The sequence below is a fragment of the Ceratotherium simum genome, chromosome 18 (genome assembly GCF_057802395.1).
Source record: "Ceratotherium simum simum isolate JZ-2026a chromosome 18, ASM5780239v1, whole genome shotgun sequence".
NCBI lineage: Eukaryota > Metazoa > Chordata > Mammalia > Perissodactyla > Rhinocerotidae > Ceratotherium > Ceratotherium simum.
In genome coordinates this window covers 41733925-41878103 of record NC_141917.1, presented here as the reverse complement: position 1 = coordinate 41878103, position 144179 = coordinate 41733925, and the positions used below count along the sequence as shown (strand labels likewise).

At 42.1% G+C, this 144179-nt stretch overlaps 1 protein-coding gene across 1 annotated transcript; it reads left to right on the top strand.

Annotated features, from left to right (window-relative positions):
- The first annotated feature begins 68271 nt into the window (after positions 1-68271).
- LOC101390553 (chondroitin sulfate proteoglycan 4-like) lies at positions 68272-134141 on the top strand. Its single transcript, XM_004423027.2, has 10 exons — positions 68272-68374; positions 70606-70769; positions 71106-74675; positions 76102-76572; positions 80595-80771; positions 102150-102348; positions 105795-105926; positions 114418-114590; positions 128008-128191; positions 128841-134141. Exons 1-10 carry the CDS (start codon positions 68272-68274, stop codon positions 130886-130888), a joined length of 7221 nt encoding a protein of 2406 aa, XP_004423084.1. The 3' UTR covers positions 130889-134141.
- The last annotated feature ends 10038 nt before the right edge of the window (positions 134142-144179 follow it).

The window sequence follows — 144179 nt, the reverse complement described above, 5'->3', positions numbered from 1 at the left end:
TCAGTAAATAAAGAGTTAAATGCTGAATTGAGAAAGAACTTGAGTTCTCAGATTGAAAATGTACTCCAAAGGGTGAAAATAAAAATAAATAAATCCACACTGAGATTCATCATAGGGAAACTACAGAATATTAGGAATAAAAAGAAAAGAATTTAAAGTTTCCAGGGGCTGGCCCAGTGGCATAGTGGTTAAGTTCACGCCCTCCACTTTGGTGGCCCAGGGTTTGCAGGTTCGGATCCCTGGCGCAGACCAACCTACTGCTCATTAAGCCATGCTGTGGCAGCGTCCCATATACAAAGTGGAGGAACATGGGCACAGATGTTAGCTCAGGGCTAGTCTTCCTCAGCAAAAAGAGGAGGATTGGTAACAGATGTTAGCTCGGGGCCAAGCTTCCTCACCAAGGGAAAAAAAAAAAATTTACAATTCCCAGAGTGAAAAGATAGATTACTCTCGAAAGAATAGCTTTTGGTCTGGCAGCAGATTTCTTATTGGCAACAATAGATGCCACCAGAAACTGGGATAATATTTTCAATGTTCCAGGAAAAAAGATTATGAACAAGACTTTTTATATCCAAATAAACTCTCTTTTAAGGATGAGGGCAAAATAATGATATTTTCTGACATACAGGACTAAAGTAGTTTACCATCCATAGGTCTTCAATGAAAGAATTGCTATTATATTTATTTCAACAAAAGGAGGGGCCAGCCCAGTGGCGCAAGTGGTTAGGTGCGCACGCTCTGCTGCGGCAGCCTGGGGTTCGCCGGTTCGGATCCCAGGCGCGCACCAACGCTGCTTGTTAAGCCATGCTGTGACAGCGTCCCATATAAAGTGCAGGAAGATGGACACGGATGTTAGCCCAGGGCCAGTCTTCCTCAGAAAAAAGAGGAGGATTGGCATGGATGTTAGCTCAGGGCTGGTCCTCCACACACACAAAAAAAAACAAAAGGAAAAGTGAACTCAGGGGAAACACAGGGAATTAAAGACACAATTGTGAACACAGAAATCAATTTTTAAAAATGTGGTAAATTCGATTAAAAATTGACATGAAAATGATCATTGTTTATGTGTCTACATGTGTTTAAAAAAGGTAAAACTAAATTTTGACATTACAATAAGAGACAATGCTGAAAGAGTAGTTCAAGCGTGTTTGGATCTTTCAATTGTTCAGAAAGAGGACAGAATAACTTCAGACTTAGTAGGAAAAATTCAATTAGTTTAAAAAACATACATACATAAGAGTAACCACAAAAAGTAAAAATATAGCCAATAACTTCGAAACTCACTGAGTAAAAAAGAGAATGAATAGGGCTGGTCCTGTGGCTTAGCGGTTGGCTGCGCGCGCTCCGCTGCTGGTGGCCCGGGTTCCGATCCCCGGCGCGCACAGACGCGCCGCTTCTCCAGCCATGCTGGGGCCGTGTCCCACGTGCAGCAACTGGAAGGATGTGCACCTATGACATGCAGCTGTCTACTGGGGCTTTGCGGGGAAAATAAATAAATAAATAAAATCTTTAAAAAAAAGAGAATGAATAAAGGAAACTTAACCATCCTTTTTAAAAAATCATTTCTGCCTTCTGTTGAATTTGAGTAGAAAAATTTTAAAAAGATAACGGAAGACGTAAATTCAAATATATCAGTACATTTAATAAACGTAGGTGGGTTCCCTCCCCCTCCATTAAAAAAATAGAGATTATTAGATTGGATGACAAAAAAACAAAATCTGTTTTCAAAAGTCATACTTTAAAACAAAATATATAAAAAGATGGAAAATAAATGAATGGAAAAAAACATCTTAGGCAAATATGGAAAGTAATACTTGCATATTCATATACTTTAGGATTATTTTAAAACTTTAATGTGAAAATGAGAGTACCTCTGTAATCCCCTCTCTCCATACCACCAATGCTAGTTTTATGGATAAAATAATATGTTCTTCGATTCACTAAAAAACTGTACACATCATATCATACATCATACTGTGCAAGAATGAAGATGCAATTTATTCATAGTGTCTCTGAATTATTCAGCTTTTAATGGGCTGTTACCTAGTGACTGAGATTTTGAGGGCTAAGTTGGTAGCAGCAGTAGTAGGTTCTGAGAACCTGTCAGTGACCACCACACGTCCATTCATTGAGGAGAACATCATACATCTGAAATCTTAATATTAGAGAGGACAAAATTCTTATCCTAAAAACAAATAGTTTTTGAGTGTAGTGTTTTGCCTTACAATAGATGTGTTTCCCTGAAAGCAGAGCCTGAGATAAAGTCTTGCATGTAGGTGTTTGTAAGTATTCTCAGGGAGTAGGACAGAATGGAAGCAAGAAAACAGGGAAGTAGGAAAAGGCATTATTAGAATGTGTTATCAAGTTGACCAATTTAGGGCAATTCATTCTCCATTCATGGACCTTGTCGGAAACCTCATGAAATGCATCTCAGAACAGTACTCCTGTAAGGCGACAGGGTGAAGTATTTATCCATTAACTCCCATCCCCCAGTGTGAAGCGAGACCCCTGCGGGTAAACTCCTCTACATTTCCAGGTTGTGCTTGCTCCCATAGGCAACCATATGCATCCATATTCAGTGACGGAGAAGCCCCAGGCCGTGAAGTGAGAGGTACTTAGCAGGGATCTGAGGGGAAGCACTGCAAGTTGCACCTCATAAAGCTTGTCAAAGCCCCAGTGAACTGGTTACCTTTTCAGTGGCTGAAATAAAGGTGGGTGAAGAGGATTTGTGATGGTGCACAGAGTGTTGGATACAGATCTTGATTTAGCATTTTCAGAGAAGATATCTTCAACCTGTCTATGCAGCAGATGCAGGTTAACTGAGTTAAAATAGAGGACCACTTTGATGAACTTGATCATTGGATTATCCACCCAATTTATACACCTAGACTTTGTTGCCCTCTATTTGAATAATGAAAGCCTACAGCAATATACACCATTTAAGTAAATAGAAAAACACAATTTAGGAGGAGAATGGAGGATCAAGTTGGGGGTACAAAAGGAAGGTAATCAGTGTGGATAGTGTCGGGGAAGAGGGAGAATTCCCTCCTCCACCCTTTCCTTTAAGGTTCTTAAGGCTGGCCAAATAATTAAAAAGACAGGTTAGCGGGAGAAAATAATACCAAGTCTAATAACATGTACACATGGGAGAAACTCAGAAATGAGCAGCTCATCATTCTTTCTAAGCTGCTTGCTTAAGTATTGTAGCCAAAGGCATGGAAGGTGTTGGGGAGGTAGTGGTTTGGGATTTCAGAGGGGAAGAAGACAATTCACATGGAGACAGAAATGCAAATGTTGGTCTGACAACTCTTTTCAGGGCCACCTATAGAGAATGTGGCCTGGGAGACACAGAATTTTTGATAAAATGGGCTTGGTGCCTTTCCTATCGTTCCTATCATAGCATCTTATTTTACATTATACTACAGCCATCATATGATACTGGCTCCTTCCTGAAACAGATTTTCTATGTGAAATTCTTTAGGCAGTTTGGGAGGGGAAACTCAAATGTTCTTCCTGAATTTTCTGAGTCTTTATTGTCTTCAGCTCGAAATAATCCGCCTAGCAGAGTGGTGCATCTTGGGGTGGCCTGCGCTGAGCACCATCAATAGATATTGCCAAAATTAAATTAAATCGATTCTGAACATTCAGTCTCTCATGGTTGATTCTGGCATTTGATTTGTAAAGAAAGGATTTGTTTGGAATAGTGTGCCACCATTCAATACGTAGGGCCCTCATTGCGCAGAGTTAGTGTACATCACTCTTGGGAGGCTGGCTTTCTCTTGCCCAGCCCATTCAGGCTTCCCTTTCACTTAGCTCAGGCACTGACCTCTGGTCAAGTAAGCTGTGGCAACAGTAGATGGCTTGGTTTCACTCAGTGGCAGTGGTAAAAATTGTAGCAACTTGGGCAGAAAAATGCCATTTGGAGCCTCTTTCCCTAAAAGAGATGGTGTAACTGATAGGCATGTACATGCTTTGTGACCTTTCTAGTACACTGTGGCTTCTCTTTCTAGTTCTTCATATGGACAGAACACAGATTGCCTGCACTGGAGGATTGCCCCCTACTAGCCCTGAAGTAAGCATGACTAGGATGAAAGAGTAGTAAGAGATAGTAAATAGGAGTGATGGTGTAGGAAAAAATATTACTATTGTAACATCTGACACTAGAATTTCCCTTAAGGAAGAATCAATCAGTGCAAAAAGGTGGAATCTCCGCAGCCTGGAAACGCTGATAACTTTAGGCAAGAGAGAAGAATTACACTACATGAAGAAGGAAAGGAATTTATTTGTTTCTCTGAGGGGCAGAGAGAGAGGGTCATTTGATTTCAGTTCAGTGATACTGGGCTACTTCTCCCACTGTCATTAGAGCCTGCTACCTCCCATTTTGGAAATGGAGATGTTAGTAAGTTGATCTAAGCAATCACAGTAATATTCCATTTCTTAGATTGGGTAGGATTGGAGACATGAGAGAACGGAGGAGAAAGAGGAACCAATAAGATGGAGAGAAGCTGAGAACAGGTAAGGGAAGGGGCATGAAGCTCAAACTCACTGCTGGGTTAGCTGGGGAACGTTTCAAGGACAGGGATGGCTATGATTTAATTTACAGTCATTTGTGCTGCTTGATTGTAAATGTGTTCTCCATCACCTCCAAACAAACCCAAAATCTTCAGGAAAGTCTACCATGCTCTCAAATCCCTAGGCTGAGTGAAGTTTTACTAGGTGAAACTCAGAGACAGAGCTAATTTTATGGCTCAGTTAACCCAGTAAAACTAGAATGGATATCCTAAAAAACAGAGGAGACCATAAAAACATAAGCCACCTGCAAAATCAAAGATGTCTTGAGGATGGCTTTAGAATTCTACAGGCTGGGAAATTTAGGGGTTCTAGCCACCTCCTAATCTTGGTAATCTGAAGCCCTGGGGTACTCTTCTTCTGCTTGTGAAAATGAAGCAAAAACCCTGTGCCTTTAAGGATCATGCCATTCAACTATGACACCATTTCTCCCTTCTACTGTTCACCTCCCAGCTTCCTGTTCTCTTCCCTCAAGCATTGATGACTTGGGCTCTTGGCTCATAGGCTTCCTTGAAATTGTCATCCTGGGCCACTTCATAGCCATGTGAACAAGCCATCCAACACCAGGGCCTCTCAGCCCTACCACCTTCTCATCTATAAGGCCGTCTCTCCTTCTCTTTAGCCACTAAATCCACAGTCTACTTCAGACCATAATCACTCATAACTGCTCTACCTTCAAAATCACTAATTCAGACCTCTTGTTTTCTGACTAGGCTACCTTCCTTCCAATCTGCTTGTCCAATTACTCACACTATCAACACTCTTACTGAGAACTTCAGTCTCAAATACATCAATCTTTCCACGTCTTTAATTCCTTTCATGTTCATCTGGGATTTCATGGTACATCAATTAAAAAGAAAACAAAAATAACTCATGCCAGTTTCCTAAATAGGACCTGACTTTTTGCTTTGTTCATCTGACAAAACCCTAATACAGGAAAAGCCCAACTGCTCCTTCAGACCACCACTTGAAGAATCAACTACTACTTGAGATCTTTAAGTACGTAGACTTAGGTGTTGGTTTTAACTGATGTAGTGTAGAGAATAGAATCATACAACTGTGTGGTCTATAGTAGATGTCTAAACACTCTGGCATATATCAGTCGTTAATTACATCCAAACCAATTTCTTTTATCTCCCTTCCAAAACCAGCTGTCTCTTAAATTCTCCATCACTCTTTTCTTACTTCTCTTTCTCCCTCACTCTCCATGTCAAATTAGTTGTCAAGACTTGTTGATTCTAAGTCTAAAATCACTCTCAACTTTGTGCTTCCCTTCCCTCCCACTGCTATTGCCACGGTTGAGTGCCCACATCCACACGGGCAATGGAAATAGCTCCAACTGGTTTTACTGCCTGCAATCTCTAGTCCATCCATTTGTTCTTTATTTTTACAAAACATGTATCAGATTATATTATTTCTACTGCTAATGATAGTCTTCAAGGACTCACCAGTATGTAAAGACTTCTTAGCAAAGCTTTTAGAGTCTTTTACATTCAGTCCCCAAAAAACCTTTCCAGACTGACTTCCTACCTCTCTTCCTCACACATCTTTCACTCTCGTCTCAATACATGGTTCTGCATTCCTGGAATACGCACTGTGCTTTGTCACCTCCTTGTCACTGCTGATGTTGTTTTCTTGATGATGAAGCCTCTTATATCCTCTCATCTGTTCTTATCCTACTTAACCTTCAAAACATATATATTTCTATGTATATATACATACACATATGTATATTTATTGTATAAACATATGCATATACATATATATGTATACTCAATGTGTGCTGGTAGATATTTAATAACTGGCTTTCTGGAAGGAGAAAGCCCCAGTTTATAGTTTTTGCTGATTTCCGTGGTATAAATATTCCGCCATGGCCAATTTCAAGCTACCAACTTGATGTCACTGCCTCCAGCACACCACTCTTATACACATTTGTATATACATATATGTACATACATACGTACCGTTTATGTGTTTGTATTTTTATTGTGTGTATTTGCATATTTGTTCAAATAATCTGACAACCCATATTCATTCTTTGTCTAGCAGTTTAAGCCCATTTAAAATTATCTTTGACCTCTGAGATAAAACAATGAAAGCCAGCATCATCTAAGAAGCAAATAAGAGAAGGAAAGAGAGGGAGGAGAGAGATTATGGCATAAATATTTTTACCTTTATGCATTAAAATATTTTAATTTAGTTTTCATCATCTTCATTAAAGATAACATATAGCCAAAAATAAAATATGACTTCCTGCTTTGATTTTGGGGTCTCACTCTGTTTCCCATCTTTTACTAATTAGATTTATGTATGTCAGGCTTTCCAATGCAGCCTAACAGAAAGGAAAAGTAAAGTGAATGAATGTTCATAGGAATTCTGGAAAACGTTTGAACAGCCTAGCCAGACACAAGAGTTACTCAACACTTAAAGAGTTAGAAAAGTAAAGCTTGCATATTTCTCCCTGGCTGGATACAAGGATTTTCCTTTATAATTTTCAATTTTGTTGTACATATATAAAGTTTTCCTAAAGAGAAGTGTCAGAAAAAATGAAAATATGTGTTACAGCCAATGACCCGAACTTAAGCAAAGGTTTGCAGTTAGAAAAGCAATTACCAAGTTTATTTTTGTAACCTTCCTATTCTGGAAGGCTGATGTGTTGATTTAGGCCATCAGACATGAACGTGTTTTAATTTCAGAAGTCTTGCATTTCCCATCGGGAAGCTGGATATAAATGGTACTTCTGTGTATTAAGACGTATTATTAAAAGTCCGGCACCCTTATTTAAACAATTAGCTTTGCAGATAGAAGGCTAAGCATAAGTCCAATGTACAATGATTTCTTTTCCCCTGCAGACTTTCCCCATCTTCTGGACTGCAGCCATGACATATGTGCCTATGGTTTGGACTATTGACCATTTGATAGGAAGTTCTGGTGTTGTAACATCCCTGTCCAGAAAGCCTCCCTAGTCCCCATTACATATAGCAGATATTCCCCCTAACCCCCTTCCTGCCCATGTACCATGTGATCCAGGTGTGCCACAAATAAATTATAGATGTGCTGAGATATTGATCCCCTTGGGCTTTGGGGAGCTCCAAGCTATGGCCTCCAGCCAAAGGCAGTCTCATCCATTTAGTCCAGTATGCTGTATAAACATGGTTATTTTCTATGTAGAGTATGACAGGGAAGATGCTGAGAGGCCTGGCCCTGGTGACAAGGTCTAAACCCTTTGCATGGCATTCAAGGCCTTACAATCTTGCCCACGCCCTTCCTGTCCAGCCTGACCTCTCACAGATCCCCTCATGCACAGCCTTTGTCATATTCCCTGGACTACCCATCCTTTGCTAAAACCCTTCACTTTTGCCTCCCATGCTTTGCTCCTTCTGTTTCCTCTAATTAGAATGCCCTTCTTCCTTATCTACACAATGGATCTGTTATCATCCTTTACAAGATAGAGCAAATGCCGCCTCCTCTCTGAAATCATAAGAAATCTCCCTAGCCTGAATCATATTCTTCTTCCTCTGTGCTTCCTTAGAAGTTTGCTTGTTCCCCTCTTAGACGTTTGTTATGTTTTTCCCTGTGTTATAGTCATTTGTGTGCTTGTTTTATCACCCTTCCTGGAGAGTAAACAGCTCGAGAGTGGAGACCATGTTGTTTATCATTGCTTCCCTCCCAGTGCCGGCTGGGTCTTGCCCATTCAGTAAATGCTTGTTAAATTGAATTGACTATGCAAATACAAGGCGGGGGAGAAGATCAACTTCTGTGTATTGCATGTCTCCCATGTGCTAAGCATGTGCTGGCATGTTAAATGGGATAATGTGTGCAGTCTTCGCAATACCCCTTGTAAGGTAAACAATTTGCAGATGGAGAAACTGAAGACCAGCAAGGTTAATTTACCTCCAAATGATAAATTTTACACTGGAAAAGAGAAAATGTTGAAGAACAATGCCGTCTTCAGGTGTCCAGTAGAGAGCTTGGCTCTGTAATGTTTTCAGGACTTTAATGTCACCCTGACGGTGTAAATCCCCAGACCTAGTGGGCAGGAACAGCAGGAGCTTGCTGGAATCCTGGTTAGAGATTTGTTGCATGAACTGCCTTGGCTGGTAGAGTCCTGGCAAGCCTTCCATTTCACGAACCTAAAAATCAATCACTGTTTCATCAACAAGGAAATCTTCCCTAGAATCAAATCTGAGATGACTAGGTACAGAAGGGATAGAACAAAAGTTATTTTCTCTTTGCTTGGAAAAGTAAGTGGAAAAATAGAACCAACTGTCTATAAGTTATAAATACTCTATTCGGATAAATGCTGCCCTCTGTTCCTTCTCGTTATACTGTGATTTTGGTTTTCTTTGTTATGTTTACATTTATACTACTTCTTATTGAATAGAGTTTTGAAGATTAGATGACATAAATAATCAACTTATATAAATTAGATTACATTGGTTTTTAATAAGGAACTTCAATACAATGTCCAATGGCCCTGACTGGCCAAGACTTGTGCGTTCTTGGACAAGCATTTTAATGTTGAGCATTGATTTCCTCATCTCTAAAACAAGGTGAAAAATGCTGATATAGGATCCTAGAGTTGACAATGAGTTGACAAGTCCAGTTCTCCTGGGGCTCTCTGTACATTAAGAGATTCAATGGTTCAGTTTCTCCTTTCACGAGACTCCCAGGTACTATGGCATTCAGAACCTCACATAGAGCCAGTAAAGTAAAATCACTAGTGAGAGCAGCCACCTGCATTTGTGTTGTGATCTACCACTCACATGGTGTCCTCACATCTATCCTCCCAGGGGGCCTTCACAGCAACCTTGTGGAGTAGTTATTCTTAGCAGCATCCCTCATTTTGGAGGAGTGAGGAGTGATCACTCAGAAAGGAAAAGTAGCTTGCTCTAGGTCATATGGCTTAAGGTAAGTGGCAGATCCAGGACTTAAAATCTGAGCTGGAGACTTTTTCCCAGTTCATCTCTTTAGCATATTTAAGGGATCAATAGGCTAGAGGTGAGTCTGGGGGTGGGGAGATGGCTAATAAAATTTGAGAGACTGTAGAAGGAAGGGGCTTGATGCTAAGGGCAAACAGATCATAAAGGGAATTTTCAAACAACTAACTTCTATATTTACATGCTTTAATGTCCAACTAAACCTGCACTTAAGTCATACATTTTAAAGGAGAAGGGAAAGAAAATGAATAAGTATCAGGCACGTTGTCAGTTGGCCACAGTAAGCACTATTGCCCCAGGACACAATATTGCTTCACAATCCTTTTTTATATTTCTCTCTCTCTCTTTTTTTGCTGAGAAAGATTTGCCCTGAGCTAACATCTGTGCCAATCTTCCTCTATTTTGTATGTGGGTCGCCACTACAGCATGGCTAGCAATGAGTGGTGTACATCCACGCCTGGGAACTGAACCTGAGCTGTCGAAGCAGAGTGTGCTGAACTTAACCACTATGCTATGGGGCTGGTCTCCATAATCCTTTTATGTATTTCTGATTCTTTTTTCAGGTTTACCAGATCTATATACTTTATTAACTTGTTTTTGAAATGAACAAAATCTGAGGGGGCCAGAGAAATGTAGAGAGGAGACGTTAGGTTTAAGAGGGTCACCTTCATTGTAGGAAATATAGAAGTGGAAAGTTTTCAAACCTAAGAAAAGTTTAGTGGCAATTTCCATCAGTAACTGTTCATTTCAAAAGGTATTAACTTTCTATTTATTGGATTTTAATGCATGTTGAGTCCCATTCTAGAACATCGCTGTCGAATAGAACCTTGTGCAATGATAGAAATGTTCAGTAATCTATGCTGTCCATACGATAGCCTCGAGCTGCCCGTGGCTATTGAGTAGTTGAAATATGGCTAGTGTGACAAAGAACCTGAATTCTGTTATTTAATTTTAATTAATTTAAATTTAAATACCCACATGTGGCTAGTGGCCACCATATCCAGTCCAGTTCTAGAAAGTCGTTTGCTGATGCCAGTCTTCAGTTTATGTTTTGTAAGCATATTGATATAGAAGAGAGGATTTATAAAAACAGCTGTTTTCCTGAATGTTTTTGAGGATGAAGATTCTCATTTTTCAATTAAAATGGACATTGAAAATCATGACGAATGTGCATTTAAGTAACCATAAAGCAAGACTGAAAAACTTGGGTACATTTCATATCTTTCCAAGTTTTGTAAAGTCTCAATTCAGTAATTAAGTAATTCAGTTTCTACTTTAATTGGCACAAATGCTTTGGCTCATGAGAGTTCTAGTCTGTATTGATTAGACTAACTATATTGTTATTTGGCAGTTGAAAAATCATACTTTGGATTTCTGAGTTTCAGAGGTCAGAAAAATCAATTATTTCTCATCGATAAATCTCTAGCATTGTTTTCTATTTTAGTACAGGCTCTTCCTAGTCTGTGGAATTTCTCCTCCATAATGTAATACACATTCACTAAGATAGCTATCTGAAGCACGTGGGAAACTGAGAGAACAGATGAATGGTAACCAATTGTCTGTCTATACAATTGTATAGCTTTTGGCCTTGCCAGAGTGCCCAGTCCCCGATGAAAACACATTTGTGAGGTCCCCAGATGATATCCCAGGACTGTGATAATTGTCACGTGCCTGTTTATTTTTCCCTTGAGAAACTGAATGAGTTAAAAAAAAAAAAAAGATCACAACTAAACAAAAGCATATCAATAACAGGAAACTGTTGGTGAGAAATACCCTGATGTTCCTGTAAATTCACGTCACCAGATTCCCCAGGGACAAAGGTGCATGAACTGTATGGGTAAATAATTATGATTTAATACGGAGACCTTGCAATGCTGTTTACAGTAAAACAACAAAAAAGAATTGTTTCTGGAGGCGCAAATAAGCAAATAATAGAAACACATATCAATATAATCAGGAAGTGGTGATGTTATGTCTAGGTCAGCTACGGAAAACAATTTGTAATCTATCAAAGTATCTCCTTTGCAACTGCAAGCTGTACAAGGTGGGACCTTAGAAAGAAGAGGATTCCTCATCCACAAGGTGATTAGAAATGGTGGAGAAAATAGGATTTTCATCCTGGAGAATTTCTGAACAGGTTTCTGCTTCATGACACCTGTCTGTTTGCAGGGTTTTATTCTCACAGCTGATGAGAGAGAGAATAACAACAGACTCTCCCTCCTTCTTTAAAAGGATTTCCAATTGGAGAGCAAAGTCAGCTTGTGAATGCATGCCTATGGGTACATGCACGTCCCAGCTAAGAAATGAGTGGCCGTGCTTCGACTGCTCAACTGTGTTCACATGGTTAGAGCCTTTTCCTCTCTTTTTATTATAAGTGATGTTTTCCTGATAAAAGTGGGAAAACCATAATTTTCTATTTTTGTTCCCAAATTGGCTTACTATAAAAAGCACTAAGGCTTTTGTCTAGTAGCCTGCAGAGAAACCTAAAGTTTTATTTGGGAGTGGGTAAAAAGGGAAAGAGTGAGCAGCCCTGAGAGTCAACACAGAATTCTCACCTGCAATCTCTGTGCTTTTTTCTGGGTGATAGGATTAAAACCCTAGAAGCCATTCTCAAGATCCAGGCAGTTTTTAAAATTTATCCAGCTCTTCAGCCAAAGGTGATCTCACGTTGATTGTCCCTACTACCATATCTCCAGTTCTTTAAAGATCTGCGGTAGGCAAAATAAAGAACCCCCAAAGATGCCCACATCCTAATCCCTAGAAAGTGTGAATACATTACCTTATATGACAAAATATACTTTACAGGTGTGATTAAATTAAAGAATTTGAGGTGGAGAGATTATCCTGAATTATCTAGATGGACCCAGTATAATTATAAGGGTCCTTATAAGCATCAGAGAAGAAAATGTGATAATGGAAGCAGAGAGAAAGAGAGACTTGAAGATGCTGCGTGCTGCTGGCTTGGAAGATGGAGGAAGGGCCCACAAGCCAAGGAATTCAGATGCTTTCTAGACATTGGAAAAGCCAAACAGAATCTCCTCTAGAGCCTCTAAAAGGAACGCAACCCTGCCCACACCTTAATTTTAGTTCAGTAAGACCCATTTTGGACTTCCGACCTCTAGAACTATAAGATAATAAATTTGTGTTGTTTTAAGCCACTAAACCTGTGATAATTTTTTACAGCAGCAATAAGAAACTAATATAGATCCAAAATGTATTTTTATGTTCAATGGCAGTATTAGGTCTGTAAAATTGTGTCTCAATTTTATAGTCCTAATATTAGACTATTTGGCTGCACATTGGAATCACCTGGGATACTTAAGAAATACTGAGGCCAGGGCTCCATTTCCAGTGATTTGGATTTTGTAGGTCTGGAGTGGAGGTTGTACACTGGTATTTTACAAAGCTGCCTGGTGATTCTAATGTTCATCTAAGGATGAGAACCCCGTTGCTTGGGGACTACCTCCCTTGTATGTTCTCTTGGCTGTTTTGAGCTCAGGGAATGTGCTTTGGATCAATATAAATGAAAGGATCATTTCACTGTTGTCGGGGCAGTAAAAAGTTTAGTCTAATTTCTGTGCTCTTTAATACTGCATATGATTTTTGTCTCCATATGAACATAGTACACCACCTGGGAATAGATGCCTGGGAAGCAAATCCTCCTGTCTCCATTGCTTCCATTTCCTCTGGGTCTCAGTTTCTATTCAGATGCAGCTGAGGATGACTCCCCCAGCCAGGACCCCTTACAACGATAGTTCTGACACTTATGTAAAAGGTGTTAAGTGACATACAGCACAGAGCAGGGATGGTGTCTTGGCTGTGTCTTGGTGTCTGTATTTCACTGACATACAGAAAAGACCCCACTCCCCCCTGAGCCTGTGTAGTCTGTGAGAGAAAGATGGAATTACTGCTTGTGTATCCCTGCTGGACCTGTTTCTAGTGCATATCATAGTGGACAGAGACTTGAACTGGTGCCAGGAAAACTGTGCTCTAATCCTGGCTCTGCCACTTATTTTAATAGTAACAGCTCCCCCTCATTGCCTAGAGCTCTAGGCTGAGTATTTCACATAATGATAATCTCGTTTAATCATTTCAACAACCATAGGAGAAGGCTACCATTATGGTCAATTTTCCATTGACACATTTTAGATTTTACAGATGCAAAAACTGAAGTCTAGAGATGCTTAAGGAACTTAACCCATGGCCACATAACTGGTAAGAGGTGAAACCAGAGGTTGAGTCTAAGCTTGTGTGATCCAAAGGCCACACTCTCAGAAAACTGGAGGGGGCAATAGGGTGTGGTGATTGAGTGATTCTGGACAAGTCACTTTCTCTTTCGGAACCCAGTTTCCTCCCCGTCAACATGAGAGGCTTGTGAAATACTCTGCATAGTGCCCTAAGGCTTCTCCAGCTTAGATCTTCTGCAAATCCATGGACCATGGGTTCAGCCACTTTTCTGTGACCAGACTCAGAAATAGGTAGAACGTTTTCCTCCTCCCCAGACAGCTCTTTTAGGAGCTCAATCTCAGGTGACCTTTCTGCTCATGGCAAGCTTAGCTTCTTGGTGTCCCTCTGTCAGTCTAGAAATGCAGTTCTGGAGGAAAGGCTCTTTGCTGCAAAGGTTTCAAGTGGGCGATGTGAAGGGGCCTGGTAATTTAACCATATATTGCAGTAAAACAGCTGGAATGGTTAACGGTTTGTGTGCAGGCCTCAGACAGCTGGGGCCTTTGTAGATTGCAATCATGTAGGACTGAGCTCTCCTCTAGATGCCAGGACACTATTTTGGGCTCTTTATCGTTATTAAAAAGCAGCTGGAGAAGGAGAACTTGGATTTTTCCAAGACTACCAAGTGGATATACAATATACAATATACAATAGGAGTTTCCTTTTCTTTAATCTTTGGGTTTGATTTGTATTCTTGGTGAACTCCCCATCTGGACTTTACAAAAAAAAAAAAAAATGATTCCTTTAGTTATTAACAAAAACAGTAGTAATATTAACTAAAGATCCATAATGAGAAAGTCATGGTTCACATTTTTTGGAAAATCTTGATTCCCAGTGACAGGAAATTAACACTTTAAAAGAGATTCCAAAAGATCTTGTTCTGGGATAATGTCTGATCACTTCCGTCAAGAATTGGAGATTCTTAGGTTTTGCTGTTTTGTGATTTTTGTTTAACTTACATACTGTGCCCAAATTCTTCTTGGAAGTAAACTGGGAAACTACTGCTTTTTCCTGGTAGACCCTTGAGTTCTGAATTCTAGCCAAGGAAATGTGACTGGAAGTAATGAGTGCCACTTTTAGGCCTGGCTACCTCTGAACCTTCTTTCTTTTTCCCTGTATGGATGTAAACAGCTCTGAGACCCTAGAGGAAAGAACCACAGATGGAAGGTATCTAGGTCTTTGAAGCACCATGTGGAGGCCACCTGTTGACCAAGAACTAATGTCCCAAGTCCCTGACATTTGGGGTTTATCTGGTACAGCAGTCAGCATTACTTACCTTAAATAGTACCACTCTGTATGAACTAGGTGCCATTTTTGGGGAAAGGCTGAGTAACCTCTTCTAAGGAGTTGGGTATGGAAGAGATTGAAAAGACAAAAAGTGAAGTGATACATAACTTTTCTGGCCATGTGTCCACGACAATACTAACTCCCCCCAGGTCAAGGCAGGTCAGGGAAGGTCAAGGGAGAAAACTCTTTGGGGGAAAGAGTGTGTCAAGAGACACAAAAACCACTTTCTCAGTTATCCACAGTGCTCTGGTTATGGTTTCTAAGACCCTGGGCTTGTTTGCTCTTGCTTTCTCTCTCTCCCCCATTTCCCATCTGGCAACTGCAAGATAAGATGAAGGATGCAGCATACTTCAGTCCATTATTTTAATAGAAAGAGCTGAGTGCTCTATTGAAAGTGTGGCAGTCACTATCTAGCCACTACTGACAATCACATCAGAGGATAATTCCCAGGTTCCATAGGGGAACTCCCATTATTAATTAATCAATAGCTCCTGATTCCATGAGGAGGACCCTGAATGAGAAGACATGTGTCCCAACCTAGGGAGGAGTAGCCTTTACCCAGAAAGTGTAAGTCTATCAATAATTCCAGGAGGAACGAAGAGGGTTGTGTGTAGGTTGGCTCATCTTGTCCTCACCAGAATACCTGGTTCTGAGACTCTCCACAAGTCATAACACAGAACACTCCTCCTGAGCTCCTAGAGTCTTATGTTTTAGGCATCTCTTTTTGCCTCTGCCTATAAGTCACCCTAAATCTTAAGGGCCTAAATGGGATCTAAGTCCCTAAGTCAACTCTTGTTATGGGTTGAATTGTGTCCCCTCAAATTCATATGTTGAAGCCCTAACCCCTGGTAACTCAGAATGGGACTGTTTTTAGAGATAGAGCCTTTAAAGAGATGACTAATTTACAATGAGGCCAATAGTATGGGCACTAATCCAATTTGACTAGTGCTCTTATAAGAAGGGGAAATTGAGACACACAAAGAGACGCTAAGGATGCACACACAGAGGAAAGACCATGTGAGGACACAGCGAGAAGGTGGCCGTCTGCAACCAAGGAGAGAGGCCTCAGAAGAAACCACACCTGCTTACTCCTTGATCTTGGACTTTTACCCTCTAGAACTGGGAGACAATAAATTTGTATTGTTTAAGCCACCCAGTTTGCGGTACTTTGTTATGGCAGCCCTAGGAAGCTAATACAGCCCTCCCGCACTGTCCCATACATACACTAGAAGCATAAGCAATGAAGTGTCAGCTGCTCAGCCATGCCCTTTCCCAAAGCAGCAACAGGTTCCAGCTCACTCACAACCTAGGAAACCTCTGGGTTCATTGTCGCCAATAAACTTTCAAGCAGGTTAGAAGCAGATTTGCCAGGTTGAGTCAAAGAAAGTGAGATGCTTCCAAAAAGTAACCTGAACCCAGCGCTCCAAAGATAGCTCTGAAAGGACAATAGGCACACAGAGAGAAAAGCGTGGGCATGGATCCATCCAATCATTCAAAACATGTCCGGTACCATGAACAACAAAACAAACAAAAGCAGAGTAACCGATGCCATCTCTTCGTCTAACATTTGAACCTGCTGGTTAGGCACGACCTGGGTTGAGTTAGACAAATTGAGGTTCTGGTTACTTTAGTGTTTGCTTCCTGAAAACATTGTTTATAACTTCATGGCTCACTGCCTTATCGAGTTAAAACAATTCAGGCTTTTCATCATCTCTATATTTAGAAATCATTTGATGTTAAAATATGATCATAGAACTAATTTCTTTTTTATTGTTTACTGAATATCAGGCACTTTGCAAATATATGATATTATTCTCATGGTCATTCTGCTGTCAGTGTTATTATTTGCTTGTTATAGATAAGGAAAATGAGACTCAGAAAGAGCCGAACTTGAATTAGGTCTTTATATGGTAAATGATATTACTAGGCTCCTTCTTGGGCTGCTTTACTAGATCCTCCTCTTCTCTTAATGTTGGAGTGTCCATGGCTCAGTCCTTGGATGTCTTCCTGATCTACATTCACTCCTTTGTCATCTCATCCAGTCTCGTGACTTTGAATACCATCAATATGCAACAAAAGTATGTTTCCAACCTAGACTTCTTTCCCAAGAAAAGAGGACAACCTCATCTTCTCCAGACTCATACGTCTAACTGCCTACCTGGCATCAACTATTGGACTTCTAATAGACTTCTTGAACTTACCATGTCCAAAACTGAACTCTTGGTCTTCCCCTGTGTCAGTCAGGTCCAATCAGGAAAACAAAAACAATGCTATGCACTTTTCAATATAGGGAAGTTTCATAGGTGTTGGAAGGGCTGGAAGTGCAAAAGGGAGATAGAGGGGGTCTGGAGGAGATAAAAGAAGAAGGGGTGATACTGCTTGTTCTCTCATGCTGGAGCTCACAAGCCTGCACTGTTGGAGATGCTATTGTGTCAGGGATGTTGGATCAGTGCTGAAGCTGCCGGAAATCTGCTGTTCCTGCATGGGCTGCTGGCTTTTGCAATCACCCCTACCCGCTCTCATTTCAGCAACTGCCAGCAACATCACATTGTTCCAGAAGCAGCGAGAATGTTTCTTCCTCCCACCTTCTTATTTCCTGCTAGGGTATTCTAACAGTGAGCCAAATAGCAAGGGAGCCTGGAAAATGTAGTTTGCAGACTCCTAGCCCCAGAAGTACTGAGCAGAGTATAGACGGGCAAGTATGGGGCTCAGAGACAACAGTTAATAACCAGTACACCCCTCAAACCTGTTCCCCTCCCAATCTTCTCCCTTTCAGTTGTGGGTAATTCCAAACTTCAAGTTGCTCACACCCAAAATTTTGGTGACGTCCTTGACTTCTTTTTCTTGAACACACTACATCCAATCCATCAGGAAATTTTGTTGGTTCCACCTTTGAAGTATATCCATATCTGATCACTGCTCACCACCTCCATCGCCACTACCACTCTCATCTCCTGTCTGGATTACTACAGTAGTCTCTTAACTGGTCTCCCTGCTTCTCTTGACCCTCACAGTCTTTTCAACATGGCAGGCATAAATCAGACTACAGCATTACTCTGCCCAAAACCTTCCAATGGCTCCCCTTTTCTCTCTGAATAAAAGCCAAAGTTTTAAAAATGCTTATAAGGTTCTATCATCTGCCACTCTCCCTCACCCCATTATTTCTCTAATTCCAAGGTGAATATTCCACTTAGAATCTCAGCCTGCTCCCTCTCAGCATTCCTATTCCCCTTTTGTTTTTCTGCAGCACTTATGACTTTCTAACAAGCTTATATGTGTTACTTTTTAGTTATGTTTATTGATCGTTGTCTATTTCCTTCTGATAAAACGTAAGCTCCACAATGGAAGGGCTGCTGTTTATTTTGTTCATGGATATATCACAAGCACCAAGAAGAGTGCCTGGCATCACACAGAGGGCACTCAATAAATATTCGCTAAAATCAATATCAATTGTTACATAGAAATAAACACACATATATATAATCTAGAACTGATTTTATAATATATAGATATAGATTATAAAAAGATTTTTATAATAAGTTATAAGACATTTATTTCTGTCTACCCTCAAGACCTCTCACTGAATTAAAGAGGGGGAACGGGGGCTGGGTAGGAGGGAAGGAAAGCAGAGAGAGGGAGAGAGTAGGAGAATGAGAGAGAAGGAGAGTTGAAGAGGAGGAATAACCCTTTTAAAGATGCTACCTAAGGAATGTCACAATCTAAAAGCACTTGCCTTTCAAACCAGATTTCCCACTCCCATAACTACCTGCCCCAGTCTCCTGTCTTTGAACATTTTGGACTTTTGTATCTCCATTTGGTTGGTTCAGATCTTCAAATAATGGACACAATTGGTCTCTGGGGCTCCATGGACATGCTCATCATAACTAGGAGCCGTAATTTCAGATAATTTTAAATGCATGCTGAACTCTCACAGACAGCAGAATTTTCTATGCTCTAGCATCCTCTGAATTCTATATCAGTCACTGCCTGACCTCTTATAACAGGGGCTTACTGATTTCTGTTGGGTCTTGTAGTTGTTTGTTATGTGTCCTATCTTCTTGGGGAGGAAGGAGTTGAAGCAGCTGGCTTATGATCCATTTTCTCTCCCCATTATAGGGGATGCTCCCAAAGGAAAGAAAGGAAAACAGGTAACCTGACTGAATCTCCTTGTTAACACAGTAACTAGGTCACTGGGAAATAAACTAATGATATTTTGTAGGAGGAGAGTCTTTTCCTGTGGATTGCTCTTCACGGGATGTCTTTGGTTTGCTTAAATATCTATGGATTTATGAAGCATGGTTCCCTGGAGAATGTTTTATGAACTGTACAGTTTTCTTGGGCATAAAATGGAAATCTATCATAACTTTCATGCTCCCTCCTATGTAAGGTGGCCCGTGACCCTGACTTAGAGACTTTATCTAAGCTGGGCCAGAAAGCACATGTCTAATGTGAGAGGAAGGACCTGGGGAGCCACATGGGGAGCCCAGACCTCCCTCTGCTTTGTCTATGCTTCCTGAATGTTGTATCCGTGAATTATTAATAAAGCTTGACATTGGGTAAGATCTCTGATTCATGTAAGATTGATTTACAAATCTAATCCTTTGTGTTAGCTCCCTCTCCTATTAGACCATAAGCTTTTGGAAAGCCAGAACTATAGCACACAGTTCATCTCTATGGGCCTGGCATCGTGTCCTTAATAAGGTAGCAGCTCAATAAATAAATACGGCACAGTATGTTAAAGGACTGATGGGTTATAAGAAATACAGAAGGCAAAAAGCTGACAGAAAATGTAGGAATATAAATTTACACAAAGAGAAATGAGACATTTGCCAATACTCTGACCATTACTGTACCATTCTCCCTGCTTGGATATAACATATTTTAAATGTAAATGTAGTTTATTTCCACATTAAACTCAACATTTTTTTTTTATATGAGCGTGATGAAAACTGTAAGATCGTTTGGGCTTTAAAAGTTTTTCCATTTAAATGAATCATAGTGCTCATAGACATCTTTTAAATGCTGCTTGACCATTTGGTTCATAGCAAGTCATCAATCAACGGTTGTATTTAGTAGTGCCAATTTGGACTTCCCTCAGCCTTTACCACATTCATCATTTGCAGTTCAAATTGCTCTCCATGGAGAAAAAGTAGTTTATATCTTTCTCTAATGAGCAAAGCAGCTTGTTCGTCATGGAACCTCAATTTGTTCCATTGTGGTTGTAAATGTAAGTACAAGAGGGCATGTTCTCATCTTCATAGGGGGCAAAACCCTGTAAGTACAGTTCAGATGGTATGTTTTGGGAGTATTTATAGGTGCCATGTGCCTCAAAGTGCCTCTTCTATGGTTTACAAGTTGTGCCCCAAATCACCAACTCTGTTGTCAGTCCTTTATATTAAGAGATTTTTTTTTTTAATCTCTCTAGGGTGGGGTATCTGTAAGCACTCAAATGTAACCTAAAAAGGGCAACCTAATGACACAACGACCTGTTGGCAGATAGAATAGGTAATGTCTCTTTTGAGTTTCCCCTCAAGGTAGACCCTGAGACAAAGACTCTGATCAGGCAGTTTATGTGGGCAGTGATTCCAAGAAGCTGGGAGGAAGTAGAGGAGCAAGTCAGACAGTGAGGGGAGAAAAGCCAATAGAAGCTGTGTTAAAGAGAAAATTACTGCTGTTGGCAACCAGGCCTCCTTCTAGCTGAAGGTCTCTAAGGAAATGTGAGAAATGCGTATCAGGACTATCCCTTTGAAAACCAGGTACTTATTTCGTGTCATCTATCCCTCAGTGAGAGTTGCCCCTGGGGGTGTTTAATCCTTGGACCACCCAAGACGCTGCCATGTGTGTGGACTGAGCAAGCTCCTAAGGCACAAGTGAAAGCCCCAGGCAGAGGACAGCAGGATGGGAGTACCTGATGTGGGCATAAGGGACAGGGCTGCCCTCTGCAGCTGCAGGTGAACTCAGAGGTGGAGGGAGGCATCAGCAGGGTCTGCATCAGTTGGTTTATCCTGTGATCTAGAACAGAAGTGTGAGAGAACAGAGCAGAGATAAAGGATGAGTTGTTTTGAGGAGAGGGGATAGGGTGGAGGAAAAGAAAAGTGAACAGGGGTTGGGATAACAGTCTTTGAAGATAGAGAGTCGATGTGAGGTGGCCTGAGAACCCTGGGAGACAGGAGGAAACTGGAGGACATGATTTGTAGCAGGTCTGGAACCTGCCCCGGCCCTTTTGGTCCTTCTGAACTTTGGGGATTCCATGAACATAATGAGAGAGTTCGGCTGTGCATAAGGCAGAGATTTATGAAGTCTCTTCCAGCCCATTATGATTGATTTCTCAGATGGGTCACCCTTGGGCAGTCTTCTGTCTCATCACCATTAGCTTCCTTGGTGGCTTCGACTCTCTTCCATGAGCTATTTGGTACATCTGTGTGGGTGTGGGGTCAACTGTATGAAACCCAAGTTTCCATTGTGGCTGGGCGGGGGGCACAGCTCCAAAACTGGCTAGCATTTACCCCCAGCTTGTTTTTTCTCACCCAGCTCTTAAACTTTCAGGATGACTTGGGCCCTATGAATGTTTTATTCCAGCAAGAGTGTAGGGATTTATTCATACTGATACATCTACATTTTATTGTGCCTGGCACCTTCTTTCTATTGAGTGCCTCTTTTAAGCTTCTGCCCAAATTCTACCCAGGCCTTCGTGATCTCCTACCTAAAGTATAGCTGTAGCCTCATATGTTATCTCTCTGCCTTCCACTTCCTGTCTATTCTCTACTTTATCATCGGATTAATCTTTTTCTAGCAGAGCTCATATGTCACTCTACTTTCCTGCTCAAAATTATTTGGTGGTTTTCCAGTGCAAAATAGTTTAAGCATAATTTATGAGCCTAGAAATCAAGTTTTTTCATAGTACGGCCCTAGCCCAACCTTCTTAAATGCTTCCCATTATGTCCCACTTCTCCCACTCTCTCACACTAGAGATTGCAAGCAGCCTGCGGACTGTTTATTCCCAACCTGTAGACTTTGTTCAGTCAGCAGACTGCTTTTCTTAATTTATTAATTAGTTGTTCACATTTAGACATTGAGGCATTTCACACATGCAAAAAAATGTGGATTTCCAGCTTCTTCTAAAACATTGAAAGATATAGCAATGCTGGGTTTATATCCCCCCAAGGTCACAGTCAGCTGGATATGAGTAGTGGCTATCACTTTAGACCGTCATGAGAACCCTAGTGTGCCCCAGTCCCCTACGCCCTCATATCACTTCTTTACCTTAGTCTACCTTAATCTACCTACTAAGCCCCTACAGGCACTTGTGGCCCCAGCTCTCAGCATGCCCCGATTCCTGCCCAACCATTTAATTCCTTGTTCTCCAAGTAAGCACTAACTTTTTGAGCACATGCTGTTGGTGTCCAGCCCATATCCCCATGGCACTCACCATTCCCTGAAATGTCAGTGACTTTCGACTGAAATCATCTGTGACTCTGCTGGAGGGATTCTCTAACCAGGAGCATGATGGGCCTACACAGAGAGTAGGCCAGCAAACCAGAGAGGTGATGCCCCTAAGAGCAGCCCACAAGCAATGACAATGGAGGTAAATGGAAAATACTCCAAATTTTTCACCCTCAAGTGAAGAGCCTCTGTGGTTTGCTCTACACAGTCTTGCAGACGTCTCCAGTGGGATTGGGAGCCAGCTGCCTGCAGAGGGAACCTGCTCATATGACATACCCTGAACTGACTTATTTCCCTTCTGTCTCTCACTTCCCCACTCCTCTACTGAGATTCTTGGGATCACCTCCCAAACTACTGTATTTAAATCCTTGTCTCAGGATCTGCTTCTGAGGGAACACAGCTAAGGCACTTTTCTGCTGCTAAACCTCTGATCCTCCTATTCCTTGCTAGAATGCCCCTCTGCTTTCCCTATCCCACAACCTCCACTCCATTTCCACAGTCCCTCCATCCCTCTGAGTTGGACTCAAATGTTTCCTCAGTCATGAAAATTTTCCTGACCCCTCCCATGCCTGGATTTACTTCTCTGCTCCTTCTCTGAATCCCACGAAGCACTCAGTTTGATATCTTTCTTATGGCTCTTTATATTTTGCAAATTTTGATCTATGTGTTCATAACTTGCATCAATATCCTATTTATCCACCTTTTCAGCCACTCATTATGTACCATTTCAGATCCCTTTCCCCTTAACCGTCTCTTGTTCCAGCTTCCAGTGAGAGGTCAGCTCTGTGAGAGCTGGGAGTGACTTTCATACTGGGACAAGCCGACTGGGCCTTTCCTTACGATCATTCCAATTTAATACCCTGCCCCCGCCAATCTTCTTCATGGAATGCTGATGAACCTTGCTTAGTAATGCATACACAACCTAGAAGTGAGGAAAGTGAACCTTTGGCAAACGGAATATGAGAGCCACTGGATCAACTAACCTTTCTTCCTAGGATTAACTGTTCTTTGATGTTATAAAGCTTCTTAGAGGATGGTCCAGTGGGATTGCTCATCTGTCGCATTTAACAGCAGCTAATTTGATAACATGTACTGTGCACTGGCTCTTCTTTCTTCCCTGCAAGCTCCTCTTGTGCCTTACTGCTGCTCCCTGGGATTATGCTCCCTAATATCATAGTAACACACAGCCTTTGTCTCAAGACTGATTTCTGAGCTCCCAGGCTAAGACATCTACTACCTTATTGACAAATACAGACAGCTCTTTGAATGAAGGAATTATGCTTAACTAATTTTTGCTTCTACCATTGTGCCTAGTACTGTACCCTTTAATATTTAATACTAGTTGAGTTCTTTCATAAAAAAGTATGCATTTGCTAGAGGTGTGTTGATATTGTGTACAATGAGCTGGTACTCTTATGCCTGGGATGATATAGAAGCCATAATCTTGACCTCATGAACAGGTATTCCAATAGGCAATAATCTCAATTAATAACCCACTTATGCATTTGCTCCATGTTGAGAACTATTTTGGGGGTAAGGAAAGGGAAGGAGGGGGCTGGAGAAGGGACAAATTGTCATTAAATAGAGAAAGGAAGGGAAGAATTATTAGAGCCATAGGAGTTGTTCTCCATTCTTATCTGAATTTTTTTCTTGTTATCAGAGTTTCTTTTCCAATTTGCCCAGGAACTGTACTTCTTTTGGAGTTCTATGCAAGGTTCTACAAAAAAATTTACCCAGAGGGATTATGGTGACTAATCTACTATAGAAGTGTAAGAGGTGGCTCTGCAGCGGGTAGAAAAATAACAGTTAGAAACCAAAGATCCTATTTTAATCCCTGAAAATTAGTGCACCTGTTTATATTCTTTGGTTTAGACCACATGACCCTGATAAAATTCTAATGTAGTGAAAAGCATCATTGATTGAAATGGAATTAGTGTAAATCTCACTGTGGCCTGAACACCAACAGTGATATCCCCAACTTAATAAGGCCAACATAGGGGTATATTGTCATAAGGGGAATACATGATTGATAAGTTTTTAATAACTATATTTATTCATATTATCCTGAAAGGAACATGAGGTTTCTAGCACAGGGACGGCAAAAACCACATCATGGTGGAATGTCAGCGAAAATGACAGAGTAAGGATCTCTGAAAATTTTCCCCTCCGTAAAGGCAACAAAAAAATTGGGAAAAAATGGTCAGAATCAACTTTTTTTTTTGAAAACAAAGGAAATTTATTTAAAGAGCAGTTATAGGTTTACAACAAAATTGAGAGGAAGGTACGGAGATTTCCCATATACCCCCTGCCCCAGCACATGCATAACCTCCTCCATTATCAACATCACGCACCAGGACGTTACATTTTTTTTTTTTTTACCAAGGATGAACTTATATTGACACATTGTAATCATCTGAAGTCCATAGCTTGCCTTAGGGTTCACTCTTGATGTTGTATATTCTATGGGTTTGGACAAATGTACAACGACATTTTCCCATTATTATAATATCATACAGATTATTTTCATTGCCCTAAAAGTCATCTGTGCTCTGCCTATTCCTCTCTCCCCCGCCCCCACCCACATACTCCTGGCAACCACTGGTCTTTTTATTGTCTCCATAGTTTTGCCTTATCCAGAACGTTATATAGTTGGAATCACACAGTATGTAGCCTTTCAGATTGGCTTCTTTCGCTTAGTAATATGCGTTTAAAGTTCCTCTGCATCCATTCATGGCCTAATAGCTCATTTCTTTTTAGTGCTGAATAATATTTCGTTGTCTGTATTTACCATAGTTTATTTATTCATTCACTCTAATGAAGGTTGCTTCCAAGTTTTTATGTATAAAGCTGCTATAAACATCCATGTGCAGGTTTTTGTATTGACGTAAGTTTTCAATTCCTTTGGTTAAACACCAAGGAGCATGACTGATGTATCGTATGGTAAGAATATGTCTAGTTTTGTAAGAAATCACTAAAGACAAAGCCATTTTGTAAGACAAAGTGGCCGTACCATTTTGCGTTCCCACCAGCAATGTGTGAGAGTTCCTGTTGATTCATGTCCTCACCAGCATTTGCTGTTGTTGGTGAATTTTGACCATTCTAATAGACGTGTAGTAGTATCTCCTTGTTGTTTTAGTTTGCGTATCCCTGGTGACGTGCGTTGTGGAGTATCTCTTCAAATGCCTATTTGCCATCTGCGTGTCTTCTTTGGTGAGGTGTCTGTTAAGATCTCTGGCCCATTTTTTAATCAGGTTATTTGTTTTCTTATTGTTGAGTTTTAAGAGTTCTTTGTGTATTTTGGATAACAGCCCTTTATCAGATGTGTCTTTTGCAAATATTTTCTCCCAGTCTGTGGCTTGTCTCTAATTCTCTTGATACTGGTTTTCATAGAGCAGAACCTTTTAATTTTAATGAAGTCCAGCTTGTTAATTATTTCTTTTATGGATTGTGTCTAAAAAAGCATTACCATACCTAAGGTCACCTAGGTTTTCTTCTATGTTATCTTCAAGGAGTTTTATAGTTTTGTGTTTTACATTTAGGTCTATGATCCATCTTGAGTTAGTTTTTGTGGAGGATGTAAAGTCTGTGTTTAGATTCGTTTTTTCTGCATGTGGATGTCCAGTTGTTTTAGCACCATTTGTTAACGAGACTCTTTTGGCTCCATTGTACTGCTTTGCTCCTTTATCAAAGGTCAGTTGACTATATTTATGTAGGTCTATCTCTGGGCTCTCTTTTCTGTTCCATTGATCTATTTATCTATTCTTTTGCTAATACCACATTGTCTTAATTACCGTAGCTTTCCAGTAAATCTTGAAGTTGAGTAGTATCAGTCCTCCAACTTTGTTCTTCTCCTTCGATATTGTGTTGTCTATTCTGGGTCTTTTGCCTCTCCAAATAAGCTTTAGAATCAGCTTGTTGATACCCATAAAATAACTTGCTGGGATTTGACTGGGATAGAATGGACTTTTTCAGAAATCTAGAAATTAACCAAAAGCTTACATAAAACTGCAGAGCATTTAGTGGAGAAAAATGACTGAATCTCAGTAAAAAAAAAAAAAAAAAAGAGAAGTTTGTGGAATTTTCACATGCTCTGTTCTCATCTCCTGCTCCCCAGCTCAGTGGTAGCCTTGAAAAAATCACAGTCTTCATGCCTGCTACCTCAGAGAGCAGAATGGAGCCTGAGCTCTTTCAAAGCCTCGTTCCCAAAGAACTACTATTATTTGACTTGTCTAGTGGTTCCACGGAAGACCTCAATCAAAAGACTCTTTTTATTTGACCTGACTTGAGCTCACCCAAGGCTAAAAACCTTTTCCTGGGGTCATTTGTTGAAAACATTTATAGGCAAGTACTCACAACTGCCTGATGTGATGGATAACAATGGGGCAAACAATAGATTAAACAAAAACTTAAAAGGAGACACTGAAGAATGAATTACCATAGGTGCTTTGAAAAGCTCCAATATATTCCCGAAGAATCTAGATGACCACATGCATATGTAGGGCTGTGTACATGCTCATGAATGACCTTGGAAGGCCCTAAGCTCTCACCTCTGGTTAACCTTGGGGATCTGTGGAAGTAAGAAGCGAAGGCTAAGGCAGAGTTGTAAACTTCCTGATTGAACGTTGATGGCATGCCCCAACATGCACAGAGAGCCCCTCAGCAAAGAATGGAAGATTGATTAGTTCCAGGTATTTAAGAAAATCTCTTTCTAGTCATTAGCTGATTATAAAACTGAGTAGACTTCAGTGGTAATACGTGACAAAGAATATATATTTTACAGAATTAGTTCAGAAAAGTCACCAAACAAACAACCACCACCACAATAAGGAGCAGCAACAAACCCTAGGGAGGGGGCAGAATCCGGTTTGCAGAGCTGCCACATCATATTATTTGAAATGTCCAGGTTTCAACAAAATTTATGAGACATGCAAAGAAACAAAAAAGTATGACCCACACACAGGAAAAAAGCAATCAATTGAAACTCTCCTCTGAGAGAGGGAGAAAAGGCTTTCCTCCCCTATCATCTACAATCTTTTGAATGTAAACCAATTCTCTCAGGAAGAGAAAGGGGAAATTCCCTACCCTGGAATGCAAGCAAGTACTTGGATCCTGGAGAGGTAAGTTTTATTGTCCTATGAATGCCCCATTTATGCCTATGAATGCCCATGACTTCAGGTCTAACACCTTTTAACTTCCAAGGTTTGTCCTTTAACTCAACTTTTAGTTTTCTTTGCTTGGAAAGCCCTAACTGTGCAGAAAAAGGAAAATATTTTCTCTACTGTTCCACAGTCATCAGGCTGACTGGCCAGGATGATGGCTACCACAAGAATGCCTTAGGAGACATGCTAATTGGATGATCTTCCATCTTGGTTTGCGGAGGACAATCCCAATTTATACCTATTGTAGCTCAATTAATGCTTATTAATAGTTTTTAGTGCCTTCTTTCACTTTCAAGTGTCCCAATGTGATGATTAGTTATGTCCACAAAACACTAATGGTGCCTGTTTACACGTACGAGGATGGAGGAAAGCAGGAGGGAAGGGGATGGAACCTGGGTTCTGACTAATTTGTCAGCTTGAGTGAATTATATTTTCATAGCACCTGAATTTTCATTTTATACAGCCAATATTTCAAACTTGATCCTATACTTCCATAGCTATTAATAATATGAGCCGCTTATGAGATTACTGTGCCATTTTGACTTGAATAAGTCACGTGATAGAGGAAGTCTAAAACTTCAGGAGATTGTAGAAGGTAGATAAGCTTCAGCCAAAGAGAATAACAAAGGAAATACATGAAATAGCAGAGAAATGAATCAGCACTGAATCACAGGTAAAAAGAAAAAATAGCCCTTGGTCCATTTCAGAGATGTGAAACAGAGGAGAAAAAAGAAGGAAATGGTCTCAGAAAAGTTTGGCTTTCAAGAAAGCCCAAGAGTCAGTGAATATTGACTCTGATCTGTATTTTTCCTCAGGAAACACTTTAATACTAATGATGCATCTGAGGGATATTAGATGCCTCGTATTATCTGAGCTAAGCTCCGGTGTTGTTGAATCCAAGGGAAAAGCCTTTTGCTATTCAGTAGTGGAATGGTGAGATGTTGAGCTGCTTATCCCATGGCTTTCTTGTCCATGGATTTCCTTCACAGATCCACGAAATGGCTTATTGGTGGCAACATTCCTGTAAGGCTCTCATTAATCTCATTTGCCTCTTGGTTTCTCAAGAATTTTACCCAGGTGCCTACTGTGGATTTATCACACTTAGTTGTTTAGATATAGCATCTACCTTATGCTCGAACAGGGCAGGGGCTGAGCCCTATTCACTGTGGTAATGAGTCCCTCAGGATTTGGCCACGTAGTATATTCAGTGAAGGGGTTCAGAACAAGCCTCCCCAGAATGTGCCACTTTGGCAGGTGGATTATTTTGAGCTGAAGTCAAGGCCCAAAAGACTCAGGAAGAGCTTTTTACTTCCCCCTTAACTGACTAAAAGAATTTAGAAAGAGGGCCTGGTCCAGGAAGACAGCTACCACCAGAGATAACTCCAAAGAGTATGGGCTGGGTGTGGTAAACTGGGGGGAGCTTGGCAGGACCTGTTTGTTTAAATTCCTCTCTGTGTCTCATTGTCTCTGCACAGCGTGACAAACATTTGGTTACCAAATGTTTGCTCTTTCTATTTTCCTGTGAATTATTTTCCTTCCCTTTGTAGGCCCAGACCCCCACCCACTTCTCTTTAGCTCAGGGTGGCATATAAGCCTCAATTGCCCGACTGTCTTTGAACCTCTCATCTCTATGTGAGGCTCCCATACCTATGAAATTAAATTTGTTTTTCTCCTGTTAATTTGTCTTATGTCAATTTAATTAATAGACCAGCCAAAAGAACCTAGGAGAGTAGAGGAAAAAATTTTCCTCCCCTCTATCAGCACAGTGTCTTAAAATGAAATAAAAGTAGTAAAATTATTTGTGTGCCTTTGTTTCCATAAATCATCTATCTAGACCTTTAATTTAGAAAGGCCTGCCTCATCACCATTAACAACCCAGTCCTAGAAGACGGTGGCCTGAATTTGGGAGCAAGGAGAGAGCTGGAGAAAAGTTGTAAAGACAGAGAACGCCCAGCTATTAACTCCTTTCTCTTTGACATTAGACATTTCTTTAGACATCCTTTGTGTGATAATAGGATAATGGAGAACTCTAAGTCCTATTTTTGGATTCTCTACTCACACTTCCCTTGTCTTTTATTCAACCACACATCTGAACTAAATCTAGAAGTGCCAGGTGGCATGCCACAACAGAAATTCATCCTCTTTTTTCAATATTGAAAAGGTGGAAAATGGGTCACAGAGTTGCTGCTTGGAGGTGAGCTGTTCAATCAAGATAACTGATGTTGGACTGTTGTGAGATCCCCAAATAAACTTATGTGGATTGTTTGTTACAATAGGTAGCCTCCCTAACCAGTACACTCTGTATGAGATCTTCATTCTATAGACAGTTTTTTCTGTGTGGTCAGTGAAAATGATTGTCACTAGCTCCAGGCTGACCTGGTTCCAAGAGAAAGGGAGCTTCTTTCTCTCTCTGTCCACGTGTCAATGACAAAACAACTCTAATTGTCACTGACCTGTGGCTCTAATCCTGGACCAATTATGATGTACAATGAAATGGTGTGACTTAGTGGTTATGAGCATGAACTCTGAGGCCACACTGCCTGGATTAGAATCCAGGCTCCATCATTTTATACCTGGGAGACATTGGACTGGCTACTTAACTGCCTCATGCCTCAGTTTCCCCATATGCAAAATGGGAATAATAATAGCACATTCTAGCATTATTGTGAGGAGAAAAATGAGTTGATATGTAAAAAGTTTAGAATGGTGACTGGTGCACAGGAGAGCAAGCATTTACACAACATTGGTCCAGCTAGGTCATCTGTCTACTTCTGTGGTTGAGTGTATACATGGTGGGAGATGCTGTAACTGAAAGAAATATCAGGAGTAGAGTGTTTTGCAATTTACAAAGTACTTTTTACATCTATTTTCTCATTTGATCCTCGTCTGAATCCTGCAAGGAGGTCATAGAGGACACAGAGGCTCAACTAGCCTTAGATCACACAATTAGAAAACAACAGTGATGAATCTTGAACTCAGGGCTTAGTGGTGTGGGTATTGCCAGAGAGGTGGTGATTGTAGGCCTGGGCTGGCCTAAGCAGCTTGATAATGCCATTAGATCATATGGCCGTTTGCAATCTGTGATTTGAAATAATCCTCTGGAAATGACCTACTGGGTGCTGTGAGGCACCATTCTCTGTGCTTCAGGGACCTGGCATGTGAGGCACAGAGGACCATATTCTGCTTCCATCTCTTTAGGTGCTCATTGACTTGATGTTTGGGGTGGCCATGGTGCTGGATCTCTGGGGATATTACCCAACGTTCAGAAGTCTATATAGAGTCTCATTAACTAAGTAGCGCAAACAGATTGGCAATACAAAATGATCTAGACATAGAACACAATCCCTAATTCAAATGCAACTTTGCCCTCTCCCACTTTTTTTTTTTAACAATTTGAATGCAGCTTATTAATGTCAATTAATTTACACGTAGTATAGGGAGTCTTTAGATCAGGCCAGTATAACTAGAAGCTAGAGGCAGGACCTTGGGCATTCGACACAGATCTGTTTTTATTGTTTTGAGTATCAGATTGATTTTCCTTTGAGACACATGAAGGCAAATAGGCATAAAACACAAAAAAAGTTAATATGCTTAGATTGGACCTTAAATTTGGGGATGAGGAAAAAGGAAAGTTACTTATAGAGAATGTCTTAGAGCCATTTGACAATGTGGAGTGTGGTGGAGTGTGGTAGAGTCTCCACGTGAGGTGGCTGTCGCTTTCTTCTTTCCTTGTATACACATGCTGCTCCATCCATTGAGAGATGAAGTCTATTTCCTTTCCCCATGAATCCGAGCTGGCCTAGTGACTTACTTTGACCAATAGAATGGACAAAAGACAACTCTAGGCCTACTCTTTAAGAAGCTAGGCAGCCTTTACTTTCCCTCGGGAAACCAGACACCATGCTGGAAAAAAGCAGAGTCTACACTACCATAGGAAGAGTGACTATGTGGAAAGAGAGAAACCACAGGGAGAAACACTGAGCTACAAGATATGTTGAGTGAAGCCGTCTTGGACCTTCTAGCCCAGCCTTGCTTTCAGTTGAAGGCAGCTGAGTAAGTGACCCCAGCCAATGCCTTGTAGACCAAAACTGCCCAACCAAATCCAAACTCAATATCTGACCCACAGAATTGTGAGAAAGAATAAATCATTGTTCTTTTAGCCAGTAAGTGTTGGGGTGGTTTGTCACAGAGCAGCAGATCTTCCTGAAACGTGGAGTATTCCTCAGTAGCCCCTGAAGGGAAGTCAATCTGGTCTATATTCTTGACATTAATTCCATAATGATGACAACAGTGGAAAGTTACCGAAAGCAAGTAAAATTTGCAGAAGAGTAGTAGTACTTTCAAAGATGGGGCCCTTAGGGTTATAGCCTCTTTCCATTTTTCTCTTCTGAAAAGCATCCTCTGATCATTGGATAATGGCATTTGCTGAGTCTATTCAAGTAAATCCCAAATCTTCATTCAATTCTATCAAAAATTTCTTACTGAGCCCCTTCTCCGTGCCAGGTTCTCTCCTAGGAGCTGGAGGCACAGCACTGGACGTGAGAGACGGGGCCTCTGCTTTAAAGCAACTCAGACTCAGTGGGGGATCCAGAGAAGAAATTACAAATATGAGTCATAAAAGGGAAAGTGCAGAGAGCAAAAAGTGGGAAAGTTTCTGGAAGGAAGTGAATTTTAGGTTGAGACTGGATGAGGAGTAGAACTTAGCCGGGGGAAAAGGAAAAGGAGGTGAAGGGGGGAGGGGAGAGCCAGGCAGATGCTGTGGGAAGAGCAACAGAGATGGTCACTCAGGTGAGAGGGAGGGGGCCCAGCTCTCCAGAGCTGAGGGTCTGTTGTCACACAGGTCTGCTGCACTGTGCAGCCATTTCCAGGCACTCTTGTTCTCGCTCTCCCTCCAGAATCAAGGCCTATTCAGGAGCTTGAAATGATTGTGCGATGTCTCCTTTCTTTCTAGTCTGATCCTCTTTCCCCTCCAGATATAAGTTCTGCTCTGATTTTCTCGGCTCCTCAGGTCACTTGATTTGCCCATTCAGTCAGAGTCTCCTGGGCTTTGCTTACAGGATCCTATGACCAGCTCTTTCTTTGGTCTTGGGTACTTAAACTTTTACTGTTTCCCTGAGCTTGGTCTCCCTTTTGAGTCAGCACATGTGGATTCATTCTCATTATCTCTCTCTCATTCTGTTTAACACACACACACACACACACACATACACACACACACACACTGGTGTCAACAATATCTTTTCAAGTCAAGAGTTCGTGCTCTCTCTTTTTCTCTTCAAACCTCTAGGGTCATCCGTTGAAAAGCTTATGGCTCTCTGGGATTTTTTTCCCCTACAGTCATCAAACATGGACTCTACCACTTACCCAAGATTATGAATCAACAAGACACATATCTTATTTGAGATTGTTTCATCATTTATAAACTGGGAAAAACAATACCTGCCCTCTCAAAGAGTTATTGTGAGAAATGAATTGATTTATACTCATGAAAATACTACTCAAATAGTTATCTTATTGCTCTTGCTGGTCAGGGAATCCAAAGCAGCCTGTGTCTGATAAAAGCATGAATCATGATATTGAAAAGGTTAAAACAAGAACTGCAGCAAAACATATCAGCCAGGTGGAAGCTGGTCTCTGTGAAAGGCAGCTTCAACCTTAGGCAACCATGGTAATTACTTAGTGAACATCTAAAGGCTGGGGCCACTGGACAATATGCCTGGTGGGTGGTCAGAACAGCACTATACAGATGATGGGAACTTAATGAATACATCTGCTTCTGTGGATGTTGATGATGGTTGTGATGATGATGATCGTATCAAAGGTCATTGCACATGTGAAGGTTGGTGCATGAAAGTGCTGTTGACGGTTGCAAATCATTTTTCTAATGATGCTCTCTGGAGGTCTTCCCGTGTCTAGATTCATTGATGAATGGGCAATTATTTTCCGCTGATCTGGTTCTACTCTTCGGCTTTCCAATTTACTGCCTGACTGCAGAGCATGTCTGCAGATACTTGCAGCGAGATCTTGCTGGTTGGCTGAACACTGAGCCTGACAGCTGTGTCTGGAGGGCCACAGGCAATTAACCACACAGCTCTCTTTCAATGAACCAGTTTTCCAGGGACTCAGTGATGGGCTGGTCTTATGAAATAATCTTGTGGGTTTGGACAGAGGACAATGGGCTACATTTTACGATTCAGGACACATGATCACCTTGACTGTACGGTCAAGTTTCCAAGCAAATATCCAGAGGAGTTTTAGGGGAAAGTCAGGTAAAACAGGATAGTTACCACATCATCGAGCAATACTAACTCATCATCTTTTAGACCTCTCGTCTCTGATGGCAGTCAAAGCTCCTGGAGAAAGTATATCGAGCTTTTCATGCTGCCAGGCGTAATTTAGTAAGTTACCACTGTGTTTCAATAAATTAACTAATGTTCTGGTGACAATTCACATCTGGGGGTTAGTTTGATTCCTGCCTTATTTTAAAGTAACCTTTGTTTCTCTAGGAGGTACAACAGGGCTATAGCGGTAATAAAATAATCCCTGGTTCATTCTCCACAAGAAAAATCACTAGGTCCTTAGCAGTGCCCATTGCCACAGACTAAAAAATAACTCTCTATTTTTTTCAAGAGCATCTGGATCAGACACATGATCACTAATGCTCCCTCCTTCTACCTCTATCACCATTATTGGGGCTTCCAGTCTCTGGGAGATGACACTATTTGGTGTCTTGGCCAAAGGCTGGTCTAGGAGTCAGAGGATGGGTTTATGTTCCAGCTCATCTGTGTGGCTCTGGGTGACCACTTACCTAACTCCTCTATGCCCAAGGCTGGTTCACAGTCCCCTTCTCCTCCCTTTACATTCTTGACCGTGGCTATCTCATGGCTACAGCTATTCATCTGCCCAGGTTCAATAATTCAACATTCACTCAACAAATATTTACTGACCGCTCACTGTGTGCCAGGCACTGTTCTTAATCCTTGCTGAAACACACACACACACACACACACACACACACGTATGCACAACTTCTAATGGCAAGAGATGAAGAATAAACAATTAAAGAAAATATGTAGAATGTCAGAGGGTGATAAGCACTGGGGAGAAAAACAAAGCAGAGAAAGGAGAATCAGTGAGGGTGGGGTTACTGTCATTTGAAAGAGAGGGGTTGCAGGAGGCCTCAATGAGAAAATGATGTTTGAGCAAAGTCCTAAAGTAGGGAAGGGAGTGAACCATGAGGATCATTGGAAGGAGAGCACTCCAAGCAGAAGAAACAGCCAGGGCAAAGTCCCTGGGGTGGGAGTGAGCCTGGTGGGCTTGCGGTACAGCCAGGAGGCTGATATTGCTGCAGCTGAATGAGCAGGGAAGAGAGCAAGGAAGATGAGTTCTGAGAATTACGAGGGTGGTGCAGAGACAGGGCCAGTATCCACAAGGTGGGGCCGTGCAGGCCTTTGTGAGGACTTTGGCTTTTACTCTGAGTGAGAAGGGAGGCCCCTGCAGGGTTTTAGCTGAAGAATGATATGCATTATGTTTTAGAAGGATCACATTGCCTGCCATGTTGAGAGTAGATGGGGGGAGGGTGGTTGCAAAAACAGAAACAGCCAAACCAGTTGAGACATCTGCAATAATCAGGACAAAAAGTTAAGATGGTGGCTTGGACCAGGGTAACAGGCCCAGGGTAACTTTGGACCAGGTTAGGGAATGAAAAGTAGTCAAATTTTAGATGACTTTTAAGGCACAACCAACAGGATGGGCAGGACGATGCCCAACTATACATCTCTTGCTGGCTTCTCTCCCAAGCACCAGCCCCACAATTTTAAACTGCTTCTGGACAACTCCAGTGGGATGTCTTTTTGGCGTTCCAAATTTATCATGCCCCTAACCCCCTCCAACTCTAACCACTTCTCCTCTTATATTTTTTCTTCCTGGACATAGAATCTTGGAATCATGTGAAAGTCTTCCTCACTCTCACATGTAATAGTTGGTAATTTCTAAAGATTCTTTCCACATTGCCATTTGAATCTATGCTTTCTTTCTAGTCCTACTGCTATAGCTGTGGTTAGACTTTCCTTACCTCACTCCGGAAGATTCAATTCCACAGATACTGAGTGCCTATTATGGGCGAGGCTCTGCTGGAAATTCAAGGAGGAATTGAATGCCATCCCAGCCCTCAAGGTGGCTCATTAATAACGAGGTGAGACCACAGTGAGATAGGAAGCCTCCAGCTGATCACACAGCAGCACCACAAGGTTTGGACCCTAGTCCCCTGATCACACTGGGGAGGGGGCTGGTGCTCACACCACCCACGAATGCTGAGCTGGCAGAGGAGGGCTTGAGCCATATTGCATTGCTATTCTATCCTAGCATTGCTGAGGGCTTCCTTAGCCTGCAGCTTAAAAGACCCACAGCCATGACCCCAGAGAGACAGGACTCGCAGTAGTGGAAGGACCATAATCTTTGGATTCACGTAGCTCAGAGCTTGAGTCTCAGTTCGACCAGCCATTGACTCCAGGCCTTCGATGAGTTGCTTAATTCTTTCCAAGCAAGATTCCTGGAGTTTAAAGATAATAAATATAAAGTGGCTTACACAGAGTCGGTATTTGATAAACAGTAATGAACATTGGATGCCAGTTTTTCCCCTTCTGATTAACATTTACAATACCACTAGATTCATTTTCCTCAAACACAGCTCTTGTGTCACATTGCCTACGTAATAATTTACCTTAAAAAAAAAAAAGCCTCAGGGTAGGGAATGTAATGTATATGTGTGTCTTTTAAATTTTAATCCATATTTCTTTTTAAGGCTTTGACATCCTCAAGCCTTTTCACCAATAAAAATCATCTTTTCTTCCTCTAAAGACAAGCAAACGGAGGAAAACTTTTTTTCGTCTTATTTTTCTTTAGATAACTCAGCAAATTTGAAAGTATTAATTATGTGCCTGAAATGTCTCTGGGCCAGGCAATAGGAGTTACAAAGATATAATATTTTTTCCTTGTTTTCAAGGATCTTACAGTCCAATAGGAGAGACTGGATTTATATATGAATCAATGAGAGCACTATAACCACTAGAGAAAATCTAAGCAATGAGAGGATCATTTGGAAAAATAAAAGAAGGCTCTATGGAAACCACAGAACTTGCACTGAGTACCAAAGATTGAACAGATTGGGCTAGGTGGAAGGCAAGGAGAGGAAATTCCAATTTGGATCAATGATGCTCTGCTCTGTTATCTTTAACTCTCAGTTTATTTTCCTATTAAATGGCTCATTCTGAAAATTCTGCATTATCCCTAATAGACTCTATTGAATTTTAAAATTCATTTTATAGCCTTCATGCAGTCCCTGCTGCAGGAGCCCTCTGCAACACCAAGCTTGGGAATCTCAGCTCCCTGTCATTTTCTATTGTCCCCTGCTGAGATAGGACCTGCATCAGGCAGACAAAGGCTGATAAAGAAGCTAGGGTCACAGATCAGCTTTTCTTTTCTCTGGGAGTTTTCAAACACTCAAGTAAAGCAAAGTTTTCCTCAGGGAACCCAAACAGCTTAGGTTTCCAATGTAAAGTCAGAAGGCTCCTATTATGCAATTTGTTCCCACTATTTTTCTCACTTCACATTGGAATGTTGATCTTGAGCAACTATCTCTTCTACAAAAATACACAGGGCATCTTTTAACACAATATCTCTTTTTATTTTGTTTGGCTGGGTAAAGGCAGCTTTGTAAAAGGGAATTTAGAACTTGTCAACTGAATCTTGGTTAATCTCATTTAAGTTTAAAGAGACTAGATTACCATTTCCCTTCCTTTTCCTAGAAGTGAGACCTAATTCAGTCTTATCTCATGGAACTTGTTGGACATAGTCTGGGTCCAAAAATGGCACTTTAAAGCAGCAGAAAGCTCTTTTCTTAAAACCTAATGGCGCCCTCAAGTGGCACCTTCCATTTCAAGATCCTGAATCTAATGACAACCCTTCAGAAACTTTGTTTCTTAGAAATTGGAGAAATTATTTTTTCAATGATCAAAGCTATCAGTTAGGCTTATTATCTCTTAAGATGACTATCCAAATTCTCCCTTTGACCCCTGGAGCACTTGAAATGTTTCTTGCTACCCGTTGCCATGAGAACAAAACTTACATGCATGCACTGATGCTTAGAGCATGGTTGATGGTTTCTCAGAACATTCTCACGGGAAGGGGGAGTTCACTCTTAGAATCAGAGATTCACACTGAGTTGATGTTTGAGCAATATATTTTACCTTGAGAAAATAGGTAAATGCTTTGAAACTAAGCATAGCGTAGCCTTCTTCCTCCTCCACATACAATTTTAGGAAGGCACTATGATTTATACTTCACAAGGTAGTAAATAGTGCCGAATTCTCTGGTTTCCCCTGAAGTGTCTGTCAGTGGTCAAGTTACTGGTGGGATGATTGAACCACTTTGCTCATTAGTTTTCACGGCTCACTCTGAACATAAAATCTTTGAAGGATTCTAAGTAGATGGAGTCAGAGCTTCCCACAGGCTGGCAAATCATTCACCAGACCTCCTCACACCCCTCAGTGCAATAGCGAGGCAGCTGATATGAGAGACGGAAAGCCAAGGCCTGTAGCTGGACAGTCCAGTGTCTGTTACATGTGTGTTTTATTAGTCACTTGGCCCAGGGAGTCAGCTCCCTAGAGACTGGGGAGCACTGCACCTCCCTTCACTCAACCAGGATAAGTGGTTTTGATCAAAAGTCAGCAGAGGCCTCGCTTGGCACATGCGGACATGGTCTGGGGTCTGGGAGGGCAAATTGCTTCACACAATGTCAATCAGGGGAAGAACCTAGGATGAGCCTCAGGTTTACACTTTCCCAATAATTTTGGCATTTTATACAGACTCCACGTAAGGGTCAAAGCAATTATCTGAGAGCTTAAAAACCATAGCAATAAGAAAGAAAAGCTTTAATAATATCCCTTCATTGCTTTGAGCATGGAGGAGCAACTTCAATTGGGTGTCAGACACAAATATGGAGATTCATCGGTCTCGTAGACACCAGAAGGATTTTGTTGTTGTTGCTAAGTTCATTAATCTTCCCAGGAGAGCAGTGAAGACACCACTCTGCTAGGTATGAGAGTACAAGTTGCTACACTGACTTGGTAGATGAAAAGAAGCTGAAAGAACCAAGAAAGAGAAAACCCAAATTTAGGTGTTTACTTGGCACAAAAGAAAACGTGTTCCCTTGTTCTCATGCTTCCTTTACAGGGAAGGAATCTATGTACCCTTCTCTTGCCACATAAAGCCATTTTCATAAAGTTAACAGACTAGAAGATTAGAGAGGTTTCATCACGAAGAGAGAAGCCTCATGCTCCATTCTTTCATATAAATTTGTGCGCATGGGGGAGAGGACAGCACTTGTAAAGAACAGGACATCCCTCCTAGCTCTTCCACGGAAAGCTGAGCAGACAGTGGGGAAGGGATGAGACCTGGAGACACTCATTGGGATTTAGGCTCATGATTCACACTGGCCGCTGGAGGGCGCCCCTGTGCAGTCTCCACTACCCAGAAGCCCAGACACAACTTGTGGTCACACGGATGCAGCTCCAGACGTATTGCAGGGTTTCTCAACATCAGCACCATTGATATATTGGACCAGATAATCTTTCTGGTGATGGGGCTGCCCTGTGCACTGCAGCATGTGTAGCAGCCTATCTGGCCTCTACCCACTAAATGCCAGTAGCCCCTGACCCCCTACCCTCTATCCCCAGTCATGATATAAAATATCCCCAGATGTTGCCAAATATCCTTAGGGGGAAAAATCACCCTTGATAGAAAACCATTTGTGTACAGAATATTGGTCTAGGCATCAGTCAGTTCATTGTTCTAAGGCTCAAATTCTCTTTTCCCATACTCTTACTTAGCCCGGGGTCAATGGACAACAGCATTACAAAGACACAAAAGTTGTCCTGGCCAACATCAGCTGTCCTTTCCCAGTTAAACCCCAGAGAGGCTTCCAGTCTGATATGATATAGCTGTACATCTGCCTTCTCTTTCTGCACCTGTGTGTGCCCTCTCTTCAGAGCCTCCTCCTCCAGCTCCGCCAAACAGTGCAAACTTCTAGGGGGTGAGGCACGCTGTCAATTAACTTACACTATGCTTTGTTTTCATGTGGAATACTTCAGCGCATCATCAGGCTGAGGGTCATGCCCATTTAAAATGAGAGAATTGCCTGAAAGAGGATGCAGTTTAAATCTAGTAAATGAATTTCTAACAGCAGAATTCAAAGAACCATGGTATCTGTAAACTGGGGATATTAGTAGTATTTATCTCATAAAGTTACAATGTAGATTAAATGAGTAAAGCACTTATAACAGTGCCCGGCAAAAAGCAAACACTCTTAAAATACTAGTTGTTTTTGTTGTTTTGTTATTATTATTATTATTATTTTCATTTTCTATCCAGGAGACACGTTTGGGAAGAGGTAGGCTAGCTTATAGCCTAACCAACTTCCCATAAAGCTATCCTTGTCTCTATCTGACTTCCATGCTGTGTCTAGATACCTGGAAAAGAACCTCCCATGGAGCAGAGCTCAAGCCTAAAAACTAATCTACCTTGAAATTCCCTTTTGAAGTCACCTTTGAGTTTTCCACTCTGAGTCTAACAATCATTGAATAAAAGAATGAACAAGCTATAGAGAAAATAGAAACAAAGATTCGCGAAGCACCTGTACTATGCAAGGTGCCATGAGGCTATCCAGAATATTAGCCATAATTGTATAATTAATAAAGATGTGGGCATTCAAATTGCCAGGACATAGCAGGGCTAATGACAGTGAAACAAGTGGACAGTTAGCCATTAATGATTAGATAGCTAGTGACTAAAGTTTTTTTGGCAGTTATTAATTGCAACCTTTAGTTATTGTCCTGTCCATTGTTAGCTGTGCTGCTCGGGCAATATATTACCCAACTCCCACTAGGTTCATCATAGATAACATCCCTGACCCCTGGGCATATACATGGTAACTGATGCTTGAGCTGCTTTTCAGGAACTAAGAGTGGACCTCTGTCAGGTTCAGGCCAATTGAGACCATCAACCCACCAACTGGGCCTGCACAGGTGTCTGATAGGTAACCTCCTGACATCAGAGAGCTAGAAACTCCACCCTCAGATCATGCTAACACCACCATTTTGTGAACATGTGTCCTATGAAGACCCATGAAGCTTGACTATGCTTGTTCAGATCATCAATTACCTCACTACTCCTTACCTCCAATCATCTATCCCCATACTTCATACCACCCTGCCCCTCTACCCCATAAATGGCCCTAATCCTCATTTTCGAGGAGGCAGATTTGAGATTTGTTCTCCCATCTCCGCACTTGGTTGCCTTGTGAATAAACACTTTCTCTGCTGCAAACTCAGTGTCTCAGTGACTGCATTTTGTGCGATGGCCAAAATGAACCTGGTGTGGTAACAAGAGTAGAGGACAGTGTAAGGTGTATGGGAGTGATGAGGGGGGAGAGGTGACTTCCCCACACAGCACTTTGGTGGGGAGGGCATTGAGGATTGCGGGTGGGGGGTGGGGGAGGGAGAACATTCTGAGCCTTTATTTTTGGGCCCTGGGGTATTATTGTGTTACCAGGAAGTAGCTGCCCATCAATCATAGAATCCCTGACTCAGTAGGTTGGAAGATTTACATATGCCATTTTCACAGCAACATCTGTAGAATCTAAAACCTCAAACTCACACAAAGACCAAATAGCCTTTTCTGAACCTTCCAGTCATGCTCCCTGCACGCATGTTCTTGATGGTTTCTGAGAAATGCTCCATGGAGAGTAGATGAACTAAATTAGAAGTTTTGCTGAGCCAGAGAAATAGGAGCCTTCATGAAAGTGTACAACTGTTGCCTAATTTACTCAGTTTCTTCCAATTCAAGAACAGAATATCTTGAAGATCTGTGTGTGTGTGTGTGTGCATGTGAGAGACAGAGTGTATGAGTGAGAGAGACAGAGTGACAGAGACAGAGACAGAAATTGATTACCAATTACTATATATTGGAAGGAAGATGAGGGCTACCTGCGAATGAGGGGCATTAGGGTTTATTCCCGGCAAGTAGCAGCAGAAAGTCAATGCTATGTGGTCTTTGGATTAATTTACTTTAAAATAATTTGTATAAATTGTGTGATTTTTGTGTACAAGTTAACTCTGATCTTCATCCTTGAGGTGATTAATAATCTTTGAAACTCACATGGTTATTAATTAGTGATGCAGAGTCCTAAACAGAAATCCAAACCCCAAGGGTAGATTTCTTGGCACTTAAAATACTCTATTGAAATAAAACCTAAGAGGCCAGGTTAACTAGCATAAGGGATGTCAGAGAATTTTAAGTGGTGAAATTCATGGTGTGAGATAGAGTTTGATTGGGAGTATTGTACAGGACTCACTATCCTTGCATGAATGATGTTTAAGAATCTGTCAAGCCCGAGACTTTAATAACTGCTTTCCAGATCTAAAATTCCTTTGGCCCTGCTTCTGTTGGCTACAAGGAGGACTTTGTCACTGGACTTGACCCTGAAGATGGGCATTAACTCACCTTGGAATGGGCCTTTCATGTAAGGGCGATCATGTGGCCAGGGCAGAGATTGAGGCCTCTTCTGCCACATGCAGGCTGTGGGACTGAATTGTGACTTTGGGTAGAATTTGTACCTTTTGTTGTTCTGACACCTGGTAGTGAGGTTGTGATGAAGGGAATGCCTAGTCCCACCCACTTACAACCAACAGAGGATCAGCTATCGAGAATTACCCAAAAATAACCTGACATTTGCTGAATGGTCAAATAGACTTAGGCCACTTTTCAACAGCGTAAGCAGCCCTTTGATGGCAATTCTGGGGACGGAGAGCTGGTCAAGACATTTTGTTTAAAAGTCTCATTTGAGAATACAGACTTCCTGAGGAGGGGGACACTGGGATCTCCCCACATTCTATAAAGTGAGTGATGGAGTGAGCCACCAGCAGGAGGATCTCTTGAATTCTCAGCAAGTTTCAGTGAGGAGCCAAGCGCAGTAGTCTCCCTAAACAGATGCTCTGGGTATTTCACAGCTGTTTTTTGGCTATGGCTTCATCAAATGACATTTTTCAAGCAGCTGAAGATGGTGGATGCCTTGCGGATGCTCCAGCAGAGTGCCCGGCACATTGTTTTGGGTATGGGAGGCAGTATGGTACCGTGGCTGAGGGCACTGGTTTCAGAGAGACTTGGCTTTTAGTCCTGACTCTCTTACCAGTAGAAGAGGAAGAGAAACAGGAATATTAACTCCTCATCCCATAGGTTCTTGAGTCAGATTTCCCTCTAGATAGGTGTTCTTCTCTCTCCTGATGTAAAAACAGAAACTGTAATCCAATTACTGAATAGGAAGGAGAGATGACAGGGTTACAGGGCTAGAGAAATGAGAGAAACCCAGGTATATTTTGATGGTGTCACTCACAATGCCACGTCCCACAGTTTTAGCAACTGTTCCTATAACTGTGGGGCCTACAAGGAACTTCCGTGTGGTTTGTGCCGATGGACTAATCTTGGCTGAAGGAAGTGCCTTACATGGCCCTGAGTCTCCAGAGCTGTCCCTTATAGGAAATAGAAGAAAATCCTCACTGCCTCCTCTCTGCTTTGACTTTCTTTCTTCACTTTAAGGCTTTGCTCTGAAATGCTCTGAGAGGACAGTCCTTGAAGTGGCTATAATGGACACATTCCTATATGGGGAATTCCAGCTCCTTTCTTCAGAGTAGGTTTTCACTATGAGAAAGCATGAAGATAGCAGAGAAATAGCAGTGTCCTACGGGAGCAAGGGCAGGACTGGCATTTTGGGGTATTAGGATATATACTTTACTGGCATCTAAATTTCTTTTGGAGTCTCTGAGTTTTGTTGTAAAAGGAATTCCTGGCGCTCAAGTATTCTCCTATGAAACCAACAAACTGATAACTCCAAATTGAAAAAAATTTGATTCCATTCCTTCATCCAATATTTATTGAGGACCTGCCATGTGTCAGCCATTGTTCCAGACCCTGGGGGCATAACACAGAGATGACGGTGACGTAGATCAGGGCAGCAGTAGAGGTGGAGAGAAGCAGACTGATTCAGGTCATGGTTAGAGGTAGAGCCACAGAACTTTGGATTTGAGAAAAAGAGGTGAATGAAGGTTGATTCCTAAGGTTTGGACTTGAACCACTGGGTAGGTGGTTGTGTTATTTATAGAGATGAGGGAGATGAGAGGAGGATCAGGCTTGGGGCAGAAATAAAGGGCTCCATTTTTGTCACATTAATTTTGAGATGTCTATGTGACATCCAAGAGAAGATGGCAAGTAGGCTTGTCTTAGTCAGCTCAGGCAGCTATGATAAAACAGCAGAGATTGGGTGGCTTAAATAACAAACAGCTGGGAAGTTCAAGACCAGGGCACTGGCAGATCTAGGGTCTGGTGAGAGCTCCCTTTCTGGTTTGCAGACAGCTTTCTTGTTGCATCCTCACAGGGCAGAGAGAGAGGAGGACATGCTCTCCTGTCTCTTTAATAAGAGCACTAATCCTATTCCTCAGGGCTCCACCCTCATCACCTAATCACCTCCCAAAGGCCCCACCTCCTAATACCATCACATTGGGTGTTAGCATTTCAACATATGAATTTTGGGGGGACACAAACATTCAGTCCATAACAAGACTTTTGTAAACACAAATAAGGCTGAAACCCAGGGGGAATGTCAGAAGGAGAGAGATGAATTTGAGAGTACTTAAAACCAAGGGATGGGAAAGAGTTTGTAGATGGAGCAAAGAGGAGGCAGGGCTGAGCCCTGAGGCATGGCAGCACGCAGAGATTGCTTAGAGCACAAGGAGCCAGCAAAGGAGACTGTGCAGGTGTGGTTACTGAAGTAGGAGGCTACCCAAGAGCCTGTGTTTTATGGAAGTCAAGAAAGGAAGGGTTTTAAGGAGGGAGTAGTCAACTTAAATGCTACTGAAGGTAGGGTAAGATGACAAGGGAGAGGAGCCATTGGATGTGGGGACTGGCGATCCTGGTGACCATGACAAGAACAGAGAACCAGGGATGAGGAAGCCAGGTGAGAGCTGGCCAAAAAGGGTTTCAGAGAAACCTTTGGGCTGGGGAAGTGGAGCCAGTGAAAGGAGACACTTTTCTCAAAAGACATCTTTTCTCTGTGTTATAGGAAGGGAGGTGCACTGGGCTATAGAAACAAGATGGAATTGGAGTCAGAAGACTTGAATCCTAGGATTGAGACTCATCAGTTGGATGATCTTGAGCTAATACTGTTCTATATCTCAGTGTCAATTTCTTCATCTGCAATGTAGGTTTGACAATACTGCCTGCTCCACAGGGTTTTTTGTCTTTGTTTTGGTTTTTAAATATTAATATTTCTTTTATGCCCTTGATCTCAGAAACTGAGCATAGCTTCCCTGCCCCACAGATTTTCCTGAGGGAGAAAGAGGCAACTCACCTACTCATATTGTAAAGATCAAGATTTAGTTACTCTCTTAGAATATCTCCCCAATTTTTGTCATGAGGACTTATCAAAATTCCATGAAAACAGACACTGCATTAATACGCTTAGTAACCACTCATTCATTTATTCATTCATTCAGCAAATAGTCATTGAAAACCTATTACAGCCCAAGCACTGTTATCGGCACTGGAGTTACAGCGGTGTCCAAACCAAGTCCCTGCCACATGGAGTTCCCACACAGCGTAGGAAGGCAGACAGTAAATAAGGATGCATGTATGTCAGGCGGAGATAAACGCTATGGAGTAAAATAAAGCAGGTTAAGTGGGAGGGAGGTGTTGTTTTCCATAGGTGACTATGGAAGCCTCACCAATTAGAGGATGTTTAAGCAGAGACCCGCAGGCAGTGAGGGACGGGCCATGAGGATACAGGAGCATCGCAGGCAGAGGAAACTGCCAATGCCAAGACCCTGAGGAGGGAATGTACTCAGGGTGGTCGTTTAGTCTGGGGTTGACTTTTCCTTATGACTCCACTCTAGACATATTTAGAGTCTTGTTGCCTTCAAGCTTCAAGTTTCACAAACTGCTAAATAGAGAAAGGAAGTAAAGTCTAGTAAAAATGATAAGTTGTTATTTGACTAGGAAGCATTACAATCTCTTTAAAAAGTACGTAATCACCACTCCTTCCATATGGCCCTTTGAAACTTGCTAATTCAAGACTACAATATTTTCCATCCTCTGGTAGTCCCTAGATTTCCCCTCCCTTGCCTATCCCAAGGTCCCTCCACCCCCATCTGTGTAGCACAAAGTCCACACCCCTCCAGATGCAGAAGGCAGTTCTCGGGTGGTGGGGAGCGTGTCTTAGGTTATACCAGTATGTAAAAGAAAGTCTGTCATTTTGTCATGTTAAGGATCTGGGCTCTGGTGTTCACCCAGCTTCTAGGCACTTCCCTCCCTCCTTCCTGCAATGCAGTCTTCATTGTAAATTCTGAGGCCATGGTCTTCTTTTCCACAGAGGAGTAAATGAGAGGAAGGCGGTAGAGGGTTGGAGATGGGTGCAGGTCACGTGGGCCTTGTGGGCCATTGGGAGGATGGTGGCTTTACTCTGGGAGATGCCTAAAATTGCAAACTGTTCTTATTTTCTGACCTGTGTATCCCAGAAGCAGCACTGAGAGATGTCATTATTCCCATGCTACCCAATTATCAAAACTTTCAAATCTCTTGAATCGCAGCCTTCCACTTCACCCACCTAGAAAAATCCCAACCCTGGGTCAATACTCTACTTTGCCTCCTCTGTATCTGGTGCAGAGGTCTGCACTACAGGAGAAAATGACACAATTGTGCAGTTGAGGAAACACCAATCTCTCTCTCTCTATATATATAATATACAGGAAGTAGAAACAGCCAAGTATTTTATATCTTCATATGGTATTAGTTCATCCTAGTGTACTAGTGGCAATTGATTTATGGCACCATATAATTTATTGTTCCAACTGGGACATTGTTGAGAGTGAATGGATACTATGAATAATTACACCAGGACAATAGGCATAAACCAGGAGTGTCTTAGACACACCAGGAGTAATGGGCAACCTACTTATGAACAATTTTACATAACCAAAGGGAAGGGAAGGATAATTAGACCTAGGATAAAGACCAAGAATAATTCCAAACCTTCCAGGCCCGTGTTGAACCCACCTATACTTAGCAGACACCCTTCATCCCATTTCACAGAGAAAATTGAGGCTACCAAGCTCAACTCCTTGCACTTTTCCCTATAAACTTGCTGTATGCCCAAGTTCATCTGCCTTTCCTCTCCTCTTGTTCAGGACAAACCTCCACTTGTATCTGGAGCCCGTTCCCTCCTGCCTCTTCCAGGATCCACCTCTAGCATCCCCTCTCTTTCCTGTAATCTTCCATCCCTCCTTCTGTACTTTTCCCCACCTAAATGCAAGCTCTAATCCTAAAAATCCCTTTCCTGATATGATGTTCCTCTCCTCCTATAGTCTAACATCATTCCTGTTCTTCTATCCAAACTCCACGTGCACATCTGCACATGATGTCTCCTCTTCTTTGTGTCCCATCCATTCATATAATTTCTGTCTCCTGCTGAGTTATTAAAGCTACTCTCATCAAGATTAGCTTTATCCACGTGGCCGAAACCACTGGATGATTTTCATCTTTATCTTATTCGACTTCTCTCAATGCCTTTAGCATTGTTGAGTGTTCCTAATGTTGACTCCCTCAGCCTCCATGAAACTAGACTTCCCTGGTTCTCTTGGTACCTCTCTTAGGCTGCTCATTCGTCGTCTCCTCCATGGTCAATTGCCAGTAGTATATTAGGATGAACTAACACCATATGAAGATATAAAATACTTGGCTGTTTCTACTTCCTGCAGATGGCACCAAAGGCACATGACTATGAGCACGTGTGAGAAGGGGCTGTGGAAAAGCTGGTGATGTTCTTTATTTTTGACTTGAATATCCTCAGTGTTCTGGATCTGGAGGAACCACGTGGCCAAGGGGTCTTTTTAGCATACATTTCTTTTTTCAAGTCTCACCCAGTTGTGGGGTGAAGGTAGGACTGAGTCACATGTGTAACTTGCATAAGGGGGAGGCCAAATGCAGCAGTAAATGGTTCTTTGGGAGGCAGAATTCAACAATTTAAAATCAATTTTATAGTTCTAAGGTAGCCAAAACTAGTTTCCTGTGGCTTCTCATATTTCTTTAACTAGGATTACCAGAACGTGGCTTTGTGTTAGAAATGCAAGTTTGGCAGAAAAGTGTCTTCCCCTAACGAGGCCTGGTGCCTGTTGGTCTTGTGTCTGAGCTCCTGGGGCTGTTCAGTGGGGAAGGGTGGTGGTGGCAATCTCTGATTTTCCAGTTGCTGAGAAGTCCACAGGCGTCCTGTGGACATATTAAATGGCCATAAACTACCCTGGAGCTTTGGGGCTCAGAGCAGGGCTTCTGTGTGGGGCCTGACTCCACACAGGTCCTGTGGGTAGGCTTGTGGGGAGCAGCTTACCACTCAGAGCTGGCCCTGTGGACCCCTCATCACTTGGTGGGTGGCTTCACATTGAAGCCCGTGGCCTCAAGAAGACTCTGTTCTGAGCACTAAGCAGGAGACGAGGCAGTCGAAGTGGAGGGTTCACCAGTTGTGGGAAGGTTACAAGAATTCCCATTGTGGCTGAAGACAAGAGCAACCTTTGTGTGCTCTGTTACTGAAAGGCCTCTGTAAAAGCTCATTTATTCAAGGCCTTGTGGAATGTCAGAGCTGTCAGGGACCTCAGAGACCAGCTAGCCCAGCCTTCTCATTTTTTTGATATAGGTTTTGCAATGCAGATGGTGGCTTGATCCTCAAAATTGCAACAAGTTATGTCATTTCATAATTTTTTACATTCCTTCAATGTTAAACTATTTGTTGCTGACAGCAAAACAAGAAATGATAACATGAAGGTTTTTTGAAGCTAGATTCCTCATGTGTGTATCACACCTTCAGCTTCCAGGTCATCCCCCATTTCTTTATTAACCCTTTGCCAACTGACTTCTGTCCACACCCTCTGCAGAGACAGTTCTCCAGGCATTACCAGAGCCCACCCTCACACCAGAGCCAACAGGCTCTTCCTAGGCCCATGTCTCAGAGCACACTCACTCCTTGAAACTCTTCCCTCTTTTAACTTCAGAGACCCTGTGCTTTCCTGGTTCTCCTCCTCTCTCTTTGACTATAAACCAGACTTCCTATGAATTTAGGCCCCATGACCAATCCCTGAATAAACTGAAATCAAGGTTCAGATGCTCCTAAATTCCAAATCTTTGAGCTGAGGACTAGATTCTAGAAGTAGGGAAGGACAGGCCATCAGCCTGACCCACGATCTTGTCCTGTTACCAGAAGTGGCTGAAATAAAGTTCGAGATATTCATTTAAAGTTTTTGTCTTTGTGGGCACCCTTTCATTTGCCATTCAAGCAGGTAGTTGTTTTTGTGCCTATGAATTACGTTCCCATAAGGGTTTAGGCTCTTTGGAACACAGAAACTACGGTAATGCACAGGCTCTGTCCTCTGCCCCCTGCCGCCTCCCTCTGCAGAGGCAATGAACAGAGGCACAGCCCAAAGCAGAGGGGAGAGAGCAGATTCCTCTCCAGATTGAGAGGTTATCTTGGACTGGGGAGATGGGGATAGGAGAGGAAAAAAAAAGAAGGGGGGTCTGCCAGGTCGGGGGGCTGGCCAAGGATGGAGGAGCTGAGCCTGTCCATGGACCTCCCAGTCTCCACCTGAGAGGACCCTCCCAGTGCCCATGCTCAGGGTTCCAGTTCACCTTTCCTTCAGTTGGTGTCAAGTGAGGACTTTGAATCACCAATCATGTGATGAAGAGAGGTCCTCGCTTGGCCCCCAGTTTGTCTCCTGACAATCCCTAGGAAACTCATAACTCAAGAAAGGGATGGATAACTAGACACACACAGAGTGTGTTGCTGGTGGGGAAAAACCCATGTGTCCTTGATGGGGATAAACTGAACAAACTTGAGAAGTTACACAAACTCCTGACATTCTGAGATGTTACCCTCCTCCCTCTCGGAGCTCTATCCTTCTCCTGCTATCCCTGGAACAGAGCTGCCTCCCAAGGAGGAAAGAACAGGCTGGAGCACCAGGCCTTCGTGCCCTTTTTCCTCCTGGGCTCTTTCACCATCTCCATTGACGCATTCTTCAAAGTCCAGCTCAAATACCAAAAAGGGCTCTTGTTCCCCTCATGTACACCATCATACATCCATAATATACAGGCTTATCTTCTAGTTAAGGCCCTTTTAGTGGGGTTCTGTTCCTTGCAAACCAACTAGAGTGGCAGAGTAATATTTTCCTAAGTGAAACAAATCCTTGCCTCCCTCCACACCCAGCTATTTCCTTTTCCCCTTGGTCTTTGCATGTCTTTGAACAGTGTTCTTCAAGGAAGGGATTTCTCACTTTGCTTAAAGGCAACAGGAATAGGTAGCAGTCCAAAATGCAGCCAACCATCATGTGCCAAGCCCATTACATGGACCATCTCATTTAACTTTACAACATCCCTATGGAGGTAGGTACTACACCATGTCCATTTTTCAGATAATAAAACTGAGGCACAAAGGAGAAGTTATCTGCCTTGCTGAACGGTGGAGCTGGGATTTGAACCTCTCACCACTCACCCAGTCAGGGGTTATAGAGCCTACACGAAAAACTGTCTCTCTAAATGATGGGGCTATTACCCAAACTGCTGGTTAGCTGTATTATTCCTCCCTCCCTTCCTTACAGTTACTATTTGGGCCTTGGGGGCTCTTTGACCTCCTGGGGAAAAGGGGCTGAATGAGCCTAGGTACCCACAGAATCAGACTGGCCCCATTCCACTCCTCCTCTGGTTTCCAAGTCCCCTTGGCTCCCCCACCAAATATGCCCCAGCTTCTCCATTATTAGCTGAGGGTTCTCTTTTGGAGTAGAATCTACCATAAAGTGTTTATATTCCTACAAGTCAAGGAACAGCAGAAAACATTTGCACTTTCACACTTGGAGAACATTTCTCCTTTTCTACTCTGAGCAGCTACCTTGAAATAATCACTTTGGAGCTAGGCAGAGCTCTCCTCTGGGCTGGACAGAAGATTCTGCATGTGCTCCAGGCCACCACACTCATGTTAGTGTGGCATAAACCGTGTGGGTTTTGCAGGGTAACAAGGGACCTCTTGGCTGTTGGAGGTAGTTGGTTCAGCTGGTGTGATATTGTGATTTAGAAGAAATATATATTTGGGTCATTGATATGACCAAAATATATTTCTCATATATATTTGGTTATCAGCCACAGATCCTGGCTCAGAGCTCCCAAAACCCTTGAAATTTCCTAGGTGATGAGAGGCATAAAGGTGCCTTTTGTTAGGTTAATGACGTGGGATCCTTTTGGATCCCACCTAAGAATGGGGGCTGGTTGCCAGGCAAACCAACTGTGTGATTAGAGGTTTAGAACTTTCCGTCCCACTCCCCTGACCTCCAGGGAGGGGAGGGAACTGGAGGTTGGAATCAATCGCCAATGGCCAATGATTTAATCAATCATGCCTACGTAATGAAGCCTCCATAAAAAACTCAAAAGGACAGGGTTCAGAGAACTTCTGGGTTGGTGAACACATGGAGGTGCTGAGAGAGTGGTGCACCTGGAGACAGCCTAGCAGCTCCTCGCCCCTTCCCACATACCTTGCCCTATGCAACGCTTCCATCTGGCTATTCATGAGTTATATCCTTTGAAATAAACTGGTGATCTAGTAAGTAAGATGTTTCTCTGAGTTCTGTGAGCTGCTGTAAGCAAATTAATTGAACTCAAGGAGGGGGTCATGAAAACCTCTGATTTATAGCCAGCCAATCAGAAGCACAGGGAACAACCTGGACTTGTGACTGAAGTCTGAAGTCCAAGGAAGAGGTTGTTGGAACCTTCAGTCTGTAGCTGGTTGGTCAGAAGTACAGGTAACAGCCTGGGCTTGCAACTGGCATCTGAAGGGTGTGTGTGTGTTGCTGGGGGCAGACATTCATCTTGTAGGACTCAACCCTTTATCTGTGGAATCGGATGCTATCTCTGGGTAGATAGTATCAGAATTGAGTTGAGTTCTTGGACACCCTGCTGGTGTCTGAAAATTGTTTGTGTGGAATCCACCCTCTCCACACACACTGGAATTGGGATCAGACACCTAAAAGAGCTGGAATTGCTCTGCTCCCCCTACAAAGATGTTCTTTTTAAGAAATTCAGAATCCTTGACAGACACCCTAAAGATATCCCTGACTCTTAAGCAGCTTCCTAGAACTCAGAGCATTTAATTTCTGCAGCAAACTCTAACAAGGCTTCATTTACCCTTGTTTTCCTTTGTTCTGTTGACTTCCCAGGAGATTTAAAGTATCCTGAGATTTTCTTTTAACTACTGGTATTTCTGAAGCTAGCAGTAACTTCTGACAGCCCGCCTCACTTTCAAACATCAACTCCCACTGAAGTCACAGCCGTTGCCTCAAAGAAATTGGCTCAAATTTAAACATCTTTAAACTAGTGTGGGAGTAAGGGAGACTCCATGAGAATTCTTAGCATTCCTAGATAGGCTCCTTAATGTGGCAAATACAAATCCCAGTCTACATCTCAGATTTGCAAGAATGATAACTTTTTCAATAATCAAACTCATGATTTCATATCCTGTTTTGCTGAGTGGCTACAACACCATCTTGGTCTATTCAGTCTTCCTTCCTTCTTACTACCCAGCAGGCTGAGAGGAAAAGGACTTCCTGGGTTGGGGGACAGGACAGTCAGGGGAAGTGGTCAGAGTGATGACATTGGTGGGTCCTAAAGAAAGGCAGGGCCCCATGGAAGTAGTCCAATCCCTATATGTAGATTTATGGGCCCCAGGAAGACAGTAAGACCCCAGGAGAGAAAATGTCTGTGTGGTAAACTTGGCAGCTAAGGCCTTACCCAGCCTCACGGAGAGTATCTACACTAGGAGTGCGCTGAGAACATTCAAAGTGGCTTGGGAGAAACAGAAAAGGTTGCTGGCACGTCACCTGGCCATTCAGGTGGGAATGAGGCTGTTTCTACGGAGTCCGCATGGACTGACATCAAAAGACCACATGGGGTGAGGAACGTCTCAGAGGGCATTGAGGAGCAGATAACTGCCACACCCCATCTCCCAGTCATCTCTGTCTTGGCACTACATAAGTCCCATGGAATTTCAACACAACTTGGGGGTGGGAGATGCGAGGGAGAAAACTTCAATTGACTGAGTGAGATACAGTTTTACATCCACAGCAAATTGAGAGGTCAAAACAGAAATCAGTTGAGTTTTGGAAAAATATAGAAAATTACCATTCATGCATACCTTAATTTGTGAAGCTAGAGTTGTATACTAGCTCTAATAAAGTTTGGATTTATCAAAAGCACCCAAAAGAATCTCACGGAAAAGAAAATTCAGGAACTACATCTGGGCTTCATGGGAACAAGAAAGCCAACAGGTAGCTGCTTCTATGACTCTGACTATTCCTTCTAATCAGCTTTTCTCTGACACATGATGCCAATCTCCTCTCTGCAAAGACTGAGACAAAGGCAGGTGGCTTTTTCTGTTGACTCATAGTCTCTCTTCCTCCATAACTTTGGTGGACACGGGTCTTCGGCTGGTGCTCACTAAGGAGCCATCTGCACATAACTTACTGTCCTGTGACTGCCACAAAATCATTGCACTCAATGTCTCTTTGTTGAAAGTTTGAGAAAGAATTATCTCTGACACTCTTGTTCCCCAAGGTGATGCCCCTCAGACCAGGAACGCACCCTGGTCCAAACACGTGGGGTCAGAGGGTGAGGGGTCATGTAAATCAGACATGGCTGCTTAAGCTGGTTACGTCATCAAAGATTTATGGGTTGGACAGCTCCAGAGAAGAGAATTTTGGATCCAATTTCTAATTCACCTTTACTAAAATTACTGCTGTATATGTTTTATACTCCTCTCTATATTGTAACTTCCTTGAAAGCAGGGGCTCTAATTCATCTCTGTTTGCACCATGACATCTTTTGTATGCCTTTTGCATTTGGAAGAGTGCAAGGAATATTTGTTGAACGAAGGCACATCTCTATATTCATTCTCTGTTCTCTATATCTTCATTTCTGAGTGGAACAGTGGTTAGGTTAATACTTGAATAGAATATTGTTGCTGGGACATAGCAAGTGAGTGCCAGTCAAAATGACTCGATTTGAGTATGATCCTTACGTGGGTAGATTTCCTGACCAGACACTGTAAGGAAAGGTCCTTAGAGTCGTATTTACAATTGGGCTTTCCCTAACAACTGACCATCTTAATTTCTCATTATTCTAGAGCCATCTTAACTGCTATGGAAATTGGCCAGAAACCACATTCAGTCTTTGAAGCATTTAAGTGATAGATTGGAACTAAGTTAAAGTAGAGGAGCAAGTGGTGTTCTACAGGGAGATAATTTCTAGTCTCTTTATGACATTTTGAATGATTTTTCTAAATTAAAAGCTGCAAGTTTATTAGCAATCACCGCCCTGATTTGAGTGAAGAAATTCAAACATTTCAAGTTCCTCTGTGCGCTAATTAAAAGAGCTCTATTTAAATGGCAGACCTGTCCTGATGCCAATGATGACAAATTAGAATCATAACATTTTGAGCCTGGAGGGAATTTACAGATCATTTAATCCAACACTTTCATTTTATAGGGGGAGAAACTGAAGCTGGCCTAGGGTATGCGACTTGTCATACATCTAGAGGCGGAGCCACAACTCCCACCCATCTGGTCCGGAGTTCTTCAGTTCCAAGAAAATCAGCACTACTATGGGCATCGGCGGGACGCTGGAGATTACTAACATGGATAACACAAGTAGTCTTTACCAGCATATATGGCTAAACCCACAGAAGGAAAATAAGTCAGTCTTCAATCCTGAAGGAAAAATAAAAGATAGCTCATTCTTAGGAGTGTGCATCTAGCCAGGGATGCTCAGAGACTGGCCAGAGAAGCCCCATGGGCCTGGCTGGGCTCCCAGGTATAACAATGATTTCTCTCCATGAGCCAGGCCCCATGCTCAACACTCAGTTCTCATGAGCTGGCTAAACCACACAACCCATCTATGGGATCAGCATTATTATCTTCATTTTACAGATGAGGAGACTGAAGTTGGGACAATTGAGAGATTTGCCAAAGGTCACTTACTAGTATATGAGCTGGGGTTGCGCTCAGGTCTTTCAAGGCACCAAGTCTGTGTTCTTAACCAGGGATGATGTTTGAGTAGAGGCTCCTTGGGAGACACTGGTGACACTCTGGGGAATCTTGTTCTGCACTGCTTGTGCTTTTAAATTTATGTAGATATCTGAGCCCATACGAGAAATTCTGCATGCCTCGATCAGCCTGAGCTGAACTGGCCTTTCAGCCCCAGGCAGACTTTTATGACAGAGCCAGCCCGAGGTGGAGCCAACTTCTGTGCTTATTAACTCACATTCCTCATGGAGAGACTTTCCACTTGTCTAGAATTTGAGCCTAAGAATGGTAAAGCTGGAAGGACTGTAGAGATTTGGTGCGATCCCCATGTTTTAAATGGGGCCTGCCCCGTGGCGTAGTGGTTAAATGTGCGCGCTCCACTACTGATGGCGTGGGTTCGGATCCCGGACGTGCACCGATGCACCGCTAGTCAGGCCATGGCGTGGCGGCGTCCGGTATAAAGTGGAGGAAGATTAGTACTGATGTTAGCCCGGGGCCAGTCTTCCTCAGCAAAAAGAGGAGGATTAGCATGGATGTTAGCTCAGAGCTGATCCTCCTCACAAAAACAAAATAAGTAAAAAAAAATAAGAAGAAGAAGGAAGAAACAGAGGTCCAGTTTGTGTTTACTTTATGCTGAGCTGTAAATGGTGAGAGAGCCATAATGGCTCAGAGCAAAAGGTTTGCGCAGACCTGGGAAATCAATCCTTTTTCAGCAGGTTCCCCTTTTAGCTGCTCGCTCATTTCTTGGTTGCCAGTCAGACAACACCAATAAAGTGCACAGCATTTTACAGAGGGGAGGGAGGAGGGCACAAAGGAAATAGAAGATGTAGATGAGAGAGGCCAGGGGCAGAATTACACCAGCCCAGGCAGCTTTAAGGGTTCTTGTGAGAGGTCTAGGGACCCCTAGCCAGACTCTTTGAGCTAATCTGAAATCCTGTTCTAATTTAGTTTGAAGCTAAAGGACCCAGCGAGGAGAAAAGAGCTGTATAAAATGAGGGTGTTGGACTCATCCACATTAGGCACAAAACCACTGCAGATTTTGGTGGGATCTCTCTGCTTTGCTCCTTTGGTTCCTGGCTCCAAGCTTGGGCCTCAAAAAACCTTAATTAATCCTCACAACAACCATATGAGGTAGGAACTACCCTTATGCCCATTTTGCAGACAAGAAACAATGTGGCAGCCATGGTATCATGTTATCATGGCCCAGAGAGGCTAAAGGACTTGTCTTGGGGCACTCAGGGAAAATGGACACAAAGCCAATGGCCACATTCTTAACCATGACACTGCTGTTTCTAGATCTGGAGGTCTCAGAAGCTCCTTCCAACCCCCACACTTTCTGGCTTTGTGATTATTTGCATATAATCACAGGTTCCCCCATGTACCCACATTAATGAGCAGGTTACTGTTGTGGGCAAGAAGAGCTCAGTCCTCTAGGAAACTGTTTAGAGCCCCCTTCAGAGTTGTCCTGCCCCAGAGCATGGAAGCTTGGATATTTGCCCACTGAGTCCCTCTGTCACTGGTTGAGGGGCATTCCCTTCCGACCTGCCTTGGGCATACATGGGCCAAGCATGTTTCTGGACATAGAGTAATCCCCCATGCAGAGAGGTGCAGGTGCTTGCAGGAGAAAGTCAACAGCATGTAAGGTAATCATGAGTGCCAAGGGCATCTGAACCGGGACAGAGCATGTCCTTGACACTCAGGCTATGAGTCCATCATCAGTCAGCTGGAAATCTGCTCCTCCTCTCAGCGCCTGCAAATTTTTGGCCCGCAGAACACAAATGGGAGTTAGTGAAATGTAAAGCATGCTTGGATTAAAGTTGATTAAAGTTCTTTTGGTCATAAGTAATAGAACCCAATCTGAGCTGCTTAGGTTAAAAGGGGACTTCACTGACTCATGTAATCAAATCTCAGAAAACATAAGGTTAGAGCTGGCCCCGGAGGCCATGCTGCAATCTTCTCTATGTCTGCTTTTTTTTTTTTTTATTGTAAGCTAGGTTCCTTGAAAAAGCAGAGGACTTGGATATCTATAGCTTTCCCTGCTTCCCTTCCAGAGAGGAGCAGACCCTCTTTCCTTAGAAGCCTCACTGAAAGTTTCAAATTGGAACTGATTGGCCCTGCTTTGTGTCAAGTGCCCACCCTCTGACCACTCACTGTGCCCTGGAAAGGTCATGAAAGCTGATGCCACCTCCCATTTTCAACACATGCAGGATGGCGGCAGGAAGTGGGGAGCAGTTCCCCTAGAGAAGTAGGGTGAGGCTCCCAAGAGAATGGAGACCAGTTGAACTTGTAATGCTCAGGAGTAAAATGAATTACAGATTATCTGCTGAAGAAAAGGTCAAAATTGGATTCTATGCTTAAAAAGCATTTCATTACAGAACTAAACTAAGGAAAGGAAGGGGAAATGAAGTCATCTTTAATTTTATTAGGAACAAATAACTAGCATTGATTGCCCTTGTAACACATGCATTAACATTTCATCAAACACCAATGTTGCAGAAACCACAACCCAGGAAATGTGGCCCAGAGAAGATGATCTAGAAGGCCCTGGGCTCTTGTGGGTCAAACCTCGTCCTCATCAGGCCCTGCTCGAGTCTATTTTTACCAGAAGCCTCAGACCTGGGTGGAGGCTCTTCCTCTCTATGAGCATGTGCCTCAAATCAGGAGGTGAGTGTTCCCGCACATGACTCGTGGGCGTTGATTAATTCCTCTGACAGTTGCTCCAAAAATTCAATGAAATTACTTTGCAGGACCGTCTTTTAAAATAAATAAAAATAAGGCTCACATCTGAGAAGGAACAATTATGTCATCTTCTCTCCTTCATTCCTATTCATCCAATACGTATTTGCTGATGCCTATGCACCAGGTATACATTGGGGATACAGCAATAAGCAAAACAAAGCCCCCGCTCTCTTGGAGCTCACTGGAATCAGGGGAACCAGCTGCCTTAAGGCCATGTTAGGATCCTACCTCCTCCAGGAATCCTCCTCCCTCCTACCAACTCTTCTAGCCTCCGTTTCTCACCATCGCCTGCTCACACACTTAACTCCATCGCAGATCTTGGGCAAGCAGGGCGAGGGCCACGTACTCTCTGCCCGGTGGCGCCTGCGTGGGCGCTGGGACCCCAGCACCAGCTTGGTTTGATTTTGCCACGGTTTCAGGGAGAAGGCCAGGCCCGCGCCGCGAATCCCGGAGTGATCCAGAGTGCTGATGGAGCGCGACAGCTGCAGGTTGCAAATGGCTCTCCCCGCCCCGGTCCAGCCCCCGAACGCGTCGGGGGCGGCGCCCCCTTGCCAGGCTCGGGGCCCCGGCCGCGGGCGGGGAGGGGTCGGCGCAGGTAGCTCGGCCGCCGCCGCGGAGTGAGCGCGGGGCGCGGGGCCGCCGCGGTGGGATGGGGCGGCTCGGGGCCCGCCGCCTCGTCCTGCTCGCCGCCTGCCTGGGGCTCTGCAGGGCGCTCGGAGGTATGCGCCCCAAACTTCCCCTCCCCGTCCCTTCCCCGGCTGGCGGCGCGCGGAGCCCGCTAGGAGAGGGGGGCGAGCAGGCGGGCCGGGTGGAGGGCGCGGGCAGGGAGCCCCTGCGCTTCGGGGGCCCCGGAAACGCTGCGGCCGGGCTAGGGCCGCGGCGACCCTGACTTCAACTCTCCGGCGGGGCATTCCGGAGCTTGGCGGCCGGAGGAGGGGACAGCTCGGCCCTGCGCAGTGGTGTCGGCGCCGCCGCAGAAAACTGCCACCCCCCAGCCCCGCGCGCCCGGGCCCCTCGGAGGCGGCCGGTTGGGGGAGCCGCCGGGCAGGGCCCTGTTGCTGACCTCCGGCGGCCCTGGCCGCGGATTTGGGGTTTCGCAGCTGGACTCCTGGTTGCACTCCGACGAGCAGAATGAACTATTCCTGCTGTCCTCCCTTCGGTTCCTTTTCCGCTCAGCCCCTTCCCCAGGCCCTGTGAGAGGTACTGGGCTGCACGTGACCGTCAGGGGTTTGGAAGCCTTAAACTCATCCCTGAAATCCTTTGGTCGCTGACCTGTTGTTCCTTAAGTCCTTCCATGTGTCCGCTTAAATTTTCTGGACCCAATTCGCTGAAAGTGCTGTACATTTCTATGGCGCCTCTCAGAAGTCAAAGATTCCTAATAAAAGCATAATTATTGAGACTTTTTACATAATTGAGCCCTGCACTTGGGCCTTCCCGCCCTCCATGGCGCTTTGAAGTTTAATTCAGTTCAACAAAAGACTTCCTTTGAGACTTTTTTAGAGAACACATTCTAAATCAAAGGCCTTGTGTCTCTTTGCAGTATTCAGATTAAATGCTGAACACTCATTTACTTCATTTTAGGCGTAGACACATAGTGTCATTGCTGCCTACACTGAGGATTTCGATGGGAGCTTTGGAGTAATGTTCCAGAGGTGACCCGCACCTGTAGGCAGGGACACCTCGCTCTCACCCCTCTTGCTCCGGGTCTGATTCCAGCACCTCCAGCTCTGCTCTAATCCTACTCTTTGTGGACTCATCCAGCTCCTCCCTCCTCATCTTCCTCCTTCCTTCCTGATTCTTCCTCTGCCCCCTCCCTTGCCCCTTCCTGCCTGGCTTGCAGGGCAGATTGGGCCAGGAACTGGAGGTCTGGGGCTGCTGTGACTGTGGATTTGGTGTGGCCTTGAGGGGGAAGGTGCGAGTTGCAGACAGAAGAGATCTGAGAGGGCAGTGAATGGCATTGGAGGACAGGTTCGGTGGTGAAGGGGGCTGAGCCAGTGATCCGGATGGTCAGTGTAGGGTGTGAAAAGCCCATGGCTTGGGAGTCAGATGGACTTGGGCTTCAATATGGGTGCTGTCATATATTCTCAGAGTGACTTTGGGCAAGTTACTTCACTTCTCTAGGTCTTGATTTTGCCTTTGTAAAATTGGGATGATATCTTCTTCAGAGAGACTTGAATAAAATGTGTGTGTAAGACATTCTAGCAGCCTGAGAACTGTTTAATAAAGTCTCATTTCCCTCCTTTCCTGCTCACTACCCTCTTTCCTCTTCGTCTGTGCAATTAACTTGCTGTGAGGCAAAGAGCCAGTATGGGTTAGATTTCCATTTAAGGGTATAGAATGTGGATGGAGGAGGTTTATTGAATAAAAAGTTCTGTAGCACATACTTTAATGTATGTACTGTTCTTCACCCTTGGCTCTAATTGCATGACAAATGCAGTAGTCCCCCCTTATCTGCAGGGGATATGTTTCAAGACCCCCAGTGGAAGCCTGAAACCACGGATAGTACTGAACCCTGTGTATACATTACTATGTTTTTTCCTATGCATACACACCTATGATAAATTTTAATTTATAAATTAGGCTCAGTAAGTGATTAACAATAATTCATAATAAAGTAGAACAATTATAACAATATACTGTAATGAAAGTTATGAGAATATGGTCTCTCTCAAAATATCCTACTGTATTGTACTCACCCTTCTTGTGATGGTGTGAGAAGATACAATGCCTGTGATGAGATGAAATGAGGTGAATGACGGAGGCATTGTGACGTAGCATTGTGGGCAGGACAAAGCCCGAGGGTGAGAGATTTCATCACGCTACTCAGAATGGCGTGCAATTTAAGACTTATGAATTGTTTATTTATGGAATTTTCCCTTTAATATTTTCAGTCCATGGTTGACCATGGGTAACTGAAACCACGGAAAGCAAAACCATGGATAAAGGGAGACTACTGTGTTGGATACCAGAAGTCTTACCTAAAGCTGCTTTGGGGGAGTGTGAAGAATATTTTCGTGAGTAGCCAGATGTGTGATCTGAATTTAGGTTTCTTCCTTATCTCCTTGGCCGATTCAGGCTGTTGCTTTGAAGAATCTAGTTGTCAAAGACTTAGGTGAACGCTGCTTTCAGTCCTTAGAAGACACAGGGTGATGTATCCTCAGCTTGGCGAGTCTCACCACAGCAGGATGCCACCTTTGGGAGACAGAGATGGTCTCAGTAAGAGTATCTTTGTCATACACCTCCAGTGTATCTCTATTTGTTAATCAGATATCAATACGACTGTCACTAACCACTTCCTCGTGGTACAGCACTAGACCCATGTTGTCAATAGTTTGATAATTTCTCATTTTTGACTACCTTCTTGTCAGATCTCGTTAGTGTATTATTGCTTTGACTTTGTAACAGGGCTGATGAAGAGCTTGTACCGGAAGGGAAGACGGGCCAGCACCACCAGTTCCTCTGCATGTACTGGTCCTTGCATCTTTAATCTGTGCCTCGTTTGCAGGAATTTTTAAAAGAAACTGATCATTTTTGTGAGAATTTGTTTAGTTATGTGAGATAATATGATTGTAAACCCAGTTAACCAGGCAAACCCAGGTGTGGTGTGTCATTGAGTGGGGAAAGAGAGAGACTGAGGGCACTGCCGTCAACCCTTCTGCGCTGCAGAACTCCCGCTCCTCCTCTGGGGAGACTTGTGTACCCAGCAGGCGAGCCACACGGCTGGTCTCACATGCCAACCGAGGCAGGATGCCAATCAGTCTGTAAATCGGAGATGAATAAAGCCTCAGTACTCCAACCCTTGGAGTCCTAATGTTTTCTTCTGGCTCCGCAGTGAGTATCTTGGCACCCGCTTTGCCATTTCTGCCTGAAGCTGTGGTGCCCAAACCCAAACGCTTAACAGTGGCCATTGTGTCACGGTGAGCCAAGCAACAGCTGGTGTGGCAGGAGGTGACACGGAGTAGGGACCCCTGGAGCTGGAGCATTCACACTCCACTCATGGTCACTGTGCCGTGGGAGTAAATGGGTCCCAGGGTAGCCTGCGCGCCTGATTTACGCAGGGAAGCCAGAAAGTCCAGGTTTTTATTTAAAATCTCTTTTATTTAAAAAATATTTTAAATTTAATTAAAAAAAATAGAGCTGTATAGGCCATACAGAGCACAAACAAAACTCATACCCTCTGCTTCAGGGGCCCTAGTGCTACTGCTTTATCCCCCTCTGTATCCCCAGCACTTAGTCCAGTACCCACAGATGATAGGTGCTCAATAAATATGAGCGACTGAATGACAGAATACTCCTGGGATTTGTGGAAAGCAGAATAACAGGACATGGACTATGTTGTTTTACATGGCAAAAGGGACTTTGCAGATGTGATCAGATTAAGGATTTTGAGATGAGGGGATTATCCTGGAGTATCTGGGAGGTTCTAAATGCAATCACAAGGGTATTATAAGAGGGAGGCAGGAGAGTCAGAATCAAAGAAGGAGATGATATGATGCAAGCAGAGGTCAGAGTGATGTGATTGCTGGCCCGGGCCACCAGTCAAAAAGTGTGGCCCTGTCTAGAAGCTGGAAAAGGCATGGAAACGGATTCTCCCTTAGAGCCTCCAGAAGGACTGCAGCCCTGCAGACACCTTGATTCAAGATCTTTGAGACCTGTTTTGGACTTCTAACATCCAGAAATGTAAGACAATAAATCTGTGTCATTTTAAGCCGTTAAATTTGTGATAATTTCTTACAGCAGCAATAGGAAACTTATACAGGGAGTTTCTGTATAACTTTGGCAGGGGCAGAAGATGGCACATGCCATCAGAGGAATGAGGGGCTAGGGGCTTTAGGGAAGAGTCTCATCTCTGTGGGGAGTGAGCCTGGCTCCCGCAGTCACCCCAAACCCTGTGGCTGGGACCTGGAAAGCTCCCAGACAGCGGGGGCAGCAAACACAGAAACACATAAATGCCACACATGGAGCATCCAGGATAGGACATAGGCTCTGTAGTCACTAAGGAGGGAGTTATCAGCTCAACCAGGACTGCCTCACTGCTTCGTTAGAGGGGTGCTACAAGGAATCCACAGAGTCTACAGGAATAGCTCCCCCTGGAGTTGTGCGGGGCACAGTCTGCAGGGCCATATGCAGCAGGCTGGAGAATGCCCTATGGGAGGGCATAAGATCAGGGTAAGTGCTGGTTTTCTCTTTGCAAGCTGAGCAGTTGGCATGGAGACTAATGTTTGGGGAGTGAATGAAAAACAAGAGTCTGGTGAGTCCTGTTCTGTGACAGCAAGAATTCCAGGGCTGTGGATTGCTCTGGCTCTACCTGGAAACCCAGTCTTTGCATCCTCACTGTGGTCCTGGGCCTACTACCTGCTCCTCCGCCACCCTCCCAACAGTGTCAGCAACACATTTAGCATAGAGATGTGGTGCCAGAGGCCCCTTCCCACCCCTGCAGCCCACTGAACACCTGGTCAACTGCCCATCCTGCAGGCTGGGAGTAAATATCTCTTCCCTCATTGATTTTCTGTCCCAACTTAACTGTTAGTGGACCTGAGTTTTGTGGGAGAGACTTGTAGAACTTTCTCTGTTGGGGTTTGCTTTCAATGAATAAAGGGGGTTGGGCATCCCAGGGCATGTTAGATGTTTGTGCTGAGTTATTTCATACTTGTAAGTTTTCTTCTTTCTCAGAGTGCTCTGGATAAAGTTAGTTATCTCTTGAATAAATATTCAACTTCAGTTTGATAAAGCATGTAACACTGATATCATAGTAAAACACTGTAGAGATTCTTAAGAATAGATTTGTGGGTAGAAAATAGAAAATGTGGCTTTCCTTTCTAGGTGAAGTTACTCCACTCAAATGGTACAGCATGAGTAAGAGCTGTTTTATAATGTTAGACCTCCTCTTAGGACTTCATCTTAGGACTTTGTATAATGCAAGTACTCTAGCAGAGAAGTTTTGTTTTTGTTTTTTATTTTAATCTTAAAAATAAGCTTCTACACATATCATCTGTAGAACATATTTGGAAGAAAAGCAGTATCTAAAGAGACACAATGTAAAATTACCAAAAATATTGTATTATGAAAAGGCAATTCTAATTTTCAGTGAAAGCAAACAGTTCTGAAATCTTTTTTTGAAATACTTTCCTAATCGGTTTCCAGCCTACTCTCCTTTTGCCCTCACATAGTCACCAGACCTATCTTTCTAAAACACAGAATTGATATGTCTTTTCCCAACTGAAAACCACTAATGCTTCCTCACTATCTGCAGAATAAGGTTCAACCTTCCTAAGATGCTTTGTAAGGCCCCCCGCTGAGTGGGCCCCTGCCCACAGGTATCCTGTTGGTCAGTCAGCCATTTGCTCCCCAAATGTTCACTGAGAAGTTCTTACCATATATGTGCCAACAAAACAAAGCAAGATGAAACCAAAGCTTCTCTCCTGTGGTCCCCCTCTCAGGAAGTGGATACCCAGCCAGAAATCTGGAAATTAATCTGGATTTCCCTTTTGTCTTTCCTCTTTTCCATCCCCTGACAGTCCTACTTTTTAAATATCTCTTGAACCCACCCACTTCTCCCACTGTCTGCATCCCGCACCCCAGCCATCCCTTTGAGTCCATTCTCTGCGTTTCAGCCAGAGTCATCTTCTAATCTGCCATCTGATCCTGTCGTTTCCCTGTTTGATCTCTTTATGGCCCTCTTTGGATAGTCTGAACTCTTCAACTTGGCTTCCAAAGCCATCATTTATTCAGTGCCTACATGTGCCAGGTTCTGTTGTAGACACTGAGAACTGAGCAGTGATCAAGACTACCAAAGGCTCCTGACCTCAAAATCTTACATTTTTTTTGGGGTGGTGTGGTATAAGAGCCGAAATAATAACCAAGAAAACAAGTAAAGGTAATCAGAGATTATGATAAGGGCCTTGAAAGGAGTAGCCAGCCACTGGATATGTGTATTTGCAAGCGCGTGTGCGCACACATTCACTTTAAATTGAGAGTTCGTGGAAGGCCTTTCAGATGAACGTGATGGCATTAGCCTTCTGAGCGTTTGCCCCGACCTGTCACACCTCTGCAGCTTTCACCTTGCTTCCCCTCCTCACACTGTGCTCAGCCAGACTGGCCCTTTGGTTCCTCGCAGTCACCTCTTTCTTTCTCTCTTCTCCCCTCTTTTTTCTCTCCTTTTCCTCTCCCCTATCCCTCACCAACTCTTCCTAGAAACCATTATCTTACTTGAAACACCCTCACTGCACCCCCCCTTGACTAGGTCTACCAGTTACTATTTAATATTTCCCAGTTAATACTCAAGCAACTGTAATTGCTTGGTTAGTGGTCTACCTCATTCACCGTTGAATCCCCAGAACAAAACACTTGGTGTATTTGTGGACAGAATGAGTGTACATAGGATGGGACACTTAGATCTGCAGGGAGAGACACTTTATAGTTACATCGTTCCTTCTCTCATACCCTCGCCAGGCCCCAAACAAGCTTCTGTTGAACCAACTCTGTAATATCACTTGGATGCCCTCTTCTTTCCGAGCACCTTTCTCCTCTGATAGATTGCAAGCCCCTTTGTCTTATTAATTCCCTACCTCCAACTCCTGATTATACTTGGCACACAGTAGGTGCTCAATGTGTAGTAAACCAAAAAAAACTCAAAATAAACACAAAACCAAAATCAAACAAAAACTCAGAAAGATGTAGTTTGGAGGAAGGAAATGGGAACCAATTCTAAGGTAGATAAAATAAATAAAATAATCACTCTCCTGGGAGAAATTACTGAGAAATATAAATGCTTCCCTTACATGAAAAGTATTTTACCTACCTTACTGGCAAACTATGGCTTCCATTCAACCATTTCACCTTTTATGTTAGCACACAAAACCAGGAAGTTTCTCTGATCTTTGTTCAACTTGCTTTGCTACACACATATAGTACTGAAATCCACCTTTTCCTTTGCTGCAGGTGGAGATCTTTCTTTTTCTGGGAACAAGTTTTCCTTCTGCTTCTATTTGCTTTTTATTGTTATTTTGAGGCACTTACTAAGGGCCACAAAAGTGGGGGTCAATTTGGAGGTATGTGAGGACAGAACTGGCTTCAGGCTGTCAAACCAGAAGTTTTAAACCTGCTTCCTTGTTTTTCCCTTGAGGCGATGGAAATTTCTAGCCACCAGCTGGGACTGGAATTGATTTAGTGCCAGAGAGGTGAAACATGGGAAAATATAAGGATATTGTTTATTAACATTACTTAGTCATTCTCAGCAGTAGGTTTTATGATTTAGAAAACATTTCCTGGTTTTGAAAACTTAACAATACAGCCTCGAAGTCTGTCAGAAATTGGAGTGAGGGGAATTCAGTAATGGGAAGGCCAGGAGGATAAACCAGGATAACTAGTGGGTTTTTAATTGTGTGTTTCGACTCTGTGACGTTATCTCTACATTCTAGTTTTATTGAGTTTAATTATTAACTGCTGTTTTTAACTAGAGAAAAGGGAGCTTCTGCATATCTGAAAAAGCCTATAGAGATCCTATTCATTCTCTGTGTCAACTCCGTTTCTTGGTAAAAGCACTGGACTGGTGGTTGGGAATGCTTGGTTTTTGTCTTACTCTGTTTCTAACTGTTGATTCTATGTAAGTCCCTAAGCGTCTCTAGGCCTGAGCTTACTCAACTAGTAATGAAGGTCTACTAGGTTAGTTCAGTTTGGTTCAGTAAATGCTTGCTTGCTGCCTACCTATCTTAGCTTGAGCTCCCGAGAGAGAGGCTTAGGCAGGGATTCTAGTGCAAATGAGTTACTGAGTGATCACCACCAGCAGGAACTGTGAGGAAGTCATGGAAGCAGGATAGGGCAGGAGAAGAAGCCAAGCAAAGATGTGGTTTCAGCTGATCTAATCTCAGCCTGAGCCCAGAGAGGCTCTGCAATATGAATGGCAACACAGAATTCTACATGTTTTAGACATCTCTTTCAATCCAGTTAATGCCTATAGGTGGCCCTCCAGGGCAGGGGGTGTAACGTCACTGGAATTTCTGGATAATGTGGTTAATCAGCTGGAGGATGAGTGCACCAGCCTATCAAAGGGGATCTAAATGGGGCACCAACAGAATCTGTTACACTACCTGTGTGCCAGGCACTCTGATAAGTATTGAGAGACAAAGATAGAAAAGATATGGTCCCTCATCATAGGAAACTCATGGAATAGTGCAGAAGATAGAGGAATAAACAAGTAATTTCAATACAGCATGGTAAATGCTAGGATAAATGAATGCACAGAGTGTTGTGGAAACAAAGAGGAGAGGCAGACATTGCAGGTTCCTCAGGAAGCAGACTCTAAGATGGAGATTAATATGCAGGAACTTTATTAGGGAATGTCCTTGGGATCAACATTTGAGGAAGGGAAGGGAGCTGGATTGGGAAAAGAGAGATGTCAACCTGCAATGTAGTCTCAATGGAAACCTCAGCTGAACTTGAGGGGAGTTCTGAAGATGGTGGGTCTATCTACAGCAGCATTCATAGCAGCAGGGTAGAAAGCCCTTTATTCCTGAAGGGTGCGCCATGGAATCTACCAGTCTACCCCTTGCATCACCTGGATCCTCTTCTTCATGTAAATCCTGGGAACAGTGCTTGGGTGATAATCTTCATGTTCCTCCTTATCCATTGCAGATCCATTTACCCTCAGCTGGCATCTCTGCTGGTCTCAGTGGCTACCTGATGATGTGATTCAGACTCTCATCCCTGAGGTGTCTGAGCTCCTGTCAACATGCTCTTCTTAGGACAGGGTGACTGCACTTATTTATTTACTGCCAAAGAAGCACCAAGAGGTGTCCAAGGGGACCACATGGGCACCCAACATATGCCTCTGTGAACCTGTTGTGTAACAATTACCGGCCAAGTTAGAGAAGACTCCTGTCTGCTAGTTCCTTGATATAAGGAGACTGAAATATTCAGGCAGCAGCTCTGGCTTGTGATACAGAAGGAATCTTGTTGTGTCCCCTCGTGGAAGCATTCCCCTTTGAAAACTAGGAGCTTTGAAACCATAGATTTATGGTTTATGGGAATGGGAGCACAAATCCCTGAAGTAGGTCACTGAGAGTGGTGGTGAGCAAGGCCACTCCTGATCTACCCCTTGTTCTCAGATCCGTATGTTATACCTCCTGGAGATATGGTAGGAAGTGTATAAGGATCTTTAATTTAAAGACCATGTAAAGATCTTTCATTTAAAGTGTCTATTATGGGGGGGGGTGGGCACAAGGGATGGAGGGATGTGCTTATATGATGACTGATAAACAATAATGTACAACAAAAATTTCACAATAAAAAAATAAAATAAAAAAAAATAAAGTGTATATTGTGTTCTAGAGGATGGAACCCCACCCTGATAGGGTATTGCTTCTGAGCTGGTGGTTCAACTGTACCTTCGTCAGGCTGTTGCAACACTCTATCAGGCCTGCAGCTTCAGTGGTGTAGTAATGTGATAGGACCAGTGGACCCCATGGTCTTAGGCCCGTTACTACACCTCCTTTGGAGTGAAGGGTGTGTCTTAGACTGATGTGATGTTATTTGGCATCCTGTGTTAGCAGCTCTTAGATAGTGGTGCTAGCTGAGGCCCTATAGGCAAGAAAGACAAATATATACTCAGAATATGTGTCTATTTTTGTTGAAATGAATCACTGGTCATTCCAGGGAGGAAGACTTTCATTGAAGTCAGCTTGCCACCAAGTGGCAAGTCTTCAAGGGATGGGAACATATTGGGGACTTGGTTTTGGACTCTATCGGAGGCATGGACTGTTGGAGGACTTGGTGGCCCCACGTTGGGTCTGTGGGCCACCCCAGGAATCAGGTGCGCCCTTGGGCAAGTCAGCTTTCTTTTGCTGAAGGGAAATGACAGTATAAAGTAAAATAGTCACTGTGTAATAAATTTACTAACAAACTTCTTTTTTTAAAAAAATTTTTCCCTGGCATCCTTTTATGGTGAAAGTTATGAGGAACTTAACATCATAGAAGTTTTCTCTGAGTTATCTCTTTAGTTAAAATTTCAAACCAGCATTCAGCAGCAGCAGGAGCTAGGAAAGCCTTGGTAAGAGGGAGGCCATACTATTGGGTGCATGCAGACTCCACTCTTGCCACCATGACTACTTCATTATGCACTCATTGTGCCAAAGTAGGGGTGGCAGATGACAGAGGCTGGCTGATGTCACCTGACCAAGTCATTTTGTCTGCCTGGTTGTTTAGTGCCTATTCCATGGTGGACGTTTTCTGGTGGGCATTAACATGCAGTATAAAGATCTTCCCACTTCATAGTGACACTCATGCATCTATCCCAGACCTCCTTTCCCTGCTCTTTCAATCTTTCTCATTCTAGGCTCCTGACCATCTGGCCAGGCCATTTGCCGCTACCTATGAGCCTTTATATATTCTAACCTCAGGCCGCTTCTCTCTCCCTATAAAGTGGATGATGAGGTGTACCACCCAAACTTCTATTCATTGGGAGGATTTTCCGTCACCAGCATTTCTCATGGTCTCCCCTACGAGGAGCTGTAGTACAGCTGGAGTCCATTTGGAGCTTGCACCCATATGATGAAGCTGACTCAGCCATGAACCAAACTCAGGTGTTTTGCTCCTCCATCAGCTGGTAATAAGGGATCCCCCATGCAGCCATATATGTGAGCTGAGGGAAAGCTGCTGGTGCAAGAAAGGTGCCGACCTGGAGCTCTGGGCTACCATCTCGTGTAGCTTGCTTGTGCCTTCTGGCCCTATTCATGCTCAATCCTGGATGTACCACTTCCATCCTTTTAATCTCTTCTTCCACCATCTGTCATAGCAATTCTATCATCTTTGCCTCACTTAAGAGTGAGTCAGTGTGTTTCCCATGCTTCTAGGAGCTGTCTTAGCAGGGAGTTCACACCATTTCTGAGAGTCTTTGCTAGTGTGTTATATCCTGTATCCTTGGAGAGTACTTCCAAATCTATAAACTCTCACTTATTCAACTTTATGTTCTCTCCCCCTTGACTCATGTGTATTCTCCCAGTGACTGGCTGTGCATTCTGGGTAGGTCCTGCAGGTCCTTTAGGGTCTCATCCTTTTCCTCCCATACCAAGCTCAACATGTCCCTATGCAGGTTATGTTGTGACTCAACCTTAGTTTTTGGTCTAGTGGCCAGCAGGAGAGATGGGGGCATATTTTCAGGGGTCACATGTTGCTTGTGGAGAGAGGCCTCTGCATCCTCTAAGCAAGGAGAGTGCCAGCCTTACTAGGGGAATAGGCTACTTCTGCAGACTAAGAGGGTTCAGAGGGATCTAGGGACCCAAGATATTTTAATGCATCAACCCAGATGTCCCCCTTCCATATGTCAGTGTTCCATTCTTTCCCAACCAGGGCCTTACCCTTGTTAGAGCAAGCTTATCTTTGTTGGGACTTTAACTTTATTTGGAGCTGACTACTCTGACAATTAATTCCTAGGTGGCATCTCAACTTCCTCTGCTCTCCTGCTGTAGGAGATGAGAAGGACTTTATATGCTACCAGAGAAGCCCTCTGGCTTTGATGCTTAGCTTGTACTTGTGGATTAATCTCTCCTAGCTTTTCCTTATCTTTTTCCAAAGCTTCATTCAAACTTAGCAATAGACACCCAATTCCATTGTCCTCATAGTTACTATTTGCCCCGTATTTTTCATAGCGTGATATTTCATACTGGCTAGTGGGTTCCCTTCCACTGTTAAACCAGATCACTACCAGTGATTTAGGATTAACTCCTGTGGAAAGGAAGGAAGGAAGCAGTATTGGGGAGGTGGAGAAGTAGAGTTGCAATTCGGTTTCAGTGGAAGCCTCAGCCACCCCTATTGAGAGTTCTGAAGAGGGACTGATCCATCAGAGCTGTCCTAAGTTGGAGTGAGAGAATACTGAGCCTTTGTACCCCCATGTCAGATCTGTGGGCCACCCCAGGAAGCAGGTGTGGCCTTGGGCAAGGCAGCTTTCTTTGGAAGAGTCAGTCCCTGAAGGGAGATGACAATGTAAAGTAAAATAGTCATTGTGTAATAAATGTACTAACTTATACTTTTAAAATTTTTCCCTAGCATCTTTTTATGGTGAAAGCTATGTAGAGCTTAACATCGTAGAAGTTTTCTCTGAATTATCTCTTCAGTTAAAATTTCAAACCAGCAAGCCACAAGGATTACTTTTTCTTGCAGCTGGGAAAAATGACTACTGTATAATAGAACTTCTATCAGGAAACTTACGGGTAAGATTTTTAAAAATGTTTAAAAGCATATAAGCATTCATTTACTGGAGAGAAACACAGTGAGAGAGAAAGAGAACAAAATAGTTATCCATTTGATAACTATTATTTTGCTAGAATAAAATCATGTGCCATTTGTAAGGGTTGGAATCTTTTCCAATTTTACCAGCATTTCTTAAATATTCCAACTCTGAAATTTTTTAACCTCAATATGTAGTTCATAAATATGGGAAGAGTTTTCATGTCCAAGTTTCTCTCTTTCTCTTTTGTGAATAGTCCTGTTTTCTCAATAAAACACTATGGGATGAGATTGGTTAATTATGATTCTTTCTCTTTCAGGTGAGAGTGAATTTGGGTGCAGATGAACAGTTGCTCCTTTCTGAGCAAAGACTTCGTATGGATGACTTGGTTTGGCATATAGTGGAACTGCACTGTGTTAAGGATAATCTCTCTTTGGTTATTGATAAACGTTATGAGACAACTGGCCAAATCACTGGTGGGATGCACAATTTGCATTTTCAACATGGAATCTACGTAGCAGGCCACAGTGAACTTGATGTCCCTTACCTAGATGGAGAGCTCCCCAATTTCCGTGGATGTATGGAGGATGTGGTATTTAACCAGAGGGAGATCCTTACGTCCCTTAGATCTTACCCTGGTTTTAAGAAAGTTTATGAGGTGTCACTAGGGTGCAGTGATGAATTTTTTGCAGGGGAGGATGAAGCCATCAGTTTCTTTAGCTCCAGATCCTATGTCACCTTCCCAGAATGGAGGGTGCAAGGGGAAGGGCTACTGGAATTTGCTTTGCAGACTGGTACTCAGCAAGCCTTGCTTTTATTTCAGTCAGGTAGAGAAGGAGATTTTGTTGCTTTGGAAATAGTTAAAGGTCTGTTGAAGGCTCATGTAGGAAGGAGTAAAAGTAATACTCAGCTCTCTTCTTTTAGCTTAGTTAGTGACAACAAGTGGCACATTATTCAACTCAAATTCACTGGAAAGTATCTGGACCTGATGGTAGATGGACAAGGGGTGAGGACGTTGCTGCCTTTGCAAAGCAAATCATTTGTATCTGAAGGCCCCCTCTTCGTGGGAGGTCTTCATAACCGGAAGGGAGAAGAAGTTAAGAGGTTAGAACTTGTCTCTGTGCCTAGGAAATCTGCTGGAGGAATCTCTTTCAAAGGGTGCTTAAGAGGCTTGGAAACCAATTCAGAAAAGAGAGCATTAAAGGATGCCCTTGTTTCCAAAGACATATCTGCTGGGTGTAAAATGAAGAGTAATGGTAATGAAAATCCTTCCATAACAACAACAGCAAACCTGCTTCAGTCAGAAGTTCCCCTGTCCACTGCTGTCCCTGAGGCAGGCAAGCCTTTGCTTCAAGATGCAAGTAGCCGTTTCTTGGTTCTAAATAACTTGGAGGTTCAAGAAGGTGGGCAAGCCTTATTGGAACAAAGGCATATGAAGGTGGAGGTGGAATTTAAGGATTTGGGTATCCATCATTCTCAAATACTATTTAAAATAAAGGAAATGCCTCTTCATGGGTTCCTTCGATTAGATGTTTCCCCTGAGCAAGAAAAGGAGAAGGCTTTTACTGTGTTAGATTTGGGGCAAGGAAAAGTTTGGTATGTCCATGATGGTTCAGAAGAACCTAGGGATTATTTCACATTTTCGGTCTCTTCCAACAGCAAGAAGGAAATGCCGTTATATCCGCAAGGACATGTTCCACGTGTGTTTAACATTATTGTCATTCCAGTAAATGATCCCCCGTACCTTAAGCTCCCTGAGGGAAACTTGCTTCTCCTATTTGAGAACTCTAAGAAAAGACTGACTCCAAATATAATACACGTGTCAGACCCTGACACGGATTCCTTGAGTCTTAGTATTTCAGTTCTTGGTAACTTCAATTCTGGTGCTGGGTTTTTAGAAAACACCAACGATCCTGGGAGAGCCATTAATGGTTTCACACATGGGGATTTAAGAGATGGCAACATTTTCTATGTGCACAGGGGCCATCGGAACTCTCGGATCCTTCTGAGAGCAAGTGATGGAGAGCTGGTTAGCAATACAGTGGTGTTACGGGTCATGGCTGTTCCTTGGGACTTTAAAGTGGCCAACAGGACCGGTGTGGTGGTACAGCAGGGTGGCATCGTTCTGATTACACAGAGTAACTTGTCAGTGGAGGTTAATGGTGAACGCCATGAGATAGAAACCTGCTATAATGTCACTCGTCCACCTCAGTTTGGCCAGATTCAGTGGCAGGGATCAGGTGGTGAATGGGAACAAGTTAGTTCCTTTTCTCAGCATTCCATTGATCGGGGTCGGGTCCGGTACCATAATACATTCAAAGAATTGCAGCTAGAAAATGTAATGGATCACTTTAAATTTAAAGTTAACATAGAAGGGAAAATCAGTGAAGAGCTGATGTTTCCTGTTACTGTACAATGGCTAAAGTTTACACTTCTGAAAAATGTTCCTCTCGAGATCAGTAAAATGAACAGACAAGTATTGACTTCTGATCATTTGCAGGCTGTGACAGAGGGTGTGGAAGTAGCTGAGAGGGAATTACATTTTAAGTTACTGACCCCCCCTAAGAAAGGAAAATTGCTACATGGCAATAAAATTCTAAAAACAAACTCAGTCTTCAGCCAACAAAACATTACAGACTCTAAGATAAGTTATGAACCACAGGAGAGGCCCAGGGAAGACACACAAGATACATTTAGGTTCTTGATTGTTGCAAAACACATAGAATCAAAAGATTATACTTTCCGAATAAACTTTAAAGCAGATAACATGCACATTATTGTAATGAACAGAGGATTATTTGTAAAAGAAGGAGAAGGGAAATTAATTACAAAGTCGGAATTATTTGCTCAAACCTTGGACAATCAGACCTTCCAATACAAAATCACCAAGAGTCCTCAACATGGGAAGCTGAAACTGATTGGCTTTTCAGATTCTCTGGGAAGTCATGACAATATCACCACATTTACCAATCAAGACATAGTGGGTGAGCGGCTGCTGTATGTCCATGATGACTCGGAGACTCACTGTGATGAATTCCTCGTTGTGGCCTCCAGCACCGGACCAGGCCAAGAGGGAGTGATGAGGGATCTTGACACAGAGCGTTTGTCTACAGAAATCAAAGTCACCATTTCTGTCGAGTTAAAGAATGATGAGAAACCAGTGCGCGTGGTAGATAAGGTCTTCCACGTTGTGCGGAATGGCCAGCGCTTATTGACCCTGGCAGATCTCTGTTACCATGATCCTGATTCCGATTTTGATGATGGGCAATTGCTCTACACCCGGCGGGGCATCCCAAATGGGGACTTGGTGCGAGCTGGTGACCCCACTCAGAAACTCTACCAGTTCAGGCAAGACGACCTACAGGAAGGGCATGTGCTCTTCAGGCACCGGGGTGCAGACTTGGCCCGCTTTGTGCTGTTTGTGACAGACGGCGTCCACTACACGTCCTCCCTTCTTGAGGTCAGTGTGTCAGACCCCTACGTCCGGATAGCCAACAACACGGGGCTGCTGGTACAGAGAGGAAAGGACAGCAGCCTCACAGCAGCCAACCTCAGTGTCACCACAAACCAAGATGTCAGAACGGACCACGAGATCGAATTCCACATCGTGCGCCCCCCGAAGCACGGCAGAGTGCTGGTCAACAACTCGGTGTCCCGCTCATTTTCCCAGCATGACGTGAAGCAAGGACGTGTGATTTATAGGGGTGACGGCAGTGGCAACTTTGATGTCTTCAACCTGACAGTGAAAGTTAAAGATACATGTTTAGAAGTGGGTGTCTATGTGCGCCTGTACTTGGAAAGCCACCAACATCACACCCAAATTCTACACAGCAAGACCCTTGTAGTTGAAGAAGGAAAACCAGTAAAACTGAGTAGAGGAAGGCTCCAGGTAGGTAGTCGACCTAGCACCAAGCCTCCTCACTCTCCCGGAACCACGGAGGCGAATGATCTATTTGTTTGCTTCTGAAAGCTATTTGTGTGCTGATTTCTCTGCTGGTATTTAGAATGAATTCTTTAAAAGTGTGAATGCCGTTGAGAAGAAAAGCTGGAAGGTTTCATAAGTTTGATACTACTAATTTTCCTATAGTTGGAAATGGAATGTAAGTAATACTAAGCCTTACTGGACAGCTGTGTGCACATGGACACGAGAGTATGTGTGTGTTTAGTGTCGGAGGAACTGGGAATGAGGAGGAGATGTATATATTATAGTAAATTAAGAGATCTTTTTTCATTTTTCCTAGCAACACTGCCAATATTCCCTTTCGACTGAGTTATGTTCATAATGTGATGAAGCAGGGTCTAAAACCTTAGAGTAACTTAACAAACATAAAAAGCATTCCCGAAACAGCAGAGGATACTGTATGACACAGTGTATTTCCTTAGCTCTGAATGTGGCCTGTTTATTTTCCTGAAACTGATGGATAAAATTGGCCTGGACCAATGGAATGCCAGGAGTGAGACCTCACACCAGAGGCTACCTGGTTTCCTGGGCCTCCTTCTTGGGACCTTCCAGCAGGCACAGACCTGCCGATCAGAGTTAGGAGAGAGTGTTCTTTTTAGGGTAATCCTGTGCAGGGTGCTTAAACTGTGATTTATGACAATGGCCACAAATGCAGGCTATTCTGAATCTACCGTCAGGACTGCAAACACGTTTACTTGTTTGCATAATGCAGCCAATAACATCAAGTAGAAATCGATTCAAATCAGAAGCAGTTATACTAAATAATCAGTTTTGACCAAGGGACTATGGAGCCCACCAGCTTTTCTCAATTCTTTTTCAGGATCTTAGAGAGTTTATGTTTAAGTTTCACCACAAGGGGGCATGTGTAGTTCAGTGGCTATGAATTAGGAACAGTTTTGAAATGGATTTTGCTGAATCAGTGAATTCAATATACATTGAAAATGCTGAGCTAGTTAAAATGCGAGAGAAAAATAAACTTTCCTCTAAAGTCTTGCAATTTTAGTGATTCAGCTGCTGCTTCCACCACATTGTATTCCTTCTCTTTATACAATTTTATTTCTCTCAGCTCATCTTTCTGAGTCCTGGGTTTGTTGCCACTGTGAATGATGCCTTGTTAACATGTTAGTAGCTATTCAAGTGTTGTTGACCATTACTCTTCTTTGCGACCAGGACTGAAATGCAAAATATTGGCATGATCACTGGAGCACACCCAGATTTAAACTGTGTATCGACCCTGGTTGTAACTTAAACCATTTGTGGACATTAATAGAAAAACGTTTGGTTCATCAAGGGTCTTGACTCTTACATGTATTAATGTGTTTTTGTGTTTGTGTGTTGTGTATGTGAACTCAAGGCTGTGCATGAAGATAATGTTCCTTCAGAGGCAATGTTCATTGTCAGAACTCCGCCAATGCATGGATACCTCCGAAAATCTTTACCAGAAGAAAGCAGCTTGGGTACGGATGAAAAGTCCCCTTTGACATTTACACAACAAGATATTGATGATGGTAACATCCATTATGTGCAGACTGCACCTGACCAACAAGAGGACCGTTTTTTACTGGATGTGATGAATGGTTTCCAAGCTGTGAGTGGAGTTGAAATCTTGGTGGATATCATCCCTAAGTGGATTCTTCTGGAGATACAGAATTTCACAGTCCAAGAAGGTGGTTCCAAAGCACTTCTGGAAGACTACCTCAAAATTCCAAGCAAATATTTTAAGGGACTTGACTGTGAATTTGTTCTCCTCAAACCACCAAAACATGGTTATGTTGAAAATTCTCATTTTCCAAGAGTAAAGCTAATGAAATTTACCAGGAAACAGGTAATAACTCTCAGTTAACATATTTGGGTATGTTGGATGAAAGAAGAAATTTGGCTATTTATTATTTAGATGCATAGACTCTCGGGAGTGATGGGACCTTAGAGGGTTTCTAGTCCAAACTCCCAACAGATGCCAGAAGCCCTTCCCCAATAACCCATAGAGAGGCCGTCCAGCTATTACTTAAATATCTTCAGTGATAGAAAACTCATTACTTCCTGAGATGGGCCCTTCCAGTTTAAAAACACTCCAATTGTTAGAAAGTTCTTTATACTGAGCTGAAATCTGCCACTTGGAAATTTCTGCTGATGCTGACGGAGTGCATACTCTGTGCCATGCCCTCTGCTAAGCATAGCGCTATCAATAGCTAAAATGGCCCAGTCCCTGCAGTAAAGCATCTGGACACAGCTGCCAGTCTGGTGTCCAATCAGCATAAAATAACTGGAGTCAACTCTGGGCTGCTATCAGGTTTCTTTGCTGTGGGCTAGAATGGTTTTGTGAGACTTTTCCTTCTTTCCATGAATAAAAGAATGATTTCCATTACTTTCTTCTTAAATATTGAAAAGTAGCTTGCAAATCCCCGTCATTTCCTTTATAAGCTCCTAGGAATACACACTCTTCAGGTTGGAAACCATTAACAACCACCTAGCACCTTTGGATATCTTTGCCCAGTTAGCTAAGAACCCATGTGTGCTGCTTCATTTTGCTTCTAAGGATTTCAACTGGTTTACTAAACACTTATTCTGTTCAAGTTACTGTGCAAGGTTACCATGATAATAGACATATTCCTCACCCTCAAGAAATGCTGTGAGAGAATCAGGCACACAAACTTTAATATGAGGTATACTCTTCTAATCTTGCACAGAGCATTTTCACAATGGTGCTATGGGAGTGCAGAGTTGGCACCTTTGACTCTAATTGAAGAGAATGGAGAAACCTGCACAGAGGTGATAATGTTTAAGCTAGACTTTGAGGAGGGAGAGAAAGAGCAGGGAGCTAACAGAGGAGGACACAGAAAAAAAATCAGTGCAAGCAAAGGGAAGAGCATGGCCAAGGGCATGGAGGCATTGAAGTGAATGGCATTCTGGGGGACTGGAGACTAGTCCACAAGGCTCGCAGATGAGGAGTCGTAGAGAGTGCTTGGGCCCAGACTGTGAAGAGTCTTGAATTACATATCAAGAGAGTTAGACTTAACCAGGTGGCTTTAAGGAGCCATGGGGAGAAGTAGAGAATGCTGAAGGTTAGAAACAACCTTAGAAATCAGTGCTTCTCAATGGGGCACCCAGAGAAGGTGACTCTTTAGTGACTCCATGGAGGCATCTGTTAATCATAGCTTCCCTCTCAAAGCCTGGACAAACCATCCAAGGTAACCGCTCTCTCTGGTGTGAGTTGAATCTAGTACTGTTTACCTTGTGCACTCTAAGTGAGGGCCTGAGTACAAATTTTCCTCCTGTCTTGGCCAGTTCATTATTGATCATGCTTTGTAAGAAATATATATTTAAGGATAGTTGGTTGAAATCTGTGTATGGAGTACCTGTGTTCCCTGTAGTATCTATGTTATCATGTAGCCTTGTTCACAGTCAAGGTCATGTGTCTCTGCTCTTCCAGATGACCCCTTCACACTTTCTCTTCCTATGTAGCTGTGGAGGTCTCCAAGTTTTGAGACACCATCATTTTCACTTACAGTGACACTAACTGCTAACAACTAGTGGCTATAGCCTTTAGTGGCTTGGAGAAGGAGAGGCCATGGCCATATTTGCCCTTCATTCGTTCCACAAGTAGTTTTTGAGTATCTATTATGTATCAGGCACGCCAGTTCTAGGTACTGGAGATAAAGCAGTGAACTAACCCAGCAATAATCCCTGCCCTTATGCATCTTCTTTCCTGGTGGTGGAAAGAAGGAGATATAGAGAGAAAATAAATAAAATAAATAAGTGAAATAAATGGTATGTGGAATGAAGAGTAATGCTATGGAGAGAAATAAAGCAAGAAAGGGAGATAGGATGTGCTGGGGCCTTCAGTGGTGTGTGTCCGTGTGTGTGTGTGTACTGATGTTCAGTTTTGAATAAGGTGATCAGGGAAGGCCCCATTTGAGTCGACACCTGGAGGAGGTGGTGGATGAGTGAGCTAGGTGGATATGAGCAAGAGCATTCAGGAAGAGGGAAGAGCAGGCAAACAGCTCTGTGTGGGGAGCAGCAAGGGGTTTAGTGTGACTGGAGCTGCATGCGTGGGGAGAGCAGTAGATGAGGTTAGGGAGGTCCAGCATGGGGGGGCCTTCGACTTCATCTTTGACCCTGAGTGAGTTGGGGAGCAATGTGGTAGGCAGGATGTGAGCAGAGGAGCAACACAAAATGCCCTGAACATGATTGGTGGTGGGGGACCAAATACTTTTTAATCTTTTAAGATTTTCTACAAGTTTGTTATATCCTTTAATTTTAGGTCAGCAGATATTTTTCTAGTGTTAGAAGTCTAGGAATGGACAAATCCCCACCAAACCCTCTCTTTGCCTTTAGATTAATACGTGTTAAATGGCATGTAATTTTGGGGAGTGCCACTCCATTGAGGAAATAATGTATTTCTCCAGGAAAGATACTGAGGAGGCAATTCTATTTAAATGCTACACTCCTAAAGTGTATTAGGTTAAAATTTCTCCTGCCCTCTGGTTAGGGCTATCTTCCACGTTTGTTTTCAAATAGCTTAAAACAGCATGTTCCGGGAATGTGTGGTCAGGCCTATGATCTGAAATTGCTCATGGAACTCAAAAGAAATTCTCATAGGACTTGTGTACAAGTGGCCACAACTTTCCCTTAAGACTCTTCATGAACTTTTTGACTCTTGTCAGAAACACATCTGAGAGATCAAAAGTCTTTGCTCAAAGGAAGGGCGCCATAGGAATGGGCAAAGTTGAACTGTTAAAAATTTTGGCTGTATTTTATCAAAACAAACACAACCTCAGAGACTTTTTCAGAAGTTCAAGTACTCCTGTTGGGAGAAGTTCTCCGCCATTGTATGTTTGGGTCACAGACTCACTGAAGTCAAGTTCCCTTCTAGCTTTAAAATTCTCTGGGTCTCTGATTTCGATCCTGTGCTCTTCAGCATTTCCACCCCAGAGCCTTAAAGACATGAAGGGCATTCTGATCAAATTTGTGGTGATTACAAATGCAAGAAGATTAACTAATTCATTAGATGACCATTTCAGAATGAAAATTAGAAAGATGAAATCTAACAAGGATAAAAGTAAATGTTTGCATTTGGGTTAGTACAGTGAGGGAAATTTGCCTTGATAGAATAATTTGGTTCCAACATATTTCATTATATTCTGCCCACAGGAGATGTATGGTAGCTAGCCATGGGTAGCATCCGTTAAGAGACGCACCAAGAAATGATCGTATTCTGAAGGAGGAGGAGCAGGATTAGGAGGTAGCAGGTGCAACCTCTCATACAAAGAGCATTTAAGGGAATAATGCAGGCTTAGCTCAGAAAAGAGGAGTTTGAGTAAACTTAATGGTTTCCCTATGTCCATATGTTTCCAAAGAGCAGAAATCTAACCAGTGGGTGGAAGCTTCAGAGCCTAAACCTAACATTCTGAACTGTCCAACAAAGCAATCCACAACTTCAAAAATCAGTCACTCTAAATAACCAAGTAAAGTCTGAATTTTAATGGGTGTTGTTCCATTGGAAGAAAAGGCAGATTATATCAGTTACCTACAATACATTTTAGTGTTAGAAATAGCCTTTGAACTCAAGTCTTCTGATTACAAGTCTAGCATTCTCTTTACTACCCTACATTGCTCCATCACTCTGTTCCTCCTTAAACTTATTTCTAGAATGCAACATTCATAAAAACTGTACCATCCATTGTAATTTGCACTCTGATTGTCAGAATCAAACTTCATGAGATGAACACATACATGCTTCTATGTTTTAGAGGGATATAAAAAGTTAGGATTTCTTTTATAGCAATTTATTCATATTTTTAAGTCACATTTCAGTAAGTTGGTGATTTTTTTTGTGGTTAATTATAGGTGGAAGATGAATTGATTTACTACGTTCATGATGATAGTGAGGAGCTTCTTGACAATTTCACCGTCTTTGCAAATAGCTCAGAGCTTGGAAAACAAAGTTTGCCCCAAACTCTTTTTGTGACTGTTGAATCAGTAAATGATGAGGCTCCAGTAATAACAGCCAATAAAATCCTTCAGGTAAGTGCTCCATGCTCTTTGATTTATCATGATAACAATAGGGCTACTGATTTGATTTTCTTTTATATTATTTCTGATATTAAATAATAAGACATATGACTATGTATGCATAGTTGACATATTCCTACTGATTTAAAATAAATGTCAGTTATTACCAGGCAATTCTGTTGGGCACTGTCAGGAGATGATGAATCACAATGAGTTGCTGCCATATTGTATTTCTTGAGTGGGCACTGCTCACACTGTGTTTCCTGAGGCACGGCCTTTTCTACTAGGTTGGGAAGGTGTATGCACACAGGAAACTCCTGTGGGGCTAGTAGCAGAGTGGTTAAGAGAATGGGCTCTGCAGTAGACAGATATGGGTGAGAATCAGCTCCCCCCTACTGGCTGTGTGACCTTGGGCAGGTTATTTAGCCCTCTCATTTGCTGTCCTATAGGTGGGGCAAAATGGAGACACAGTTGTGAGGATTAAACGATAAAATGATGTAAAACTCTTTCACAGCGCCTAACATGTGGTTAGGGCTCAATAAATGGTAGTTATTATTACTAAAAAACTCCAAGCCCACACCAGCTTAGGGTAAAATAAGGCCACCATACAGTCGTGCGTCAGTATTTTGCTGGTTCTGGGAGCTTCCATCACCCTTCACTCTTTCTGAGAATCCCCTGGGAGTGGTTCTTAAGCAATCATGGATAAATATGTCTTGGCTGCCACATAGTGTCCACCATTTTTCTTGTCTCCTGAAGTAATGTCTGTTGCTGTGGCTTTTCTTGCCCACACAAAGGGGCTGATGTCCAGGAAGCCTTCCAGCTCTGATGGCACCATTTCCTACAGCACCAACACTACCAGTGTCAATGCTAGTGAACCCATTGGTGCCAGTTTGCACTCAAGTATCCCAAAGCTCTCATTTAATAAATTTTCTTGGTTTTAACTCACTGCTTCTTGCTGTCCCTGCTTCTAAGGACTTGGGCATGAATCCACCATTCTAGCTTGGAGAATGATTGTAACTATTATAATAGTAAGTGCTCAAAAAATAAGTGTTAGCTATTATTATGTGCCAGTTACTGCTCTAAGGGCTTACAGCTCACTGAGATATGTGTACCATTTCCCTCATTGGACAGATGAAGGATTTGCATGACAGCTGAATGACAGGCTCAGGATAGGGTGATAGCATGGGAGCCTAGTGGTTTCTTCATGCCTCTTTTCGTGGTCTCCAGCAATGTCTGACACACAGGAAACAAGAAACATTTTTTGAAGGAATGAGTAAATGAGAATATAAACTGTCAATTCTCCCCCTACACTGGTTCATGTTTCAGAGACCAGGCTTTCGTCTTGGCTCTTTATTCCTTTGATATGGCTGCATTTCTGGGAGAATCCTTGGCCCCTCATACAAATGAGCCCCTAGCGGACTCATTCATCAGATGTATCCAGACATGGGAATCTGAATGTGTTCACCCTGAAATTTGGCTGAGACAAATCTTTGTACATACATATTTGGCAACTTCAGCTTTGTTTACACCACTCACGAGGGCAAATAGTTAATAGTAGATTCTTTAGAAGTTCAGAGGAAGTTGGGTGGTCAGAGGAGATGCAGAAGAGGTAGACATGAGTAGAGGTCCAGTGGTTCCACCTGGTGAGGGTACCTCCCTTGGGTGGGGGAGAGCTTGACAATGAGGTGGGGCATTTGTTGTTGTAACATTGACTGAAAGATGCTACTGTATTTAGTGCCTGAGGGCCGGGGATGCATAATATCTTTCAGTGTTTGGGACAGTCCTACAAAATGAAATGTTCCACTCAAAGTGCTGATAGTGTCCTGTTGAGAAACACTCTTAACCAGGGATTGGCAAATTACAGCCCATGGCCCTAATCAGGCTGCTGCCTGTTTGTTTGTACAGTCCACAATCTAAGAATACTTTTTATAGATGAACATTGGCAATCGATTTGATAATAGAGAACACTAACTTTGAACCCCATGTAAGCAAAATGTTATCTCTCAAAAAAGAATTCCACTCTTCTCATTAGTAGACTTGTATTACAAAAAATTGTACTCTACTATTATAATTACAATTTGAATTTTATCAGTAAAACTTTGTGGAAATTCATTTTCTTTCTTATTACATAAGTACCTATATACTATCCTCAATTTTGCCTTGTGACCCGCAAAGGCTAAAACATTTGCTTTCTGCTTCATCATGGAAAATGTTTGCCAACCCCTGCTATAAACCAGCACTATCCAATAGAACTTTCTGCAATGATGAAATGTTTTGTATCTGTGCTGTCCAATACAGTAGCCACTAGCCACATGTGACTATGAAGTATTTGAAATGTGGCCAGTAAGATTAAAGAATGGAATTTTTAATTTTATGTAATTTTAATTCATTTCAATTAAATTTAAATAGCCCCATGTGCCTGATGGCTATTATAGTGGACAGAGCAGTTCCACGCTCAAAGGAGAGATTCTGATAGGTGGAGGCAAGACTGTACAAGGGATAGGGAGCAAACCAACCCAGCTGGAGTCATAGATCCATGTTTTACAGCATAAGGTTGGAAATGAGGGCCTTGAATTCTAGGAAAGGATTTGGATTTTATTTTGTGTCCATGGGAGGAATATGCAGATATATTCTATCTGTCTAGAATGGCTGGGAGAATGTAGAACTTTCAAAGCCACTTCATCTTCATAATGTTTAAAAAAGGAAAACAGAATATTGTGTTCATTGTTTGAGAGATTTTCCCTCCTTTACTTCACACAGCTTTTCATTCTTTTCACAGTCTAGATCCAGAATTGCCTTTTAAAGTACAGCTATGTTTGTCCACCCTCCTTCCATTTCTGAAGTTCTTTATAATCATGGCTAAAGGATAGGAAATCTATGTAGCAGTCTCTGAATGGCCTTGTGGCTGAATTTAGTCATGGGTCTTGAAGACCCCATCACAGTTTTTCATGAGTTTTAGTTGTTGCATAGTAACCAACTAATGTAGATCAGTTGGGCTATAGGAAAAGTATTTATGTATTACATATTATACAGTGTATATAATACTTATGTCTGCGTGTATGTGTGTGTGTGTATTACATATTTTATATATAGTCCTTCTATTAAAAAACAGAGGATCAAGTTGAACCCTCACAGGTGAGGAAACTAAAGCCCAGGGAACAGTGGGAGCCGAAGGTACCATAACTGGTTGGTTGTAGGGTCTCCTGACTTCTACTCCGAGAATCCTTTGTCCCTGATTTCGTCTACTCTGCTTTATTAGGGGGGGAGAGTAGGGAGGGGAATGGTTAAATAAACCATTTAACTAATAAAACAATGGTTAGGGCTGGTGCTATTCTAATCCAGTAGATCTTAAATGTTATTTTCTAAGTGGCAAAGGATCTAGACTACCAAGATACAAAATGGTGCAACAGATCCTCTGTGTCTGGGTGGTGGTTGACACAAAGAGAAAAGGGGTCTTTGGTGAGAGTGGTAGCCAGGCAAGTGAGAGGGAGAGGCAGGAAGAAAGCAAGGAGAACAGCACAGAAATAAGGAACAGTAAGCTTTTGACCCTAGTTTATAAAACCCCCCAGCGCCAATTAAATGATTGCACAGGTGTACCCAGGAGCCCACCTGGGGATAAGCCAACTAAAAAATTTTACTTTGTTAAAAATCGCTGGGGTTTTTAAAATCTGATTTTATTTGCTCATAATAGTTGGATCTAGGAATAGGCTTTTTAGTGCTTTTGGTTATCTTCCAGCTTGGCTCATTATTCAGCCTCTACATTTTAAGTGAAAACTTAATGGTGTTTATACGTTTGGAACTTGTCACTTTATACCTCTAGTGTACCTCACAGTCATTACCCAGGTATCCTGGGGATGGGATGGTCTAGTGTGTCAAACTTGTTGGCCCTCCCTCTGTTTTCAGCTCCTTTTCTCCGTCTCCCCACACAGATTCTTGTTGTATTAATACATTGTTGTTACATGCCTTCAAGTCATCTCTGACTCCTGGCGACCCTGTAGTGATGTCCACAATGTCCTGTCCTCAACAGCCCTGCTCAGCTCCTATAGACTCGTGCCTGTCTTCCTTTATGGAGTCAATCCCTCTGATATTTGGTCTTCCTCTTTTCCTGCTGTCTTCTTCTTTTCCCAGTTTTATCATCTTTTCCAAAGAATCCTGCCTTCTCCTGATGTGCCCAAAGTAGGATAGCCTCAGTTTTATCATTTTTGCTTCCAGTGATAGTTTAGGTTTAATTTGCTCTAGGACCCACTTGTTGGTCTTTTTGGCAGTCCAGGGGATCCGTGAGGTCTCCTCCAACACCATGTTTCAAATGAATCAGTTTTTTTTCCGTGTCAGCCTTCTCCGCTGTCCAGCTTTCACACCCGTACATGGTAATCGGGAACACGAGCTGTGGATAATCTTGGCCTTGGTCTTTAATGACCCTTCCTTACACTTGATGATCTGTCCTAATTCTTTCATTGCTGCCCTTCTGAGTTTCAATCTTTTCTTGATTTCTTGGCTGTATTAATACCTACTGAACTCATTCTCAGCAAAGTGATCTGAGAAGTAGATTGTTGGCTAGAGTGAGGAATTGTACAGAGCTATAAAAGTTTACGTTTATTGTCTGCTTGCCGAGTAGAGTACTGGACATCTTCCATAACTGGTGTCATTTTCATAGCCCTACAAAGGAACTGCCGTGAGTAATATCCTCATTATAAAGTGGGAGCGCAAGGGAAGGTGTGGACTTGAAGCCAAGTCTGTTCATGTCTGACTCTTTTGCCACCATATTCTGCTGCTTTCCCCTGTTACCCATGGCTGACTCAAGCTCTCTCAATGCATCGTGTGATCAAGGGCTGTCTTTATTAGTAAGATAACAAAGCTCCGAAGCTGTTGTGCCTCTTGCTGCTACTCAAGTGGACTTTATGGGAATAGGTCCGCAGCAGTTGTATCGACACATATGCGTTTGCCCAGCAACCTCAGCAGAGGATTTGGGCATTTTGCTGTGTGATGCAGAACCACAGGATGAGAAAGATCCAGGGGAGGGACCTAGGATCTAGAAAGATATGCGAGAAGAGCTGGAGTTGGCTGAAGGAGAGGAAGACCATGGAATAAGGTAGTAAACTCTTAGGCTTCTTTATGAAAAGGAATTGAGGTCCCATTATAGGCTTGGCTTTCAGTTCTGAGGTGCCATCCATTATAAGATGCACCATCAACTTAATAATAGCTTTACTATGTTTGAATATACCTGTCAATTTAAGATGTTCAGAACATTAAACTGTGAGGGGGAAAAAATGTACCCTAGACTTTGTCTCTATGTCTTCCCTTAAAATTAGAGAAATACAGTCTCCGCCAGGAACCTTGAGCTTGCTCAGATGGTTTGCCCAGACCCCTTCCCCCATCCTTGATTCCAGAGTGCTTCTCTCAAGAAAAAAAGGAAGAGTAGCTGGGAGCAGGAGCCATTTCCTTTATTCCTACCTTCTTCCCTGGATAGCCTGGGTCCAGGCCAGGAAGGGTGCAACTTCTCAGTTTTGATGAATGTGGTCATTTGACACTGGCTTTTTCTGAGTTTATTCATTTATTTATCTGATAAGAAATTCATTCTCTGTCTTGAAAGTTCTGGATTAAAGTTAGGAGACCAGAGTTTAAGGTTTGTAAACTGCCCAACTTGAGCAAAATTTCTCTGGGCCTCACCTTCCTTGATAGCAAAACCATGAGTGTGCTGTGGGCTGGAGTGTGTGTGTGTGTGTGTGTGTGTTTTCGTTGGCCATCTCTGAGTCCCTCCCATTCTAATGTCCTGTGGTTTTTATGACTGTAAACCTTGCTCGATATTCTCTGGGTGAGGCTGCACTTGTACACATGGAGAAGCTGTGGAGCCACCATTTTCTATTGGATGGATTCACTCCAGTCTAGACTAGGGGGAACCTTTTCTCTTCTCTTTGACTGAGAAACATATGATTAGTTTTGGCTTTAAAGTCAGTGTGTCGAGTCAAGATGGCGGCGTAAGCAGACTCTGAAGTCACCTCCTCCCGCGGACACAGCCAATTTACAACTACTCATGGAAAAATTACCCCTGAGACAGAACTGAAAACTGGATAAGAGGAACTCCTGCAACAACGAACAATCCTAACTGAGGTGGAAGAGGCAGAGACTCCCTTCTGGAGAGGAAGAACGCCGCCTTCACAAGCCGCCAGCTTCACGGCCGCCGGGAGCAGCTCACAGATACGCAGCCTCCCTGGAGGCGCGGGGCCCTGAGCCGGGAGCGCCCCCGCTGTGGGCATTTTGTGGACCCAGCACAATCGAGACCAGCGGCATAATATCTGACTATGCCTGCTACTAAAGCATTGGGGAGCACCCCCAGAAAAGCTGGCTCGCAAAGAAACTAAAACTGGCTCTTAAAGGGCCCGCGCGCAAACTCACCCGTTTCAGAAAGCATCCTAAAATCGCCAGAAAGAAAGGTGCACAGTGCTTTGGTGACAAGAGACTCACCTAATAGGACCTGAGTGCATCTCGGTGAGGGGTGAGACCTCTCCAGGGACTGGGACATTGGTGGCGGCCATTGTTGTGGCCTGGTGTGAGCGTGCTGACACAGACGCCATTGGAGTTCTCCCTGAGCCCTGCTAGCCCAGGGTCTGTCCCACCTGCTAGAGCACCGATTTAATCCAGCTCAGCCAGGGCAGGCAGCCCACCCTAGAGAATGGCCCCACCCAACAACAAGCCCTCAGGCAACTTGTGGGCCTGCATAGATTGGTGACTGGATTCTCTGCAGCCTGGCAACTGAGCCGACTTCAGCGGGGCAGGGTGTGCACAAGGAGCAGGTGGAGAGTGTGGGGCGGTGGCAGAGTGTGTGGGGCTCCCGCTGTGGAGAGACTGGGTCTGCTTGGGGAGGTTGGGGCGCTCACACGGGGCAGGACTGTGTTGACTGTGTGTGTGGACCTGTGGGCGGCAGGGCTTCTCAGCTGCAGAAGGCTTGTGCTTCTCAAAGACCCACAGAGGAGGTTTGCTCCACCTTCCAAAACCTGAAACAATTGGGTGCTCCTGTGCCTGAGGCCAGCCCCACCCAGCTGCAATCCTCAGAGAGCTGACAAGAGACCTAATAGGCTAGAGGCTTACAGCAATTGTAAGGCCCTGAGCCTAACAACCTGCCATGCTGGGGGCCTACTCACTTAAAAGAAATACTGCAACACAAATGTGGTATTAGAACTTGCAGCCAACTGTGCTGGGGCTCCCCACACCTGATAAAGAGACTGAAGGGCCCACAACAACTACAAGCAGCTGAGCATTACAACAGCTGGCCAGGAGCATAACTCAGCCTCCCTGGGCGCCTATAGGGAGAGCTAACAGGCCACAATAGAAGGACACACGTAGCCCACATAGGGGTCTCCCCTGGAACATTAAGAACTGAGGGAAGCACACTGGAAGCCTCCTAAGGCATCACTTACATAAGGTCACCTATCCAAGAGCAGGAGACGTAGCTGACCTACCTAATACGTAGACACAAGCACAGGGAAAGAGGCAAAATGAGGAGGCAAAAGAATACATTCCAAGTAAGGGAACAGGACAAAACCCCAGAAAAGGAACTAAGTGAAACAGAAATGAGCAACCTACCTGACAGAGAGTTCAAACTAAGAGTGTTAAGGATGCTCACTGATCTGGGGAGAAGAATAGATGAACTCAGTGAGAATGTCAACAAAGAAATGGAAGATATAAAAAAGAACCAATCAGAAATGAAGAATACAATACTGGAAATGAAAAATTCATTAGAGGGACTCAAAAGCAGAGTAGAGGATACAGAAGAACAGATCTGTGAGCTGGACGAAAGACTAGAAGAAATTACCCAAGGTGAACAGGTAAAAGAGAAAAGAATTAAAAAGAGTGAGGACAGTCTAAGGGACCTCTGGGACAACATCAAGCGCACTAACATCCATGTTATAGGTGTCCCAGAAGGAGAAGAGTGAGACAAGGGGGCAGAGAATCTATTTCAAGAAATAATAGATGAAAACTTCCCTAACCTAAGGAAGGAAACAGACATCGAGGTACAGGAAGCACAGAGAGCACCAAACAAGATAAACCCAAAGAGGCCCACACCAAGACACATCATAATCAAAATGTCCAAAATTAAAGATAAAGAGAGAATCCTAAAAGCCACAAGAGAATGTCAAGTTACATACAAAGGAAACCCCATAAGGCTATCAGCTGACTTCTCAGCAGAAACCTTACAGGCTAGAAGAGAATGGCACGATATATTTAAAGTGCTGAAAGGAAAAAACTTACAGCCAAGAATACTCTACCTAGCAAGGTTATCATTCAAAATGGAAGGAGAGATCAAAATGTTCCCAGGTAAGCAAAAATTAAAGGAGTTTGTCACCAAGAAACCAGTGCTACAAGAAATGTTAAAGGGACTGATTTAAGGGGAAAAGAGAAGACCACAAATAGGAAAAATTATCTATTTCCATGATTAGAACTTAATGGATACAAATGCACAAAAAAAAAGGTTAGATATGATATCAAAAACATAAAAGGAGGGAGGAGGGGAGTTAAAGAGTACAGCTTTCAGACAGAGGTCAAACTAAAGTGACCATCAATTCTGTATAGAAGAAGAAAGGAACAGAGAAGGACTACTAAAACACTGAGGGAAAAAAAAAAAAAGTTAAAAAATGGCAGTAAGTACATACTTATCAATAGCTACTTTAAACGTCAATGGACTAAATGCTCCAATTAAAAGGCATAGGGTGGCTGACTGGATAAAAAAACAAGACCCATATATATGCTGCATACAAGAGACACACTTCAGACCTAAAGACACTCACAAACTGAAAGTGAAGGGATGGAAAAAGATACTCCACGCAAATGGCAATGAAAAGAAAGCTGGGGTAGCAGTACTCATATCAGACAAAATAGACTTTAAAACAAAAACTGTAAAAAGAGACAAAGAAGGGCATTACGTAATGATCAAGGGAACAATCCAACAAGAGGATAGAACACTTGTAAATATCTACGCACCCAATGTAGGTGCACCTAAATATATAAAGCAATTATTAACAGACATAAAAACAGAAATAGACAGTAACACAATAATAGTAGGGGACTTTAACACTCCACTTACACCAACGGATAGATCATCCAAACTGAAGATCAATAAGGAAACATTGGCCTTAAATGACACACTAGAACAGATGGACCTAGTAGATATATACAGAGCATTCCATCCAAAAACCGAAGAATACATGTTCTTTTCAAATGCACATGGAAAATTCTCCAGGATTGATCACATATTAGGCCACAAGACAAGTCTCCATAAATTTAAGAAGATTGAAATAATACCAACCATCTTTTCTGACCACAACGGTATGAAACTAGAAATCAACTATAGGAAGAAAATCAGAAAAGCCACAAATACGTGGAGATTAAACAAAATGCTACTGAACAACGACTGGGTTAACGAAGAAATCAAAGAAGAAATCAAAAAATACCTGGAGGCAAATGAAAATGAAAATACGACATGCCAGAATTTATGGGATACAGCAAAAGCGGTTCTAAGAGGGAAGTTTATAGTGATACAGGCTTATCTCAACAAACAAGAAAAATCTCAAATAAACAATCTAACAATGCACCTAAAGGAACTGGAAAAAGAAGAACAAACAAAGCCCAAAATCAGTAGAAGAAGGGAAATAATAAAAATCAGAGCAGAAATAAATGAAATAGAGACCAAAAAAACAATAGAAAAAATTAATAAAACCAAGAGCTGGTGCTTTGAAAAGATCAACAAAATTGACAAACCTTTAGCTAGACTCACCAAAAAAAAGAGAGAGAAGGCACAAATAAGTAAAATCAGAAATGAAAGAGGAGAGGTTACAACAGACAAATCAGAAATACAAAAGATTATAAGAGAATACTATGAAAAACTGTATGCCAACCAATTCGACAATCTGGAAGAAATGGATAAATTCTTAGAATCATACAACCTTCCAAAACTGGATCAAGAAGAAGTAGAGAATTTGAATAGACCAATCACCAGTAAGGAGATCGAAACAGTAATCAAAAAGCTCCCCAAAAATAAAAGTCCAGGACCAGATGGCTTCCCTGGTGAATTCTACCAAACATTCAAAGAAGACTTAATACCTATCCTTCTCAAACTCTTCCAAAAAATTGAGGAGGGGGGGAAGCTCCCTTACTCATTCTACGAAGCTGACATTACCCTGATACCAAAACCAGACAAGGACAACACAAAAAAAGAAAATTACAGGCCAATATCACTGATGAACATCGATGCAAAAATCCTCAACAAAATACTAGCAAATCGCATACAACAATACGTTAAAAAGATTATACACCATGATCAAGTGGGATTTATTCCAGGGATGCAGGGATGGTTTAACATTCGCAAATCAATCAATGTGATACACCACATTAATAAAATGAAGAATAAAAATCACATGATCATCTCAATAGATGCAGAGAAAGCATTTGACAAGATACAGCATCCATTTATGATAAAAACTCTGAATAAAATGGGTATAGAAGGAAAGTACCTCAACATAATAAAGACCATATATGACAAACCCACAGCTAATATCATCCTCAATGGTGAAAAACTGAACAGTATCCCTCTAAGAACAGGAACCAGACAAGGATGCCCACTGTCACCACTCCTATTTAACATAGTACTGGAAGTCCTAGCCAGAGCAATCAGGCAAGAGAAAGAAATAAAAGGGATCCAAATTGGAAAGGAAGAAGTGAAACTGTCACTATTTGCAGATGACATGATTTTATATATAGAAAACCCTAAAGAATCCACCAGAAAACTTTGAGAAGTAATAAACGAATATGGTAAAGTTGCAGGATACAAAATCAACATACAAAAATCAGTTGCATTTCTGTACACTAACAACGAAGTAGCAGAAAGAGAAATTAAGAATACCATCCCATTTACAATTGCAACAAAAAGAATAAAATACCTAGGAATAAACTTAACCAAAGAGCTGAAAGATCTGTACACCAAAAACTATAAAACATTTCTGAAAGAAATCGAAGAAGACACAAAGAAATGGAAAGATATTCCGTGCTCTTGGATTGGAAGAATTAACATAGTTAAGATGTCCATACTTCCTAAAGCCATCTATAGATTCAATGCAATCCCTATCAAAGTTCCAACAACATTTTTCACAGAAATAGAACAAAGAATCCTAAAATTTATATGGAACAACGAAAGACCCCAAATAGCTAAAGGAATCCTGAGAAAAAAGAACAAAGCTGGAGGTATCACACTCCCTGATTTCAAAATATACTACAAAGCTATAGTAACCAAAACAGCATGGTACTGGCACAAAAACAGACACACAGATCAATGGAATAGAATCGAAAGCCCAGAAATAAACCCACACATTTATGGACAGCTGATCTTTGACAAAGGAGCCAAGAACATACAATGGGGAAAAGAAAGTCTCTTCAACAAATGGTGTTGGGAAAACTGGATAGCCACATGCAAAAAAATGAAAGTAGACTCTTACCTTACACCATACACAAAAATTAACTCCAAATGGATTAAAGACTTGAATGTAAGACCTGAAACTGTGAAACTTCTAGAAGAAAACGTAGGCAGTATGCTCTTCGACATCAGTCTTAGCAACATCTTTTCAAACACCACGTCTGACAGGGCAAGAGAAACAATAGAAAAAATAAACAAATGGGACTACATCAAACTAAAAAGCTTCTGCACAGCAAAGGAAACCATCAACAAAACGAAAAGACAACCTAACAATTGGGAGAAGATATTTGCAAACCATACTTCTGATAAGGGCTTAATCTCCAAAATATATAAAGACTCATGCATCTCAACAACAAAAAAACTACCAACCCAATTAAAAAATGGGCAAAGGAGCTGAACAGACATTTCTCCAGAGAAGATATACAGATGGCCAACAGACACATGAAAAGATGTTCAAAATCACTAACTATCAGGGAAATGCAAATCAAAACTACAATGAGATATCACCTCACGCCCGTCAGAATGGCTATAATTAACAAGACAGGAAACAACATGTGTTGGAGAGGATGTGGAGAGAAGGGAACTCTCATACACTGCTGGTGGGAGTGCAAACTGGTGCAGCCACTATGGAAAACAGTATGGAGATTCCTCAAAAAATCAAGGATACAGCTACCATATGATCCAGCTATTCCACTGTTGGGTATTTATCCAAAGAACTTGAAAACACCAATTTGTAAAGGTACATGCACCCCTGTGTTCATTGCAGCATTATTCACAATAGCCCAGACTTGGAAGCAACCTAAGTGCCCATCAAGGGACGAATGGATAAAGAAGATGTGGTATATATACACAATGGAATACTACTCAGCCATAAGAAGCGATGAAATCCAGCCATTTGTGACAACATGGATGGATATTGAGGGTATAATGCAAAGTGAAATAAGTCAGAGGGAGAAGGTCAAATACCGTATGATTTCCTTCATTAAGTAGTAGATAATAACAACAATAAACAAACACATAGAGACAGAGATTGGATTGGTGGTTACCAGAGGGGAAGGGGGGAGGGAGGAGGGTGAAAGGGATAATTCAGTACATGTGTGTGGTGACGGGTTGTAATTAGTATTTTGGTGGTGAACATGATGTAATCTATGCAGAAATAGAAGTACAATGATGTACACCTGAAATTTTTTTTTTTTTTTTTTTTTTTTTTTATTTTTCCCCCCAAAGCCCCAGTGGATAGTTGTATGTCGTAGCTGCACATCCTTCTAGTTGCTGTACGTGGGACTCGGCCTCAGGATGAACGGAGAAGTGGTGCCTCGATGCGCACCCGGGATCCGAACCCGGGCCACCAGCATCGCAGCGCGCGCACTTAACCACCAAGCCACAGGGCCGGCCCATACACCTGAAATTTTTACAATGTTATAAACCAATGTTACTGCAATAAACAAAAAATTTTTTTAAAAAATTAAAAAAATAAAAAAAAATAAAGTCAATGTGTCTGAAATCTGGAGGTGACTAGGCACTACTGTAGGACATATTAACTAGTCATGTAAAGATGTAGAAGTTTTGGTAGGATTTGCCTGATTGTTTTAAAATAGAAGAAATCTCAAGAACTTGTTTCTTCAGTTGTAGGTAAAGGTCATGGTGCTGTATCAATGAGAATCTTTCCATGCTAAGGTGTTTTGGCTCATTTGCCGAAAATGATTTTTTCTTTGTTTAAATTATGACTGTTGTGAACAGAGCCTTTTGAGATTTCAATGATTTCTGGTCATATGGTGCAGAATATAGTTGCAGGTCTCCTTAACCATGGGTGTGTTACCTCCTCTGGGAAGCCTGGTCAGACTCTGGCTCCCCAGGCTTCTAGAAGCAGCGTCACAGAGGCTTCCCTGAACAGGCAGCAGAAAGAGCGCTGTGCCGTTCTCTGTCCTTCCACCCTGCTTTATTGTCCTTTGAGTGCCCATCACTCTCTGATATTAAGCAAATAATCTATTGTTTGTCTCCTCCCATAAATGTAAGCTCTGTTTGGAAGGGACTTTGTCTTTTCCTTGTGGCACCTCAGTGCCTGGCATAGTACCTGGGACATAAATATGGAATGCCTAAGTGCCCTCACAGAGCTTCTGTTCAGTGGGGAAGGCAATAAAATTATGTGATAAACAGAGTGATGATCTGTTGTATTTTTCTGCAAAGCATTTAAGGGGACAGAGAGTGATGGGGTTAGAGAATGCTGACATTGCAGAGAGGGTGGTGAGGGAAGGTCTCTCCAAGGAAGGGACACTTGAGCGGAGGCCTGTGGGTCAGGGGTTCCCAAGACCTCCCCAGGTTTGTTGATTAGCAAGGACTTATAAGACTCAGCATATAGTCAAACTCATGGCTAAGATTTATTACAGCAAGGGATACAAAGAAAATAAGCACAGGGGAAAGGCACCTGACATGAAGCCCAGAGGAAACTAAGTCAGGCTCTCAGTCAGTCCTCTCGCAGTGAAGTCACAAAGGATGCACTTAATTCTTCCAGCAATGAGTTGTGACAACACACAGGAAGCGTTGTCTACCAGGTAGGCTCATTAGATACTGAGTGCCAAGATTTTTACTGGGGGTTGGTCAGGGGGGCATCCTCTGCCTAGTATGTACCAGAATGCCAGACTCTCAGAAGGAAAGCAGGTGTCCAGCACAAACCACATTGTTTGTGCAAACAGTTTCAATACAGTGAGCCACTCTTATCATTTAGGGGAAGTTTTAGATCGGCACAGGAAACTGTTTAACAGCCAAGTTCCCAGATGCCAGCCAAGGGCCAACCTTGCAAGCAGGCCTAAGGAAAGGCATTTTTACACCCACCATGTCTCCTCTTTTTTTGAATACAGGAGGGGGTGGGGGTGATTAGGTGGAAGAGTAAGGAGCCATAAGAATATTAGCGGGAAGAGCATTCCCAGCAAAAGAATAATCCAAAGCAAAGGTCGTCAGTCTGTAGCGTGCCTGGCATGTTTGAGGACATGAAAAGCTCAGAGTGACCAGAGCAGATGGAGGGAGAAGGAGAGTGGTAAGACATTAGGTTCCATGGTGAGAGTTGATGTCTGGGCATAAGGACCCCCCACGCCTGACCGTTTCATTCCATTGCCTTCCAGAGATAGTGGTGGGGAAGTGGGCCAGCATTATTGAGCCCCTGCTGTAAGCCAGGCTCAGTTCTGAAAGCATCACATGCAATCTCTCATTCAATTCTCTCAACAACCCTTGACATAGAATGAGGATTAAGTAGACACAGGGCATAGAAAGGGTAAGTCACTTTACCAGGGTCATAGAGTTAGTAAGAGAGAGAACAGGATTTGAGCCCAGGTGGTCTGCTATCCACATTGGGAATGATCTGGAATAGTGTTTTAAAACTCAAGTTGCAACCTATTAGTAGGCTGTGAAATTAATTGAGTGGATCAGGACCAATATTTTAAAAACAAATTAAATAGAATAAAATAGAATAGAATAGGTCGTATCAGAGTGCACTGTGTATAGTGAGAGTAAGTATTGTTTTATGCAACTTTTGCTTCAGATGAATATATACATATATATATATAGGATTTTAAACATACACACATGCAAATATACATATGTGTACTAAGTTGCTGTGCAAAGTGTATTCCTTACTTTGGGTGCTAATCAGAAAACATTGTGAGCCACTGATCCAGCAAAGCTAAATGTTCTTATATGGATAAATCACTTTTTTTCGCCACTCTTTTGTTTCTGGGGCCGTTTACAGGTTGGGTAAAGTCCCAGGAGTTCATTTGTGGAAATTTATATTTACCAGGACACCTAGAAACAGGTACCATAGGATTATAACAGAGTTGATGCCACCTATAACAGCCCCCCCACCAAATACCCCTTCATCAGGATAGTTTAGCACATGTTAGAGGTCTCTGTGTTGGGGGGGCATGTCAAATCGTTGCCGCCAGCTTTGAAGTCTCCCTGCAACTGCCCATCATCCTAGCCCCGCCTGCCAGGTTAACCTGCCTGCCCAGACGCTGCTGTCTGCTTTGTTCTTTCCAGCAGGAAAGGAGTTGGGGCTGGAAAGACAAGGTACATTGTCAGCAAACCTGGCTGGTTTACTTTAGGTCCTGCTATTGTGGCCCAAAGTCATGGTGAGAAGGGGAAATAGAGAAAAGTAAGAACATAATAAATTATAAAATTTTAAATATTGGAAGAAAGAGGAGTGTAGACTAGGGCGTATAATTACAATATTGCTTTCCTATCATATATAGTATAATGTGATTGAAATTGCTTTAAGGATTTTAGAGTAATGAAATATTGTGTACTGAAATTTCATGATATAGTTATGATGTCTATTATCAATCTCAGCATAAATTAGACTTGATGACAAAGAGCCAAGAGGCAGGCAGGAATTGGTCTTGCTGGTTTTGATTGCCTGTATTGGCAGTTAATGACATCTAAGACATCTTTACTTTCTGCCCTTAGTTATTTTTTATTGGAGTGTGATATCTCTATCATATTCATGAGAATATATAATAACGATGGCAAATGAGCGTAGAAAACTTCCTGGAAAGACTGTGTGTGTTGGACATATTGCAAGGTGTTCTCACAAATTGGCAATTATTAATACAATTAAAGACTTGTCACACATCGGGCTTGTTAACTTTCTGAAAACTAATGTATAAAGCACATACGTTTCATCACAATAGCAGAGCTGTGGGAGTGCATTTTCCAATAACAGATAGTTTCTCCAAAGCTATGGTTGCTGGTTACTTCTTTCCAGGCAAAGGTTCAAATTTAGGGGATTATTTCAGACAGTGATTTTTCTTTTTCTAGATTTCAGAGCATATCAAATGGTAATAATAACTATCATTTACATGATCATTAGTGATAGCCAGTGCTTACATAGCACTTAACTCTGTGCCTGGCATTGTTCTAAGCACTTTACACGTATTTACTCATTTAATCTTCAACAACTCTGTGGGAGACAATTTCTACTTTAAGGATGAGGAATCTGAGGCCCAGAGAGGCTTAGACACTTGCCCAAGGTCAACAGTGGAAGAGCTGCTGGTGGGCAGTCAGTGGCAGAGCGAGGATGACAGTGTTTGCTCGTAACCAGGACGTTCCCCTGCCTCTTCCTTCACAGTTACAGTTCAGAAGCCCAAGGACCTGGTGAAGTAGATACAACAAGAATTGCTCTTATTCTCATTTTAAAGAAGAAAGAAAGCTCCAGAGGTTAAGTGACTTGCCCAAAATAACCAGGTTAGGTAATGGCAGAGTCTGGGGCAAAGGCAGTTATAAATATGAATTCATAAGGCCTCTGTATTATTTAGCATTCTCCAGAGAAACATAACCAATAGGGTGTTTGTGTATATAATGATATATCTATATTATATCATATAAATATATAGATATTTATGTATCTATATAAAGAGATGGATATCTATCCCTTTATATAGAAAATAAATCCCTATATATATATTTGGCTTATGTGATTACAGAGGTGGGCAAGTCCCGAGATCTATAGGGTGAGTCGGCAAGCTGGAGACCCAGGAGAGCCAATGGTTTAGTTCCAGTCTGAGTTGAAAGGCCTGAGACCCAGGAAAGTCGATGGTATAGTTCCCATACGTAGGTCAACAGGAGGAGCTGATGTCCCAGTTCAAAGGCAGTCAGGCAGGAAAGAATTCTCTTTACTAGGGAGAGGATCAGCCTTTTTGTTCTACTCAGGCCTTCAACTGATTGTATGAGGCCCACCCACATAAGGGAGGAAATCTGCTTTACTCAGTCAACTGATTTAACTGGTAATGTCATCCAAAAACATCATCATAGAAACACCCAGAATAATGTTTGACCAAATATCTGGGTACCCTGTGGCCGAGTCAAGTTGACACATAAAATTAACCATCATGGCCTCTAGATTCTATGCTGTCTTTGATTTTTCAAACAGCATTTTCTCAAGACCTTAAGAGTATCCCACATGACCACTCACTCTCCTCACTTGTCATTGGAGCTTGGAGGAGGTGGCAAGAAGGGTCATCTGCAGTCTACTTGGGAGAAGGAAGTGGGAGGATAGGAGGTAGAGCTGCTGATAGCATCTCAGACTCTGGATGAAAGTTCAAAGGCAGAAATCTGAATGTTAACCACTCCGTCTCAGCATTTCCAATACACTTCTTCTCCTGAAGTACTTTAACCAACATTTCCTTAAACCACAGGACTTGTGGCTGGCTGATCTCCAGGGCCATTCAGTGGTACCAGAGATCATTTCCGTCTTGACAAACTGGAGTTAGGAATTGGAGTTAGACCACCTCGGGTGAATCCTTTGCATTTTACTTTGAAATATGTTCTACTGAGTACTTTTGTATTCGCGCAGCCCAGTGATTTTTTGCATACCTGATAAAATATATTTGTGTCCACAAGGGGGCTTCATTTTCTTATTTTTCAACTTCTGCTTTCAATAATACTGTTCGTTTTGGTTTGGTGTTGTTTTTTATACCAAAAATAGAACCACTTGCTTGTTTCTGATAAGCACTTGTCATCACTAAAAAGAGCTTTGAGAGCTAGGGACAGTGGAATGACTGACAGCCCAGAAGGGTCAAATAGTATGGTAGTGAATTCCTGAATATTTCGCATCCCTCATGAGAAACTCAAAGGTCTGGGTTTTTAAATATTAGGATCATAATTAGGATTATATTGGATTATAATTAGGTTTCTAAATCCCATTAACCTCCTGTATGAGTTAAAGGCAAATTAAAAAGAAATTATTCCAATTAATGTGTTAATCTTTTCAGATATTTATTCCTTAAACCCATTATTTCTTGGGCTTTGGATTACTTTTAATTCTGAATTCAAGTTTGGGGTCATTGTTTTTCTTCCCCCCATCTATCTGAAGTTTCCATTACCAATGTCTGGGCACTAGATCAGGCCTCACCGAAAGCAATGGGGCTGTTAAATGAACTAAATTTGGTTCCAGTGGAAATGAAGACCTGAGGTTACTAGCTTTTGTTTTGAGTGGCAGGTTTTCCATTTGTTTTGGAAGATGGTATATTCTAGAGGCAAGAGGGGGCAAAAGCAGTGTTTCACAGAAGAGTAACTGCAGTGGAAAACATGCTTCATCCAGCTTTTGTATGCATGGTATTGGAAAAAATGAATATCTGCGAGTCACGGGAAGAGAAATGGCAATACATTTCCAAATCAGTCTGAGTTCTTGAAGAAATGAGAATAAGATACATGGATGGATTTTAAAATGTAAGAAGTGAAAAACTAGAATGAGTGGGCTTGAAATTTTGTTAAACAGTCTAATCTGCATATTTTATAGAAACTGTAGCCTTTCCATGGATTAACTGAAGGCCAAAACCTTATAATTTAAACATTAAGTTGATTCGCATTTCTGGTAGATATTAAAAAATTGATGTACTTAGAGTTTAGGGCTGAAAAATCCTCAGTGGGCATATTCCAAATGCCAAGCTATAGCAGCATCCATTGACAACACAATCAATAAACAGATAAACTACTCACCCCAAGTTATAGGGGAATGCTGTGGGATCAAACAAAATCTGCAGTACATGTTATAGAATGGCCTCTATCGTAGTAATCATCACACGCCAAATGACTTAAGAAATATTAAAAAAATCACATCCATCCTCAGAGCCAAATGTGATGAAGAAGATGGGTAACATAAAGCTAATATTTATTGAATGCTTACTATGTGCAAGGTGAAGCTTGTTCTAAGTACTTTACATATCTTAAATCACTCACTATACAAAATAATCCTGTCATTCCTGGTTTACTGATGAGGAAATTAAGGCACAGAGAAATTAAAAAATGTGCCCAAGGTTACACAGCTAAAGTGGCATATCATGCCTAATACGAAAATGTGGGAATCCTGTATACTTTCTGATCTCCCTTTCTCAAATTCTTTTTAAATAGTTACTAGATGATGAGTGGGCATGAATTAAGTTATTTCATAAACTGCCTGTTCTACTGAGGAAAACAGCCCCTTAGACCAGAGAGATTATCTATTAAGTCATTTAGGATTGAATTTTTAAACAAGTTTGGTAACAAGCATGGAAGATGATAAGGTTCTAGTCAGAGAGCAAAGAATGCCACACAAGCTTAGGAATGTGCATAGTGTTTCTGTGGGGAAGATGTTTATAAATATACATAGCAATGTAAAAATTTAGTTAGTGATAAAGCAGCCCATTTTTAGTGTTAGTGAAATATCATGTGACTGCATGATTATAGAAACTCAAAACAGCCTAATTCCATCAGATGTGATTTGATGTCTAAATAAGTATTTTAAAGTCAACATGTTCTAGACTGGACTCCTGATCTTACTTCCCAAAGCCACTCTCCCGGCAGCTCTCCTTATTTTAGTTGACGGTGGTAATCCATCCTTCCAGGTGCTGAGCCCAAACCATGGGGTCCTTCTTGCCACCTTTCCTTCTTCCACATCTCACCACATCTAACTCATCAGAAACTGTTAGCTTTACCTTCAACACAGCCCCAGAATTCGACCGCTTCTTACCACTTGACAACTTCCAGCCACTCTCTTCTCTCATCTCTCTCCGGGATTTTGCAGTCGCCTCCTGACTGTTCTCCCTGCTTCCACCCTTGTCCTCCCACAGTCTATTCTTGACACAGAAGCCACAGGGATTCAGTTAAGACCTAAGTCAGACCAGGTTACTCTTCACCAGGTTACTCAGGTTACTGGTTAGACCAGGTTACTCATCACCACGTGATGATACCCGATTGCACTCAAGTAAAAGCCACAGTTCTTACAGCGGCATTCAAGACCTCCCACCACGTTTAATCATCTCCTTTTACTCTTCCTCTCTCTTCTCCTGCTCCTGCCACGCTGACTTCTTTGCTGCTCCTCAAACAGACGAGGCTCGCTCCCGCCTTAGGGCTGCTCCCTCTATCTGGGTGTTCTTCCCCACCTATCCATGTGGCTCCTCCACCTCCCTCCAGTTTCCCTCAAATGCGCTCCTACTTAACATTCTCCCACTCCTGAGCCCCTTATTTAGCTTTGTTTTAAATTTTTTCATAGTGCCTGTGACCTTCTAAGGGACTATATGATTCATTTCTTTATTGTGCCTCTTGTTTCTTCCCTGCATTCCTTCATCCTCTCCTGCTGGAATGAATGCTCCATGAGGAAGGACTCTTTGTTTTGTTTGCTGATGGATTGCACGCACCCAGAACATTGCCTGGGACGTAGTATATGCTGCTAGATGATGAATTGTTGAATTAAGACATTTAAGCAATTTAAATAGATTTTAAATGTTATTGGAAAATAGAGACTATTACTCAGAAACAATTGTAGATAAGCTATCAGCACAGTAAATATTGCAAGGCCATAGGAGCCAGCTATTTGTTTTCCTGCAAGACAAGTAGGATAGAGGAGAATTTTTAAAATGTGCAATGTATGTTGTTCCCTCAAATATTTAAAAGCTGATGAAATCATTTCCTTCTTAAAATGATAAATAGAAATCCTTAAATCAGCCCTATGAGGTAGGTTCTGTGATTATCTGAGATTCCACATAGAATCTTAGCATATGCTTCATATGTAGCATATGCCAGGCATACAGAAGTGCTTAGTAACTATCAGTTTTTAGTATTATTATGCTTTAAATAATGCATATATGCATTAAATAATTTAATTATTAATTTTTAATTTAATTTAATTAATTTAATTTTGAATAAATAATTACGAATAGTATTTTTTATTGAAACCTCATAAACCTCATAAATTAAACAAACACTACAACATGCCTTGCATTTCGTCTGGCATTTAATTATATGTCTGTTTTGGATTAAGAAACCTCATGCTTTAAAAACACTGGTGAATGGCTTTAGTTTTTAAATCTTTCTGCAAGGTTCAGAGTATCATCGCTATCAGGTTTACTAGTGTGATGTGATTGGAATTGGTCTGTGCAATTGGAATTGGTTCTCTTCTTTTTAAGGTGTGGGTGAATTCTGTCACTGACATTACCAGTGGTGACCTCTGTGCAGAGGATGGGGACTCCTCCCCGCAGGACCTCACCTACTGGGTCACTCCACCGAGCAACGGGCATTTGGCTCTCAAGTCCTTTCCTGGACGAAGTATCCAGAACTTCACCCAGGCTCAAATCAACGAGGGCCAGCTAGTGTTTGTCCACACTGGTACGTCACAGAGAAAAACAATGTGAAACTAAATGTGTTTCAATCAGAGGTTAACACGATAGTCACACCTCCTAGTTGCTGACAGAAAACCACAAGCCATCTAGAAACTATCCGGGCTCTATTTTTTAAAAAGTGGCATGTTTTACTAAGGCTAATAATAGCAAACATTAGAAAGAACCTATAACTCACACATGGCGTTCTCACATTGTCGTGTAAGGTCTGTGCTCAAATAGAAGCTTCTCAGGGATCCTTTTCCTGACCACCTGCTAAAATAGCACCACTTCTCTGGTGACCTCCATCCCTTACCCTGACTACCTGGCACTGTGGTATAGACTGATTTGCATGTTTGTTTGTCTTCTGTCTTCCCCACTAGTATAAGTGCCACAAGAGCAGGATCTTAGTTTTGTTTGCTCTGGTATCCTCAGCACCTAGAAGAGTGACTGGATCGTGGAAGGGGCCTAATAAAAACTGTTGAAAGAATGAAATAATATTCAATGCTTGTCATGTGCCAGGTAATGTTCCAGATGCTAGCAACACATTAGTGAACAAAACAAACATATCTGTTAAATGAATGAACGCGTGAATGAGTGAACAAATGAATATAAGTGTAATTCTAAGAGACCCTGACATTAAAAGGCTTTTTTTCCTTCCTTCTGTTAATCAAAAAATCAATAAGCCAAACAGCCACTGTAAATCTGCGGAAGGCGCGATCCAGCCTGGCTTTGTGTCCAGGCTGCCCTTTGTCAGTGGACAGGGCAGGCGGGGTAGCAGCCCATGCCCAGCCTGCTGGAGGAAATGGGAGGGAGCATGAGCCAGCCCCACAAGATGGGAAAGCTGCAAGTCATATCTTTTCAGCCATTTTTAATTATCTTCTTTGAGAATATAGTGAAGAAAATAAAGATAAAACATCTAAATCCAAATGTAGTAATTTCCTGATTATCTTTACAGTTAATGCAAAGAATCCCCAAATACTCTGAAAATAATTTACTATGTGAATGCTCTCATATAGTGGTAACAAACCTGTAGCCTGGGGACCTGTGGGGTTACTTTTGTTGCAAGAAGATCCTAAATCTACCCACAGATGTGCCAAAGCATTGTTTCTAGACTGAGTGATCTTTTCCACATATATATGTTTCCATTTTTTAAATGTGTGCAGATAAGCTGATTAATAAAATACAATTTTATTATTTAAAGAGGCACTGAGTTGATAGGAGGTTTCTGCCCATTATGTGTGGTTTTGATTAGTAGATACGAAAAATCCAAGTATTATTAGGTGAAAGACTAGAAAATTTTTCATTTTTATGAAAAGATTATCATATTTTCAAAATGGAGAGACCTGTTCTAGAGACTTGCACAAGGGAAGTTTCCAATTTCTGAAACTGTGTAGTTTGCAATGGAAAGGAACTATTGACTCTCTGGCACCTGCTAGGCCCCCAGGAGGCACACATGATCGGTTTCATCTCATCGGCAGAAGTCCTCTAAGCAATCATTGGGAGTAATGACCCCATTTTAGAGATGAAGACATTTAGGCTCAGAAAGATGTAACTTGGTCTGACCCTGAAGCTGGGCTTTCTCTACCAGCTGCCCACCCATTGAGGGCAGAGTAGGTTGAAGAACTGAAATTACTATTTGCAATCAAGGATTAAAATAAAAATTAGCTCTCTGGATTGATTGATTTGTCAACTACCAGGTCAATATTCACTTTTGGCAAGTAGAGAAAACAATTTCTTCTGAAAAAGCAGGAAGGGAGTTGAAGGCAAGCTCTTTGAGAGCCAATCCATTACATTTTCTAAATGGATGTGGAGGCAATAATAGCCCTCAAAGTGACTGCAGATGGGTCTGTTGCTGAAACCAGCTGGTTCTCTCTGCTACATCTGTCCATCCATCAGCCCAAACAAAGGCTTAGGTTTAATTAGTCTGTTAGCATTTGATATTTGCAAAGTGCTCTGCCATTAATCTAATTCATTATTCCCCATAATAATCTAAGTAGGTTGATTAAGCCAAGATGTGAGAGGCTAAGTGATTTACGGTTGGCTTTCTGAGAGCACTGTCAGGAGAATCTGAGGTTGTACAAGATAAAGTCCACAGGTCACTCTGACTTTCACATGTGCCTCCTTTCTTCTCTTTGGTCATAATTAGCAAGATAGGGCATGCCCATATACTATTCTAGTATTTGTTTTGATATAATGCCTTTTGATTCCATTTCCATTTTGTTTCCGGATTCATGAAATGTTCAAAGGGCCTAATGGCAGAGAGCATTCTCTCCCTAATTTCATGTTTCATTAAATACAACTTTCAAAGTGCTATTTTCAGTAAAAACAAGCAGACAAACAAACAAACAAAAACTTGATTATAGGCCCCTGTTCTAAATTAGGCAGACTCAGAATTCTCTCTTTTTAAATCATGACTCTTGAGTGTATTGGGTAATTTTCTAAATTCTGTAACCTTTTTTATGGGGAATCAGAACTCTCTGGGTTTGCTTAGATAACAGACTTGAGCAACTGTTAAGCCATCGACCAGCCCTTTATTGAACAGTGTTATTAAGGGAGTACTTGTCCGTAATTGCAGAGTCGGACCATGCCTTCTTTGTTCCTTGCCACATGTCCCTGAGGGCAACAGAGAGGACATTTCTACCCATTACTTGATGCAAAGACCTGTGGGCCTCCAGATTTCCTGCTGGGGGAACATTTTCAAAGGGCAATGGGAATGTGGACATCGGGCTCTCTACATGGTGATCTTGCCTGGTACTCTGTGAGTCAGACTGGTAAAGCACTCCTGGGAACTGAATCGATAGGCGCCCGTCTCAATTTCTGTTATGCACAAGAGTTCATTTGTAACTTTACCGATATTACTAATCCCTTGACAGAAGTGTGAGAGTAGAATTCTCTTCTTGCAGGAATTTAACAAAAGCGGGTCTGGCTCTTTCCTCACTCTCTCTTTCCCCTCTTAGCAGAAAACAGCTAATTTGAGATAGATGAATAATTAGAAATTATTTGGGAGGAGGGGCTAAGTTTTATTTACTTCCCCTAGTTGTGATTTTCAGTATTATCAAACAAATATGATCAATATTTCAGAAATCGTTAGGGCATGTGCGTATGTGTGTGTGTTGCATGCGTGCATTACTTTTATGGTATAAATTGATTCCAAAATAATAAAATGCAGGTGATGAATATGTTTTAAAATTTAAAAAAAATTTTTGGAGGTTACATCTTTGCTTTCTTTTATTGTGTCATGGTGGGGAGAGGGATATGCATTTTAGACCTTTATTGACGTTCTTTTAACTTCGTGTTCTGACAATATTTGATTTGGTGAGCTCAGTGACTGTATTAACACACACTGCAGTTGACGGCATTGCTTTGCAGGGGGATCAGGTGGGAGAGAGGGTGAAAGTGGGTGGCTTTTGCAGAACAACCGTATTGACCAGAGTGTAATTTCTTCTTTTGAAGGAGCAAAGTCAGGAGGCTTTAATTTTCAGGTCACTGATGGTTTGAACTTGGCACCGCGACAAATTTTTAGCATCACAGCTCAAGCTCTGATCATTAGCTTAGAAGTAAACAGAGGACTGAGCATCTTTCCAGGTAAGATTTTTAACTTGAGTGAGTGTTTGGGTTTAAGTATTTTTCAATTTATTTAGAAAGTTCTACCTACATGGTATAAAGCATCATCTTCTACCATAGAGTGATACCAACAACCGTCATCAAGTCCCAGAGAGAATTCTCTCTTAGCAGGAATTTAGCAAAAGCAAGGCTGGGGCTTTCCACCCTCTCTCTCTGTCCCCTCTGCAGTTCCTCAGAAGAGGGCATGTTGGTGAAGGGCAACGAGGGGAGGAATCACTGGAGCAGCCATCTTTGTGGTCCATGTGCACTTTTTTCCTGCTCTCTCCTGAGGGTCCGTGAAGAAGCAAGGAGACCAGGCTCTGCAGGGACCATCTAGATCTCGGAGTTCTCTTTTTTTCAATATAAAACCCTGTGCATCAAGGGACTGTAGGGATTCCACTGAGTGCTTGCTTCGGGGCCCTGAGGCCTCTGGACTGCTGTTTGCCAAGAATCTCAGCCACGCTGAGATGGAAAGATTTAAGTGAGCATCTCTGGCTCAGTACCCTCGTTGCAGGGATAGGGAAAGATTTACTCAATGGCAGGAGGAATGAAAAAGGAGGAAAACAAATTTAAACTTGTTATTTCAAAAAAAAAAAAGCACCAACATAGCACAAGAAATAATAAAATTTATATTACATTTAAAAAAAAAACCTGTGCATCATGACGTTTAATTGACATGCATTACCAGTAAAACATAGATGAAGAAGGACACTATTCATTTTATTGATTATGGTTACTCTATGGTTACTCTAGCCAGTTGTTCTCAAGCCCTGGGAAGCTTTTAAAAATACTAATTTATTTTAAGTCCCAGGTGGTTCTGAAGTACAGCCAGGATTGAGAGCCACAGGGCTAGGCACTGTACTGGCCTTTTAATCCTTCCATCTATGTGAGGTAGGTGATATAGTCACAGGCAGCTGGCAGGATTTGTGGCTTAGAGAGATAATGTAACCTGGCTGTGCAACTAGTAAATGGTGGATAAAGCTCACATCGTTCTGTAGTAGACCTAGAGAGAAATTGCTCTTTGTAACTATTAAAAAAAAAAAAAAAAAAACAAACAATTTTTAGGAGAGATTTTGAAATTTTTAGTTGCTTTAAGCATTTGAGCTCCTGAAAAGGAACCTTATCAAAATGCAGAGAAGAGTATGTTCATACAGATTCTTCTATTCTAAAACCTTTTTATGTTCCATAATTTTTCTCTGAGAATAAGTATGATGCTTCTATAAATTTTTCAAGGCAATTAGGCTGCCATTTAGTGTTAAAAAAAAATAAGCAGATTACTGCACCCTTAGTAATCTGAAAAATATAGTCATCTATGGAAAAAAAAGTTCTAAAATCAGAGTAAATCTTGTTGCTGCAGAAGATTAAATATCTTTCATCTCCTCTGGCTAAACTCTGGTTTAGTAATTGAAGACAGTTGTATTAGATTAAGGGGAGTTATAGCCGCTACAGCTTAAAAAGTTTTGAGTTTCTGGTGTGTTTTACTGAATATTAGTTCAGCAGGAAAAGTATGTTAAAGTGGCCAAAATTCCCTCATCACTTTTGTAGAATAGTGCAAAACATATAGTTTTCATAGTTTAATAGTTGGACACAGCCCTGAGTAACATCTCCTTCCCCTTTCCAACATGCCCTGCGCCTGTCCTGACCTGGCCTCCCTGTGTCCAAGAACCCTCCATCGGAACTTGCATGTTATCCCCAAATCTCAAAGTGAACTGCTCCTTTTTCCCAACTCCCCCAGCACGCTGGGTCTGTTATTCTTGTTTTCTGTGTTACTTGCTATCCCCAGACTGTGACTTGTTTCAGCTCCAGCTCCTGGCCAGGAGGAAGGAAGATGGATTTTCACGTACATTTCCATTAGGTGGCTCTTATATTTGATAAACTGTCAAGTTGGGTGGGTGTGGAAATGAGACTGCGGAGTCACAGATTTTAGAGTTGGGATGGACCTTATGACTCTCCTGCTCCACTTTTTCTTGGCGTTTTTCCTACCCTAACATCCCCAAGTAGCAGTGGCCCCCTCTGTTCCATATCGGAATTCCCTGGTGTGAGTGTGGTTCTGATGAGCGCATTTCCTCGTCCTCTCTCCAGGGACCCAATAGAGCCTTGCTCAGCCTGGCTTCTGCAGCAGCCACCCAAGGATGTCGGTCCTGCCGCTGTGTAAAGCTGCGGGGGGATGATAACAGATGCCCCACTCTTCCTCTTGCCTCAGGACCCTCCCCCACCACGTCAGGTCCTGCTGGGAGCAGCCCCTGAGTGACCTCTGCCTCGCTCATCTGTCAGCCTGCCCCTTGGCTGAGGGGGAAGGGCAGCACTCTGTGTCCCACCTTGGAATATGACTCCAGGTGTCAGCTATCAGCTCCTGCTGTTCTTGTCAGGCTCAAGTTGACCTAAATGTTCTGAAATATCAGGGAAAATCAATTCCTTTTTATAGAACTATAGATTTTATAGAACCGTAATAGGAGAAAATCTAATAGATTTCTATCCTAGAATGGACATTCAGATACTATTGATACCTGTTTTTATAGTGTTTTATATTTTTTTATCTGCTGCACTGAGCTATTACAAGGATTTAAATGAAATAATGTATGTAAAAGCAACTTTTGCGTAAAAGCAAGCTTTGATCGTCCCTATTTGGCAGATAAAAACCATTGAGGCTCAGGAAGGTTCTAAGTCACATAACTAATAGGAGTCATAAGCCCCAAGACTGAGTGCCACCTCCAACCCCAAATCCTGTGCAGGAATCACAGCAGGTCCTCTTCTTTCTGTGTGGGCCTGTGTTCCAGGGCTGTCTCTATTTCAGAATGTTAGGTCCCTGAGAATGGGGCCCTCAGAATGTCCCTGAGAATGGTAGCTGTTTATTTTGTCTCCTTCCCAATGTTATTGATGGATTGATGTATACAACTAGGAAAATATGCATAGCAATTTAGTCACCAGCAACGATTATGGAGAAATGTTGTGTGTTTTGCTCTCTTTGGTTAGGGAAATATTGCAACCCAGCATTAGTCAACATTTTTTTTTACTCACGTTGATCCCATACCGGTTGGACTTTCTCCACCAGCCCAGCAGACTTTGGCCGTGCTGTTCTGCCTCCTGTGCACACTCAGTCTTAAAAAGGTAAACCAATGTTACTGCAATAAACAAAAAATTCAAAAAAAAAAAAAAAGTGCCCCTGGTGTAAGACTTGTAAGAATTTGTAGGGTAAGCCAAAATAAGTATAAGAATACTCAGAGGGTAAATGTTTTAAGGTTAACCATAGCTTCTATGCCCTGCCAAATCTGAAAGTCATTCTTTAACTCAGTTATTTTAAAGTAGAAGGAAGTTCTAAACAAACATTTTTGGTATGTGAACTAAGAAAAAATATCTACTCAATGTATATTTTTATTTTGTTATTTTTATCTATGTATATAAATACACATACACACTCATATATGTGTGTATATATATGCATGTTCTATTTCTTTCTGTAAAACTTAATCCCCAGAAAGGAGTTTTGTAACCAGTTTTTCACCTTTAATGCTTCCATTGAATGTGTTTATCTTTAGTGGTGGCATGTAGGAACATACTGTGGCCTTAGGACCTAGTTTTTCTGTGCATCCAAATTGTACTTGGCTCTTTTACAAAGAGTGTTGAGGAGGGGTTGATCTTGAGAGTTTTGTCAAACTGATCTAGAATATAAGCTTACACAGACCAGAGTTAAGTAGCCCATCAGTGAAGGGTATTTGTAACAAACTCTGTGACTTCAATCCCTTTGGAGTTTTGTCATGATATGGAGGGAATCACATCTCACCAATGGGCCATCTGTCCTCCATGGTAGGAATTAAGGAAAGAAGAACAAAGACGGAAATCGCAGCATGTTGCTACAGGGTTGAGAGTAAATTTGTAAAACCTTTCAGCTGGCTGGTCTGGAAATACCAAACTGAATATTGTGAGACTTAGAGATAACCAAGAAGTGTAAGAAAAAATTGTCAATCCTTGAGGAAATAATTAAAGGCTTACTAATTGGGGAAATAAGAGACTTACACTCAAAAGTATACTAATCATGCAAAACATATACTAAGTGTCCGGTAAGTGGTACAGACTGGGTGAGCTACGTGAGTTCAGGGGAGGGAGATTTCCCATAGACTGAACTGGTCAGGGAGAGCTTGTTGGCCAAGACAGGTCTTGAGCTGCCCCTGCAGAGTGAGTAGCATTTTGGTGGGTGGCAACGAAGAGGGGTGAGCACACCGGAGAGGAAAGCAAGGTTGCGGAAGTGAAGCCCAGGGAAGAGGCAGGGTGTGTTTGGAAGGTGGAGAGGAGAATCTGTCAGATTTGTTGAATGAATCATCATATTCTTTTCTAACTCAGATATCATTTCAGCAGTGAGCTCCAAGGAGAATGGTGTAGGCAATATAGTGTCAACTTTGAAAATACTCACTTTGGAGTCAGTGAGACCTACTTTTGACTATTAGGCAAGTTGCTTAACCTCTCTGAGCTTTATCATCCCTTCTTAGTGATACGGAAACAAATACGTACTTCTTAGAATTATCTCGATGTCTAAAAGAAAGGGCAGGACTCCTGGTATATCTCCACTCTTATTGTAGGGCTTGTCACATACAAGGCACTTGATAATGCCTGTTGAAGAATGTACAAGGCCTCCTAGCCTGATGACCATGAAACTCTTTCTGTTATGATAGTTGTTTTTCATGAAACAAACACAATAAGATACAAGTATGTTTGAGAAATGCTGTATTTAATAGGAGGATAAACAGATTTCTTGACTCCAACATGCTGATTTGCTTTTCACATCTCTAAGAAGTGCATGTGGAGTGAGAGCTCACCAACCAGATGTGGTTTATAGAGCCCTTTTATTACTACACCGCTGGAGGACAGTTATTTAATGGAATATAGATTTAGGTGGGACCTTAGAGAATCCTTCCCAAGTTAAGTGCCTGGAGCTCATTGATGAAAATATCAATGTTTGGATGAAATGAGGTTGGTTGGGGGGAAAATGATGTTCGGCTTTTGGTGAATCGGGCTGGGCAGTAAAATACGCTCATGAGGCAGTTGCAACATACAGCCAGCTACTCTTGCCGACTAAGCAAGCCCAGGGTGACTGCTGACTAGGAATTACGCCCTAGATGCCCTTCTGGGTTAGGTAGCTGGAGGAGGGAATGAGGGGTTGATGGACCTCAGCTGAGAGAAAAGAACTCTTGGCCTGGAACATCTCTGCTGGGTCCTCCACCCCCAAAAGATAAATGAAACGGTGTATTTTTTAAAAAGAATCCCTTCCACCCTCCCACCTGCCAAAGGTAACCCTGGAGGTGAAGGAATAAGTGAAGAGTTAGGGTGCTTTATAAGAAGGAAATAATTAAGAAGGCACAGTGGGGAAGGATTCTAAAGAAAAACTAAGGTGGAGAAATTGGATGTTGGGGTGCCCAAAGACTGCACACATGAGAGACATAATCCACCTGATTTTACATAACATTGACTAAGTGTACAAAATAATTCCTCTTGGCCTACCCTGGGTGACCTTTGAGCCTGGGCCCCCGGCTCCAGAGGCTGGAAGGTGACAACGACTGCAAAAATTTCTGCAGCAAGAAGTGAGAGAAATGTGGGAGGCATTTACAAGCGTCACATGAGGACTTTTGTGTAACAACCAAAATTGTGCCAAGGCAGTCCTGAACCTAGGGCGGAACTGTGTTCCTGAAGCTGACATTCCCAGGCACTCCTACCTCACCCTCAGGAGCCCCAGGATCTAGTGCCCATGCCAGAGGCTCAGGCATTTTATTTTATTTTATTCATGTTGTTTTATTTTTCAGCTTTATTGAGATATAATTGACAGATAAAATGTAAGATATTTGAAGGGTACAACGTGATGATTTGATATATGTACACATTGTGAAAGGAGTCTCCCCCCATCGAGTTAATCAACACATCCATCACCTCACATATTTGCTCTTTTTTGTTTGGTGAGAATTTGGTGAGCTATGGTCACCGTGTTATATGTTATACATTAGACCCTCAGGCCTTATTTATCTTATAACTGAAAGTTTGTACCCTTTTACTAACATCTCCCTATTTCCCCTACCCCCTAGTCCCTGGCAACCACTTTTCTCCTCTCTGTTTCTGTTTGACTTTTTTTTTTTAAAGATTCCACATATAGGTGATACCATGCAGTATTTATCTTTCTCTGGCTGTTTCGCTTAGCATGATGCCCTCCAGGTTTATCCATGTTGTTGGCAAAGGGCAGGATTTCCTTCTTTTTAAAGGCTGAATGATATTCTATTCTTTATATATACACCATATTTTCTCGATCCATTCATCCATTGATGGACACTTAGGTTGTTTCCATACCTTCCAGCTATTGTGAATAATGCTGCAATGAACATGGGAGTACAGTTATCTTTTCCAGATAATGATTTTGTTTCCTTTAGATAAATACCCAGAAATCGGATTGCTGGATCATATGGTAGTTCTATGTTTAATTTCTTGAGGAACCTTCATACTGGTTTCCATAGTGGCTGCACCGATTTACACTCCCACCAACAGTGTACAAGGGTTCCCTTTTCTCCACACCCCTCACTAGCATTTCTTATCTACTGTCTTTCTGATAACGGATATTCTAACAGGTGTGAGGTGATAATGTCATTGTGGTTTTGATTTGCATTTCTCTGATTATTAGTGATGTTGAGCACCTTTTCATATACCTGCTGGCTTTTTGTATGTCTTTGGAAAATGTCTATTCAGGTGCTTTGCCCATTTTTTTTTTTTAAGGATCCCTCTGGCGTTTTATTTTGTTTTTTTTTTTTTGAGGAAGATTGGCCCTGAGCTAACATCTGTTGGCAATCTTCCTCCTTTTTTCCTTTTTTCTCCCCAAAGCCCCAGTAGACAGCTGTATGTCATAGTTGTACATCCTTCTAGTTGCTGTATGTGGGATGCCGCCTCAGCATGGCTTGATGAGCCGTGTGTTGGTCCGTGCCCAGGATCCAAACCAGCAAACCCCGGGCCACTGAAGTGGAGCGTGCGAACTTAACCACTTTGCCACTGGGCCGGCCCCTGCCCATTTTTAAATTGGGTCATTTGGTTTTTTGCTATTGAGTTGTATGAGATCTTTGTATATTTTGGATATTAACCCCTTATTGGATATGTGGTTTGCAATATTTTCTCCCATTACATAGGCTGCCTTTTCATTTTGTTGATGGTTTCCTTTGCTGAGCAGACGCTTTTTAGTTTAATTTGGTCCTGCTTGTTTATTTTTGTTTTTGTTGTCAGGCATTTTAAATGGAGCCTCCAAATTGCAGACTCAGAACAATCCTTGCACATTTGAAAATCTTACCCAGAGCTGGCTTCCCCTTGTGTTAGCTGTGGTCAGGGTCCTGCTTTTAAGCACCTGATGTTGTTTAAACACCACAGTCAGTCGCCTTCACTCTCCAAGGCTACAGTGGCCGAGTAAGGAAAGCAAAATGGATGTGATTCAGGTGGCTTAGTTATTATTGCGTGGTTGATTCCACTTCATAAACAATTCATAAAGGGCCTACTCCAAGGGCTACCCTGTGCAAGGCCTAAAGGGCTAAACCTGAAAAGATAAGGCAAGATTCTGAGCAGAGATGACTGTGTGAATCTCTTCCAGACCTGGCATCCTATAAGCTTGGGGTTATTTCCTAAATCACTGCAAAGTAAAGGGATGTGTACTGCCACCTGTGCTCCTCAAATTGTGGTCAGTGGACCGTCTGGTCTGTGAACTGATAAGAATGGGAAGTGAAGGGAAGTGTTTAGAAAGTTTTATAGCAATTTGACATTGCTGCAACATTTTATTGTATTTTATAAAATTATCATTCCACAGTGGGTGAGGGGCAGAACACTGATCCTTCACCACCGAGCATTTGAGAAGCACTGCTCTAACCTGAGTGTCCCCAAGCCTCTCTGGCCTTTGGTTGCCAATGAGGTGACATTAGCATACACAGGCCCTTCACTCCCCACAGTGTCTGTGCAACCTGCACGTCTGGGGGTCCTCTGGAGATGTCTCATATTTGCTCAAGAGCCCATCTCTCCCCCAACATGTCCGCAGACGGACACTCCACTGAGCACCAGCAGCCACCTTCAGGCCGGGACGCGTCTGTCCTCCCAGGGGAGGGCGCTGTCTCCTGTCCTCTCAGTGCACACAGTCGGCTTCCCCTTCCTGCCTGGCTGGGTGCCACACACAATGGCATTGCCTTCTTTTCCTCGGAATCAGTTAGATACCCAAGACCGGGTGGGGGTTGAGGAGCCCACCTCCTCTATTTTTCCCTTTCATCTCCAGCCCCAGTAGCGAATCACGTCCATAAATAGATGCCTCCGAGATCTCACAGCGCCTCACAGCCCAATTTCAAATTAGAGCTTGCCAGTCCCCCATACATAACCGTGTGTTTTCCAGAGTTTTCAGAGGTCTATGAAGATCATTGCATTAACTGGCAGCCTTCATATGCTTTCTACTTACGGGCGTGTTTTAATTTTCACTTAGGTTCCATGAAGCCCCTTTCATCTTATGACCTGAGAGCTGTGACCAATGACATGAACAGTGCAGGAAACAGAACTATAACTTTTACGATTGTAAGTTCCCCTAGACTCGGAAGGCTGGTGCGCATGAATTCTGACAACAGCACAGAGGATGTTTCCGTGTTTACTCAGAATCTGGTGAGTCCTGATGTCTGTGCAGCTGGGCAGGGCTGGGCCTCTCTGCGGGGCCGGTGCCTCACTTGTCTTCGTCCTGTTAAGCCAAACAGACGTTCCCCTTTGCCAGGCAGTTACTTACTTCAGCGCTGCTGGTTCTAAAACCAGACACTTTGTAGTGAGCATGGGATAAGATACAATTATCAGAAAACACTAAACAAATCCAAACTCGGTGTCTAATAAATAAAAAGGGATCCTTTTATCGCTAAAGATGGATTTAAAAGGAAACCCGAAGCAGAGTTGCATGAGTAAAGCCTGCAGGATATGTCTGTGTACATCTGTATGTAGTACACAAAATTATATCTATTATTTAACATATTGTAGTTGTATGTGTGTGTATAAGTGTGTGTGTGTGTGTGTGTGTGTGTATTTAATCTGTATCCAGAGCCACGTGTTTTAAACTTCACTGGTACTTTGCCACCACCACCATCCACATACCTTTTTATTGAAATAGATGAACCGTCCAACCTTTTGATTTTTATTTTCCTTTTGCATCCTAGGAATCTAACTCACCGGGCATATTTGCTTATATGTGATTTCATTTTCTACAAGTCTACATTTCCAAACGGTCTTCTTGAATATAACCCTCTCTCGCTTGCCATTCAACATTCTTTTTCTATTCTAAAACAGTGTGTCCCTGGATCTGAGAGCTGATTTGACTATAGCTTTACATGACTAAGGAATAAAAATTCCAAAGTCAGGTTTAGAGGAAATAGCAAGAGTGAACCGCATGTCTGCCTTTAACCTTCGAGCCATTTCTCTCCAGTGTGATGTGCAGAATTGAATTTGGCTTTTGCTTTCAATCGGCTTTGTCTGGGATGCATTTAAGGGAGCCCATCATGAGGCTAGCAAAAGCTCTGAATGTGATGCTGAAAAGAGGAAGTATGAATTCTCTAGTTCACAGATGCGCTTAGGAGGAAGCAAAAAGGATTAGGATGAAAACTGCGTTCTGTGGGGAGCTTAATGTGCCCAAAGGCATCCAAACCAAAATGCAAACTGATAAGAATGCTATTGGTCCTGTAAAGATGCCTTACCTCTAGCTCTAGTTCTTAAAACAATTCTTTTTAATGGTGATCATTTCAAGCATTAGTTTCCACTACTTTTCGTTGCAAACGTAGTATTTTAGATGAATTTGGTCTAAATAGGCTTTAGTGGATATGGTAGCCAGGATCCACTAGGTTGTGCTGCAGTAACAAACAACTCCCAAATCTCAAGGGCTTACGGTAACAAAGTTGATTTCTCACATCTCTTGTATATGGGCTGTGGGCTGGCTGTGGGTCTGCTCTGCATCTCTCCTTTATTCCACAATCCAAGCTGAGGGAGCAGCCCCTCTCTTGGGCACTGCTGTATTTGCAGCAGAGGGAAAAGAAGTGATGGTGGAACTTCATGGTGACTCTTGTAGTTTGTGCTCAGAAGTGCCATGTATCACTTGTGCTCACATCTCTTTGACTAAAGAAAGTGATGTGAGCAAGCCTGATGTCAGGGAGGTGGGGAAGGATAATCATCTCACTGGAGGAGGCCCTGAATAATTGGAACAATAGAACAATCTACCACAGCCTGGTATCAGGAAACGGTTTATAGTATGGTAGTGTACCTTTTCCTGTGAAAACAACCCACCATTACAATACAACACATTTGTAAACAGGAATTAAAACGCCAAGCTAGTTGTAAGGCCCTAGGGCACGCAAAGTCTTGATTGGTTAAAATCCAATTATTTTAAGGTTTTCTACTTTAAGAACAAAGAGGCAAGTATCAAGAAAACGTATTAGCAATGGCAGGGGTTAGCTGGAGCAGGTGATGTCTTACTGGTAAGGGGACCAGCACAGGGGTGTCTGGGATGAGAGGCCTTTGACCCAACTGTTGGTCCTTGTGGAGACAAGGGCAGGCTCCACAAGGAGGGGCAGCACCACAAGTCATGTGCGGTGAGACAGGGGTTCCGTCCTCCTTCTCAGGGTGCAGCTCTTCTCACCACCTGCAGCCCTTCCCTCTGCAAAGCAGGCCCCCACTGTGCCAGCAGCCTGGCCAGTGCTCTGACTCAAAGGACAAAGGAGAGGTCCTTTTGTTGTATACAAGGCCTCAGACTATGTACCAGGCCTTTTATGTGATGACATTCCTGAATGTGACAATTCCTGTACTCCTAAAGCAGCATCTAAGAAAGCTCGTGACTGAGGACATGTCCCTTGGCCTCTCAAGTCAGAAGATCTAGATTAGCTCAGTGAGTTAGGGCAAATGACATATCTTTTAAACCTCAGTTTCCTCATCTGTAAAATGGGGAAAATAGTGGCAAAGATAATTGAAACCATTTTGAACATTCCCCATGTCCCAGGTGCTAAGCTTTTTTCTGTACTTCTCATTATCTCACTTTACAGGCTTGGATCGTAAAGCACAGGGAAGTCAAGCAGCTTGCCCACAGTTACACAACTCGGAAGTAGCAGAGCCAGAGTTTGAACCCAGGGTCTCTGACTGTAGGTCATGCTCCTATCCATTAGGCTATACTTTCCTCTTGGGGTTTGTGTGTGGATTAACCTGGATAATGAATGCAAAACGCTTAGCACACTTCTCCTCATGTAGCAGATCTGAAATAAATGGCAGCTAAGGCTGCATTATCTTTTTGTTCTTGGAAACGTGAGAGTTTCCTTTCCTCTCATAGTAGCCAAAAGGCTAGTTTCACAGAAGAAGCTGATTTTTCTGGGACACTAGAACTGGCTGCCGTGCATAGCCTAATATGCTGCAGTAATTTCGTAAACGAGATGAGGCCGTTGGAGGAGAATGATGTTTGCTTCACTCTGTAGCCACTTACTGTTTCCCTTTAGGGGAGAGACCCTGGTGTTCTGCAATACATTTCCCTGAATGATGGTGAGAGGAGGGACTGAGGAAAATGTCAGGGGGCCTCATGCCTGGCTCAAGCATGTCATCCTTGGGTAGAACACAGGCTGGAGGCAGAATGAGGCTTGGGGTGGGGGGAGCTCCAAAGACCCTACCCCAGCCGGTCAGAGCAAGGCAGAGCCAGTGGAGGACTCCTCACCAGAGCCGCTGAGAGCTGCTGTAGCAAAGTTGAGATGTGTTTGCAGCATATGTTTGGCTAAATTTCTATAAGTAAATTTCATTAGAATACCCTGACTCCCCTTCTGCTTCCACAGTCATAAAGAACATCCAGTAACATGGGGAGAAGAGAGAGCGTGTTGAGAAAACTCTGCAAGGATATAAACCAAAATGCTAACTGGCTCTTTTAGTGTATGTGTTTTCTGAGTATGAATAACACATGCTTATTGTAAAAATAAAATGAGAAAAAGTTAAAACAGTAAATTTATATTAAAAAAGGGGAGGGCATCATCATTAAATTCGGTACAATTGGAGTTACCCAGAAAGCATTCCAATTCTGTTTAGCTTGTGTGTTCAAAAATGCACATTTTTATTTGTGACTTGGGAAGAGGAAAAACTTATTATTCATTTTCCTGGCTGTCCCCTTTCTGGATCCTATCTCCTTTTTCACATGCAAATGGAATGTGAATCTTTTCCTAAAATCTACAATTTCATGGCCTTCGTCTGCCATTTTATGATGGCTCAGATTTACTACCCAGCAGCTCCAGAACATTTTGGGAAGTCAAAGAAATGGTGGAGACACGCTTTGGAGGTAGTGAAGATGATCAAAACGTTTTATCTGAAATTACTTAATGAGGACAATTATTGGGCACATATTATGTGCTTTGATTAGTCCTCTTCAAACTGGGTGGTGAAAAGAGATATTACTCAGGAATCAATTTCAATTGTAAAAGGAGTTTAGAACTATCAAGCCATGATCATGTAATCAAATGGCTTTGCTCGCTTTTGTGGCTTCCTAGATCAGTTTTTCTAATTTCAAGAGTCAGTTCCAGCCAATAGCCTGCTAAGTGTCCAACTGGGAGAATGTTTTAGGTGGTTGATGGTTAAGGCCTCTTTCACACCATTACCTTAAGGGACTAAATGGTTTCCAGCCCAGTAGCATCCTCAGCTCGAGGAGGGGAAACCACTGTCATTTGCATGCAAAACCCTTTCTTGCTTTTGATGGATAAACAAAATGACCATTTTAATCAGTGGCTCTGGATGGTTGGAGCTTGTGAAAAGAAATCTAGACACTCTCCATTATGTCTAATGTCATACTTTGACAAAATCATTGTGGGGAAAACATTTGTTGTGTTACAGCTCCAAATATTTTCTTATTCCAGAATAAATTCACTATTTTTTCAAACTATACCATGTCAACCTACCAAGATAAACAAGTAACATTCTTGTTTTTCACCATAATATTACATCTATCTAAATGGGAAAAGCTAAACCACAAAAACTTGTGCTGAAAATCTTATATCCTGAAGAATTAAACATACAGATCCACAGAGAAGGTGAATCATCAAGTTTTAAAATGAAGTGAAAGCTTTTTACAAATTTAGAGAAATTATTGTTCATTTTGAAGAATGTATGAACAAAGTAAGAATTGAATTCTATAAGACACTGATCTCTGCCAAGTGGAGCACAAGGCTAATTGAATGGTTTTCATTCTAGTGCTTGCTTAGATAATTTAGAATCATTGACAAGCCAAGCATTCTGGTTTTGAGGTTTATGATGCCTGGCCTGTTTTCTTCTCCGTAAAGCCAGTAATTGCATTTTAGCCGTTGTGCTGTTGTGGATGGAAGATCATCCATCTTCGTCTCTAATTGCTGCTGCAGCACAGACACGGGTTTCCAGGGCCACCTGGAGAAAATAATACAATCGATTCTGGGTTATGAGTTTTGTCTAATTACCTCTTCTCCCAGAGTCTGGGATTATTGCTTAAGACAACGCTTACATTCTAAGAAATTGTGAACACATTTCCCATAGGACAGAAATTAATTTATTACAACTTAATGAAGAGTACAATGGGGTTATTAAACTTCGGCCCTTTAATTTTCTAAGTAGGGAAAGATTGGTGTCTTTGTGTTCGTGATCACTCCTGCCCCACCCCCACCTGGCTTTCTTGAGGTCTCTTCAGTAGTGAGCTCAATGGCAACTAGACTCTGAAGTCATACCACGCATTTTTGTTTCGGCAATTTCGGTTTTTCCGTTACAGTTTACTGAATTATGTGCTAGCATATTTTTCCATGTGTAGGAACTATTGTATTGCCTTGTCACTTAGTCACCTATTCATTGTTCAAATTGGAAATTGGCTGATGGGTCCTGGCCCAGTGGCTTTGAATAACCAAAGATGTTTCATTCTCTTAGAATTGTTGGCTCTTTCTTTGAAAAAGCAGGTAGAACTAATTCCCATTTCACTGAGAGTGGTTTATCCTTTCTTCTTGGATTAATTTCCTATGGCTGCTGTAATAAATTATCACAAACTTGGTTGCTCAAAATAGCAAAAATTTATTATCTCATAGTTCTGGAGGCCGGATGTTGGAACTGCATTTCACGGGGCTAAAATCAAAGTGTCAGCAGGGTCATGCTCCCTCTGGACGTTCTAGGGAGGATTTATTTCTCGCCTCTTCCAACTTCTGGTAGAGCTGCCAGCATTTCTTGGCATGTGGCTGCATCATTTCAATCTCTGCCTCCATGGTCACATTGCCTTCTCTTCTTCTGCCTGTGTCAAATATCCCTCTGTCTCCTTCTTGTAAGGATGTATGTGATTAAAGTTAGGGCCCACCTGGAAATCCAGGATAATCTTCCAGTCTCAGGATCTTTAGCTTAATTATGTCTGCAAAGTCTTTGCCATATAAAGTAGCATTCACAGGTTCAAGGGATTTGGACCTGATATCTTTGGGGGGCAGTTTTAGCCTACTTCACTCATATATAACATGAGCCAGATGTCCCATACTGCCTTCTGCTGTTTCCTAATGAATCAGCTTTTATATGATCTCATTTAGTAGTTTTATTAAAGATCTCCGTGCTTGTAATGGCATAAGGCCCATGAGAATCTATGTTTACTTCTATATAAATGTGGATTTGAACCTCTCTGCCAGGTAGGGCTAGAGATGAATATATTATTAAGCTCCTTGAAAAGCTTTTTATTCTAGTATTTTTATGCAGAGACTCACTCAGTCATGGAGGAGCATGGATCATTATTTTACCGGGTTTTCAGTTGCTGATTTCTAGCTAGAGATTTCCAGATAGCACCATTTAGGAACTTGGGTTTCCTAAAATGCCTCTTCTGTTCATTCCCACGATGGGGAAGCACTCCTGGGACTTCACCCAGTCCCACTTTATTTAGCCTGATACCTGGGCATCCCCTAAGCTGTGGCATCCTGGGCTGCCCTGGACTTCTGACCTCTTCTGGGGGCCTGGAACCCTCTATGCCAGGCTGCTGTCTGCAAACATAATGGTGCCCGTCATGGTGGAAATAAGAAAGGGCACATAGTGGGGAGTCATTTCTCTGAGCTCATCCTTTAGGAGCTCAGGATCTTCTTGTCTTCTGAATCTTAGGTTTGAAGACTTTCTGGTAAATTCACGTGGAACCTTAGAGACTACCTTTTTGAATTGTTTGGTTTTCTGTAGTCTCAATTCCCTATGAAAATCTGCCCAAGATAGAGATTTTTTTTGGCCAGTTCTCTTTCCCTTGCTCCTTCTGGCAAACCATTGTCCTGTCCAGAGACTTGGACCTTTGGCAAAGCCAACAGGTTGTGGAGAATCAAATAAGTGGACTCCATGTCTCCCTCTCTCACTTCTCCTTCTACGAGCTGACCCTAAGATAATTCAATTACTGTCTTCTCCAGTGGGAGTTTCAAAGCTGTGATTGACTATTAGACTCCACTGTGGGAAAGATCAGTGTGAAGGACTCATGCTTTGGTTTTCTTATCAAGATCATAGGGAGCTATGTTTAGAAAGATCCTCAGAATAAAGATCTGCTCCAGAGCATTCTAGCCCTGTCTTTTGGCCAAGTTTGACAATTTTATTCTCATAATACTCAGTCCTGTCCACATGTACTTTGTGGATCTATGGAATGTCTATGTGATTTTAGGGAAAAAATCATCATATTCCATGCCATGGTTGACACCACCAAGCGTGGTGTAACAGAGCTCCCGCTTCATCCCTGGGTTCATCCAAGGGCACTCATAATGACACTTAGCTCTCTGCCTCCAAGTTTTAAAAAGCTTATCCTTAAGAAAGAAGGTATCTGCTAGCCACCTTGGATCCCAAAAAGGAATTGCCCTCAGCCTGGAGCCAGATGGAAATTCCTTTCCCCTCAATCCTACCCTCTTTCCCCCAGTGTCTTATGAGAAAGTCTCTACCTGATCGACAATGGCAGTAGTATAGAAGAACTGGAATATAAGCTGTCTTGAACTTGCCATTTGTAATAAATTCAGTATAGAGAATGAACTATTTCTTTGAATTGTTGCCATCTCTGGCCAACAGTGACTGTGTCCTAGCCAGGCCAGACCACAAAATGGCTTTTGTCTGCCCTAGTCATACCTACCAACTGACGCTCTACATTACTAGACTCCTTGGGGTTGGAGACCATATCTTGTGAATTTCTTGGTTCCCTAGAGTCTCATGGAGGTTTCCACTCTCTAGGTTCGGTGTAGTGGGAAAAGCATGAATTCTGGAGTCACATGGGAGTAGATTAAAAACTGGGCTTTCCCATTTGTTGGCTATGGGTGAATTATTTAAATTTTCTGAGTCTCAGTTGTTTTTTAAATATGTTAAATGGGCATAACAAGCCCCCTAAAACAAAATTAAATAAAATGAGTTACATAATGTGCCTAGCTCAGTGCCTGGCACATATTTAGGGCTCAATAAAAGTTAGGTACTATCGATGTGTTTTTGTTAAGTAAATGGGTAAGAAATGTCTTGGACTGACTTATTTCTGCAGCTTCCTGATATAAATATGTACTTCATAGTTAAATTTTATAAAGCACTTTTTAAGTAGTTTATTTATTTATTAAACAAATATTTATTGAAATGCCAAGTAGAGAATGGTGAACTAATATTTATTTACAAAGCAACTAGAGGTAAGCTCCTAAAATATGTGACAAGATTCCAGCTATAAATTCCTTTATTTATGGGAAAATATTTATTTTATTACACATGTTTTAGAACTTACTGATTGCTTAATATTCTCAAGCCATGATTCACTATAAAAAATGAGTATAGCTTTCCATCTTAACCAGAATCCCCTGAGGTCCCAGTAAGAAATTGGTCAGTGAGGACTTAGATGCTTTCTTGAAAGACCTAGAAATGCCCAGGGCCTGCCATTTTGAACATTGATATGGGAATAGACCGATGAGGTCAAATGCATATCTATAAGTGAGCTATTATTGGAATTAAAATATAGATATTTTAATGCAGACGTGGAGGTTCAGCAAGATGAAATGACTTTCCTAAAAGCCACAGAGCTGAAAGTTGGTAGCCTTCATATTTGAGTTTAGGTCTGATTAATCCAAGGTTCAAATTCCACCACACTCCTCTGCTTCCGCTTTTATATTGATAAGTGTTCTTTTCCTCCTGGGACGAAGAAGAGTAGTCATTCGGGCAGTTGGAGCCAAAGAGGCCCCAATAAAGTGCTATGGGAGAAAGAGCTCTTATCTACAAGACTGAAGATCTGGCTTCTGGTCCCAGCTCTGCTACCAAATGGCCCTGTGATTGGGAGGAGGGAGAGGAGTTCCCCAAATTCCTAACTTCTCTGAGCACCTCAGCAGCCTCTCAGCTGTATTAACCATCACATAAAAGTCAATAGGACCCCTGGCCTTCTTAAAGCCAAATCTATGTCTTTGGCCTCTGACAAATGTTTTTCTTCATGGTTCTATAGAAATCAAGGATATGAGATCCAGAAGGTTTAGATCTCAGAGATCCAAGGGATGTAATTATATTGTCCCTTCAAATAAAAGCACTACTCTCAGAAGGTCTAGGATTTGGAACTACATATCCACCCATTCATAGGCCAGGTAGGAATACAGCCTTGTTAAAGTCCTAGAGAAATGGACCAAGTTGGGGGTGGGAGGGACCATGTCAGGATAGGAAACGAGCACTTCTTGATTTCAGATTGCCCAAGGCATTTGTGGGTTCTGTGCCCTATTCTGCATATACTGGGTCATCAGAGAAAAGGGACTATTGATCCCTTCTTGAGGGTGATATAGTAAAATGCCATGGGATTTACTTTTTTGAATTATTATTTTTAACTTTTTATTTTAAAATAATTTCAAACTCACAGAACAATTGCAAAAGAGTACAAAAAATTCCCATATACTGTTCATCCGTGTTCCCCAAATGTTAGCATTTAACTACCTTTCCTTTATCATTCACTCTTCACACGTGCACACACACACACACACACACTCATATTTCTGAAATTTTGAGAGCCAGTTGCAGACATGATGCCCCCTTACCTATAAATTCCTCAGTGTACATTTCCTAAAAACAAGGCCTTTCTCTTTTATAACCGTGGTATAATTTTCACCACAGTATAATTTTCAAAATTATGAAATTAACATTGATACAATGCTATCATATAATCTATAGACTTTATTCAAAATTCACAAGTTGTTTCAATAATGTCCTCTAAAGCAAAAAAAGAAAAATTTCACAGCATAAAACATAGCATTTAGTTATCAGGTGTCTTTAGCCTTCTTTAGTCTGGAACCATTCTGTGGTCATGTTGACTTTTGCGACTTTGCCATTTTTTGAAGAGAACAGGCCAGTTATTTGCAGAATGTCCCTCAGTTTGGATTTATCTGATGTTTCCTCATGATCAGATTCGGGTTGTGCACGTTGGGCAGGAATGTCACGAGAGACGGTGGGTCCTCCTCAGAGCTCTGCGTCAGGAGACACTGGTGCTCACGTTGCCCTGTCACTGATGATGCTTTCTTCATCACTTGGTCAGGCCTGTCTTTCAGGTTTCCCCACTATGAAGGTACTATTTGCCCCCTTGTAATTAATAAGTATGTTGTGAGAAGACACTTTGTGAGAAGATATGAAATATCCTGTTTCTCAGCACGATTTAGCTCCCTAGTTTTAGCAACCATTTTAGGATTCTTGCCTGAAACATTTATTACTATGGTGGTTACCACATGGTGTTTTTTCTCATTCTGTTTTTCCTTCTACATTTTTTAGTTGGAATTCTACACCATTGAATTCTAATGACATTCTGGAAAGACTTTATCTGTAAAAGAGAAAATATCTGGGCTAATCTAAATCCATAGGAAATAAAAACCTTCCCTCTCCCCTCTCCTTAATCCCAGAGCCCAGGTATTCAGCTAAGTGGCTTATCTGTCTATATTTAACACAGTGCAAATATGCAGAGCTGTTGGAAGTTGTTCCTAAGGCTGCTTTCTATTTGAGGTAACAAAATTCCTAACCCTCTCTGAGATCCTTCTCTTCTCAAGTTTAGATTATACTTTTTTCATAAAGTTTTGGTCTTATTCTCCGTTTCCCAGCCCTCTCCCAACACACACACACACACACACACACACACACACACACCCACACACACCCCCACACACCCCTTAGAACCTGACTCTTAAAGCTGGTGAGGCAAAAGCTGTCTTCTAAACATTAAAGACTCTACTCACCTCAAACCTCTTTCAGGGCGTGACTGCCAAGTTGACATTCCGCAGACACACTTACTCCTTTTTACTTCTAGCTCAGCACTTTCAATTACCTGCTGTCCAGTCTTAAAACTCAGACACTCAAGATGAATCGAATTCAATTCTCTCTCTCCAGTGTAAAATGAGTCAATTGGTTATTCACAATTTCTCATTCTTGAAATGCCTCTTCAAAAATAGAACCTGTAACAGACCTCTTCTCCACTAGGCTCCTGAAGTACAAGTTATGTTTAGGACTTCTCCCCAATTAATTCCCTCAGATTTCTGACCTTCATCTCAACTGTTCTCATCTATAAGATCCATTCTTTCCCTGGGACAATCACTCTCCGTACTGTAGACATCAGAAGATCCTTAGATTATTCCAATAACTTGTTATACATTTTTCAGGGAAGCTAATTTTTACTGAAACCAAAGAAGCAAGGGACAACATTGACCAGCTTCCAAGAAAACCATTCCTCCTGGTTAATAGACTATATTACTTTTAATATTAAGAAACTGCATATCTTTTGCCTGATAATACTATGCCTCTCCCACGCAGAATGGGAACCTTTTAGGAATCATTTTCCTGTCCAAAATCCATGGCATAGTTGCCAGTTTCTAGGAGGAGGAATACATTGATAACTGATCTTTTGTTATAATAAAGTTATAATAAGTCTTTAGCTGGGAATAGAAATGGTAGAACTGCTAAATAAAACTGACTTATTCCAGAGGAACTTCTGGGGAGTTAAGTCACTAGTTAGTACCAGAAATGACTATCTTTGGAGAAACTCCAAATTTCTCATGAGTAACCTTGCTTCTATATGAGGAAATGTTGAGAAATGTTGTTTTCTTCTCCCCACTTAAAGTCCCCAAATGACAGCATTTCCTTGCCTTATCCTTGAATAGAATAACGAACAAAAACTCCTCACCAACAGTTTTTGGCCAGTCTGGTAACAGGGAACATATTCCATGGAACTCACTAGATCAAAAGCCTTTCTAGAACTCTGGTTCTAGAAACATCCACTGTAGCAGCGTTGAGCCAGAGCAGTACGTCACCAAACTTCTGTTAATTAACACAGTATTTCCAAATACTAACTAATGAAATAGACTGAACTGCTCTGTAAATTATATGATAATTTATCCTAGGCACTTTTGACATAGACACAAATACCTTGGCAAAACCCACCTGTAAGTTCAGATATTATAATAGATAGCAGATAAGGAAAAGATGTGACCTATAGGAATTAGGGTTGAATATTTTATCTCTAGCCTTCCCTTCTGTGGTTACAGTTTTAGAAATTTCAATCACTGTTGTTGGAGGAAGGACTACCCACTTGGTGTCTGGACAACAAAACACTGGGTGGAACCCATTTTCATCAGTTGAGTTAGAAAGGATGTTGATAAGCAACAGGCATTAGGGATTTAGATTAAATCTTGAAAAATACATTAAGCAAGGTACGAAAATTTGAACATTGAGAAATTTGAATATTGAGAATAATAATTGCAATGGAATGAAATACATTATATATTAAAATTCATTAGTTTATAATGATTCCAAAACAAATAAACAAAACCAGACCAATGGTCATGTTTGGAGATTGGAGCCAGAGGACTCACTTTTCTAAAAATTGGTATAAAGGGAAAGAATCAAGTACTTATCCTGTTTTTCTTGCATGCACTGTACCTCAGTATAACCAAATAACTGATGAGGGAAAATTCTTCTTTATAGAAGAATTTCAGATAAGAATGAAGAAGAAATGATAAAATAAATAATATCAATGCTTTGCCACTGCAAAAGTAAGGGATTTAGGCAATTGTATCAATGACTCTGTAAAACTATTAGGTGACAGGCTGATGGATAACTTTAATATAGATAGATCAACCTGGCAACACTTGAATTCACTATCAATCTTAACATATCCAAAAGAGAGGCAACCCAATATTATTTTGTCTTGTGATGAGATGCAAGAAAAAATATACAATACAACCTGTAAAACGTGCTTAACAAAAACTTGAACCTGATTCTTATTAAGCTTCTAGATTTAACTACTGGTATACTGGAAATATAGGGGATGGAAGAACATGGTAAACAACACCATAGGGATGCCATCAGCCAAATCTAGAATGTAGGAAACTCTACAAGCCAAGTAACCCAATTTCTGCAACAAACAAATTACGAGAAAAAAATTAGAGAAAGGGAACCTGTAGATTAAAAGACACCTATGAGAAGCATCAAACAAATGTGATGTGTGGGCTTCTTAGGATCCTGACTCAAACAAAGCAACTGTGTGAAAAAAAGACATGTACTAGATCATCAGAGATATTTGAACAGTAATTGGATAATTGATGATAGGAAGTAATTATTTATAATATTTAGGTGTGATAGTGACATTATGATTATGTTTTTAAAAGACTCATCTTTTACCAATACTTATTAAAGCATTTACATATGAAATGACATCTGTAATTTGCTTCAAAATAATCTGTTGGGTAGAAAAGTGGGTAGGAGTATTTAAGAAACAAGATTGGTTATGAGTTGATGGTTGTTCAAGGTGTCTGACAGCTAAGTGAAGGTGCATTATATACGTTCTATAATACAAATACCTTAGCATTAGTCATCTCAAAATCAATGTGCTTTTCTTTCTCTGATAAATAGATCAGTTTTGTAATAGAACACCTACTTTTGATAAATAAGTTACTATATTTTTAATGTTCCTGTGTTTGCATATATATGTGCAATAATTTGAGAGTGAGTAAGGTAAACCCTGAAAAGACATGTATCTCCTTCAGTTAGGATATGTGTTAATCTTCGTATTATCCCTGAAGCCAGGGGCTGATTTTTCTTACTGTTTGGCCAGGTCAGTGAACGGCTGATATTATACCAGCATGTGGACCGTGAGAACACTGGCTGGACTGCAGAAGACTCGTTCACATTCATGGCATCCTCCCCGCCAGCAGCTCTAGGCCCTGCAGAGTTTCGTATTACTATTTCATATGAAATTAATGAACCTGGTCAGCAGAGTCGTCTGCTTGCAAATACAGGTAGAGCCACCAAGATATGGTCAGTTCCTTATCTGTAATTATTAAAATAGGGACAATTTGGAAATAAATCTTCCCTTTTAATTATCAATGCCATGATATCAATCTTTGAAATAAAACTTACACGGTCATAAAAATTTATTTCTTTACATGTGCTCTTTCTCTGGGTCTCTTTCCTCTCAAAAGCCTCAATAGTTGTAGTGGGGGAAGGATAGCAAATTAGCATTAACGAATTTTATTTGTACCTCCAAATGGGGACTTCACTATGCCCATGACTGAAAACTGTTGATAGAAATGAAAATCTCAAGTAGGGTAAGTTCTTGAAAGAAAAGGGGTATTGAAAGCGGCACCTGTTTCCCTGGCAAGAGAAAGTCCAGAAGTAGGTACGTTAGGAAATTAACATTTTACAAGTGAATCTCAAGGTTTTAGAACTCCTTTGCCTGAAGTGTTTACTTAATAGTGTGGGTGTGTGTATTTAAAATTTAGTGTTTTCATATGCTTTAGATGACAATGCTAATTTAGGTCCTTGAGCAACCAAGGTGTTTTGAATAGTCCACTGGGACAGGCAAATTCAAGGGAGAATGAGCTTTATGGAGTCATCTGAAAGTTCTAATGAAATGCCACTTTGTTCTTTGTATTTATGTTTTAATAGGAGCTGCTGTCGAGGAGGGAGACAAAGTTCTCATTGACCAATCTAAGTTAGATGCTTCCAACCTCTTATTGAAGTTGCCTGAATCTCAGCGCTCTTCCTATGAAATTTGGTTCCAAGTTACATCTCTTCCTCATCATGGAACCATTATGGTTGGAGACAGAAATATTACCAAAAGAAAACCCAATTTCTCCCAGTATATAATTAATAAATTTGGAATCACATACCTTCACGATGACTCTGAATCACTGGCTGATAACTTTACCTTTGCCGTTTGGCCAAACCAAAAGAGCAAGCCCGCCACCAAGCCAGAGGCTGACTTTCTTGAAGAGATGTTTAACATCACCATCTCTCCTGTTAATGATCAGGCACCAGAATTAAAGACAAAAGAGCTTCGGTTGAAAGTTCTACAGGGCAATAGGTTGGTTCTGGGACCTGAAAACCTGAAAGTGGAAGATCTAGACAGTCCTCCAGAGGAGATCAGATATATGATCATCCGTAATCCTAATAATGGCTTTTTGTCAATGGCTCACCATTCAGACACACCTGTTCACCATTTCACACAAGCCGACATTGATAACTCTCAGGTGTGGTTCATACAAGATGGAAGCCCTTCCTCTGGAGTGTTTTACTTTAGTGTGACTGATGGCCAACACCGCCCACTCTACAAGCTCTTCCACCTGGATGTCATCCCCATCTCCATCACCCTTGTGAACCTTACTGACCTACTTCTTCCACAAGGCCAGACAACTGTCCGTATCACCAATGCTCACCTATCAGCAATGACCAATGGGAGGAGCCCCCAAATCACTTACAAGGTAACATGGCCCCTCCAACATGGGTGTCTGCTCATTGAAAATCAGGCGGTCATCAGCTTTGGACAGGAGGATCTGGATTCAGGAAGGCTCTCTTACCACATGACAAACCTCACTGCCTCAGACGACCACCTACAGTTCTCACTGTTTACATCAGAAAGCAACCTGACAGGACAAACACTGAGCATCAGAGTGCAGCCTTTACTGCGTATTATGTCAAACCTGACAATTGCCAACAGAGTGGCTCATACGCTGAGAAGAAAGGACCTTGATGCTACTGAGCTTGCTAATAGAACTAACAGTGACCCAAAATTTGAAGTGACAGAACCCCCCGTCCATGGAAGACTTGTCCGAAGAGTGAGCCGTGGCCCTATGATGGAAGATGCAACTCTCTTCACTCAAAGGGACATTGACCAAGGACTGCTGATGCTTGATCCACACGCCAATCTAACGGGTACCAACGTGCTGAATGACTCCTTCACTTTTTTGCTCAGGGCAGACCACGTACAGCCAGCGATAGGCTATCTCCCCTTTACCATAGTGCCACCTAACCCCTTACTTTTGCAAACTTTTACTCCTGATGTTTCTTTATTAGTCACTGTAGATAACCTTGTGACTTCAGATCTCTCTCAGGAAAAGTCTTTGGTTTCCTCAAGACCCACAACACAGACAGAAACTCTGGGGAAGCAGACCCAGACCAGACGGCAGGAAGTAGATCCCTGGGGACGCCACAATGGTAGAGAGCCTACTATGGATGGCAAGCCCTCTTCTACCAGGGTCATTTGGCCACCAGATGCCATGAAAGCCAGCCCTGGGGCACCCACCCAGCCCAGGGAGACCAGTTACTCTCTGGTGGTCATCGTACCTATGGCTGCCGTGGTCTGCCTGCTGATAGTAACTGCAGTGGCCTTTTGTGTCTGGCTGCTGGGCCAGAAGGTAGAAAAGGCAAAACCTCTTATCAAGCCCCAGACCAACCTGGAACCTACAACCCCGTGTCCAAGGCCGGAAAGGGGCATAACTGTTCCCACCGTTACAGTGACGCCCCTTCTAAAAGGCTCCAGCAGTCCCCCAGTCAGTCTTTTCAGGGCCCCTCAATGTGAGCAAATGGCCTCTCCAGTCACTGAGCCAGTGGAAAAATGTGGTCCTTGGGAGACATGGGTGAATCTGGATCCTGACATGGTCAAGCTCTGCCGACAAACCAACCCAATGCTGAAGCACAACCAGTATTGGGTATAAACTGAGGGCTCATGTTTCTTATTGACCACTTACTGTGTGCCAGATACTGCGATTGGCACTGGGATACAAAGGCAAAGAAAAGCTGGTTGGATCCACTGCGAAAAGCCTGGCCCTGCCACTCATTCAGTGTTCAGTCACGGCCCCATGGTTAGATGTTGGCGGGTGTTTATTGTAACTTTTGTACAACATTCATCTTGTGGGCTCTCCACAGTGGGCTTCGTGTGCCCTCCTCTGGACCTGACTCTCAGTGTACATAAGATTTTGTCAATATTTAAACCCTTTACCAAGGTGCTACCAAACATGCTGGCCCGACTGGCAACAGCAGTATTAACTCAGGAGCTAGAATTAGTGGAGGAAGTCTTTGAATCCTTTTCACTGAGGAGTCACCATCTCTGAGTGAGTCCACAGGAAGTGCAGGAGCTGTTTCAGCAAGTAGAAGAGGTAATTTAGCAAGTCAGTGAGGTTGCTTCTAGTGTTTTTCTGTAATGTCTTTTTCTCCTTGGAATCTCTTGTTTTGACTTCCTAATGCAAGAAATGCCTTGGTGCTGCAGATAGTGGGACAGCCTGGCCCTCTTTGAAGGTATTCACTGAACGTATTGTGTTTCATCAAGAGGCTTTGTCTGTTCTGATTTGTAAAATCAAGCCTACAGTACAAATATTATTTCAAGCCCTAAGGAATTGAAAAGTTTGTTAAATACTATTATGATGCCTCAATTTGGGTTAACTTTACAATGAATTGAAATAATGGCATATTCGTATTTGACTTGTCCATTTGAGCCTACCATTGGCAGACTCAACCTTCGGTTTCTTTAACTGTAAAATGAAGATATCAGTACTTGTGTTGTTAGGAATGCTTTGGGTTGCAAATCACAAGACATCCCCTGTGAGTGGTTTAGGCTGGAGATTGTCAAACTTTTTCAGTAGAGGGCCACATGGTAAATACTTTAAGCTTTGTGGGCCACATATGGTTGTTTATTTTTACTTTTTATTTGTTAACATCCTTTTAAAAAATGTAAAAACAGTTCTTAGTTCCTGGATTTGACCCACAGGCCATAGTTTGCCAACCATTGTTTTAGCTAAGCAATAAAAGTGTTGAATTATTCCCACTAACAAGCAGCCTGAAGGTGGACATTCCAAGGCTGGTTCAGCAGTTCAAAGATGTCATCAAGGACTGAAGCTCTTTTGTTCTTTCTGCTCTACCTTCCTCAAGCTGTTGGTGTTTTGTTCTTTTGTTTAGTTCCTTGTGATTGTGAGATGGCTGCTGAGGCTCCAAGCAATACAGTGACATTCAAAGGAAGAAATCCTAGTGGGGGAAAGAGAGCTATGACAAAAAGACTTTTTCTTAGAAAAGATCTTACATTTTTATTATTATTTTTTAATCTTGTAAGGGGAGTCCTTTCCCAAACATTTCTCCCCCCTTTTTATGTCTCATTGTCTGGAACTGAGCAACATGATTCCCATCCCTTGACCAACCATTGGCAGAGGGAAATGGAATTCTCATGACTGATGATCTCTCCTGGGGCTGGGAGAGGATTCTGCCGTGTCACAGATCAGTAGATCAGCCCATCATGTAATTAGAGAAGGCTGTGGGGCTGGCACTTAGATAAGCAATGAGTAGGATCTACTAAAATACCTTTCAAGTATTGAAATACTTGGGAAAGAAAGGTTTTGACCTTTCAAATTGGTGTCTACTTTAATATCTCTTTTTCATATTTTAATGATTTTCTTAAAGCCAGCAGCCAGTGTTTCTAGGGTGGGGGGAGGAATTGCCCCCAGGGAGCATTTGGCAATGTCTGGAGACATTTTTTGGTTTTCACAATGGTGCTGCTGGCATCTGGTGAGTACAGGCTAAGGATGCTGCCAAATGTCCAACAATGCACAGGACAGCCCCCACAACAAAGAATTATCTGGCCTAAAATGTCAATAATTCAAAGGTTGAGAAACTCTGGTTAAAGCCATAATGAAGAGGTTTCTTGTATACGCAGTGAAGAATTAATAAACCCATTACCAAGTCTAGGCAATACCTATATTCTAAAAACAGAGTGGAAGGGTGAAAATTCTATAGTATGTTTAAAACTCTGATTGGCTATTGGTAAACATGAACATTTTTTTAAGAGGATGTGTTAAAAACCAAACAAAACTTGAGGGCAGACTCATATCTTCATATTCCTTGTCTAAGATTTTTGTCTTCTGTTAACAGGTGGAACACATCAGGAGAAAAAAAAATGAGATAGGGTGTTTACAAAGGTAAAGATGAGGTCAAAGTGTCCCCAAGAGTCTGATGCCTCTGATATGTTCCATATGGAAAAGACTTTTTCTCACCCTCTCCCTTTTCTGCTCCTCGGGGTTGATTTTCTCTCCCAACCCAATTTTAACTGCTCTTTGTGAAAACAGATTTCACAATCTACAGAATAAATGGAAGCGTAGCACATTTGGGCCTAGAGACAAGTACACATGTCTTAGATTCCTGGGTCTAATACCATGGATAACTGTTGCTGAAGAAAACTTCTCTACTCTTCTTCCAAAAGTGATTCTCTCCTGTGTTTCTGGATTCATGAATCATATATAGCCCCTTTCTGGTGTTTTTGTATTTGATCCCTTTAGAAAGGAAGAGGAGCTGGAATTTGAACCTAAGGTTGACTTGATCACTATGCAACTCAGAATTGTTCTTAGGCCTGTTCTAAGCAGCCAGGCACTCAGAAGGAACAGAATGACAGTATAAGCTTGAGCCTGCACACAGAAGGCAAAGGCTGAGGAGCATCTTGGCATCCAGTATGTGGGTTTTGCTCTCCCTTGACTGGGCAAGGAAAATGCCTGTTCTTTGTGGAAGAGCCAGACATACTTGGCTCCATGACCATGTTGGCCTCTTCTTTGCTTCAGCCATAAGATCTCTGGAGCTAGGATTATAAGCCCGGCCAGACAAAAAAGTTTGCTTTCTCCTCCTCTTTTTCCTGTTAACTCTGCAACTTCAGACAAGTAAAATTGGAGTCCATATTGGAATGAGACACACACTGATGCTTTAAAATGATAATTCACACTGTGAGTGAGCCTGCTAGAGCAAGAACATCAGTGTGAGGTCCAGATGTCAAGACCCAGTGATTAATCAAGTAATTAATATAGAGCTTGGAAGGTTTTCTTCCAGAGCATCTGGAATATTCTACCAATTTGCAGATGGGTTCAATTAAAAGGAAACAATGCCTACCATTTGGTGCTGGCTTAAATAAAACATAAAATAAAGTTTTGGCAAAGCCTTGTTTTGTGTTGAAAATTGAAATTTTGGAAACTGAAAATCAGTCTGAAATGGTTTCTCCCATATGCAGAGCTATAACTGCACAGTCTCAACTCTTTGTTATAATGAATTCACTGCTTCTTAACAAATGGCTGGTGAATTAACAAGTGGATACCAAAGGTTAATATCAGAAGAGTGACTGACTTTTGCTTAAGAGAAGGTATACTTTGGGGTGGGCTGGGAGTGGAGGGTCTAATATTTTTCCATCTCTGGAGGCAATGGCAGATTCTAATCTTTCAGGGACCCTGCTCAAACAGCTGAGTGCACTCCCTTAGAGTCCTGCATTAATTAGGTGGACTGGGAGTGACACAAAGCTATCCTTGAGCTCTGGTTCTTCAGATTTCTGGGGCTGTGGTGGACACATTTGGAGGGTGGATGGTAGGTAATGGGAGGTGATGGTATATATCGATGACATTCCCTGAATTTGGGGATGGGACTGTGCTACACACCTCCTGCATCTTTCAGAAGCGTTATAATTAATAATGAAGTTTGGGTTGGCCCTGTGTAGGGGGAGGTGTGGGGATAAAAGTGGGCATAGAGCCCCCTGGGTGGCATGCTAAGTGATGGAGCCTTTGGCTATGATGCTTAAGAACACCACTGGCTGCTTCATAGAGACCTGGAGGAGGCTGCCTTCTCATGGTGATCCACAAACATTTATTAGGCACCTACTGTATGTGAGACACTAGATACTAGATACAGTATTCCCTCCTTATTTGCAGGGGATACGTTCAAGACCTCCAGTGGATACCTGAAGCCGTGGATAGTACCAAACTCCATAATATGTTTTTTTCTATCCATACATACCTATGGTAAAGTTCAGTTTATAAACTAGGCACAGTAAGAGGTTAACAAGGATAACTAATAATAAAATAGAACAATTATAACAATGTACTGTAATAAAAGTTACTGTCGATCTTAGAAACCTCAGCATATGATTTTTTTTCTTTCCGTATTAAGTCAAGAACTTTCACCTTTTCACTTATCAGAAGCACTTTAGGCTTCTCTTTGGCATATCCGAATTGCCAGCATCTCTGCTCTTGTGCTTTGGGGCCATTTTAAGTAAAATAAGGATTACTTGAACACAAGCACTGCGATACTACGCCACTCGATCTGATAACAGAGATGGTGACTAAGTGACTAATGGGCGGGTAGTGTATGCAGCGTGGATATGCTGGACCAAGGGATGATTCACGTCCCTGGCGTGACAGAGCGGGACAGCGCAAGATTTCATCACACTACTCAGAACGGTGCACAATTTAAAACTTATGAATTGTTTATTTCTGGAATTTTCTATTTAATATTTTTGGTGGAAAGCGAAACTGTGTTTAAGAAGAAACTACTGTACTGCTCCTAGATACTGAAGATGCAAGATATTGTCCTGAAAGGAGCTTTTTGCTCTGTTTCCTCTTATAGTCTTTTCCAGAATCACACAAGGAGTGCCAGGAGAGAGGAGGTACGGAAAAACTAGGACAAGGAGAAACAGAGGTTAGGAAAGGGCTTCATGTTTCCACTTGAAGTGCTCTCAGGTGAATGCTGCCCATCCAGTGGTGCAGCGAGAATCAGGGAGCTCACTGGCCCACCAACCTCCACATCTCAGCCCAACCTTGCACCACCTCCCCTCAGTGTGCCCCGCTCGTAGTCTCACCAGCCCTAGTGACAGGGCAGAGAGGTCAAATAATAGACTCTGAGGTTGTTTAGGATCCTGGCTCTCCACTTCCAAGCAGTGTGACTGAGTAACTTATTCAATCTCTCTGATCTTTAGTTTCCTCAGCCAAAAAATGGGGATAATAGTAGCACCTACCTTTGGGTTTTGTTAGGATTTAGTGATGTAATCTCCTGATGTTAATATCATGCTCCTCTTCCTAAGAACCATCATCATCATCTTCGTACAGTATTTTCAACACATCAGGCACTATACTAACTGCTGCAAAGAAATTTTCTTACTTATGGTTTTAATGCATTTTAAAAGAACTAATGCATTAAGTCACTGAAGTAAATTAGAAGCTTATATTCTACCCAAAGCAGTGCATTCCTGGCAGTGGAATTTCAGGTGGGTGATTTAGGGACAGATGGAGTGTTTCTAAGAAGAGGAGCTTCCCAAGAGCTCATGCTCTACTTGGCAGGCAGGGCTTTTCCCTTCATCCTTAGATGGAGCCTTGGCAAGCAAATGGATGAAGGAAAGAGCAATCCAGGAACGCTTGCAAGGGGCAGGCCAAGCTCAGAGGTATAGATTGTTCTCTATCTTCTAGGGGGTGCTGAGCCATTGATAAAATACCCTGCACCGTTCCCTTCTGTCCAAGCAGGGTCAAACCCCTACATCAGCCAGGCCCTTGATTTTGAACCCTCACCTCCTCTTTTTCCTTCCAACCCAGTATTCTCAAGCATTCACGGGCTAGTAATCTTCTTAAGTCCAAGAATGGCAAAGGACTGCCACTTAAAAAAATAACTGATACCTTTCCTTAGCAAGATAAAAAAATGCTACTTACTACCACCATAATTTCATTTCTGAAGTAAGGACAGAATCTTATAATAAAGAACTTTATGGAAAAAAAATAATCAGCTTTATGAAAAATTCTCTCCTTTGCCCAGATTTGGTCTTGGCCTGGGAAAACCTCAGCACACACCAGCAGGGTCAGGAAATCCCCTTTGGAGCCTGTGCTTGTGGGTGTGTGGTCAGAGCTGAGGGAGAGGCAGGGAAGAGGGAACTCAGCTCCTCAATGTTGGTGCTCCTTAGGAAGATGTGGTTGGGAGTACGCGTGCGCGTGTGTGTGTGTGTGCGCATGTGCATATGTGTGTGTGTTAGGGGAGGAGAAGAGGTGTGAGGGGTAATTTGCTACTTAAGAGTCCAGACAAGGCTAGCTTCATGGGCATATGCAACCAGTGCAGTCACACAGGGTCCACTCTCAGAAGGACCCTCGGCTTGGCTTAATACTCTGGTGTCACCATCTTGAAATTCTAATAATTTTTGAACAAAGATCCCACATTTTCATGTTTCACTGGGCCCTGCAAATTCTGTAGTTGATTCTGAGACACACAGAATTTAGCTGATAGTTGCATCAGACCTCTTAAGCATTGTTTCAAATTCTCTCAACTTGGCCGCTTCCTCTAGCGATGGCTGTGTCTTCCAGGCGTGTTTACAGCCATAAATGAGTGTATGATGTGTCTTGTGCATTCTACCCTGGGTCCCTCTGTCTTCACAGCATGCCTGTGGGAACTTGTACTTGCCCAAACTAGAAGTATGAAGAGTTAACTCCCCATGGAACAGCCCTGTCCAGTGGCAAAGTAGAGCTGACAACTATTTCCTCTTTTCATCCTATGGGTGAACAGTTCTAGAATGCATTCTACGAGGCTTCTCAGAATGTCCTGAAGATTGAGCACAAATACATCAGTGTGTGGACCCTCTTCCTGCCCTCTCTATCATCCCTGCCCCTCGCTCCTGCTCCCACTCACACATGAGCCTTTGCTTCTGAGGAAACCCAGGCTAAGACAACAATTCACTTCCTCCTTGGATTGTGTGACCTAGGACTATGGACCCTGTCGCTGGGGGTCCATTGCCTCATGGCTCTCTCATGACCCTCAGATACACAGTTACTCTCTGGGTTACTTGCCTCCAGGGCCCGCATTCTGCTGGACTCTTTCTCTGCTGCAGCCTAGGTCTGCTGAGACACTGCTGTCTGCCTGCAGTTGGGAGCCAGGAGACCTTGTGCTGGTGGTAGACCCTGGCCCAAGGCTCTGTTCTGGAATCACACTGAGGAGCCAGGCTTTTACCAAACTATCTTCTAGTTGAAAATCTCCTCACTCTTCATTGCAGTTTCTCTGCTGGTTGTGTTGTGTCCCAGAAACAATAACTCATTTACCACAACTTTGAATAAAACCAAGATTGACTGCATTTTGTAATATTTGAGAGAGGCTCCTCTGCATTTCATTTCAGTACTGCTCATGCCTTCACAAAGCAAAGACTACATCAGGACCTATTTATTTATTTATTTATTTATTTATTTATTATTTTTGTGTGTGTGTGAGGAATATCAGCCCTGAGCTAACATCCATGCAAATCCATGCCATCCATGCCAAAAAGAGGAGGCTCTTTTTGCTGAGGAAGACCGGCTCTGAGCTAACATCTATTGCCAATCCTCCTCCCTTTTTTTTTTCCCCCAAAGCCCCAGTAGATAGTTGTATGTCATAGTTACACATCCTTCTTGTTGCTGTATGCAGGACGCAGCCTCAGCATGGCTGGAGAAGCGGTGCGTCGGTGCGTGCCCAGGATCCGAACCTGGGCTGCCAGTAGCGGAGCGCGCGCACTTAACCGCTAAGCCGAGGGACCGGACCCAGGACCTTTTTAAATAACAGCTTTATTGAGATATTAACTACATACCATACAATTCACTCAAAGTATACCATTCAATAGTTTTTAGTGTATTCACAGAGCTGTGCAGCCATCACCACAATCAATTTTAGAACATTTTCATCACCTCAAAAAAAATCCCTGTACCCATTAGCAATCACTCTCCATTTACCCCCAAACCCCTGGCCCTAAGCAACTACTAATCTACTTTCTGTCTTTATTGATTTGCCCAATCTGGACATTTCATATAGATAGAATCATACAATACACAGTCCTTTGCAACTGGCTTTTTTTACTTAACATAATGTTTTCAAGGTGCATCATGTTGTAGCATGTATCAGTTCCTTTTTTTGGATAAATAATGTTTCATTGCATGGAACTACCACATTTTATTTATCCATGCCTCAATTAATGGATATTTGGGTTGTTTCTATTTTTTTTGGCTATTGTGAAAAATGCTGCTATGAATATTCATGTACCTGTTTTTGTGTGGATATATGTTTTCATTTCTCTTGGGTATATACCCTAGAAGTGGGAGTTGCTGGGTCATATGGTAATTCTATGTTTAGCCTTCTGAGAAACTGAGAGACTGTTTTCCAAAGTGGCTGCCACATTTTACATTCCCATCAGCAGTGTATAAGGGTTCCAATTTTTTTTTTTTTTTGTGAGGAAGATTAGCCCTGAGCTAACATCTGTTGCAAATCCTCCTCTTTTTGCTGAGGAAGATCAGCTCTGGGCTAACATCCATGCCCATCTTCCTCTACTTTATGTGTGGGATGCCTGCCACAGCATGGCTTTGACAAGCAGCATGTAGGTCTGCGCCTGGGATCTGAACCTGCCAACACCTGGCTGCCGAGGCGGAGCATGTCAACTTAACCACTACACCACCGGGCCAGCCCCAGAGGGTTCCAATTTTTATACATCCTCACCAGTACTTATTATTAATTGTCTTTGTGATTTTAGCCACCTTAGTGGGTGTAATGTGGTATCTCATTGTGTTTTCAATTTGCATTTCCCTGATGAGTAATGATGCTGAACATCTGTTCATATACTTATTGGTCACTTGTATATCTTCTTTAGAGAAATGTCTATTCAGATCCTTTGTCCATTTTAAAAATTGGGTTATTTGTCTTTTTATACTTGAGTTATCAGAGTTATTTATATATTATGGATAATAATCCTTATCAGATAGGTGATATACAAAAATTTTCTCTCATTCTGTGGGTCCTCTTTTCACTTTCTTGATGGTGTCCTATGAAACACAAAAGATTTTAATTTTGATGATATCTAATTTATCTATTTTTTTCTTTTGTTGCTTGTACCTTTGGTGTCGTATCTAAGAAAGCATTTCCTAATCCACAGTCATGAAGATTTATGCCTATGCTTTCTTTTAAGAGTTTTATAGTTTTAGGTCATAAAATTAGGTCTTTGGCTCATTTTGAATTAATTTTTGTATATGGTTTATATGATATGAAGTAGAGGTCCAACTTCATTCTATTGTATGTGGACATCTAGTTGTCCCAGCACCATTTGTTGAAAGGACTATTCTTTCCCCAATTATTTGTCTTTATTCCGTTATCAAAAATGAGTTGACCATAAATGTGAGAGAGTATTTCTGTACTCTCAATTCTATTCTGTTCATCTATATATCTGTCCTTATGCCAGTAACATCCTATCTTGATTACTGTAGCTTTGTAGTAAGTTTTGAAATTTGGAAGTGAGTTCTCCAAATTTGTTCTTCTTTTTCAAGATTGTTTTGGCTATTCTGGGCTCCTTTAATTTCCGTATGGACTTTAGAATCAGCTTGTCAGTTTCTGCAAAGAAGGCAGCTAAGATTTTGATAGCAATTGAATTGAATCCGTAGATAAATTTGGGGACTATTACCTCTTAACAATATTAAGTCTTCTGACCCATGAACATGAAATGTCTTTCCATTTATTTAGGACTTCTTTAATTTCTTCCAATGATGTTTTTTTGTTTTCAATGTACAAGTCTTATGCTTCATTGGTATTTTATTCTTTGTGATACTATTGTAAACGGAAGTGTTTTCTTAATTTAATTTTTGTTTTGTTTATTGCTAGCGTATGGAAATACGACTGACTTTTGTATATTGATTTTGTAACCTGCAGCTTTGTTGAAATCTTTTCATTTTAATTGTTTCTTAGTGGATTCCTTAGGATTTTCTATATACAAGATTATTTCACTTGCAGATACAGATAGTTTTACTTCTTCCTTTCCAATCTCACCTTTTATTTAATTTTCTTGCCTAATTACCCTTGCTAGAACCTCCAGTACAATGTTGAATAGGAGTAGTGAGAGTGGACCTCCTTGTCTTATTCTTGATCTTAGGGAGAAAGTTTTACTCTCTCCTCATTAAGTATATTGCTGGCTATAGGTTTTTTGTAAATGCCTTTTATCAGGTTGAGTAAGTCCCCTTCCATTCCTAGTTTGTTGAGAGTTTTTATCATGAAAGGATGTTGAGTTTTGTCAACTTTTTCATGCATCTATTGAGATGATCATGTGTTTTTTTGTCTTTTAGTCTACATGATTACATTAATTGATTTTTAGATGTTTACCCAACCAATCCCACTTGGTCATGGTGTATAATCCTTTATATATATTGCTGGATTGGGTTTGCTGGTACTTTTTGAAGATTTTTGCATTCTGTTAGCCCTCTTGCTATAAGCCTCTCATTTTAGCAGTATGAGCTCAAACAGAAGAATGTGTATTGAGTAGACATGAAACAATTTTTATCTAGGAAGCTTGGTTTTGTTGTGAAATAGAATGGATTTGGGCATTTAAAATATTTGAGTCTATGGGGAAGAATCTGAATAATTTTCTTGGTTTAGTGCAGAGATCACATTTAGAAAGGCAACTGGCATTTGAGTAGGCCTCTGGGACAGGAGTATCCACCAGAACTATGCTGGAGAAGTTGACCATATACAGTTCTACACTACGTGGCTATGTCTGCTGCTGCCCCTACCCCAGCTCACCCCAGGTGATTGTTGAAGGTTAGGTTGTTCTGGCCAACTGGAAGAGCCAGGAAGGATCATCCAAACTTTGTTTGCCTTGAGGATGGATATCCAAGCAGGATGTTAAAATGGAAAATTCAGCTGAAACACCAAGAAAATAGATATCACAGTTCAAAGTAAAGGGCTTCACCATGATGAAATATTTTCAAAAGAAGTGATAGAAAACAGGCTAGATGACTCTTAAACTCCTCCTCCATATTTTGGGTGGAAAATAGTCGGGAATTGGAGACAGGTGAAGAAGAATTTTGGAGAAAGCTGTTCTCTTGCCATGAGTTCTGCCATACCTCTACCCTCAAGGGAAGGGACGGGGGTGTCTGCACTTTTAACTTAAGCTTGGGTAAAGGTGTTTCAAGGAGTCTACACAGAGAACTTAATATATGTCCCCTCTATCTGAGGAGCACAGAATAATCTAAAGGGTGAGGGAGAGACCTACTAGTTGCTTTGATGGTGGTACAACAGAGAGGTGCCCATGATAGGAGCTCAGCTCTTCCAGAGTCTGTCAGGCCAATGAGTGAATATATGAGTATTTCTCATGGACCAGATGTGGATCCAGAGAGCAAACTGGCATAGGGTCCTCTAGGTCCTGTCTGAGAGGGAAGCCTAGAGAGGCACAGAGACCTAATACCTGAGCAGAGAGAAGCTGAGGATCTCCTGGTTTTCTAGGGGATGAGGAAAAAGGAAATGACCAGCCAGAGAAGAGTTGCACTTGCCTTGCCAAGAAATTGGCGAGAGATGTTCTCCAAAATCTCTGAACCATGTCAGAGCTCATGAGAACAAAGTCAGCTCTAAACATGTGCAAAAACAGAGACCATAAATTCTAAACTTTATGGCAGTACCAGGTAAGTAGAAACTTTTCTGCTCTACTGACCTACTCACCCTTACGGTGCTTCAACCCTGGAGGGGTTGAAACCATGATTAGCCAGAGGAAGGACAGATATGAGAGAAGAGAGATCCTTCCCTTCCTTGATTTCAGGCCCAAACCATAAGAGGGGAAGAAACCTTAACTTAGAGCAAATTTGAAATTTTGACTACTACATAAGGCTGGACATTTTAATGCTAATCTGAAATTGTGATTTACGACATGAAGTGCCCCCAGAACTGTGTGTATTACCCAACAGTGACCAGAAAATTCTTGAGGACTTCCCCTACCCATGACCGGAAACTCAGCAGACTGGGCCCCACAGAGCTGATTGAAAGGGACAGTGGAAGACAAAAATGAAGTTATTTTCTGCGTATACTCCATATACTGCTTGTTCAACATAACGTCTGCATGAGAATGATGCATTTCTATTACAATCTCACTTCTGCTATGGGGCTGCGTGTCAGAAGCTGTTGAGTTTTATTCCAAATTTAGTTTCACTACAATAATACCCTATCTACATTCTACTTCCTCCAAGGGGCCTCATCTGACCACTCCAATTAGATGACCTCAATCACCATAATGCACATTTGTCCTTCTTTCTGGCCACTGAGCATTGGAACCACCCTCCTATATCTGGGAAATCTCCTATTTTATGAAGTAAAGCTCCCATCCAAGGATAGAAGCTGATACGCAAGGTACTCAAGTCCCAACCTCCCTGAACCTAATATGCAAACATAGTCAGCAATGGGAGGAAGCGGGGCTCTCCAGACTCCATTCTGGTGACAGATGGTGGTAGCAGAAATGACGTCTGGTTTCTAGAGGCAGCGATGACAAAGAAGAGGGCCCGGTTTTATGGTGTTGGTTGTGAAGCCTGCAGTGTCTGTGCCCAGCAAGAGCTGTGGAGTCTTTGTCGGCCCAGTTCTGTAGTGTAGGTTTGGCAACAGTCCTGGCTCTGTAGGCACCATGACTGGTTCTCTGGTGCTCCTGGAGATTCAATGAGCTTCTCAGTAGCCTTTTTTTTTTTTTTCTGAAATAATTTTAGATTTACAAAAAAGTTGCAGAGGTAGTACAGAGTCCTCATGTACTCTCATCCAGCTTCCCCCAATGTTAACGTCTTATATAGTGATGGTATATTTGTCAAAACTAAGCAACTACCATTGGTATGACACTACTATCTAAACTACATACTTTATTTGGATTTCACCAACTTTTCCACTAAGGTCCCTCTTCTCTTCCAGGATCCAAATCAGGATACCACTTCCTTTCGGTTGCCATGTCTCTTTAGTCTCCTCTCACCTGTGACAGTTTCTTACAGTCTTTCCTTATTTTCTAAGAGTACTGGTCAATTATTTTGTGGAATGTCCCTCAAGTTGGACTTATCTGATGTTTTCTCATTATTTGACCGGATTTATGCTTTGGGGGGAATAATACCACAGAGGTGAAATTCCTGTTCCCTTCAAGGGATAACTGTCAGGGGGGACATGATATCCACATGGTTCATCACTGGTGATGTTAACCTTGATCAGCTGGTTAAAGTGGTGTCTGCCAGGTTTCTTCACTCTAAAGTTACTATTTTCCCCTTTATACTCTATTTGTTAGAAGAGAGTCACTAAGTCCAGCCCACACTTACAGAGAGAGGAGTTAAGTTCCATCTGCTGGAGGGGCCATATATTCACACATTATTTGGAATTCTTTTGTAAGGAAGATTTGTCCTTTCTCCTCCATTTATTTATTTATTCAATTATTAATCTAGCACAAGAAAA

What these genes read in the sequence shown, in the direction of transcription:
- LOC101390553 (XM_004423027.2), top strand. Translation starts at nt 68,272, where the DNA reads ATGGGAACATATTGGGGACTTGGTTTTGGACTCTATCGGAGGCATGGA. An exon ending in GCTAGTGTTTGTCCACACTG is followed by an intron (nt 102,349 to 105,794) that starts GTACGTCACAGA and finishes CTTCTTTTGAAG; the next exon opens with GAGCAAAGTCAGGAGGCTTT. An exon ending in TCGTCTGCTTGCAAATACAG is followed by an intron (nt 128,192 to 128,840) that starts GTAGAGCCACCA and finishes ATGTTTTAATAG; the next exon opens with GAGCTGCTGTCGAGGAGGGA.